Genomic DNA, 144,179 nt, shown 5'->3' with positions numbered 1-144,179 from the left:
GTTATACAAGAAAAATGAGTTCATATTTGAGATTCTGGTACTCATTGCAAACCAAAGACTATATCTGTTCAGAAATAATTTGCAGATAGTTCAACTTTGCTTTCTTCTAGTTGAGTGTAAACAGATATTCTGCTGATTAACTCAACTATATCTTTAGAAAGGAATTTTATGTAAACTACTGTAGTTATTTCATTATTTGTAATATACATTATTATGCATGCTATAATGAATAATAAATAATTAGCACTTTCAATTGCTCGTTGATTTGATGACAGATTGAATAAAAAGCTGTTGTATATTATTAATATATATTTTACAACTATTTAACTTGATGGCTGTATTTGAGTTTGAGGTTTGATTTGCTCTCATCTTTTATCATTTAAATAGGGCACATGAAATATTATTCTTGTTGGGGGAAAGACATGTCCCTTTAAATATTGCCCTGAGTTTTATTTTGTGAACAACATATCTGTTTAGGAAAAAATCCTTATGTAATGTCCAGAAACTTTACACATCCTTTCATCATAGTAAAGAAATTTCCTTGAAAAATGGTTGATTGCATACAATGAAACTGAACAGCTTACTGTTTCACCATTTTTGTTTGTTTAAAATGTGTTCCTTCAGCATCAAGAGCATAGAAAAATATACTGCAAAGGCTTAATTATGTTGCTTCATTCTAAAACCCTGACGCTCACAAACCGCCAAGGCTGAACTAACTCACCCTTTCTCTCTCTTTTTTTCCTTTTGGCAGTAGTTTTAAGTTATGTTCCAATTGCAGATGGATTCTTTACAGCAGACTTCGAGAGCTGTTGGCTGATGATTTGAGTCTTCCAAGATCTCTGAAAATTACCCACAAGTCCATTTGCTAAGACAGAAAACATTTTGAAAGCTGAATCATACCTTTCTTGGCTATAAGAGAAAGGAAAGGGAAAGAAAAAGGCAAAAAAAGGAAGGCCAAGATTGGAAAGAAGAGAGTAGCATGACCTGGCAAATGAGCACTTTTCTAACAAATTAATCTTGAGACTCTTTAATAATGTGAAATTTTGAAATATTGTTCTCTTCCCACAGTTCTCTGTGGGTTTACAAATGGCAATCAACAATGGTCTTTAGAATATTGTTTTTAGCTATATAAATAGATTATTGCAATGTCTTATCACAACATTTTCTTAAATAAATGGTTTGCCTAAGTCAAGGAAGAAAAGACACGCAGTGGATTTCCTGGATATTACAGCCATGAAGTATATTGAGCAAGAAAAGATGTCAAAGGGATTTTCCATGAATAAGAAAGTCCAATCTTTTGAAAACAATGCACATATTTCTAAATGACTTATTGCATCAAATCATCATTTCTTTATATTAGTAGTAAACTAGTGATGCAATTGAATGTGCATGTCCTTTTGGCAAAGAATTTTAAAGGCCAAACCAAAAAAAATATGCTTCAAATCCTAATTTAATCAAAAGCTCACTCACTGACAAGTGTAACAACTGTATTTTAGCTGCTTTGTTTATTGTTAATAAATCACAACAATTTATTCCAAAATAAATTATTCCAAAATCAAAGATGCATGGGGAAATTAAATATGCACTAAACTCAAAAAAGTACCAGTAGAAAAAGAAGACCAAATAGCAAGTTAAATTGAAGCAAGGCAACCAAAAGTGTATATGAAAGTCCAATAAAAAGAAAGCATTAAACATCTGGTGATGGCTACATGTTTTAGGTCAGTGATGGCGAACCTTTTTTTCTTCAGGTGCCGAAAGCACGTGCACACTCGCTATCACACACAAGGGAGTGCCCACAACCATAATTCAATGTGAGAATTATTGGGGAAGATGAAAACAGCTCCGCCCCCCTGAGGCCCCCTGAAGCCGGGAAATGGCCCATTTCCTGTGATCCGGTGGGCCCAGTACGCCTGTTTTTCAGCCTCCCCAGAGGCTTCGCTAGAGCAAAAATGCCCTCCCCTGCCCCCACGGAGGCCAAAACCGCCCAGCCAGAGCCTCCACATGAGCCTATGACCTAGAGCTAAACTAGGGCAATGGCTCATGTGCCAGCAAATATGGCTCCATGCACCACCTGTGGCACGCATGCCATAGGTTCGCCATCACTGTTCTAGGTCCTTCAGAGCAGTTGATGTGAAGACACTTTCCTTCATATAGCTTTCTTTAGTTTCATTTGCAATTGATCTTCAAAATAGAAACAGGAAGATACAAAGTCCTTAGCCTAGCTTTATCTCTTAGTAAAGATCATAAACAATTCAGACCCCTGGCATCAGTGATCCATTCCTTGTAGAAGTATGTGAAAAGGAAGAGAAAGTTATAAAAGAGGAGGAGCCAGAAAGAGGCCTCACCCATTATGTGTGGGTGTGGCTCTGATCCCATATATCACTTTTCTGGACTCAACCCCCATCTGGTCACATCAGTGGCACTCAACAGAAACAGTGTTTATCTTTAGTGTAAAGGGAGGTATTGGTTAAGAAAATTGAGCTGGGGTGGCGCAGCAGGTAGGGTGCTGTACTGCAGGCCACTGAAGCTGGCTTGTAGATCTGAAGGTCAGCGGTTCAAATCTCATCACCGGCTCAAGGTTGACTCAGCCTTCCATCCTTCCGAGGTGGGTAAAATGAGGACCCGGATTGTGGGGGCAATAGCCTAGCTCTGTTAAAAAAGTGCTATTGCTAACATTTATTTATTTATTTATTTATTATTTGGATTTGTACGCCGCCCCTCTCCGAAGACTCGGACATGTTGTAAGCCACCCTGAGTCTAAGGAGAAGGGCGGCATAAAAATCAAACAAACAGACAAACAGACAAACAGACAAACAGACAAACAGACAAACAAATAAATAAATAAATAAATTTGCTGTTTCCAGGGCAATCCCCATAAGCCACATCTAATTACCACATGGGCTGGATCCGGCCCCCGGGCCCTGAGTTTAACACCACTGCTGTAGAAAATAATTGGATGCTTGAAATGCAATTTGCAACAGCAGCCACATTGATATCAAAATAGCTTTTAACAGATTAAAGGCTGTTTGAGAATTCACAAGAGTCAGCTGAAATTGAATTTTGCCCCTTTCAGATTTAATAAAAGAGGCAGGTTTGGCTATTCCCCTAAAATCATTACCAAACATTTGTGCACTGTAATCCAATACAGGAATAGTTTGACTAATTGCTGTTTTTCATGCATTCACAAAATGCTGTAACGTCAAATCACATTTGAAGAGATGAGAAATTTGGCAATTATATAAAAATACATGTACTTAAAGATTATCTGGCCTTTACTGTATCCAAATAACTACTAAGGGGAGGTTAAAAAATACTTACTCTGCAAATTGTATGTATGAACTGAAAATAAAGTTATTGATCATGTGTCATGAAGCATGCAGCTCATCAGTACCTTTTAATGAACTTTTCAGGAAAAAGTTAGCTTCCTCCCCTAATTAACAGCACTGATTCTGATAATTCAGCATCTTCTTTTAAAAAATATTCAGATTTCAAGTGATTACTTGCTATATATATTGCTAATCAACATGATTGCATTTGATAGTTAGAGTCTAGTAGGAAAAACACATGATTAATAATTCAATGGTTACCCATTCATAAATACTGATTTGATTCCTGTCAGCTAATGATTGTGCTTCAAAGAAAGAAAAAATCTGAAATTCACCATACGTTCAAAAGTTATGCTTCAACTTACTGACCTTGGGCCAGTTCCACTCTCTCAGCCCAGCTCTCTTCATAGGGTTGTTGCTATGGGCAAAATAAAGGGGAGGAAGGTGCATTGCATATGTTCACCATGATGAATTATCTGATAAATAGATAGATCAATAGATAGATCAAGAGAGAGAGAGAGAGAGAGAGAGAGAGAGAGAGAGAGAGAGAGAGATTTTATTTATTTTATTTATTTATTTATTTATTTATTTTATTTTATTTATTTATTTTATATATTTTATTTATTTTATTTATTTTATTTATTTTATTTATTTTATTTATTTTATTTATTTTATTTATTTTATTTATTTTATTTATTTTATTTATTTTATTTATTTTATTTATTTTATTTATTTTATTTATTTTATTTATTTTATTTATTTAGTCCAATACACAAGGAGGGTTTTAGTGGGTATATATCTATATACACATAGTAAAATACATGATGAAGGTTATAGAGGATATACTCATAGTAAAATATATCTAAGAAAGAATAGAAGAGAAGATATAGTAATAGAACATATCAATGAAAGAATAGAAGAAGAGATATAGGAATAGAAGAAAGGTATAGGAGATATAGGAGAGCAATAAGACAGGGGACGGAAGGCACTCTAGTGCACTTGTACTCGCCCCTTACTGACCTCTTAGGAATCTGGATAGGTCAACCGTAGATAATCTAAGGGTAAAGTGTTGGGGGTTTGGGGATGACACTATGGAGTCCGGTAATGAGTTCTATGCTTCGACAACTCGGTTACTGAAGTCATATTTTTTACAGTCAAGTTTGGAGCGGTTAATATTAAGTTTAAATCTGTTGTGTGCTCTTGTGTTGTTGTGGTTGAAGCTGAAGTAGTCGCCAACAGGCAGGACGTTGCAGCATATGATCTTGTGGGCAATACTTAGATCTTGTTTAAGGCGTCTTTGTTCTAAGCTTTCTAGGCCCAGGATTGAAAGTCTAGTCTCGTAGGGTATTCTATTTCGAGTGGAGAAGTGAAGGGCTCTTCTGGTGAAGTATCTTTGGACATTAGATAGATGATAGATAGATAGATAGATAGATAGATAGATAGATAGATAGATAGATAGATAGATAGATGATAGATAGATAGATAGATAGATAGATAGATAGATAGATAGATAGAGCAATAGCATTCTACTACTTCATACTACTTTTCAGCACTCTCTAAGTGGTTTACCAACTCAGCATATTCCCCCACCCACCCCAAAAAAATAATCTGAGTGGAAGGATGGAAGGATGAATCAACTTTGAGACACTCAGGGTCAAACTGCTGGCAGCATGCAGAGTTAACCTGCAATACTGCATTCTAACCACTGTGTCACCACAGTTCTTAATACATAAATTGGGAATGGATGGATGGAACGATGGCTCAAATAAATAGTTACAACAACCATTTAATTGTGCCAGTTATAAATTTTCCAAATCTGGTATGTGTATGTGTGAGACTTTAATGTTTTGGCTCTTGAAAGACCATGTCTGTTGCTTCAAGAAAGATATGAGATTCTTATTGTCCATGCCCCTGATATTTTCATCTAGCAGTATGATGAAAGGGACAGTAATCCATTAAATAATTATGAGCAAAACAAACAAGAATATGGCACCAATTGGTTGGCCTTTTGATGCAAACGAGAATAAAAATTCACTCTGATCTAGAATTGATATGTGATATAACTCATGAGAAAGGCATGAAAATTAATTCAAGTTGTCAAGAAAACTTTATTATAGCCATGTAATTTTCAAAGCCAACCACAACAGTCTTGTATTTGTTTTTCTTTTGGGTTTTTAAAGTATACAAGTGTTTTCTTAATATTATACGAAACATATTGAGACTGTAGGAAAATGAAAAAAAGGTAACATGGTTTTGCCAAACAGTTTATTACTGGTACACGATTAAGACTGTAACCCATATAACTTGCTCTCATGTTAATGCTACTTTTTATTAATTGTGGTAAAATGTTCTGATTGAAGGTCCAGAATATACTTTTTTTTCCTGATGCCAAATGTATCATTACTCTAGGATCGAAGTTTGAAAAAGGCCTTTAGTAACCTCATATTTAAACCATTTGGTTTGGAAGAAATTCTACAGCTTAAAGTATATGTTGGAGAGACAGTATTTTAAAAATATACACTTCATGGTTTATGCATAATCACTGAAATCAAAATAGCCCAACATATTTCTTTGGTTCATGGTTCAAAAATAGCAGGACAACATTGCTATTTACTGTGATTTACTGTTGCTTATATAACCTATAGACCAGAGGTCAGAAATTTTCCATTTTTTTCTGAAGAAGAACTATGATTTGTCCAGGACATAGCAATCAGCTCCAATGCAAAGTATAGAGATTGTCTTATAAACTGTACTTCCTTTAATCTATTGTGTTCTAATATATCTGTTCAGGATAACAATATGGTTTTAGAAAAGTCCATTGAGTAGAAGAGTTTTCCCAACTTACTTTGCCAGGATTGGAATTATTTTACCATCTCTGATGCAGTCTGCATTACTCAACCACAGGAAAACTAAAGGAAATATGTCTGCTAGTGCCAAGCCATGGGTTTTTCAAGCGAGAAATCATCCATAGCCTGGAAAAAACGATGCACGTTCCATTAGCTCTGTATCCAAATACTAGGCACAACAGAAAAGCAAGCAGGTAAGAGGGTAAATGTATCACAGTATTTTGTTTTGCTTCTGTAAAAGTGAAATGCCTACCCAGAGCAGGCTATAGTGTTAGAAAGATTGTCTTGCCTTACATATAGGCTCATCGGTTGGGATTCAGTGAAAAAAAACCCATATGGATTATAACACACTTTTCGGATTAGTAATATTCTGGATGGAGGACTTCCTCCTCCCACTCCCCACTCAAATTCTCTGAGAACATAACACAATGTAAATTTCAACTGTTTTCATTACAGAGTTCCCCATAGATCTAACAGTATATTATAACTGAAATTATTAGCCAACTTTATTATATATTCTTTAACCTGTTCTCCCTGTTTTTCCAATTGAATGGAAGTTTGTCAATTTTAGTAATTTCAAGTTCACCAGTACACTGTTGGAAGAAATGTCCATCTGGATTCAGTTCCAAGTGGGAAGAAAGACACTGGAAACATGGAGACTGCTTGGAAAGATGGTTTAATGGTGGTCAGGGCCACACAGGGTTTTTTGGGTCCTGAGCAAAAAAGAGTTCCTGTGTGTGTGTGTGTGTGTGAGAGAGAGAGAGAGAGAGAGAGAGATGTGCTCTGATTGGTTGTCAGGCTGCCATGAGCCTTGCAGGGGTAACTTTGTAGTTTGTCTTTTGAGTCCCAAGCCTGATTGAATCTTCAAACATCAGAACATAAGAACATAAGAAGAGCCATGCTGAATCAGGCCAAAACCAATCGAGTCCATCATTCTGTGTCACACAGTGGCCCACCAATTGTCCATGGCGATCTTGAGCAGAAAGAGAAGGCAAGACCTTCCCTTTCCCCTGACCCCCAACAAATGGTACTCAAGGGAATCCTGCCAGCCTCAACCAACATAGAGGAGGCACATGGACATCCGTTTCAATAACCACCAATACACTTGGCATCCATGAATCTGTCTAATCCTGCCTTGAAGCTATCAGGTTTGACAGCTGTCACAACCTCTTCTGGAAGTGAATTCCATAAACCAATGACCCTCTGGGTGAAGAAATATTTCCCTTGATTTGTCCTCACTTTCTTACCTATGAACTTTAGGAGTGCCCCCTTGTCCTAGTATTGTGTGATAGAGAAAAGAATTTTTCTCTATCCACCTTTTCTATCCCATGCATGATTTTATACACTTCGATCAAGTCACCCTTTAAACGCCATCTTTCAAGGCTGAAGAGACCAAGGCGTTGCAACCTGGTTTCATAAGGGAGATGCTCCATTCCCTTGATCATTCTTGTTGCCCTTTTTTGCAGCTTTTCCAGTTCCATTATATCCTTCTTGAGGTGCGGCGACCAGAACTGTACACAGTACTCCAAGTGTGGTCTCACCATCACTTGCTGGGTGATGATATAATTAAGGGCTTTGGTCAATTCCTATTGTGTCTTAATGGCTTTGTCCTGTTTGGATCTTGAGTGAGGGATAATCCTATCATGTCCTGAGGGTCATATCTTTTGTATTATAGATAAACTGGCCCCGCCTTTTGTTCTGTAGATAGTATGGCCCAGTTTTTCTGGGGCTGTTAACAAAGGTGGGGGCCACTTTCTAAGAGCATGTATCTTCTTTTCTCACCTGAGGAACCAGATTGTTGGAGGCAATATGCTTACTCTCTGTAAACTGCTCAGAGAGGGCTGTAAAGCATTGTGAAGTGGTATATAAGTCTAAATGCTATTGCTATCCAGGGAGGTATAATTTATTTATTTTATTTATTTATTTACTAGATTTGTATGCAGCCCCTCTCCAAGGACTCGGAGCAGCTCACAACAAAAACAATACAAATCCAATACTAAAACGATTTAAAACCCTTAATATAAAAACAATCATACATCTCATACAGACCATACGTAAAGTGGAAGCAGCCCAGGGGAATCAATTTCCCCATGCCTGACGAAAAAGATGAGTTTTGAGGAGTTTGTGAAAGGCAAGGAGGGTGGGGGCAGTCCTAATCTCTGGGGGGAGTTAATTCCAGAGGGTCGGGGCCGCCACAGAGAAGGCTCTTCCTCTTGGTCCCGGCAGACAATATTGTTTCGTCGACGGGACCCGGAGAAGGCCAACTCTGTGGGACCTAACCGGTCGCTGGGATTCTGGGATAATATTCTGCCTTTTTAATATTTCCTAGAATATCTCATTCTTCTAGGAGAGGGGTGGTGCTAACTTCCTACAACACACAATTGTATTTTAAATCCTGACTTACTTTTTCTCAAGTCTTTTATCCAGGGGTGGGTTCGAACTTACCTCACTGCCAGTTCACTCCCTAATGTGCCACGTGGGTACACCATATGGGTGCACTGTGTGGGGGCACAGCATGGGTGCGCATGTGCAGTAACAAAACATCCCCCCAAAATAAAAAACAAAATCAAATCCAGAAGAAAGTTGGCAACCCCATGCACAGTGCTGGAACATGGCTTCTATGCATGGTCAGAAGGGGAGGGGTGTTGAAAATTCAGGGGGGAAATCAAAACAATTCCAAAAAAGATGGGGGCACCCACAGTACAGCACCAATTGATCCGGTACGGTAACGTCATTGGAAGGTCACCAGTGGGTCGCTACTTGTTTGGGTGAACTAGTCCGAACCAGGAGGATTCCACCCCTGTTTTTATCCTTTTTAAATCTTTCAGATAGCTGTGAATGCAAATATCTCTGCATACAAATGCCTCTACTTAAGAACATTTCTAGATAAGAACCGGGTGTTCAAGATTTTTTTGCCTCTTCTCAAGAACCATTTTCCACTTACAAACCTTAGCCTGCGAAACTGTAACTGGAAAAGGAGAGAGAAGCCTCCGTGGGGCCTCTCTAGGAATCTCCTGGGAGGAAACAGGGCTGGAAGAGGCAGGGAGAATCCTCCGTGGGGCCTCTCTAGGAATCTCCTGGAAAGAAACAGGGCCTCCACCCTCCCTGTGGTTTGCCCAATTGCACACATTATTCGCTTTTACATTGATTCCTATGGGAAAAATTGCTTCTTCTTACAAACTTTTCTACTTAAGAACCTGGTCACGGATGAATTAAGTTTGTAAGTAGATGTACCACTGTACTATTGATAAACAAAAAAAGTTATTTAAAAAAGGAAATAAAATCCCAGCTTTAGCCATAAAGAGTACTACCCCGTTTTGCACTGAAAAAAAGAATTTTGCAGATGAATTTTAATTTTCAATGTTCATCTTTTGCAGCATTAGTTACGTAGCTTAAAAAAACATTAATGAAAATGATCTGGCAATTTCTGTTTCATTTTTATATATTTATGTAATATTTAATTGGGAATAACACTCCAGAGTCCTTTGGGATTTGGGTGGGTTCTAAATCTTGTTAAGTAAATAAATCTATACCTTGACTGCAAAAAAAACCCCCACCCAATTTTAACATATTTTATCTTTTGTTCAATTATTAGAATTATTGTTCGTTTTATCAGCAATAACTCTGATACTTCATGCACATGCTGCAATTATTTATAATAAATTTGTTTACTATTTTCTTATGGTAGACTACAACCAGCCTTTCCAACAGCCGCCACCAGAGGGAACCCTGAGACAATCTGTTTATAAAGCTTCATTCCAGGCAAAAAGCAAAGAAAGTGTTAAGACTGCTATGGAAAAGAGAAAATATATGGAGTGTCATATCAGATCTGGAATCTACTAGTTTCTGTACTTGCCAAAAGTCTCCAGGAAAACCATCTTGCGGGTGTGTCTTGTTGGACCACAGCTGTCTATACAGTTGTATTTGCTTTGGTTCTGACAATCAGAAATCTGGTAGCAACTATTGAACCTAACTTAAAATTAATTTGTACTTGTAAAAATGTGTGCTATACATCTTTTCATCAAATGCTGTTTTGATATCTATATCTTGTCTTTCTTCACTGACAAACTATTTACTAAATCTGCAATATTGTTAATCTCATCGTTCACCCATCTCTTCCCACAAATGACTGTATGACTGTAATTTTTTTTTGCTTGTATCCTTACAATTTATATTGACTGGTTCCTATTATGATTGGATTGCTTATTTGTACCTAGAATATCATTAAGTGTTGTACCTTATGATTCTTGAGGAACTTATCTTTTATGTACACTGATCACATGGGAGACAAAGGAAGTGTTACAAAGACACATTGAAAGGCTCCTTCGAGTCCCTCGATATCAACACCACCTCCTGGAAAACCCTGGTGCAAGATCGACCAACATGGTGCATGCTGATCCACCCCAGGCTGCAAGACATCTGAGGACAGAATAACGTTCAGAGCAGAAGAGAAGTTTGCACTCCGCAAAGCCAGGGCTGTAAATGCAATTGCTATGACAGTGGTGCCCACGCATGTCTGTCCAACATGTGGGAGAACATTTCATGCCCATATAGGCCTTACCAGCTACCTGCGAACACATTGAGTACAGCCCACAACCCATTAGATGTCAAGTTCTCCTTGAACATGATGGACGAACGTTATACTGAGACCATATACACCAAGACAAATTATTTGTGTGTCCAATAACACTTGATAAATAACATAAATTCTATTCTATTCTTCTGGAAGCTCAGGGAACATACAGACTTTTCCTTTCATGTCATTTACAAATCATCCTGATTTTCGCTACCTAAGTACAGTGCTACCTCTACCTACAAAGGCCTCTACTTACAAACTTTTCTAGATAAGAACAGGGTGTTCAAGATAGTTTTGCCTCTTCTCAAGAACCATTTTCTACTTACAAACCCAAGCCTCTGAAACTGTAACTGGAAAAGGCAGGGAGAAGCCTCTGTGGGGCCTCTCTAGGAATCTCCGGGGAGGAAACAGGGCTGGAAAAGGCGGGAAGAAGCCTCTGTGGGGCCTCTCTAGGAAACTCCTGGGAGGAAACAGGGCCTCCACCCTCCCTATGGTTTCCCCAATCGCACACATTATTTGCCTTTACATTGATTTCTATGGGGAAAATTGCTTCTTTTCTACTTAAGAGCCTGGTCATGGAATTAATTAAGTAAGTAAGTAGAGGTACCACTATATGATATCCCTAGCAGATAATGAGGGATTGACAACTTGCTGCAGTTTTAACTGAGCAAAGCAAACTTTCATTGTGGAAGAGCAGCCATCCACCTGCTCTGAAGGCCACAATGTTATCTGAGGATATCTGGGTTGCACCTTCCATTTCAGCTGGTCATTATAAGAATTCAAAAGTGATACTGGAATGGTCCTATTTCCCTTTGGCCATGTGTTTCAATGTCCAATGGTAGAGTCATAATCTGCATTTTCCTATACATTCATGTTGGTCGCTCTTATGATTTATTGAAGAGGATTCAAATTCTTAATGTATAGATTTCAGTCGACAGAGCCAATTGGCAGGTGAAAAGAAGAACCATTGATCAAAGGGTTCTCTTCTCCAGAATAAATGTGCAGATCTCTTTGAGCAAATCCATTAACTTTCTCCTTTTTGAAATGCAATAGTTTCCCTTGAAACAGAGTTCCTTTTGAAAGGGACTTCGGTTAAAGTGAAGACATTCTGGGCCACAAAATGAGTTGGCAACAGTTGGAATTTAAAGCGAGTTTGCATATCTAAAATGTAATTTAGTTAAGCTTTTCATCAAAATTTAACAAAGATAGATCTTTGTTCGGGTGTAGTAGAAAGGGAGAAAATGTTAAATGCTGAATTGAAGCATTAATGTATCACAGACGAAAGGCAAGAGTTAAATTAGCTTTCCCTCTCCCTGAGGCACCCACAGAAAACAACAGTCCATTTTCAGAGCTTGGGCCATAAGCCACACAATAAGTTTGGAAACTCCCCAAAAATGAGAGGCTGCCATTGCATGATGCTATTTTTAAAAGACTTGGTCATTTTAATTTTTGACATGACTAAATACCTAGATAGAAGTGAAAAGCAATGTTTCCAAAAACAATCCACATAGGCCTTTGGATTATATCCATTTATTAAGAAAGAGAAAGGAACCTTCTAAACCCACGGCTCTCTGCCAAGATGAGTTAGAGAGAGTTGGCATGGAAAGAAATAATTGTGTGTGTGTGCTTTGTGATTATCCTAGATCCTATTATAATCAGGCTATAAACTATTCTCACCAAAGAAGTGTGGTCTCTCTGCAGTATTTATTAGAGAAAATTATAGGTCCAAAAGTTTGATTTCTTCTGGCTACTAGCAAGAGTAATGAGTTCAGTTGTTTTTCCTGCTGACTCATACAACTGTTAAGAATTAAACAATAAATACAACTCATCAAAATGGATTCGTATTATAAAAGATGATCATAAATGCAAATTAAATTGGCTAATATAAAAGTAAAAAGGCCATGATTCATTTTAAGACTTCCATGGGCCACCTAGTAAGTATATTTTAAAATATATTTTAAGTGTTATATGTTCTGATGTCTTCTGGAGATTTGGTGTCTTGAAAGTGGTATCTTGAATCTCAGTCCTCTTGTATGAGACAATAATAAACATGATGTAAACTGATCTAAAAGTATTGAATAGCAATCATCTTATAAATATATTTTATCACATGTCCTGAATGTTTGATGCCCAGATTTTGGAACAGCTATTCAGGAGCTGACATTTTATTATTATTATTATTATTATTATTATTATTATTATTATTATTATTATTATTATTATTTAGATTTGTATGCCGCCCCTCTCCATAGACTCAGGGTGGCTCACAGCAATAATAAATGAATCCCAGTGACCAGTTCGGTCCCACAGAGTCGGCCTTCTCCAAGTCCCATCAACTAGACAATGTCACTTGGCAGGGCCTAGGAGAAGAGCCTTCTCTGTGGGGTCCCTGCCCTCTGGAATCAATTCCCCCCAGAGATTTGTGTTGCCCCAACCCTTCTCGCCTTCCGAAAGAGTCTAAAGATTCATCTATCCCACCAAGCACGGGGTCATTAGATTCTACCCGCTGGTCAGTGAATGTATAATAGGTTTATTTGAAGGGGTATGTGTGCATGTTAATAGGCTTTTTAGTTTCTTTTTAAATGTAACTCTTAATTTTAACTTAATGATTATATCTTGATGTATACTGCTTTTATATGTTGTAAGCCACTCCGAGTCTTTGGAGAGGGGCTGCATATAAATTTAATTAATAATAATAATAATAATGATAATAATAATAATAATAATAATAATAATAATAATAATAATAATAATAATAATAATAATTTGTAGTGGGTGGGACATTTTATTCTATTTTTTTATTCTATTTTTTATTCTATTTTTAAATTTACCCATTCTAATTTTATGTATGGTGGGACTGGTCTCTGGGTGTCACACGACTTTCGTTGCCAATGACAATTCATTGTTTTGACAATGACAATAAATTTATTATTATACCTTGTATTCTGTTATGTCCAAATACTGTAGATTATTTTAGGTTTTCCATGCTGCTCTTTCCTATTGATTCTGAAACTATTACATACATTTATGGTTCTTGGGACAGACATCCTTCCTTTATTCAAATAACCCACATTTCCTAAAGCATTCCACCTACTATGTCTAGTATACTTCAGAGAAGTATACTAGACATATACTAGTATCCTTTTACAAAGACAGGGATTTGTGATCCACTAAAATGAATAAGAAATCTGAATTAGGAGTGGACTTTTTGTAGAATATTATCTAGGAATGTTCCCTTATGCTCACCTACCATAAGAGAATGGTGATAGCTCTATTCTTTCCTAAAATTACCAAGCAGTATAAGCATCTGGATCACAAACAACTGGTTTAAATAATGGGATGCACTCTTCCTCTGAAATGTAAACCATTCCCTCCTCCTCCTCCTTAAGCAAGATTTCTTTTCTCCATTTAAAGTTCTCTGGCTATGGCACTGATGCAAATAAGTTAATTTCCCTACTAAGACATCCAAAGCTGAAATGAACACTTCATCCAGGAGTCACAATGGCACCAAGTAAATGCAAGTGGGGGGGGGGGGGGGATGAAGACAGCAATGAGACCCAACAGGAAGATTGACCCAAACTGCTTGTAGCCAGCTAGTAACTTATTTATTCATGAAAAAATTTAATAGGGACATCTGCATTAATGAACATTAATGACCTGGATAGGGAGATGCCATTTGATTTGTTTTGCTCTGAGCAATAACTAAAATATGAAATAACTAAACTAATTCATATTCTGAACTGAGAACTTAGTAATATTGCTCATTTTATCATTGTGCTGCAAACTTTAAATTTGCTTTCATGTAATATAACATGTTTAGATGGTGAGGGAAATACTGTATAACCACACTCTTCAGATGCCTGAAAAAACGTCCAATATTGATCAATCATCCATTGATCTAATGTACAAGGCAGAAAATAATAAATTTAAGTTACGGAAAAACAGATTCTGACTGAACGTTAGGGAAAAAATGCCTAACAATAAAAACAACTCAACTGTGGAACCAATTAACTAGAAAGGTAGTAGGATCCCCTTTGCTTTGTTGGAAGCCAGACAGGCATCTGTTATGGATACTTTAATTTGGATTCTTGCACAGACCATGGAGTTGAATTTAATGTTCTCTTCCAAATCTATGATTCCATTACTTTCATGTCAGACAGTGTTAGTTTAACAATTACTTGTGGTATGGATGCCAACTTATTCTACTGTGTTCGTCCTTAACCACAGACCATTCTTTATTCTTTATTTATTTATTTTATTTTATTTTATCTGACTTCTATGCAGCCCAATCCTGAAGGGCTCATGGCAGCTTACAACAATATAAAATTACAAACAATAAAAAGAAGTCAAGGGAAAAAACTAAATTCTAAAACCTGAGTTAAAACTCATAGTAGAACAACTCAACAACACACGTACATACCTGTTCTGCCGGACTCTCTGGTAGGAGCCTCCCAAAAATTCAAAGGTACAAATTTCAGACACACACACGTTTGAAAACTCAAAACAATGTTCTTTATCACAAAATTCAAAATAAGCTAAGCACTCTTTTTGTATTGCAAAGAGCACTCGTCCCAAAACAACCTGGTAGTTTGTACAAGTCCCTTATCAGTTTGTAAGTACTTAGCTTGCAGCTGTGAAGAAAGTCACAGCCCTTCTTCTTCCACGAAGTGGAACACACTTTGCTCTGCTTTATTTATTAATTAGATTTGTATGCCGCCCCTTTCCGTAGACTAGGGGCGGCTCAGGTTTCAAAGTGGTAAAAAGTCAACAAACAAAGGCCGGAGTCAGCAAGACATTCATGAAACACAACGATCAGATAATTCTCCACAACGGCCAAACCCACACGCTACTATTTGTAGCAGCAGCACTAATTACAGCAGCCTCACCCAACCACAGGTGGCCTCATTTACTTTTGTAATAATCCTTTAGTTGTTGCTTCCTATGCATCACTCTACGCATGCGTGGGTGTGTCATTAATTCTTGTTCAGAATCCAGAGATGATACAGGTGATTGATCTCCTCCTGGGCTGTCTGCCAAACTCTCCTCCTCCCTCTCACTCAGGCCTCCTTGGTCAGAGGAGACTTCATCGGCAGATTCCACTGGGAGCAAAACAGGCCTGCAGCATATGGATGTCTCACCTACATCCATCTGCACATTCCTTGGGGCAGGAGCTGGGCCAGAGCTAACCACAACAATACCATTCATACACAATCCTACTGGCATAGCCAGGTCTTCATGGCCTTACGAAAAGCCAGCAGGGTGAGAACAGTACGGACATTGGGAGGGAGTTGATTCCATAGAGCTGGGGTGGCAACAGAGAAGGCTTTCACCCGAGGTCCTGCCAAACTACATTGCTTGGCTGACAGGACCTGGAGGAGGCCAACTCTGTGTGCTCTAATTGGTCTCTGGGAGGCATGTGGCAAGAGATGGTCTCGTAGATAATCTGACCCTCAGCCCCAGTGTTCCCTCTAATTTTTTTCGGGGTGAGCGGAAAAGTATAGTGTGAGCGGCAGTCCCTTTGGCACTGGGCGGCATATAAGTATAAATAAATAAATAAATAAATAAAGTAAGTAAGTAAGTAAGTAAGTAAGTAAGTAAGTAAGTAAGTAAGTGTGGGCGTGCGCTATCACACATGAGCAAGTTCTTGCATCCATAATTCTATCCTTTCTATGTCTTCCTCCATCTTTCCTCCCTCCCACTTTCCTTTCTTTCTATCTCTCCCTCCCTCTTTTCTTTCTATCTCTCCCTCCCTCTTTCCTTTCTATCTCTCCCTCCCTCTTTTCTTTCTATCTTTCTTTCCCCCTGCCTTTCTCCAAGCCCTTCCTTTTCCCTCTCCCTAACTACCCCCTTCTCCCTCCTTTCTATCTCTCCCTCCCCCTTTCTTTCTCTCTCCCTTCCTTCATCTTTCAATCCCTCTCTCTCTCCATCCCTCTTTCTTTCTCTCTTCCTTCCTTCCTCTCTTTTTTGCTCTTTCTCTCTCCCTCCTTCCCCCCTCTCTTTCTCTCTCTCTTGCTTTCTTTCTCGCTTTCTTTCTCATTCTTTCTCCCCTCCTTTCTCTCTCTCTCTCTTTCTCTCTCGTTCACCACGCCGGCAACAGAGAGAAAAAGAGAGAGAGAGAGAGATGGAGAGAGAGTGGAGGGTGCCGTTGTCTTCGCCTCTGCCCGGCGGCTCTGCAGCAAAGAGGAAGCAGCCGCGCACCGCCTCCCGGAAGCCCGGCTGACTTTTGGAGCCGTTTTGTTTTCAGCTGGGCTCCCGGGAGGCGGAGCGTGGCCGGGCACCATGTCTTTGCCTCCGCGTTCCGCCTCCGCCCGGCTGAAAACAAAACGGCTCCAAAAGTTGGCCGGGCTCCTGGGAGGCAGAATGTGGGCGGGCGCCGTGTCTTCGCCTCCATGCGGCTCTGCAGCGAAGAGGAAGTAGCCGCGCACCGCCTTCCGGGAGCCCGGCTGACTTTTGGAGCCGTTTTGTTTTCGGCCGGGAGGCGGCACGCGGAGGCGAAGACATGGCACCCAGCCACGCTCCGCCTCCCGGTATCCCAGCTGACTTTTGTATCCCAGCCGACTTTTGGAGCCCGCTCACCACCTGCCTGCCGTGTGGCCACGGCTGCCTTCTACTGCCCGCGCCTCCCCCCCCGCCCCCCCCATGGGCTGGCAGGAGGATGGGGAGTGCGCGGCCGAGGAAAAGGGTGCGCGGGGGGGTATTTTGGAGCGCACGCGCGCTCACGTGCGCAGCTTACAGGGAATGGTGCTCAGCCCTATAGGGCTTTATAGGTAATAACCAACACCTTGAATTGCTCCCGGAGACTAATAGCAGCCAGTGCAGCTCGCAAACTATAGGTGTTACATGGCTGTACCGAGGTGCACCCATGACAACTCGCGCGGCTGCATTCTGGACAATTTGGAGTCTTCAAGGATAGCCCCATGTAGAGCGCATTGCTTCAACTGGAATTAATTATATTATGTTTAGGGGGAAAGGTGTTATATTGCCTTTGAGAATTGTATTTTCTACAGTATCATGAATGATGGCATGGCTGGTTGATAGTTTAGCCTTCCAGGAAGAGCCCGTTCATTATTTACAAAATACACTTGTATTAGTGTTGTAATTGCTGGCAATATTTTGGGTTAGTAGATGCAGCAAAGGTGGCATAATGAGATACAATGCAGGAGAGCTAGAAGACAAAGAAAGTGGCTGGCACAAAAAAGTGGAATTTGTGGACTGCCTTTGTCCTTAAAAAACAATAAACTAGCACAGTTCATTTTAGGCCAGCACCTATTTAATCACTGTTGACAGACTTAAATTTATCACTGGTCAGGCAGAATTGAAACATAAATTTTGTTCCAAGAGTGTGTTCTGGTTTAATCACTCCTGAGCCCATATCAGGCATGCTGAATTTCCAGTCATGTTGGCAAGAATACCAAAACAATGTCACTATCCTGAAGAATCCCCAATAGGCAGATTTAAAAAATGATAAAATAAAATATATTGGGCAGATAATCATGTTAATGTTAAAAAGCCCACCATGCTAGTCATCACATCCCTCCACCCACACTGCTTCTCATAAATGGAAATGAAGTCGTACTCTTACATGTTGCCTGTAGGAACTTCAGAAATGGCAAAAAAAAAACCACCACTGGGTAAGTTAAGCACTTATTTATTTATTTATTTTTATTATTATTTATCATTAGAGTTGGAAGGGACCTTGCAGGTCATCTAGTCGAAACCCCTGCCCAAGGAAGAAACCCTACACCACTCTAGACAAATGGCACTCCAATCTCCTCTTGAAAATGTCAAGTGTTGGAGCATTTACAACCTCCACTGGCAAACCGTTCCATTGGTTGATTGCTCTTACCGTCAGAAAGTTCCTCCTTATTTCCAGGTTGAATCTCTCTTTGGTCAGCTGGTGCTTTGGAAAACAGCCTGACCCCCCCACTCCTCTCTGCGGCAGCCTCTCAAATACAGCAATACCTTGTCTTACAAACTTAATTGGTTCCAGGATGAGGTTCATAAGGTGAACAGTTTGTAAGACGAAACTATGTTTCCCATAGGAATCAATGGAAAAGTGATTAATGCGTGCAAGCCCAAAATTCACCCCTTGTGCCAGCTGAAGCGCCCGTTTTTGCACTGCTGGGATTCCCCTGAAGCTCCCCTCCATGGGAAACCCCACCTCTGGACTTCCGCATTTTTGTGATGCTCCGGGGGAATGCCAGCAGGGAAATCCCAGCATCGCAAAAATGGGTGCTTCACTGGCAACAGAAGTCCGGAGGTGGGGATTCCCAGTGAGGGAAGCCTCAGCGAAATCGCAGCTTGATGTCATGCAGCAAAGCATTTCGATTAGTTCCCTCTTTATTCCCTCCTCCAGGTCGTTAATGAATATATTGAAGAGTACTGGGCCTAGGACTGAACTTTGTGGTACCCCACTGTTTACTTCTTTCCATGTGGACTTTCACCCACTAAGGACTACTCATTGGGTTCAGTTGGTCAGCCAGTTGTTAATCCATCTGATTTTGTTGTTGTCTATCCCACTTTTTTTAGTTTGCAAAGTAGTAGTCTGTGGTCCACTTTGTCGAATGCTTTACTGAAGTACAGGTATACTAACAAACTATAAAGCTTTTTGAAGCCATTTGATTCAATTCATTGCTTTAAAGCAAGTCCCCCATTTCAATTTACTAAGGGTATTTTGATAAATCAGTTTCAATCAAAGCTTTGTTGAATTAAAATACTTCTTCCACTCTTCCTTTCTTCATCCCAAATACAAATCCCATGAAAAATTTAGATTTGCTGAGGTGTAATCTAAACAATCCCTTAAAATAATCAATTGCATAAGGTATCAGAGTTTTCATGATTTCAGTTTTGTTGATATGTTTAAAATTTTGAAAAGTTTTGCCTATAAACTTTGCATTCTCTTCCAGCTGGTCTGTTTAATCTTCTCCATTTAACTAGCCACAGCTGTTGGCTCAGCAGTTATTGTTTCTGAACTTTGGGGTCCTCTTACAATTAGCTGAGCTATCCTGGAAGATGGTTAGCAATTTATCATTTATCTTTGCTCAATCCAAGAAAGTGTAGCAGTTGATAAGTATCAGAGAAGTTGACTGCTTTTCAAGTAGCACATGACTTTGCTCTGTGCTTTGGCGTTTTTCCATCCATGAAGTAAGGGGGGAGGGGAAACCTATATTGCAGTACAAATATGATTTGATCAACTTGAAATGTGTGGAAATGAACAATAATTACATCTATAATTTGACACTTCAAGCCACGCAAACTGGCTGGCATTGATAAGAACGTATCTTATGAAACCCTCAAAGGAACACAGGTGCTCTTCCTTTAATAATGGGTTTTAAATTCTTTAAGATTCATTTAACAGTTGATTAGGTTTGCTGTTTGATAGTTCCAGCTTTAGAAAAATTATATAATAGGTTTTGGTACTCAAACCAGGATAGAGACTTTGTCTCTAGCAGTAAACCGTGATAGATTTTTAGTAGACCTCCAAATATTGATGCTTGATTTCTATCAGACTGAATTAGTTATTTGATTGGTGCTGATAAACAAATGTTGCTCAGTTATTGGAAATAATTGTTTCCAAGGATTCTCTGGGCATACAGGGATAAAATGTTCCATCTTGGAAAGGTGGACTACTTTTATTACTTCTTTAGTTAGGCTTATTGAAAATGTATTTTAAAACTCTGGGGAGAAAGATCGTCCCAAATAGATATCAGAGAAAATGTGTCCTTAATAACTTTTCAAGGTTTTAAGCACAGAAATATAGGCCACCCAGTACCCTTCTTCCAAAATAAGATCTGAAATTAGATCTGAAATGGGGCAATGAGAAAGGTAGATACTTTTCATTCAAGACTGTAAAATCAATCAGTTAAAATCTGAGATCATAAGACAAGACTCATTATTTAGGTATATTTTTTTAAAACAATGTTTTTTAGATTATGAATTTTAAAATGCATCTACAGAATATATTGAGGAAAAGGAAAAATATTTAATGAAAATCCTGCTCAGGTTTATCATTATTTTGAAAGGGCTTTGATTTTGCTATGTCAGCATCTATTTAAAATTGTTGGATTTTTAAGTCATGAACTGTACATTTCTATGAAAACTTTTTCAGTTTAATGGTGCTTACTCCTAGGTAATGGCTACAGAATGTCAGCTTACTCGATTTAATCATTAGCAATCAATTATGCTTTTCTGTTTTAATTAAAGAAGGATGGGAGTTATTTTGTGGCTTCTGACGTTATGTTCCCTATTGTAGCCAAACAACAGATGAGCTCAGTTTTGGCATCCTGCCAGGCTTATCTGCACATAATGCATATATCATGAACATTTGTTTAACTTTGATTTTTAACCCTTTTGTTAATAGTATTATATTAATTCCACATTTTTCTATTTCAGAACAGTCAGTTTGTGCATGTGGTGTGAGCTTTTCACACAATTGTAATGCCGGCTGATTCAATGGCGGGCCAGCATTTGCGTGGGGGCAATTTCATTAGACTGCGCGAGATCACCCAGTAGCCATTGTGCTTCCAGCGCATGTGCAGTGGAGGTCAGGAGGGCCTGTACAGCTCACCTATATAAAAGGTCCAGCACGCTGGCCACTCGCTCCTTTTTGCTCCGACGGCCTCCGTGGCAAGCATCTGCCTGCCCTCCTTTCAGTATGACTACTGGTCACCTCAGGGGACCAAGTAGGAATTTTTGCGGTCACAACATGATTACTTTGCGGTCGTTTTTTCACCTACTCCACGCTGGAAGGTGGGGACAGGACAGGTTAGGGGGTGTATTGCAATGATTAGCTATGTGTGGAGAAATTAATTGGCTCATATCTCTCTGGTCACTGGGGTGGCAGAAAGGGGCAGAAATGGGTTTCAGCAGCAATTGTGTGTTCTCCTTTAGAACATCTTTTGGAAGATGATGGACTGCCCTTGCCAGAAGATCTTGCTTCACCTGGCCTGAGTGATGTAGAGAGGGTGCCCTAGGGACTCACCTATGCCAGTTCCCAGAGGGGGACCTGGGGGTGAACCACACACACACACACACACACATACACACACCAGGAGACATGGCGGAGAGCAAGACAAGAGTATTGGTATCCTACCCTTGCTCAGCAAGGAGCTATGCCTATAGTTGCCCAGGAAGGTTACTGATAGGAAATTCTGCCTGTTTAATGGCCTCTGCAGGTCCTCAATATTTATTTAAATAAAGTGACCCATAATACCCAGCTCTTGAGTCCGTGTGTTTTTTCCGCTGCAATGTAAATTACTTGAGCTTGCACAAGGTTTAGTTTTTCAGTTAGAATATCCTCAATATCCAATGGGTTTACAGTTTTAGATCAGGATACTTAAAAATGTGTGTATGTTCATATGGAAGCATCCAAAATAAATAATGAGGGACATTACATAAACAGTATCAGATAATCTTTCTTTTTTCATTACTGCTAGTAAAAAATTCATTTGGCAACTTTCTTTGAACCAGATTATGGATTCAAGTTGAATTTCATATGTAAGCATTTTGCTTGAATTGTCGTCTTCCTATAAATCCAGCTCTTAACACTTGCTGTGTCCTTTTCCATAACAATAAACATATCACTTCCAAATCTGGGGCATTAGTCAAAGAAACATAGACAGAGCATTCCCATATGGGAATATGTGTATGAGTCACTTGATTATAAGCTGTATCATGTCAACAATGACTGAAGTTGGAGAGAATTTTCCCATTAACCCAAGAATTTCACCCATCTGGTTAAGTTCTCAGTAGGGTCTCAGAAATGCAATTGTACAAATGCAATTGTACTCAGGATTTCCAAGACCACAAGCTAGTTCAAGTGCCTCTTAAGACCTGACCCAGTATTTTGTATAATTCTTCAAGTGCCTTTTGAAATAAATGGCCAGATCACTCAAAGGTCTAGCATGCCACAACATATGTAAATACTATCTGAACTAGACAAAAGAGTGAATGGCAGTCTTCCTATTTTCTAGGGAATTCTGCTACAGGCAACAAGACAGCCTGGGGTTGGAGGTTACGTTCCAGTGAAGATGATAATGGAAGAACCATAGATGAACTTTTCTTTTTCCTTACATCTAGACTTCAGGTTACAAAGATGGATGGAGATTATCATTGCTAAGTAATGTGATCATCAAATGTAATATCACATGACTGCATCACTTAGTGTTGGTAATCCAGGCAACTTCAATTGCGATCCAAAGTGCAAGTCTTGAGAAGAGGCAGAAATCCCAAGTACAGTAAAGGCATATGGGTATCACAGGAAGATGGGAAGATGCTGCAGGCTGGTGCTAGGGAATGTGAGAAGGTTGATGACAGTCGTGGAAGTATGAGAGCGGACAAATTTATGTATGTATGTATGTATGTATGTATGTATGTATGTATGTATGTATGTATGTATTCATTCATTCATTCATTCATTCATTCATTCATTCATTCATTCATTCATTCATTTACTTGATTTGTATGCCGCCCCTCTCCATAGACTCGGGAGTGAATGACATAGGCAGTGACTTATTGGAGTGATTTGTGACTTTTCCTGCTGGCTTCTTCATTAATTTTTCTTTGGAAAGCTGGCAGAAAGGTTTACAAAGGACAATCATGTGGCATGGCACATTGAAACATTATAATAGAAACATAGAAACATAGAAATATAGAAACTGACGGCAGAAAAAGACCTCATGGTCCATCTAGTCTGCCCTTATACTATTTCCTGTATTTTATCTTACAATTGGTATATGTTTATCCCAGGCATGTTTAAATTCAGTTACTGTGGATTTAGCAACCATGTCTGCTGGACGTTTGTTCCAAGGATCTACTACCGTGTTTCCCCGATAGTAAGACACCCCCGATTGTAAGACGTATCGGGGGTTTCAGGGGGGTCGGCTAATATAAGCCGTACCCCGAAAGTAAGACATATGTCTTACTTTCGGGGAAACACGTGGGTACAGTAGAACCTCGACATACGTCCCCACCGCCGTCCCCCCCCACCGTCGCCTGCAAGCGCTCTGCCAGGCGGCTCTCTCCCTGCTCCGCGCCTCCTTTATCTCTGGGTCTGCGGAGGGAGGGAGGGTTCCGGCCTTCCGAAGCGGCGCTGGGCGAAAGGGGGCGGGCGGGCAGCGGCGGAAGGTGATATGTCTGAGAGCCGGAGAAGGGGGCGTCCGGACCCCCCCCACCCCCAACAGAAGCCAAGGGGGGGTCCTTTCAAGCGGCGCTGGGTGAAAGAGGGCGGGCGGCCAACAGCAGAAGGCGAGAGGTGCCTCCTTCTCCGGCTCTCCGGCAGATCGAGCGCGCGAAGAGGCACCTCTCACCTTCCGCCGCTGCTGGGCGCCTTCTTTCGCCCAGCGTCGCTTCGGAAGCCGCCGAACGCCATCAGGGGGCGCTTGGCGACCGCCTCTCCGCTCGCCAAGTGCCGCGGAGAAGTGCCGCTCGCCAAGCGCCCCCCTGATGGCGTTCGGCGGCTTCTGAAGCGACGCTGGGCGAAAGAGGGCAGCCACTCTTTTGCCCAGCGTCGCTTCGGAAGCCGCCGAACGCCATCAGGGGGCGCTTGGCGACCGCCTCTCCGCTCGCCAAGTGCCGCGGAGAAGTGCCGCTCGCCAAGCGCCCCCCTGATGGCGTTCGGCGGCTTCTGAAGCGACGCTGGGCGAAAGAGGGCGGCCAGCAGAAAAAGGCGAGAGGTGCCTCCTTCTCTGGCTCTCCGGCAGTTCGAGCGCGCGAAGAGGCACCTCTCACCTTCTGCCGCTGCTGGCCACCCTCTTTTGCCCAGCGTCGCTTCGGAAGCCGCCGAACGCCGTCAGGGGGGCGCTTGGCGACCGCCTCTCCGCTCGCCAAGTGCCGCAGAGAAGTGCCGCTCGCCAAGCGCCCCCCTGACGGTGTTCGGCGGCTTCCGAAGTGACGCTGGGCGAAAGAGGGCGGCCAGCAGCAGAAGGCGAGAGGTGCCTCCTTCTCCGGCTCTCCGGCAGATCGAGCACGCAAAGAGGCACCTCTCACTTTCCGCCGCTGCTGGCTGCCCTCTTTTGCCCAGCGTCGCTTCAGAAGCCACCGAACGCCGTCAGGGGGGCGCTTGGCGACCGCCTCTCCGCTCGCCAAATGCCACGGAGAAGTGCCGCTCGCCAAGCGCCCCCTGACGGCGTTCGGCGGCTTCTGAAGCGACGCTGGGCAAAAGAGGGCGGCCAGCAGCAGAAGGCGAGAGGTGCCTCCTTCTCCGGCTCTCCGGCAGATCGAGTGCGCGAAGAGGCACCTCTCACCTTCTGCCGCTGCTGGCCGCCCTCTTTCGCCCAGCGTCGCTTTGGAAGCCGCCGAACGCCGTCAGCGGCACTTCTCCACGGCACTTGGCGAGCGTAGAGGCGGTCGCCAAGCACCCCCCTGACTGCGTTCGGCAGCTTCCGAAGCGCTTCGCCCTTCCCCAAGCCCCGCCTGGCAGTCGGGAAAAGCCTGAACTTGAACCGGCGAGGCCAAAAGACGCCCCACCTTGCAGAAGAGAGGCGGCAGGTCTCTCCGGCGGCGCACTCCCACTCCATGACGGGCGGTCGAGGGGGCTTTAGAGGGCCGCAGCCTGGGAGGAAGCAGCCCCCCGAGCCGCTCTCGCAGATCCAGCCGGCCCTTGTGGGCAGGAAGTGGCTCACGAGCGTTAGTTAAGGCAAAAGTCAGGCCGGGGAAATGAAGCGAGAGAAGCAGGAGCGCACGTGGCCTAGGCCCCCGTGCGCGACCGCCGTTCCTGAGGGGAGGCTCTCGCTGCGATAGGCCCTTTTCTCCGAGGCTGCCAAGAGCGGCGGCCTTTCCAAGCACAGCTCGGGTTTTAAGAGTCGGCGCCGGGCGAGCAGCCAGCTGGCCCGTCTTGACTGGGATTTTTTTTTTGGAGGGGGGGAAGAAGGAGGCACCTCTCGCCTTCTGCTGCTGGCCGCCCTCTTTCGCCCAGCGTCGCTTCGGAAGCAACATTTGGATCAGATGGAGGCGGCGGTGACGTATGGAGGGGGGGGCGGCGGGGAACAAGCAGCGAAGCAGCCCGGCGAAGGCTTCTCCTGCCGAAAGGCCCCAGCCAGAGACCGGTAAGCTTCGGAGATGCCAGGTGGGCGGACACATGTCAAGGCCGACGTGTGCACCGGACGCGGCTGCCACGTCATGGCGGGCAGGCGGGGATGCGGATGTGTCTCCGTGTGTTTGTGTGTGGGGGGGAGGGTGCTTCGGGCTCTTTGTCCCCCCGGTGGGTAAAAATGAAGACCCAGATTTTTCAAGAAGATTTTTTAAAATACTACTTTTTACCGGACACGGGTTCGGGTAGGTGGGTTGGCCGGGTGGGTCTTATTTTTTCCAATATAAGACATACCCCGAAAGTAAGACGTAGTGGGGCTTTTGGGGGTAAAAAGAAAGTAAGACACTGTCTTACTTTGGGGGAAACACGGTCCTCTTTCAGTGAAATAATATTTTCTCACGTTTCTTTTGATCTTTCCCCCAACTAACTTCAGATTGTGTCCCCTTGTTCTTGTGTTCTCTTTCCTATTAAAAACACTTCCCTCCTGAACCTTATTTAACCCTTTAACATATTTAAATGTTTCGATCATGTCCCCCCTTTTCCTTCTGTCCTCCAGACTATACAGATTGAGTTCATTAAGTCTTTCCTGATACGTTTTATGCTTAAGACCTTCCACCATTCTTGTAGCCCGTCTTTGAACCCGTTCAATTTTGTCAATATCTTTTTGTAGGTGAAGTCTCCAGAACTGAACACAGTATTCCAAATGTGGTCTCACCAGCGCTCTATATAAGGGGATCACAATCTCCCTCTTCCTGCTTGTTATACCTCTAGCTATGCAGCCAAGCATCCTACTTGCTTTTCCTACCGTCCGACCACACTGCTCACTCATTTTGAGACTGTCAGAAATCACTATCCCTAAATCCTTCTCTTCTGAAGTTTCACAAGCCAGGGACCTGAGCACGCAGATCAGAATCATGTGACTCTGGTGATGCTGTGACTACCAAACTTCAAGGACTGGTCATAAGTCCATTTCTTTCAGCACCGCCATAATGGTTGCCAAACAAAATAGGCACAGATCAAGGACTACACGTGGATGAATTTTCTCATTCGCAGTCTATTTGACTTCTAAGGAAATATTCACTAGTCACCATTCTCATTCATTCTTAGTTCTCTAGAAGACCCTATCATTGTCTGTATTCTTATTCTCACCCATCTGTTCATTTTATTTTTCTCTAAATTATATTCATTCACAATTTTTCCCAAAGTTCATCTCTGGTTTCTTCCATTATCATCTTCACTGGAACATAACATGCAACTATTGCTAACCTATGGATTCCTGCTTTCACACATGCTCACAATAAATGACATCATATTATGTTTATTGATATACAATGTATCTCTTTCATTCAAAATTAAATAGCAATAGCATTTAGACTTATATACTGCTTCATAGTGCCTTTACAGCCCTTTTTAAGTGGTTTACAGAATCAGCATATTGCCCCAAACAATCTGGGTCTTCATTTTACCCCGTTTGGAAGGATGGAAGGCTGAGTCAGCCTTGAGCCGGTGGTGAGATTTGCTGCTGAACTACAGCTAGCAGTTCGCTGAAGTAGCCTGCAGTCAGTGATGGGCAACCAAAATTTTTGCTACCACACTGTGGGTGTAGCTTATGCATTTTGTTTCAACATCTTTCAGTGCAAATTGGGTGCTCTGGGGTGGAGCTCCAAATTTTGCTGCTGGAACTGCATTCCTGACCGTTCCCGTAGGAGTCCCTCACTGCCTGCAGTGCTGTACTCTAACCACTGTGCCACCCCAGCTACACCTTATATTCCAGTATGTATTGCACAACTCCATAAGATAAGATGACCTTCATTCAGACCCATAGCATCTTTTCCCCTTTGTGATTCACAGACTTGCAATATATTTGTATAGCTGAGAGATTGATTGTCTCCAAAATATTTCTGCCTGGCCAGTAAGTTCTAACAGAATGGATGTTCTCCAAGTATTAAATGTTGCCAACTTGGTGGGACCAAGGAAGCCTGCCTTCTCTATTGTGGCCTCCATCACATGGGAGAGAACTTCCCAGGAACAAGAATGGTTTCACCTAAGGTTCTTGAAAGCTCTGAAAACCTGGTTTTGGTCCAAGACCTGGAGATAATTATTGTTATTTTTTTATAATCTTTTTTGTTTTGTTTTATGGCTTTTATTACTATAGTCTGGATATTTTATTTCTAGCAGTTTTAGTCTATGTGCCACCTAGAATCCTCTGGAAAGAAGGAAAGAAGGGGTGGAGGAATAAGATAGCTTTTTATCCAGTTTATGGATAAGATCCTGGATGTGCAAATAAAAAAGTATTCATGGTTAAATATATGAACTTCAGATGGACAAATTAACACTGTCCTTAATACTGTTTTAAGTGGACACAGTGAAATGTGAAGATGTTGATGCTTGAGAAAAAGGAAGCCCATCAAACATACCAAGAAAAATGATTTATTCATAGTTTCCTATAAATTTGCATGTTATTATAGAACATCTAGATTATACATTGCAACAGCAAATATTACAATGAAAGCAAACAAAACAATAAATACTAGTATTGACCTTTCATGTTTATCTTCTGACAAAGAATAGGATAAAATGTCCATCAAAGAAAGAACTCAACAAGTCATTCTATGTCTCTTGATATAAAGAGAAAAGCATATGTCATTCAGAAAGTCATATTCTTGGCATACTGATCTCAGATTGATCATGACTAGTAAAATAAATGGAATAAACTAATCCTTATTCCATTGGTTTGAATGGAACATGTGAGCGTGACTTAAATAGAAATTTGTCCTTGTCAATCCATAATCCCATTTTATTCATGGCATTAATAGATGCTGGATTATGTCATATTTCATTTGACTTTGTATCTCTGTATACCATAATACTGAACTTTTCCTCAATCTCTGTCATTGTTTTACATAATAAAGCATCTGCAACATATAACAAGTTCTAAAATGCAAACATGGATGAATCACAAAGTATAAGAATCATGCAAACAAGCTAACTTCACTTTTAACATGGGCAGCCTCCTACCCACACCCTCTTATCTTTATTGGTGACTTCAACTTACCTCGTTTTAACTGGAACCTGATTTAAATGCCAGACCCCACTTTAACAACATTGCCAGAAAGGCACTAAGAGTTGTTAACCTAATATTGCATAGGGTCTTCTCTGGCAACATTACACTGCTAACCAGAGCGAACAAACATTCTCCCGATGACTTCCTGAATACAATTTCGGTATGACCTAAGCATAGTTCATAAAATTATCTGCAACAATGTCCTACCTGTCAATGACTACTTCAGCCTCAACCTCAACAATACAAGAGCATACAATAGATATAAGCTTAATATAAACCACTCCAAACATAATTGCAGAAAATACGACTTCAGCAACAGAGTGATCAATGCCTGGAATGTACTACCTGACTCTGTAGTTTCATCCCCAAATCCCAAAACTTTAACCTTAGACTGTCAACTGTCAATCTCTTCCCATTCCTAAGAGATGTGTAAGAGGTGTTCATAAGTGCACCACTGTTCCTACCATTCCTGTCTTACTGCCCTTATTTATCTGTATTTACCTCATATATGTTTGTTTTTATACATATACAGTACCTGCTGTCTGTATATGTTTGTTTTTATACATATACAGTACCTGCTGTCTTCTACATGTTTGACAATCTAAATAAATAAATAAACAATTAATTAGCTGCTCAATGCAATAATCAAAATTAGAGTATGTGTAGCAAATAAAATCCAATGCCATTGATGTTAAACTGGAAGGTTAATTAGAAAACTTACAATTGTTCTTTTATTATTATAGAGCCAAAAACTGGTGGGATAAATCTCAAAGCTTCTCTGATATAAGCAACATTACCATGGTTTTGAATATAAAGCTAAATGCTGAAGTAACATTAAAGTAACTGTCTTGGAATCACATCTCAGTTTTTAAGAATTAATAGCAGTCAGAGTAGAGTCTGTTTAGACAGCTGAAAGTATTGCACATTGAAATTGATGCTATAACCTTATTAGTATTTAATGTTTTTGTGGCAATAATTTCCTGGAGGTTTTCAATGATATGAAGTAACCAGGGCCTTTATTCCAGTACATTACTTGTGCAATAAATTACATTTTCCCTGAGCAGTTGAAATCTCCCATTTCCAGAGATTAGAGATTGAGAAGAAAACTGTTACATTTTATTATTCTTTTGTTGTGCTAACCATACATATGTACTTTTATGATGCTATCCTGGAAACCATCCTAAACATACTCACAAATTGTTTTTAAATGGACCTTTTCCCAAGGAAACAACTTCATGTTCCAAAGTTCAGAACATTAGGCCCATATTTAAAACTTAAACAAGCTAACCCATTGCATTTAAATGGTTACCATGCAATCCCTCTTTTAGAGAGAAATATCGTGAGGCTCTTGATTACTCAGAACCAACTGGGCTGTTTTTACAGGATAATTTTTCATGCAAAGAACAGTGTTTGGTTATTAATGGCCTAAATAATCTTACTGGTCTGTTGTAAGAACATTCACAGTGAATTTGTGAGATGAAAAGAAAAAAAAATAACCACACTCCAAAGCAATTTAAAAATAAATAAATATCCTACCTCTCCTACACTACAAGTTTTGCCCTCTGTGAAATTTGACTTTTCGTGTTATTTTCAGTTTGACAGCTCCCTCAATGCACCATGTACTTAGCTTTTCCCTTGACAAAATAACAATGGGTCTTGTTAATCCATTCTATCAAAGAAGGAGAATAATAGAGAAAAAGAAGGCATGGACATATATTTTCTTCCAAAATTTGATATCATAATAGAAATGAAAACTGACTTCTAGCATACCATTGGCAGACAGAACAGGTTGCCTGTTCCACAGCTTTTACCATTTAAATATTTCAAGAGTTGTAATCAAATTCTGTAAACCAGCAAAAAGTTAGCCATGACTAAGTACATTTAATTAAAAGCAATTTAACTTAAGTTAGGCATGACTAACTTGTTCCACTGAAGAACATCATTGAGACTTGGAAGCAATTCTATACTTCTTATGTACCTTGGGAATCCCTAACAACTGAATAGGCAGAACTAGGTCATGCAAAGGGCTAGCATTAATAAGTTTAGTCTTTTGTTGTTGTTGTTGTTGTTGTTGTTGCTGCTGTGCCTTCAAACCGGTCTTCATTGATTGCAGAGACAATTCCTTCAATTTTCTTAGCAAGACTTCAGAAGTGGATTGCCATTGCCTCCTTCCTAAGGTTGAGATAAACCGACTGGCCCAAGGTCACCGATCCAACTTTGTGTCTAAGGAGACTTAGACTCTAACTTACCATCTCCTTATTTCTAGGCTGATTTCTGAACCGCTATATCAATCTGGTTCTCTTGGTCTTTTCTTAGAAGACTTATTTAGTACTCTCAGGATTTGTTGTACCAGAATTCTTCTCTCTTGCAATATTCTAAGTTTATTAGCAATACTACCAGAAAGCAGGTTGGTAAATATATTTACTATGTCACAGATAAACTGGTCATAATTCACGGAAAATTTGCTTCCTCCCCAAGACAGTCCCCATTGTTAGAGGCAATAAATGTTTGGATCAGGCACTTATCAATGTAAAGTTGAAACGCAGTAACTCATTGTAAAGCAAACATACTTCAACCTACCCCAGCGATGAGAATATGAAAGTAGGATTGACCATTTACAGTAGTTACTTAGTTGCATTTAATAGCACCTAGCTTCCAATAGATTTTAGACAGTGGTGGGTTCCTACTGATTTGGGTCAGTTCTATAGAACCATTAGTAACTTGGCAGGTGGGTCACTGGAACCAGCAGCAATCCAAGCCCGCCATGCCCCCGAGCTGGTTCTCTCAGCAGCGCCATAGGTGGCTCAATCTTCTTCTTTGCTTCTGCACATGTGCAGCCGGTACTTGAGCAAACCGGCAGTGAAAGAATCCAGAACCTACCCCTGATTTTAGACTGCATAATACTGGACTGGCCAGTCTTGTGTCCACATTAAGAATGTTGAAAGCTGAGCAGACTTCAGTTTATTATTTATTTATTTATTTATTTATTTATTGTTGTGGTTGGCTCTGACCCAGCTCCTGCCCCAGGGAATGTGGAGGTGGATGCAGGGGAAACTTCAACATGTCACAGGCCTGTGTTATTGCTGACAGGGTCAGTTCAGAGTTTAGTTTCCTCGAACGAAGAAGAAGGTGGGAGTGACTTGGAAAAAGGGGGGTTGGCACACAGCCCAGGCAGTCAATCTCGATTATCTTCTATTGATTCAGATGAAGATGTCTTGGACCCATGCAAGCGCAGAATTATGCGTAGAAGAGACCAAGTAAGGACATATTACAGGAGATAAGAGAGACCACCTGTGTTTGGGTGGGGCTCCAGTAATTAAGGCTGCTGCTATAAATAGCAGTATGTGGGTTTGGCCATTGTGGAAGAATATCTGATCGGAGTTCATCAGGAATCTTGTGTTGCTGTACTTCGTTGCTTTTTCATGCCTTTGAAACCAAAGCAGAGCAACGTATGTGTCTCACTTCGTTGGAAGAAGAAGGGGTGTGAAGTTTCTTCACAGCTGCTAGCTAAGTACTTAATGACTGCTTAAGGGAAATTGTACAGACTACCCAGTTGTTTTGGGAAGAGTGCTCTTTGCAATACAAAAAGAGTGCTTTGTTTATTTTGAATTTTGTGATAAAGAACATTGTTTTGAATTTTCAAATGTGTGTGTGTCTGAAATTTGTACCCTTGAATTTTCGGGAGGATCCTATCAGAGAGCCCGGCAGAACACATATACATATCTAAAAATCCAATTAATATGCTAAAAAACTTTTTAAAACTCTAATAAGATTTAAAATCATTCATTACTATTCACACAGCAAAACATACTACACTCATTGGCCAGGGAGCTAGAGTTTAATGGCCCCAAGCCTGGCGGCATAAATAAGTCTTTAAGTTTTTACGGAAGGCGAGGAGGGTGGTGGCAATGCGAATCTCCGGGGGAGCTGATTCCAGAGGTCCAGGGCTCCCACAGAGACGGCTCTTCCCTTAGGTCCTGCAAACGACATTGTCAAGTTGACGGAACCTGGAGAAGGCCAACTCTGTGAGACCTAACCGGTCGCTGGGACTCATGCGGCAGAAAGCGGTCCTGGGGGTAATCTGGTCTGATGCCATGTAGGGCTTTATAGGTCATAACCAACACTTTGAATTGCGTCCAGAAACTAATCGGCAGCCAATGCAATCCATGGAGTGCTGGAGAAATATGGGTATGCCTTGGAAGGCCCATAACTGCTCGTTGTGTTGGCAAGAACCAGAATGAAAATATATCACTCAATTAGAACAGAAAAAAAAACATAAAGCCTGTGGCTAGCCACATTTTTTTTAAAAAAAAAGTTCAAACTATTCATAGCAATGTCAGAGAACTAATCACACCACTTAACACCTCCCTTCCTGCAATCTCTATATGAAGAATTTAAGCTGTAATGTTATGAACTGACGGTCTTAGAAGCAACAGAAAAGCCACTGATTCTTTGAAGAACTTCTGAAAGCTCCAAAGCTGTTTTGAAGTTGTCAGGTTCCATTTATTCTTTCAAAGCAAGTCGCCCCTTCAATTTACAAATCTGGTTCACAGGGTAATTCCAGTGGCGCTTTCTCAGACTGTCTAAGCCACCTGAAACTGCACAAGGTTAATGTTTATTCCTTACTGGAATGTATTTTTTGTCTTCTTAGTTCTTTGCTCTTATTTATGTTGCTTGTTTTTTTTAAATAAAAAACACATACACATAACCTCTGATGGATTCTGTAGATGGCCTTCTCTAGGGAGAGGGGCAGAGATGAAAATGTTCAGCACTTGGAAACATTTTGTTAATGTACTTCGTTTGCCCCTTTATAAGGCAGACACCCATACACACAACCCACCATTAGTATATCTCAGTGATGAAATCCATTTTTTTTACTACCGGTTCTGTGGGCATGGATTGGTGGCAGCGGTGGGCTACGAGCCAGAATGCTAAATTGTACTCGCCGCCGCGGTTCATAAGTTCTTGCAGGACCAGCGCGATTTTGCTGCTGCACCTGTGAAGGTAGCAAAATTGCGCAGGGACCCACAGGTAAAACCTCACTGAAACACGGCTGCAATTTTTCTACCTCCACAGGTGCAGCAGTAAAGTCGCACTGGTCCCGCAAGAACTTACGAGCCACGGCGGCAAGCGCAATTTAGCGTTCTGGCTTGTAGCCCATTGCTGATTGGTGGGCATGGTGTAGCTTGATGGAAGTGGCAAGGGAAGAATACTGCAAAATTTATTTATTTATTTTATTTATAATTGGATTTGTATGCTGTCCCTCTCCGAGGACTCCATTCCCTCCCCATTCCAGGGGAAGCAAAATCGCCATTCCCACCTCACTCTGGGGCCAGCCAAAGGTGGTATTTTCAAGTTCACCAAACTGCTCAAAATTTCCACTACTGGTTCTCTGAACTACTCAAAAGTTCCGCTACTGGTTCTCCGGAACCTGTCAGAGCCTGCTTGATTTCCCCCTTGGTATATATACAGAAAATATGGCATTGCTGTTCAAATGAGCCGGGGTGGCGCAGCAGGTAGAGTACTGTACTGCAGGCCACTGAAGCTGGCTTGTAGATCTGAAGGTCAGCGGTTCAAATCTCATCACCGGCTCAAGGTTGACTCAGCCTTCCATCCTTCCGAGGTGGGTAAAATGAGGACCCGGATTGTGGGGGCAATATGCTGGCTCTGTTAAAAAAAGTGCTATTGCTAACATGTTGTAAGTCGCCCTGAATCTAAGGAGAAGGACGGCATAAAAATCAAATCAAGAAAGAAAGAAAGAAAGAAAGAAAGAAAGAAAGAAAGAAAGAAAGAAAGAAATCTGAAGTTACTCAAGACTGCAAAAAAGTGGATGAAGAAGTCCAATGCAGCTTTGATCTGAAATTCACAATACAGTGATCAGTATATAGATTGGCATAATGTTCATGAACTTGCATGATATGAAGAAGAACCACTTTTGACTTCACATGAAATTAACCAATTCCACTTTACACTGCCCCTCTCCCTTCCCCATTCTTTGCAATGCAGAGAATTATAAAAACTACAAGTCAGAAAGAAACAAGTTTGCAAACTTTATTAGTATAGCAAGTATTACAAAAACATTTTGTTGTCATGTCAAGGGTTACTTGTGCAATACAATTGATCCTTTGTCTTTCTGTTTCTATTGGGGATTTTTGCTGAAACTCTGCTAAACTGGTTTAATTGTCCAATGTCAGGGGTGTCAAATTTTATCTGACTTTCAAAGATAAGCTGGTTGAGCCTAGTAAGAACTTGTATGGGGGATTACTTAAAAAAATCAAGAGCTGGAACTTATACCAGAAAGCTAAAAAGTTCCCCTGAGAATGTCTGATCCCTTTCACACAGTTGTCATAGATCAGGAATAACTTTGCCTTATTTATGCATGCATAAAATGCATTTATTTAATGTTCCACTTTTCCCATATGCATTTTCATACTGTAGGTAGAAGATTTAGTAATGGCAATGGGTAATATTTAAAATAAAATTTAAAAAACTGGAAAATTAAAGTTGATGGGGTTATTTTTTTCCTTTAACACATAGCCTTGGGAAAACACTGCCATCTGGTGGACATTTTATGGACAATGTCCTAAATAGTATCCCAAAGAATTACTGCAGTATCCTAGTAAATCAAAAGTCATCATATTGTATGTCCAAATAAATTTTCATTATAGATCATACCATTTAAGAAAGCATGAAGTTTAATCAAGAAAAATGTAGTGCTGTAGAAGGCGGTCCCAGAGATATTCTGGTCCGGTGCCATGAAGGGCTTTATAGGTCATAACTAACACTTTGAATTGTGACCGGAAACTGATCAGCAACCAATGCAGACTGCGGAGTGTTGGTGTAACATGGGCATACCTAGGGAAGCCCATGATTGCTCTCGCAGCTGCATTCTGCACGATCTGAAGTTTCCGAACACTTTTCAAAGATAGCCCCATGTAGAGAGCGTTACAGTAGTCGAACCTCGAGGTGATGAGGACATGAGTGACTGTGAGTAGTGAGTCCTGGTCCAGATAGGGCTGCAACTGGTGCACCAGGCAAACCTGGGCAAACGTCCCCCTCGCCACAGCTGAAAGATGGTTCTCTAATGTGAACTGTGGATCGAAGAGGACGCCCAAGTTGCGGACCCTCTCTGAGTGGGTCAATAATTCTTCCCCCAGGGTTATGGATGGACAGATGGGATTGTCCCTGGGAGGCAGAACCCACAGCCACTCCGTCTTATCCGGGTTGAGTTTGAGTCTAATTTGAGTCTAAGCAAAGTTCTAATTCTACTCTTACCTGGAAGTAACCTTTGTTGAGAACTGGGATTTCTTCCATCTAAATCTGCTTAGTACTGGAGAATAAAGTAAGATGCCAGTACATAATCAGTATTGTTTGGTTAAATTAAAATCTGTGGTAAACAGAGCATGTCCAATTTGTTAGTATTGCCAGAATATCTGGGTCATGAAGTTAAATTATTTTCATCTGTTTTCTACCACCTACTAGACCCAAAAAGCATTTTTTCTAAGTTTTAAAAGTATGTTTCTTATTACAGTTTATGCAGGGAATAAGAGTAATTTTCTATTAAAAAATTAAGAGTATCACACTAATTTGCCATTTTTGCAAGTAAATTATCATGTTGGCTTCAATATATATTTTCCATTGGTAAGAAAATTCATCTCTTGTGAGTGAATGGCCAACTTTCAATAAAAGCTATTACAGAAGTAAGTCTATTTGTTTATTATCAGCTTTCTTCTGTCATAAAACTAAAGGTAACGTATGTTTATATCCAACCCTTGGCCAAATTTTGCCTACTTACTTTCTCCAGAAATGTTAGTTCATTCACTATCAAGCCATAGCTTTTAAAACATTTGAACTCCATGAAAAATGAATAAGGATTTGGAATTTTGCATTTCTAATTTTATATAACAATACCATACAATAGTATATGTTTATTAAGTTTGACTATATTTTTAGATATAATTTTAACTTAGTCCCAGGGGTGGACTACTGGGGAGGAATGCAATGGGGTAGCAAAAATGGAGCTCCATCCCAGAGCACTCAATTTGTACTGAAAGGTGTTGAAAGAAAATTTATAAGCCACACCACAGTGTGGTAGTAAAAAATTTGGTAGCCCTTCACTGCTTAGTCCCATCCGAAGCTCTAGTTCCCAGAAAAAAAACTAACATAATGTATTTTAATTCATTGTCTTTACTATAACTTTATATCATATGTGGTTGACAGCAACATTCTTCTTTGGAGAAAAATAGTCCTGGAAAATATTGTATCTAATTGAAAAATGTGTCACAGTAAACTGTTTGCAATGACTGTATAGATTGGGTCACCAAAGTATTCTTTGGGGACCCAAAGTATCATGATAGTATTATGGTCTGTTTCAGCTGATTTAAATATATTATATTACAATTAGAAGTGCATGCCAGTGTTTTAATCAAATTCATGGTGATTATACTGAGAAACAACATGATATGGTAAATAACAGTGCTTTCCAAATGGTAAGATGGGATTTTTCTTCAGTGTAATGAATAATTTTCAGGGGTGCATAAAGGAGTATTGTTTGCTCATCAATAGCCCAAAACTGATAAACAATTTTAGCTGAATGATTTAGAAAGCAAATACTCAGCCTTTCCAACTGGGTAAAAATGAAGGAGGAAAATATGATGTCCTGCCTATCTCAAATGTTCTACCCCAGACATAAGAACAAGATTTAAAAGGCAGGTAAACAAATAGGCTTTAGTATCTATTCATCCTTTCTGCTGTCATTGTTTCCTACAGTGGAAAGACTCATAACCTTTGCAATAGACTTGTCTAAATAAATAAATAAATAAATAACTAGGACATAATCAGAATGTTTCTCCAAACATGTCTGAATATGTGATGCAATACAAAATAAATAATAACCAGGTCTTAATCGCTTTTCTGATGAGCCTAAAAATAAATAGAAATTTGAAAATCTAGGGATAAGAACTAGTTTATGAAAATTTAATGTTCTCCAGAGATGGTGGGGAATCCCCAAATATAAATGAAACAGAGTTCCGAAAGATTGAGAAATATTCATATTGGAACAAAAGAGCTAACTTAGATAAATACAGTGGTACCTCTACTTAAGAATGCCTCTGTTTACGAACTTTTCTAGATACGAACCGGGTGTTCTAGATTTTTTTGCCTCTTCTCAAGAACCATTTTCCACTTACAAACCCGAGCCTCCGAAACTGAAACCAGAAAAGACAGGGAGAAACCTCCATGGGGCCTCTCTAGGAATTTCCTGGGAGGAAACAGGGCCTCCACCCTCCCTGAGGTTTCCACAATCGCACACTTTATTTAGATGGAAAAATTTCTCCTTCATACAAACTTTTCTACTTAAGAACCTAGTCACAGAACTAATTAAGTTCAAAAGTAGGGGCCCCATGGAGGCTTTTCTCCCGCCTTTTCTGGCCCTGTTTCCTCCCAGGAGATTCCTTACCAGTGCAGCAATCACTTTACCACTGCTGCATTCATTTAACAACTGCCACAAATTAAGGTCATTAAATCTTAGTATTATGATTTAATGTAGTATGTGGGAGGAGTTTGACCTGCTGATGCCCAATGAAGTGGACAAGGCCATGGGAGTTATGAGCTCCGCCACCTGTTTATTGGTTTTGGCCAGCAGGGAGGTGACACAGAGCTGGGTCCAGGAAATTGTCAATGCTTCCTTGCAGCTCCCTGCAAGGAGGGAGTTGTGTGGCACCTCCTCAAAAAACCTTTCCTTGATCCAGCTGTACTAAACAACTATCTTTATAGGAAAGTTGTTTAGAAAGTAGTGTCACTCCAGCTTCAACTGTCCTTGGATGAAGCCGATTATCTGGGCCCTCAACAGTCAGGATTCAGGCCCAGCCAAAGCAGTATGGAAACTGCTTTGGTCACACTGACAGGCGGGCCCTAGAAAGGGGTTTATCCTCTATCCTGGTGCTTCTTGACCTCTCAGCGGCTTTCGATATCATTGACCATGGTATCCTTCTTCACGGGCTAGAGGGGTTAGGAGTGGGGGGCACCATCCTACAGTGGTCCACCTCCTACCTTTCATGTCAGTCACAGTCGGTGTTAGCAGTGGGTCAGAGGTCCACTCCTAGGTCCCTCCCTTTTAGAGTTCATCAGGGGTTCGTCCTCTCCTCCTGCTGTTTAACATCTACATGAAACTGCTGGGTGAGATCTTGAGGGCACAGGGTGAGTTACCATCAGAATGCTGATGATACTCAACTATACATTTCCATCCCATGTCCACTCAGTGAAGCAGGGGAAGTAATATGCTGGTGTCTTGAGGCTGTTAGGGTTTGGATGGGTGCTAACAGGGTCAGACTCAACCCCACAGGAGTGGCTATGGGTTTTTCCTCCCAAGGACAAATCCATCTGTCCATCCATTACTCTAGGTGGGGAATTTTGACCCCCTCAGAGAGGGCCCACAACTTGGGCATCCTCCTTGATCCACAGCTGACCTTAGAACACCATCTTTCAGTTGTGGTGAGAGGGACGTTCCCCCAGATTCACCTGGTACACCAATTGCAGCCCTATCTCGACAGGGAGTCTCTACTCACAGTCACTGATACCATTATCACCTCAAGGTTTGACTACTCCATGTTTTCTACATGGGGCTACCTTTGAAGAATGTTCTTAGACTGTGGATAATATAGTATGTAGCCGCAAGAGTGATCATGGGCCTTCTGAGGTAAGCCCATGTCTCTACAGCACTCCGCAAGCTGCACTGACTACTGATTAATCTCTGAATACAATTCGAAGTGTTGGTTAAAGCCCTACATGGCATGAGACTAGACTTACATTACCATCTTCTGCCTCATAAATCCCTGTGGCCGGTCAGGTCCCACAGAATCAGCCTTTTCCAGGTCCCATCAGCCAGACAATGTCATCTGGCGGGGCCTAGAGGAACAGCTTCTCTGTGGCGACTCTGGCCCTATGGAATGAGCTCCCCTCGGAGATCCGTACTGCCCCCACTCTCTCTGCCTTCCGTAAACATTTGAAGACCCACCTCTGCCGGCAGGCCTGGGACCATTGAAATTTTAACACCTTGCCCCACCCAATGAATGAATGTTGGATGGAATGTGTTGTTAACTTTTAATTATGAGGATTTTAATATGTAATGTTCAATTTCTACATGTTGTGAGCCACCCTGAGTCCCAGGAGAAGGGCGGCATAGAAATCAAATTAATAATATAATATAATAATATAATATAAAATTGGGTCGATCTCATGGTTGCCATGATTTGCAACCATCATGACATACGATAGAAATTCAAAATTGTATCATAGTCGTGTTTAGCAATTAAGCTAATGTTTGATTAACCAATTTTAATTATTTTTTTAAAAAAATCATGAAATAATTAGTCAAAACACTGCGCTCATGTTTGTTCTGAAGAAGCTGTATTTATGAAACAGATATTTTCATAGATGGCATTAATACACTAGCGTGAAAAATGTTTACATTAAGAAAAATCCCCATTTATCGATATATTATCTGCACAAAATCCAGTTTAAAATGCACACTGCTTCTAAATGAATAGATTATAGATCACTAATGTGCATAAATGTTTCCAAATCACACAAACAATCAAGAAAGTCTGATAGGCATAACTTAATTTGTGCCTTGGAAATCTATCTGCTATGTATCAAACATCTATGTAGTCATATCTTTTTAAGGCTGTAATTGAAGCTTGTGCCATTATGTCAGCCAACGTTTAAGAGACTTGCCTTATGAGACAATCACAGTACAGCAATCTATTAAAATAACAGGTATAAACTTCCATTGTTTACAAACTAATTCACTAGTAAGATATGACTTATAATTACAACTTTTATAAATGTCACAACTTTTTGTGGCATTTTAAATGGTAATTGTTTTTGTATTTATCTTTTTTATCATTTGTAAGTCACCTAGAGTTGGCTTCTTGGTAATATAGGCCATAAATAAATAAATAAATGAATGAATGAATGAATGAATGAATGAATGAATGAATGAATGAATGAATAAATAAACAAACAAACAAACAAACAAACAAACAATGAGAAATAATGTTTAGGAAAAATGAAGGACCAGGGACTCACTTTAACATACTGAGATAATATGCAGACTGATGTGATGGGGAGGAATTTAATCAAAATTATATAAAGGGCTCTGGATAGAATTAAATTTAAGAAAACCTCATCTATCCAATTTCATAGAAATCCATCTTTAACCCACAATTTTGCATCCTTCATCCCATCCTGCTCAGAGAACTAGCCCTGCTCTCCAGATAAATTCTTCTGTAGGTAAAGAAAAGCAGCAAAATTTGAGTAAATTTCTTGTGACTTGGAGACACAAAAGGAGCAAAATCAACTTTTGCCTTTGAGATCTGAAGTTTAGACTGGATTTGACTATAGAAATGTTGCATTTTTTTAAATATAGAGATTTGTATTTAATAATAATTAAATAATAATTCACTACTTCTTAAATAAAATTAAGAGAAGAATATTTTATGCATTTTTATTGGGGTTTTAGTATGTTTGTTATTAGTATTTTAAGGTATTTTGTATATTGGTGCTATTTGTTTAAACTAAGAAAGATGGTTGCATTACGGGATTATCGCTGTACCAAAGGAAAGATAAGAGGTCATTTTTGTTACAAATTTGTTGGATATATTTTTGTCACTTTTAATTTTAATTTAATTCCCTTTTCCTTTTTTAGTTAATCTGTATTTTAAAGTTTGATGTTGAAAATCAAAAAAGACATTATAAAAAATAAAAAATAAAGGCAGCATATGCTTCCATAGTTCCACAAACCAGCTACTGGCTGTTTCACATATTGAGTGAATGATACCCATAGGTTACTGAAACATTGCTTACAACAGGGAACCCATGAACAATAGTTTATGATTCATAATGGCTTGATGTATATGTTACAGGAAATCAAAATCATATTGAACATATACTATTGAACATATAATAGCTTAGCAAGATGTTTGAAATTAATCATTGTGTTTTTTTCCCTTAAATTTGCAAGATTCCTTTACATTACTACTGTAATTCTACAGTCATAAAAAGGCCTAATAATAGAAGACAAATATTTTGGACTATTATTCTTCAAGTCAGCCTTTTGGGGAAATAAAGTATCTGATCCCAATCTAGAAAGGAAACATCTACAGATAAGTCTGCCTTCCTCTTATTGATAATAGAAAGTTGGCAAATCTCTTCCGAGCAAACATAAAGGCAAAATATGCTATTCCTGATAAAAAGCCAGCTAGAAGAGTTGTGCCAAAAACTTTGGGTGCCCTCTTCTTCGCTACTCGAAATGCTGTTGGAAGAACGGCTGAGATTAGTATGTTGTTGACATGTCCCAAAACCTTATGAAATGGTTGTCTCTTCAAAACACGCTCGTAATAGGCTTCCAAGTTAGGGCGCTTTCCATTTCCCCAACTTCTCCTTGCTAGTCCAATGAACTTCAGCCGATGAAGTGTTACAGCAAGGGATACATCAGCCAAGCTAAAGAATTCCCCACAGAGCCAAGGCTGATGTCCATTTTCTGTTAGCAAAAATAAAGGCATAAATAATTAGAGATTAATAAAATGCAACATGATCCGAAGATCCCTCTTTTGCATGCAATTCTTATGAAATGTGTTTAACCATGAGTTAATTGATGGCTTGTTGCAATGGTTTGGCAAATAAGAACATGACTTGACTTGAAAGAGCCTAGGGATTATTAAATGGAGGTATTGTTCAACACTGTAGAATCAAATGAAAGTGAAACAGAATTCATTTCAAATAATATTCTACCTGGTGTTTCTTCATTTCTTCTTTGCAACTCAGTTTCAACCTGATCCAAAACTTTTTCCAACTCATCTAGTATTTTATGTAAGTACTTTATGTTATCATGGTCCATCAATTTAGACTACAGGAAATAAATAGGTTATATATTAGCTTGCAAAAATTAAAAGTTCCATATTGTGAATCTCATCAAAGAATTGTAAAACTACTAAATGACACAAAATGATATGTATATAATCCTTTTTAAAATGAAATTATTTCAAGCAGAAAAGCACGCAATAACAATATTTGCTATTTCACATTAATATCATAATCCAAGCAATCCTAGGAAACATTTTAACTAATTATACATATTCTGTTCTTACTTTGAGTCGTTTCTGTTTTGCAATATATGCATCTTGCAGATCTGGGTTTTCTTCAGCCAGTTTCTTTAATTCAGATTCAGTATTACCGATTTGGCCTTGCAAAACAGCAAGAACTCAGTTAAGGATATCAGTCATTAAACTTTCAAGTGAATTAAGTAAACTTTATCATGTTAAAATGTTTTACTTCCTAACCAAATGTACGGATTTACAATATCTTGTGCGAACAGTTCATGAACTCTCCCCTGTAATGCAGAATTAATCCTAAAAGTCAACTAAAATTTATTTGACAATTTTATTTAAAAAAAAACACCCTATGTTGCTCATTTCAGCATGTTGATAAGTTAATTTTTAATAAATGTAAATTTGATAAAAATCATTTAAGTAAGAAAATTAAAATGAATTTGAACACCACAGATAACTAGGGCAGATAAAATTCTTGTACATACTCCGAATTCTGGTCGTGGCATACGCAGGAATCATGGAGTCTACTGCTAATTCAGGATGTAAAATGCAACCATGTGTGTATGCGTCCATAGGCAAGGAATCTAGGAGTTCTCTGTAGTGTTGAACCCTTGGATAATACATACTTCCTTCTTCTGGCATTAATTTTGGAGTCTTTTCTACAGAGAAGAATATCCATAGATGAAATTAATTAAAATTAAAAAACATTGGTTCAGATATTTATAACCTTTTACCCACTTCAGCTCTTGCATCTGAAAATGAAAAATAAAAGAGATTTCAAATATAATCTGATTGTGGATGAAGCAAAATCTTGCAAGTGGACGTGCGAGAAAGAGAGGTTTTGGTGAAAAAAATTGCTGAAATCTCATGTGCATGTCCCCTTGTGAGATTTTGCTTCTTGTGCATGCACAGAAGCAAAAATACACTGCGATGCACATTTATTTATTTGTTTGTTTATTTATTTGTTTGTTTATTTATTTATTTGTATACCGCCCCTCTCCGCAGACTCGGGGCGGCTAACAACAATAGTAAAAGACAATATGTAGCAATCCAATTTAATAAAACAACTAAAATCCCTAATTATTAAAAATACCATGCATAACTTGTAATGGCCTAGGGGAAGGAATATCCTAACTCCCCCATGCCTGGCGACAAAGGTGGGTCTTGAGTAGTTTGCGAAAGACAAGGAGGGTGGGGGCCATTCTAATCTCTGGGGGGAGTTGATTTCAGAGGGCCGGGGCCGCCACAGAGAAGGCTCTTCCCCTGGGCCTCGCCAAACGACATTGTTTGGTCGACGGGACCCAGAGAAGGCCAACTCTGTGGGACCTTATCGGCCGCTGGGATTCGTGCGGTAGAAGGCGGTTCCGGATGTATTCTGGCCCAGTGCCATGTAGGATTTTAAAAGTCATTACCAACACTTTGAATTGTGACCGGAAACTAATCGGCAGCCAGTGTAGGCACGCATGCAGAACAGAAGCTGCACCCGCATCGCACCGGTAGCAGCAGGAGTGGGAATCCACCCCTGACCAAAATCATTATGTCTGGTCCTTCTGGAATCAAATATCCTTGATTAATGCTTAATGATAAAACTTTTCCTTAAATGTTTAACTAAGATTTTTCCCTTTCTCATTCTCCAAAATCATAAATCTTTGTTTTAAATATCTCTGCATCATTTTTTGTTTTAAGAATCTTCATATAAGTTGGAATGCAGCGCCTCTCGAACTTGTCAAGTTATAAGAGATTTGAGATAGGAGCTAATCTTTCTTTTCTTAGTCATAATGAGAATTAGCATCCTTTGTAAGTCAAGGGGAAAAAATTCATTAGTTTAGTACCTTTAATTTCTGACTCAGCAGAAATGAAATAAATTTGTCAGAAGCTTATTAAGTACCATATTTTAAAGACTGCCTATAGAATACTAGGGGAAGCTTCCGTCTTCATTTTTAAAGCTGTAGAATGTGAATAAAAGACTTGTTAAGCAGCTTTTATTTCCTTCATCCTGGCTTTCATGTTCACTGGGTCCAAGAACTTACAAGGTATATTAAGACACTCTTTATTAAAGAAAGCAAATATCAATCCTTACTCCTGAAAAAAATAATAATAATACTGGCTCCACATCTAAGAAATTGTAGAAGATGGTAAGTTCCACCCACTTTTGAATAATTCCCTAAAATAGCCACCTAACATCAAAAACATCATCAAAAAAGCACAACAAAGAATGTTCTGTCTACGCCAACTCAGGAAGCTCAAACTGCCCAAGGAGCTGTTGATACAGTTCTACAGAGGAATCATTGAGTCTGTCATCTGCACCTCTGTAACTGTCTGGTTTGGTTCTGCAACCCAACAATACAGGCACAGACTTCAGAGGATAATCAGAACTGCAGAAAAAACAATTGATGCCAACCTGCCTTCCATTGAGGACCTGTATACTGCACGAGTCAAAAAGAGGGTGGTGAAAATATATACTGACCCCTCACATCCTGGACACAAATTGTTACAACTCCTACCCTCAAAACGTTGCTACAGAGCACTGCACACCAAGACAAGGAGATACAAGAACAGCTTTTTCCCGAATACCATCACTCTACTAAACAAATAATTCCCTCAACACTGTCAACTTTTTACTAAGTCTGCACTTCTATTTCTACTAGTTTTTTCTCATCATTCCTATCATCCTTTTTCTCCCTCTTAGGACTGTATGATTGTAACTTGTTGCTTGTATCCTAAGATTTTTAATTAATATTGATTGTTTCTTCATTGCTTATTTGACCCCTATGACAATCGTTAAATGTTGTACCACATGATTCTTGACAAATTTATCTTTTTCTTTTATGTACATTGAGAGCATATGCACCAAGACAAATTCCTTGTGTGTCCAATCACACTTGGCCAATAAAATTCTATTCTATTCTATTCTAAAATACAGCTAGCAAAGACACTATCACAATTTTCCTTAGGAAACCTGCTAATATGTTTAGTTTGCCTGTTTTCTTTCAGTGGAAACCATTCCAAATTGAAACATACATAAAACCTGCTTCCCAATTTGTGTGCAACTTGGCCAATAAAGAATTCTATATTGAGCCAATCTTTATTAAAGAAATCAAATATCAATCCTTACTCCTGAAAAATAATAATAATACTAGCTCCAGATCTGAGAAAGTGTAGAAGATGATACGTTCTACGCACTTTTGAATGAAACAGATTTTCAAGACCTTCTTTCACCAGGATTTAGTCTTGTTTTGGCAGTGATTTCTGACAGTGAGAGCGGTCAACCAGTGGAATATCTTGCCTTCAGAAATTGTGAGAGATCCAACAACTGAGACTTTCAAGAGGAAATTGGACTGCCATTTGTTGGAAATAGTGTAGGGACTCCTGCTTGAGTGGGAGGTGAGACTAGATGACCTACAAGGTTCCTTCCAACTCTTTTACTCTTATTCTGAATATGTTCTACCAGGTTGCAATATCAAGAGTGACTTCACCAGAAGAGATCTTATTTAATTTCCAAGTTCTGATAAACTTGTAAATTAAACAAGTTCTCTTCTGGTAAGTACTTGGATAGGAGTCTGGGAAATCAAAAGACAGCCTAGAAGAAGACAATGAAAAACTTATTTTGATACTTTTGCCAACTTCATGTCCATACATACTCATCCAGATTTATTTATGATTTGGTAGTCAAGTAGCAAAGATAAGACAGAAGCAAGATAATTGGGACCCTGTTTATCCTCTCAAAACTCTCAGCAGCTTTCAATTACTAATTCAATTCAATGCAGCCCAGATACAGATTAATAGAGTTGGAAGGGACCTCGTAAGTCATGTAGTCCAGCCCCCCTCCCCCATCCAAGCAGACCCTACACCATTTTTGACAGATGGCAGCACAGTGTCTTCTTGAAAGCTACCAGTGATGAAGCTCCCACAATTTCTGAAGGCAAGCTTTCAATTCAATTATTATTATTATTATTATTATTATTATTATTATTATTATTATTATTTATTGGATTTGTATGCCGCCCCTCTCCGCAGACTCGGGGCGGCTAACAACAATGATTAAAAAAACAACATGTAACAATCCAATTTAATAAAACAACTAAAAACCCTTATTATAAAAAACCAAACATACATACAAACATACCATAAATAACTTGTAATGGCCTAGGGGAAGGAATATCCTAACTCCCCCATGCCTGGCGACAAAGGTGGGTCTTGAGTAATTTGCGAAAGACAAGGAAGGTGGGGGCCGTTCTAATCTCTGGGGGGAGTTGATTCCAGAGGGCCGGGGCTGCCACAGAGAAGGCTCTTCCCCTGGGGCCCGCCAAACGACATTGTTTGGTCGATGGGACCCGGAGAAGGTAAACTCTGTGGGACCTTACCAGCCGCTGGGATTCGTGCGGTAGAAGGCGGTTCCGGATGTATTCTGGCCCAATGCCATGTAGGGCTTTAAAGGTCATTACCAACACTTTGAATTGTGACCGGAAACCGATCGGCAGCCAGTGCAAACCGCGGAGTGTTGCAGAAACGTGGGCGAATCTAGGAAGCCCCACGATGGCTCTTGCGGCCGCATTCTACACGATCTGAAGTTTCCAAACACTTTTCAAAGGTAGCCCCATGTAGAGAGTGTTGCAGTAATCGAACCTCGAGGTGATGAGGACATGAGTGACTGTGAGCAATGACTCCCTGTCCAAATAGGGCCGCAATTAATATTTATGTATTTATTTAAATTTGTTGTAGAAACCACTCCACTATACTAATATGGAAAATAAGGATAATTATTGTAACCTTTCAAGAGATTGTCTCAATCAAGTCTGGATAATTTTTTTAAATTTGTAATTAGATGCCTCTCTCCACAAAGTACTACTGGTAGATTTCTGCTCAAGGGCATGAAATATATTTTGTAGGAATCCATACTATTCTATATGCTATCATTTAGCTCCATCCGGTGAAATTCCTGTATTTAGAGTGACATATTCTTGATATGATTTTAGTTAACAGGATCATATAAGAAATAAAGAAATCCTTTAGCTTTCCAGATAGCCATTGCCAATTAAAGTAGATAATACTGGTCAAGGCAGATTCCTGTTATTCTACCAAAGAGTTGAGGATAAAAAGTTTTATATGTGTCAATATCTCACTCCAAAAAAATGTTTTCCTTGCAAGACATAGAAAAGTGTCTTCCAAGAATAAAGCTTCCATTATGTATTCCTCCTGACAACTTTCTCAAACTGCAATTTATTTATCACATTTGGAAACCACCAGGGATGGACTGCGGGAGGATCTCAGGGGTTTGGGAGAACTTCTACCTAAGCTTCTGTGAAGTTCTAAAAACTCCCAAATCTACTCCTGGCTATCCCCGCCCATCCTTCCCCTCCCCCCCCAGGAGTCCCCACGTGGCCCATTTTGGTGGAGGCTCCCGTTCCTGGTCTCCAGAGGGACTTCAGAGTATGGAGAAGATGTTTTTGTCCTGGAAGCTCAAGGAAAGCTTCCTGAGCCTGGGGAGGGCGAAAATGCCACGCCTCCCCGCACACACACAGGAGCATGGCGCAGGACACTGATTAGGCCATGCCCACCCTGGCCACACCCACCCAGCACCCAGGCAGAGAACCCCTTGCTAAAAATTTTGAAGCCTACCCCTTGAAACCACCCATCTCTCTCACAGAACAATTCTTACAAATAACACCCCAAACAATAAAATACTATGAAGAATCATTTAAAATAAATAAATAAATTTCTATGAAATAAGATGTCCCAAAGATGCTTTTTCAAGAGGCAATTGGATTTTTTTTTTCTTTGAAGACATTCTTTCTTTGAAGACTCAAGAAGTTCCTTCAACCTTGATTGGATGGTGGGGAATGGAAAGATTTCTATTCCTTGTAGACAGATGGTCATTTGCATTCTTTTTGAGAGTGTTTGAGGCCACAAGGATTTCTAAAAGAATGCAAATGACCAGCTGTCTGCAAGAAATATAAATCCTTCCATTCCCCATCATCCTGTCACTGAAGAAGCTTCTTGGATGAGAAGCGAAAGAAAAACAAGAAAGTCTCTTGAAAAAAGCACTTTTGGGACAACAATGGCCTGGATGAATGAAAATCTCCATAGACATATGAACACACATTAAGGCTTTTTAAATATATGTATATAAATATATAAATGTCTTATTACCATTCACAAAAGTATCTTCAAGGTAGTCAATAATCTGAGTTGCATCACAAATTATGTTCTCTTTATGAATAAGCACTGGGACTTCTCCTGATGCATTTAAACGCATAAACCAAGGCTCATTATGTTCACTCAATGGAAGGCTTACATCATGCTGTTCACATTTCAGGCCCTTTTCAGCAATCACCAGTCGTACCTAAAAAAAATGGATGAGCTTTCCTGTTAAAGATTATAAATCCCCCATTTTTAAAAAAAAGAGTTTATCACATATTTATTGAAAGCCAAATCAAGTCCTACTGAACTTGGTCCTTGGGTACTTACTTACTTACTTACTTACTCATTGGATTTGTATGCCGCCCGTCTCCGAGCACTCGGGGCGGCTCACAACACATCAAAAAACAATATACAATGAAATATCTGGAATCCAATTAATATAAATAACCTGTTATGGACATTGGGAGATTATGATCATCAGTAGCTAAATAAAACATTCTGCTCTTCCAGAGAAATGATAAGAAACCTGCAGGAACCATTTAAGGTGAATATTAAATGTCAGTTCTTCATAGGACACTTTTTTTTCCTGCAAAATAAATTGATGTCACTTGGTTTTGTTATTGCCTATTGTTCATTCCTTTATCTTGGATTAGTCAAGCTCCAATTCTTAATGCACAAAATTTAACAATAGTGGGAGGTGGTCTGGGCCTCTTTTTGAAGCTTCCTGGCTTGAATGTGCCGTTCTATCATTATTTTTGATTCCTTCTTCCCTTGGGCACCCATTCAGAGCTGCCTATACAGTGCTTTGTCCCCACAGGGCAAATGGGCAGTCTTAAAGGGGAGGGGTGGGCGTGTTGCATGGGTGGAGGGAGCTATCCAGGTTCTGAAATACAACATTCCTTTTAGCAGATGAGAGGCTCACCTTTTGGGAGCTGAAAGACTGTGTCCAGTGATAGAGGATGAGTTTAGCCTCTGACGTGACCTCCACTTCAGCTGGGGGTGTTTTGTCGGCCATCTGGTCTTCTTTTTCTTCTGCCATTTCACGTTTTTTCTTCCTGCTCAATTCACTGCTCCGAGATTCTGCCCATGAGATTTGATTTTTCTCTCTCTCTCTCCCCGTCTCTGTTACTGAGTCTGCTCCATAAACTGAGCATGCTCATTATTAGCAGATGAAGCTGCCTTCCTGATTTTTGCCCTCACTCTCCGATAGGATTTCATAAAATGAAGAAGCTGTTGGAAATCTTGGGTATTCAGGACCAACACAGAGATAACTAAGCTGCCTGCCTAGATTCAAAGAAAAAAATGTTCTTTTTCCTGAATTTATTCTCTAATTTATAATAAATAAATATTCTAGATACATTTAAGTAGTTTAATTAAAATACAAAGCAGCTTCTTTGAACTCAGGAAGGAATCCGAACTTAAATAATGCAGGATAATGGAATCAAACGGATTTACCTTTAACATTTCAATAGTATATTAATTATCTGCCTCAAAATGTGCATGAGATGCATGAATGTTATGTATTTGTATTTATTTGTACTTTATGACAATCATTAAGTGTTGTACCTCATGATTCTTGACAAATGTATCTTTTCTTTTATGTACACTGAAAGCATATTCACCAAAGACAAATTCCTTGTGTATCCAATCACATTTGGCCAATAAAGAATTCTGTTCTGTTCTGTTCTATTCCCAATTTTTTCTTTTAGTTCAACCCACCTTCATATATACTGTAATTTTATTAAGCCATTTCAGTGGCTCATAATTGTGTTCCATTGTAATTAATTTTTTGTTTGTTTCATTGTGGTAGATGTACTTTAAAATGTATATTCTACCTTCTCTTCATCTCAGATTAAAGATGTTTACTGGAGAATCTTATTTCACATTTATTCCCTTATGGTTTATTCCCCTATGGGTAAATGTATTGTTTATTCCCTTAAGACTTGAACATCTTAACCAATTTTAGTGTGAGTAGATATTTAATTGGTAAAAAAAAATACAGACTGCTAATAGTATCATGGAAACGACAAATAGTTTTTGAATTTAGGTTAAGATCTGGACTATATAAACTGCAGTTTCCAAAAAGTAAAAATTAACCATGTAAAGATCCAAATGATGGTTAGATATTTTATACTAGAACTACCAGTCTTCCTTAAGATAATTTATAACAAAGATTGAAAAATATGATTAATGTGGGTAACATTGCTTAGAAAATTGCATTTTTTATAGAGTGATTCGATTACAGAAAATTTCATTAACTAATTAATGAAAGGAGTAACTTAAAAATAAGGGGATTTTGTCAATAAATGAGCCCAGCAAAATAAATGTTTCTGGAAAAGTATCACTAATTTACACCACTAATCACTAATTTACACTTGAAAATTTTTTAACAGTTACTTAACTCTGAATGACCACAAGAGGTCTCCATAGTTCTAGAAATAATGAGGATGTACTTCCTCAAGTAAAAAGTTATATTGAGTTTATATTTTCTTCTTACTGTGGCTGCTTGCGCAGTCAGCTAGATGTTTTGACTGGATTTGGTATTTTTGTCCACCTACTGTGTTCTTCCTAAGGACCTGGGATAAGCAGATGTTTTTGATGGTGTTAAAGCAGGGAGTAAGCTGTTTCAAGTAAAACTGCCTTTTGCAATTGACCAATGGTAACTTTGTCAATATTGAGAGTGTTCAAGTGAACACTATTGATATAATGATGCTCCAATTGCTTTGAGATTACACCAAAGGTACCTATTACAATTGGAATTATCTTTGCTTTCTTTTGCTGCAGACTTTCTATTTCTATTTGAAGGTCTTCATGTTTAATTACCTTTCATTTCTATTCTGCTATCTCGAGGTATTGCTAAACCCACTATCCAAACTTTTTGTCTTTTTTATAGAAATTGTTAAGTGTGGGAATTTATGTAGTGGGTACTTATTATGGTTGGTATCATAGACAGCCAGATATTTAGACTGAATTAAGCATTGTTGTTGTTATTTTAAAAATTGTTGTTTTAAAAATTGTTTCCAGTACAGATATAACTAAGTACTCAGTCAGACATATTTTGTTATATATTCAAAATATTTGTGTGTATATATATATATATATATATATATATTTGTTTTCGTAGATTTTCATGGGTATATGTATGTAGATTATTCTGAGTTGGGGTTTTACCCCGTGTAATATTTTGAGTGTCTATGTGACGTTTCGGTGAAATCACATTCACCATCATCAGGCTGAAGTTGTTAGCTTCATGCTGCTTTGAATATAGTTTAGTATGTATGTATGTATGTATGTATGTATGTATGTATGTATGTATGTAAACTCTTTAGAGCAAGACTGCTGAGGATAAATGAATAAAAGCAAACTGATAAATGAATAAAAGCAAACTGTGCCTCAGACTTAACTATCTTTTCTTCATGTATATGTCAGGAATATCCTAGAGGGAGAAAAAGTTACTACAGTACTTGGGAATAAACGTCTGGTATTTGTGGCTGTTTATTACAGTATAAAGGGAAAAAATGGAAATGAGCAGTCTATATTTATTTTATTTTATTTTTATTTTTTTATTTTATTTATTTATTTTGTCCAATACACAATTGTTCTGTCGGGCTCTCTGGTAGAATCCTCCCAAAAATTCACAGGTACAAATTTCAGACACACACACGTTTGAAAATTCAAAACAATGTTCTTTATAATGAAAATTCACTTAAACCAAGCCCTCTTTTGGTATAGCAAAGAGCACTCGTCTCCAAACAAACTGGTAATTGGTACAAGTCCCTTATCAGTTCTGTGATACTTAGCTTGCAGCTGTGAGGCAATTCACAGTCCTTCTTCTTTCACAAAGTGAAACACACTTTGCTCTGGTTTAGTTTCAAAGCTGGGAAAAAGCAGCACACAAAAAGTCAAAGTCAGTAAAGCAGTCACGAAACACAACGATCAGATAATCCTCCACAATGGCCAAACCCACAGGCTGCTATTTATAGCAGTCTCACTAATTACCACAGCCCCACCCAACCACAGGTGGCCTCATTTTCTTTGATAATAATCTCTCAGTTGTTGTTGCCTATGCATCACTCTCCGCGTGGCTGTATCATTAACTCTTGTTCTGAATCCAAGGAGGAGCTAGATAATTGATCTCCTTCTGAGCTGTCTGCCCCACTCTCCTCCTCCCTGTCACTCATGTCTTCTTGGTCAGGGGAGCCTTCATCATCAGATTCCACCAGGGGCAAAACAGGCCTGCAGCATGTGGATCCCTCCCCCACATCCACAGTCCTTGGGGCAGGAACAGGGTCAGAGCTAACCACAAATCTAAGAAAGAATAGAAAAGAAGATATAGTAATAGAACATATCAATGAAAGAATTGAAGAAGAGATATAGGAATAGAAGAAAGGAATAGGAGATATAGGAGAGCAATAGGACAGGGGACAGAAGGCACTCTAGTGCACTTGTACTCGCCCCTTACTGACCTCTTAGAAATCTGGATAGGTCAACCATAGATAATCTAAGGGTAAATTGTTGGGGGTTTGGGGATGACACTATGGGACTGAACTGAAAACCACCATCAATACCAGTTCTCTGTAAACCAAAGAAAAGGTGATAGTCATACAGGCAAGCCCCAGACATTTTTTCATGGCTTCTAGATAAGGCCATCAAGAAATTTGAGCACTGTAGATTAGACTAAGAAACTGAACTTATACTACTGTATACTGGAGGTACAAATTCAATGGCACTGATTTTTGAGTATGTTGCACTAACTGACCACAAGAGGGCAGTACTTAGTAGTAGTAAATAGTTAAGGGTTAAACTCTGTCTCTTGACTTTCACCCTCCCTGTTGTTTATCTAAGAGACTGCTAATTTGAGGTCAGTGTGACTATATGCTCTAGGTCTTGGACTTTCCTGGTAGCATGTAGCTAGCTAGGTTTTAGGTTTTGCCTATTACTATAATGCAGAGGGTATGTAATTCTTCTAAATCTCTCTTCTGTTATAAAGCATGCTTCACTGCTTCTGGACTAGAAAATTGCACGCCACTTAGAGTCAGTTTTGTCCAGTGGTTAAGGCACCAGACCTGGAAACCAAGAGATTATGAGTTCTAATCCTGCCTTAAACATGCAAGCTAGCTGGATGTCACTGAACTAATCACTCTCTGTCTAACCGAGAGGGGCGGCATAAAAGTCCAATAAGTAAGTAAGTAAGTAAGTAAGTAAGTAAGTAAGTAAGTAAGTAAGTAAGTAAGTAAGTAAGTAAATAAATAAATAAATAAATAAATAAATAAATAACACTTCTCATAGGGATGTTGTAGGGGAAATAACAGTAGTAAGGATCATATTAGACATGTTCATTGCAGAGAGAGAGAGAAAAAAAAGGAGAGAGAAAGAGAAAGAGTGAAAGAGAGAGAAGGAAACTTGGCCATTTTCCTGAAGTCTACCATAGATCAAAGAATTTTTCTTTACTTTAAGAACCTCCCAACTGGCTGCTGAATTCAACCAATAAACGTGAAAAAGGAATATTAGGATTTATCCATTAACTGATTTCTGCCCTTTCTCTCCAACCCATAAAAGTCTGCCTATTACTACTGCAAGTAATCTAAATGAGCATATCCATTGCATTCCATGATAATTAGTCATGGGTTCACAAGCTTTATGACTAGAACTAGGCAATGGTTCAACATTGTTACAAAGCCTTTACTCATTTGCTTTGTAATCTCTACAAGTCACATAAGGTTTTGTTGTGTCGGCAATATGAGAGAGACACGTAAAACTGGAACATCTCAGATTCTGATCTGTTGCCTCTGTGGGTTGAGATTCATATCTGATTACTAGTACAAAATGTGGGTCATTTTTTTAATTAAAAAAGGAGAGAAATAGAAGCAGATTTTTTTTCAAACCTACTGTTGGAATACTTGGAATAAAAGTATTTAAGTATATAATATTGAATACTTTCAGTATATAAAATGCTTTAATTTTGTTTCCATTTGATTTAACCCTAATATTTATTATAAAGCCATGTTTTAGATTCTGGATGAATTTCTTATACTCTGTACTTTTTGGAGTATAAGACTCACCTTCCCCCCCCTCCTCAAAAAAAAAGAGGCTGAAAATTTGGGTGCATCTTATAGTTTGAATGTAACATTTTTGAAGATTTTTTCCCAGCCCTGACCAGATGCTAACGATCTTCCTGGCTTGCAGAATTTTTTCATTGCTATTCTGAAGTTTATTTCCAGCCCTAAGTCTTTGCAGGCTTGTTTTTCATTGCTATTTCCTCCCTAAAAGGTTTTTTTCAGCCCTAATTAGGGGATAAAATGATGTGCTGAAGCTGACCAGACTAAAGACACTATCCAGATGAATATCTGATAGGTAGATTTTTCCCCTATTTTCCTTCCCCAAAAGTAAAGTGCATCTTATACTCTGAAAAATACAGTATATTGTTGGATGAAACAAAATTAAAAATAATATCACGTAAATGTAAGTCCCACCAATGTTAAACTGCCATTTTTGCTTGTACAAATGGTTGTGAACTATGGAAACTGAATAAAATATATAGAGAGAAGTTTACGAAGAACATAGAGGGATTTTTCTGCTACTCCTGATAATAATTTAACAGCAGTAAAAACTTTTACCAACTGTATGATATCCCTTTAGCAGTTAAGAATCCCGTTCCAGCAAAATTATGTATTTTATCTTCCTTTCCTTTCTACATAAATTTCATGCATCAAATATATTGTCCTGGCATATTTCATTTCCAGAATATAATTTTTTAGCCTTTCAAAGATGTGACAACTGCATACTGGCTCTCCTAATTTCCTATGATATGCGTGTGTCTCTGCTCCCCTTCAGCTATTGATTTTCTTCATGTTCTTTCAAATGTTCAGCTGTGATTGTATTTGCTAGCAGAGATAAAACAGCTGGGGAACAAAAAAGAATTATCAGCAGGGGTAGGAAAAAAATGAGATTTGAAGTAGTAGAAAAATGGGCATTGCAGTCACAGGTTCTGATTGCATTACTACAGATTCCCTGCCTCCCTGGGTTCCTTTCATAATGTTGCTGGTTATTTTGTTTGCTTCCTTGTCATGCATGGGTGATACTGGTTTGGCTGCAAAATCAGTAGCAGTCAACCATGAACACGGCAACTAGAGGGAACTGGAGGACAAGCAATCCAGCCAAAGCTAATTTTCAATAAACTGCATCGATTTTTCTGGAAAGAGAATTAAGCCAACAGAAGTACTTAGCATGTTTCCAAAAACGAGGCCAAATTTTAGTTACTTTCTTGGTGTAACCTTGCCCTATCTTTACAGAACACAAAATCTGATTTATATGATAATGGAAACTTTATGTACTCCAGCTATGGCTGCAAACTCTGCCAGTCTACTTGGCAATCTATCTACCAAGTTTACTTCTCACTGTTTTTGTCTCTCTTGTTCTCTTTAATAATATTGCATGATGAAAAATGATGGACACTTATAATCTTCCCATTAAAAACCCTTTATAAAGGCATTGCCTCAGTACGAATTCTGTGGTGGGATAAAGTAACCCTCCTTTACATATTAACAGCTTGTATTTTGTCTCATAAATCTATCTATCGTGTTTTAGCTGCTTTAGGGATATTTGTGGTCATGGATGATTTTTAATTATGTATCCGAATTATAAACCAAGATTCTCCCCAAATTAGACATAATAATGCATAAAATAAAAATGTTCCCTTTCTCTTTAAGATCAAGTTTTATACTCCTCTCCCAGAACCTGTTTATCATTATATAACACAGGGAGAAACAAACTTTCACCACAAAGCAATAGTTTTTCCACATATATACTAAAGCTTTAAAATATTTGAAAGCAAAATTGCTGAATATGTGTATCAATATACACATGGTAGCCATGATTATGTAAGTTACTTTAAATTTAAACAAAAATTATGTGGTGGGACATCAAAGAATTCACAATGCTTTTTTTAAAAGCCCCCTTCTACCCAGGAATGAATTGGGAGAAATATTTTTCACATACCATGCTTCAACCCACCGATGACTAATGCAGATTATCATTTTACCAAGTGTTCTTAGGTAACTCAAACTTGGTTTTAAGTTGCAGACAAATTTAAAAACTGTTTCTTTAGACCTAAGATTGTTGAAAGCTATTAAAAGAGGCTCAATTTACCACCATTGTCCTGCAAAAGAACTGAATGGATTTTTAAACAGAGACCATTCCACAATGTGATCGTAATAAGTTTTAAGAAAGGTGAAACAACATCTCTGATCCTTGTGTTCTCATTTTTCAGTTGGGAAAAAATAAAAGTTTGCCCAGTGGATAAGTATCCTGTCCAAAAATAGCACCTCTTAAATGAAAAGTCAGAACATGGGAGGAAAGGGCCCTGCTCGCAGAATGCTCTGAAGTCACTCTTCACTAGCTAACCCAAATATCTCCCCTGGCAGCAACTACACCGGAGTATTTGGAATGCCTTCCAAAATGTTTGGACTTGAACAATGCCATCCCTAAACAGGGCTGGAGCAGGGCTAAAGTAGATGGAGTCAGAACTTAAGAATGCCTCTTTGTACTGGCTCACAGTCTCCCTGGAAATCCTGCAGGGAAAAAAAATCATTTCTCTGGCTAAAAAGACAATTCCTACTTCTTGTTAGGACAAAAGGGCCCTTTTAATTGAAAATTCAAAAATTCAGTGTAATTATTTTAATTTGATTGACTAATTATGTATAGTATAGATTCAATTTTATCTAAGTAAAAAATAGCTTAGTTCTAGGCAGAAAGTTCAGATAATGTACTTTATTTTAGGAAAAATAAAATCAAGGACGAGTTAATATTTTTAATGATGATTGTTAAAAAAGGAACATTATTTTGTTCTTACAAATACAAACACACACTGTCAGGTGCATGCGTATATGTGTGTGTTTCTTCTTAGGATTTGTGAATGAGCATTTGTGAGCAATTTGAAACCAGGCCAAAATATGGACACTTGTTATTAATTTCTTTTTTAAAGAAAAAGTTTAAATTAATCAGAAAGACAATTGCAATGCCTACAATAAAATTTTAACTGATCCATTACGTATTTGCAGGTCATTATTATCAATAGATCTGCTGCCTATTAGCTGGGGGGGGGAAATCCAGACAATTTCTAAATAACAGCAAGACAATTAACTAATGTTCGCCCGGATTTTTGTGGCACAGTATGGTAGAATTCCCCTTCTCCGAAGTCTGTTTTATATAATCTTGAAAGGAATTCTAACTTAGAAATACCATAGTCTTGCTCTTCCATTTTGCATTATGCAAGGAGAGACACATTGCTGTCAAGAACACAAATAACAGCCAACTCTCATATCAAAGATACTCTGTTCCCGAAACCCTGAGTCAGCTGCTCCCATAATATCTAGCACCAAGCAGCCCACGGCATTTTGTGCTCCAGAGGCATCAACCTCCTGTTCTGCTTGATGTCAACTTGGCTGGGAGGGCAGTTAAGCTTCTCTTAACCACAGCTCCATTTGCAACTGTTTTATCAAAGCCTTTGCATGCCTGGCAGCCAATGGCCCCACTGGGTACTGAGAATGTGATCTGGATCTCCAAGTGGAGGAGTAGCATGACCATATTTATGGCTGTTGCTATTCTGGGGCAGCAGGTTGCTTGCCTCTGCTCTCTTGGCAGCAGAAGCAAATTGCCTTCCCCTTCGTCTTTCAACACTCACAGCCCACAGGAGAGAATGAAATAAAATGTACAGTTTACTCAAAGAAATACGGCTTGCATGCATCGGGCTTTTTTTTTTTAAGTATCCTGATTACAATGAAGTTCAACCTGATGTGGCAATAACTGTATACAGTAATGCCACTCTTATATTTAGGCATGTCATACCTATAGGTATTCCTCTGCCAGCCTGTTCCTATAAAACACAGTTAATCTCATGTATTGGTTCATACAAGTTCAAAGCTGGGTTGGCTTATCATCACCTACCACATCTTGGCTGGCTAGCAAATGTAGCAGACTGTATAAAGCAAGCATCAGCATGCTAGTTTCACAGAATGCAAGTTCACAAGATGCTCCAAATATGGCAAAATCTCTGCAGCCCTGTATTGCTATCAGAATTTGGATGGATGGATATGTGGATGGATGGATAGACAGACAGACATAAGATAGATAGATAGATAGATAGATAGATAGATAGATAGATAGATAGATAGACAGACAGACAGACAGACAGACAGACAGACAGACAGACAGACAGACAGACAGACAGACAGACAGACAGATAGATAGGAGAGAGAGAGGCAGGCAGGCACAGACAGACAGACAGGTATTCATTTTATACAAGAAAGCTACAGTTCATAGTAGATTGTTGGAATATGTGGGATTGTCATATTTGGTTACAAGCAGCATAATAATTTCTAAGTTTCAGGGCTTTCCATGTTCAAGCCTTATGATGTTGAAAACAATAGTTCCCACCTGGTTTTGTTTTAAGACAAAACATATAAAGCAATTTACATTAACAGAAGCGTGTTATTTAGATTATGGCAGATAATAATTTCCCAGTACTCAGCAGAAATTACACCATACTTGGAATACTACGTCCACTTCTGAACAAGGCTCTGCAAGAAACAATTAAGAAGTTTGGCATGTTTAAATGTCTATGTAGATTCTCAGTCAACCAGGTCATGGTTGTCCCAAAGGTACATGTTTCAAGAGGCAACTAGACTTTATGATTTTCCTTTGAAGTTTTGCTTCTTGGATGAGAAGCGAAACGTCTTCAAAGAAAAAAACCAGAAAGTCCACTTGCTTCTGGAAAAAGCACCTTTGCACATGTTTAGCTTTCAGGACAAGACTGAAGGGAGACATAATACTGTGAAAAGAGAAGGTGGGGAGTTTTTACACTTTAACTGGAGAAACATATGGTGCCAAGAAAGAACCACCATGAAGCCATGTTGCTAGTTATAACAGGAATAGAAAACTGATGATACACAGATGTTGCTAAATTATACTCCCAGCGTTCCTTAAAAAATTGTGGCTAATGGCAAGAATGCTGGGAGCTATCTTTCAGCAATAGCTGGAGAGACTGGAATTGTCAATCATATTCCTATACCAATTAAATTGTAATATTTGCTGAGTAATTTTGAATTAGTTCCTATCGCTTATTCGCACTCACCTCACAGGATTCTTGTGAGAATAAATAAATAAATAAAGTCATTGCTTGAACTGCATAAAAATAAACTGGGCATTCATATAATACACCCACTGGAACACAGAAGTGATAAGAACCGCTGAAAAACAAGCATAGGCAATTTAATGTAAATAAGGACTGGATAAAATTAAACATCAGCACTGTGGAAATAGTTGCATTAGACTTAATATATATTCTTATGCATCTGAAAAATGTGATAATTTTTCCTACCAATCAATTCCTTCTTTTTAAAGTTTTTATAAAAAGAATTACCATTAGCGCATTACCATAACTTCTGAATCCAAATAATGAGTTTGAAGTCTTCTATTTTAGGCATCTCATTTCAGCCTCCTCTAGTAAGTTATTCATCCTATTTATTGTCAGCTGTGGAAAACTATGACATACATAAAATAACCAATAAATACATATATCAGCATTGGCTCAAAATGCACCTTCAAGAAAACCAAGGATTGCACTACTGTTTGGATATATCATCCCAGTTTAATTCCTGTGATATTATTTATTCAGAAAATTCCAGTGAATATTATGCCTATTAGAAATACATGTAGTCCTCGACTTACAACAGTTCATTTAATGCGGTAGTTCTCAACCTTTCTAATGCCGCAGCTCCTTAATACAGTTCCTCATGTTGTGGTGACCTCCAACCATAAGTCTAGGGCCAATTCTCCCAACAGAGTTTTAAGCTGATTGGCTTGAAGGTCAGAGGGACATCCCCACTGTTGACACCTGATTGGTCAGATTGTAAAGGTGCCAGAATGGAAGCTTTAGTTCCTAACACCATGGGAAATTTATCTTTTTCCATATCTTAAGCAACCCCTGTGAAACTGTCATTTGACCTCCAAAGAGGTCCCTACCCCCAGGTCGAGAACCAATGACTCTTCAAAGTTATAATGTCATTAAGAAAGGTGACTTATCACCATTTTGCAAACTTATGGCCATTGCAGCATCCCAATGGTCACATGAGTAAAATTTAGAGACTTGGCAACTGACTCATGTTTATGATAGTTATAGTACCCTGGGGTCATGTCATCCCCTTTTGAGAACTGACTTTGAGAAGCAAAGTCAATGAAGAAGACAAATTCATTTCACAACCTTGCTATTAACTTAACAACTGTAGTGATTCACTTGACAGGGGTAAGAAAGATAAAACGGGACAAATTCACTTAACAAATGTTTTGCTTCGCAATAGAAATTTGGGCTTTGGTTGTGGTCATAAGTGGAGGACTACCTGTAGATGCTTATAGAGGATATTTCCAGAGTTCAAACTTGCATATGTGTGGGTGAGTGATTGTGTCATATATGTCATTTAAAAAGTAGAGTACCTCCAAGATAAAGCAAATTATGTGCCCACTGAAAATATACCATTTTTATTCCTCTGTAAAAGTAGTCAGAACAAATGTAACTAAATACTGTATTCTCGGGATTATCTTTAACTTCACAAACGAGCTAAGATTGGAACGGAGGATTTTCTGACAACTCACTCTGCTGGCAAGGCAAGCATCAGCTCTCATTGTTATTCTCCAGTATCTGCCTCAACAGATACAGCTGTTATTCCATTCTACGTGCTGTAGTTCCACCCTGGACCCCATGATTCCTCCTTGGGGATGGCAGATGGACATTCCATCTGATTGTCACTCCACTTATGGATCTGTCATGTATTTGCCATCCCGCTCCAAACGCTCAGTCCTGCTGGTTCCTATGACAACGTACATGTCTTTCTATTGTTTCTCCAAGGCCCCCTTCCTGTAGTATTTATTTCTATTTTTCTCCTTGCCTGTCAAACTTGCTTCCTAGTTTTCTTTTCCTAGTGTCATTGGCTCTATCACATTCTTCTGTTGTTTTATATACCGTAACTAAATGCTCTAACTAGACAACCCTTCTCATCTGCAGAAATTCCACTTCAAAGCTGTGTTTTCTCTGACTTCTGCAGAAAACTTTACATTCCAGGAAGGAAGTACCCCTGGGAAAGACAAGTTGTTTATTTTTTGTTGGCCAAAAGCCATATACCCATTGGAGTAAAGGCCTTGTACATATAGAATTCTGTCGTCCCTCTTTATTTCTATTGTCTTTTAGATTTGATGGAAGCCACCCTGTTGCTATTTATCACACCCTTTTTTCTGCTAAAAGTATAATTTGGACTGAGACAATGCTCACAGCTTTATTTCTTACAGCTACATATGTTGTGGCAGCATAGGAGTTCTTCATATTTTATCCTCAGTAAAATATTATAAAGGTAGGTAAGCAATTCAGTCTTATAAACCGTAATTTTGGAAATAACTAAAGAACGCACGCACACACACATAAAGGAAGACTTGTTCAAAGAAGGGAATGAGCTCTGCTCGTGATCAGAGAAAGAAACCTAAGAGGTTCTCCAAACATTTCCTAACTCAGGGCACTCATAAAATCATCTGCTACAATATTCTTCCTGTCAATGATTACTTACAGCTTGAACCACAACAACACATGAGCACACAACAGATACACACTTAAAGTAAACCGCTCCAAACTCGACTGCAGGAAATACAACTTTAGTAACCGAGTAGTTGATGCACGGAACTCACTACCAGACTCTGCGGTATCATCACCTAACCCCCCCCCCAAAAAACTTTACCCTTAGATTATCCAATGTGACTTCCTAAAAAGTCAATAAGGGGCATGCATAAGTACATCAGAGTGCCTTCCGTCCCCTGTCCTAATGTTTATCTTTTACTAGTATCATGTATACAGTATATTTGTATTGCCCAGGTCTGCCTGGTGGACCAGTTGCGGCCCTATTTGGACAGGGAGCTCACGGTCACTCATGCCCTTATCACCTCAAGGTTCGACTACTGCAATGCTCTCTACATGGGGCTACCTTTGAAGAGTGTTCGGAAATTTCAAATTGTACAAAATGCAGCTGCGCGAGCAGTTATAGGCCTTCTAAGGCATGCCCAATATCTCACCATCACTACATGGACTGCATTGGCTGCCGATTGGTTTCACAACGACAATGTTGGTTGTGACCTATAAAGTCCTACATGGCATAGGATCAGATTACCTCCGAGACCGCCTTCTGCTGCACGAATATCAATGTCCGGTCAGGTCCCAAAGAATTGGTCTCCTCAGGGTCCCATCAGCCAGACCATGTCGGTTGGTGGGACTTAGGGAAGAGCCTTCTTTGTGGGGGCCCGGCCCTTTGGAATCAGCTCCCCCCAGAGATTTGCACTGCCCCCACCCTCCTTGCCTTCCGAAAAAGTTTAAAGACTCATCTTTGTGTCGCCAGGCCTGGGGTCATTAGATCTTCCCTCTGACCAAAGAGTGTTTTTTAGTGTACTTAATCGAGTGAATGATAATGAATGTCTTAAATTATTTTAGGATTTTTAAGTTTTTTTAATTATATTAATTGGATTAGATGTTTTAATATATGTTGTGAGCCATCCCGAGTCCTCGGAGAGGGGCAGCATACAAATCCAATTAATAAAATAAAAATAAAATATATATCTTTGTATACTACCAATATGTACATGACTAAATAGGTAGGTAGGTAGGTAGATAGATAGATAGATAGATAGATAGATAGATAGATAGATAGATAGATAGATAGATAGATAGATAGATAGATAGATAGACTGATTGATTGGTTGGTTGGTTTTGTCCAATACACAACAATACACAATGAAGGTTATAGAAGTTATACTCGAGTAAAATATATTAGAGAAAGAATAGAAGTGAAAATTTAGGAATAGAATACAGTGGTACCTCAAGATACGAACCCCTCGTCTTACGAACAACTCGTGATACGAACCCGGAGTTCAGAAAAATTTTGCCTCTTCTTACGAACTTTTTTCGAGTTACGAACCAGCGTTCGGAGACTGCTGGGAAGCCGCGTGGCTGTTTTAAAAGGTGACAGCCGGGCGGCGGGGCTTCCCAGAAGCCTCCCGAACACCGGTTCGTAACTCGAACAAAGTTCGTAAGAAGAGGCGGGAGGTTGCTGGGAAGCCCCCCAGGCCGGCTGCGACCTTTTAAAACACCCGCGCCGCTTCCCAGCTGTCTCCCGAAGCCGAACGCGGAAGTTCGGCTTTAGCGTTCGGCTTCAGGAGACAGCTGCGAAGCGGCGCGGGTGTTTTAAAAGGTCGCAGCTGGCCTGGGGGGCTTGCCAGCACCCCCCCGAACCCCGAACCTTTTAAAACAGCCGTGCGGGCCGAAAGCCGTTTTTTTGCGGGGGGTTTTTTGGTTGCACGGATTAATTGACTTTACATTGTTTCCTATAGGAAACAATGTTTCGTCTTACGAACCTTTCGTCTTACGAACCTCCTCCTTGCACCAATTAAGTTTGTATCATGAGGTATTACTGTATATCAAATAGAGAATAGAAGGATAATATAGAGTAGTATAAGAAGATTAGAATAGAAGAATAGTAGATATGATATATGAGATATAGGAAAGACAATAGGACAGGGGACGGGAGGCACACTAGTGCACTTATGCACGCCCTTACTGACCTCTTAGGAATCTGGAGAGGTCAACTGTGGATAGTCTGAGGGTAAAATGTTGTGGGTTAGGGGAAGATACTAGAGTCTGGTAATGAGTTCCATGCTTCGACAACTGGATTACTAAAATCGTATTTTTTACAGTCCAATTTGGAGCTGTTAATATTAAGCTTGTATCTGCTGTGTGCTCTTGTGTTGTTGTGGTTGAAGCCGCCCCGAGTCTGCGGAGAGGGGCGGCATACAAATCCAATAAATAATAATAATAATAATAATAATAATAATAATAATAATAATAATAATAATAATAATCTAGTCGTTGACAGGCAGGACATTGCAGCATATGATCTTGTGGGCAATACTTAGGTCACCCTTGATACCCACGAGGGGGCCGGTCCACGGGGGGGGGAGCTTCAACCACAACACACGAGCACACAACAGATACAAACTTAAAGTAAACTGCTGTAAACTCGACTGCCGGAAATACGACTTCGCCCCCTTCTGTTTCACACACACACACACCAACACACATATATACACACACACCAAAACACACACAGCCACAGGCCAGATGGCAACTCCCGGCGACCGGGGCTGGCGAGCTTTTGCTTTCCCGGAACCAGCCTTTCCTCCTCACACGCCTCCTGAGGCACCTGCCCCTGCGGGCTCCGCCTCGTTCGCCGCCACCTCCCGCCCGTTTCCTTCGCCCGGGGTAGAGCCGGACGGCGAGGGCTGAGGACGGAAGGGAGGGGACGGGCAAGGAGGGGAGGAGCAGAGCCGAGGGCGGGAGTCAGCGGCGAGAACGAAGACCGCGGAGCCGGGACGGAGCCGCGGCATTCGTCGCGGGCACCTCGGCAAGGGAGCGCAGCGCGCGGTGGCGGCGGCGGCGAAGGCGCGAGGTGGCGAAAGGAGTAAATCTCGGCCCGGGCGCGGCCCCGCTCCTCCTCCCCTGCCCACTGAATGACGGGCGGCAGGTTCGACTTCGACGATGGCGGCACCTATTGCGGCGGCTGGGAGGACGGCAAAGCCCACGGGCACGGCATTTGCACCGGGCCCAAAGGGCAGGGCGAGTACGCGGGCTCGTGGGCGCACGGCTTCGAGGTGGTGGGCACTTACACCTGGCCCAGCGGCAACACCTACCACGGCTATTGGGCGCAGGGCAAACGCCACGGGCTGGGCGTGGAGACGAAGGGCAAGTGGATGTACCGGGGCGAGTGGTCGCACGGCTTCAAGGGCCGCTACGGCGTGCGCCAGAGCCTCACCAGCCCTGCCCGCTACGAGGGCACCTGGAGCAACGGGCTGCAGGACGGCTACGGCGTCGAGACCTACGGGGACGGAGGTGAGTGGGTGAGCTGAGGAGCGACCGGTAGGGGGCGCCCCGGGGCCGGCGGCACATTGGGGGCCGTGCAAAGCGCTGCTCTTCCCACACGGGCGTGTGCAACCGCGGGGTTCCAGAGCGGGAAGGTGCGCTCAGCAGGTAATGCGTTTGGTTTCTTTTGCTTTCAGTTTTATTTCATTTTATTTATGGGGGGGAGAAAGCATCGCCTACTGTGAATAAACGCATTCCAATGAGTTCTCAGAGACCTGTAGTTCGCAAAGAAATACTGTACACACTCACTCCCTTGTCAAATCTATAAGGCAGTTGCGAAGAAAATACACAAATGGGCACCAATGGTAGCAAAGCCGAGTCTTCGGAGAGGGGCGGCATACAAATCTAATAAATAATAATAAATAAAATAATAATAATAATTTTAATAACAGTTCTGAGCATCGTTCACACAGATCTTTTGCCCTTTGGTAGAGGTACTTTGGCACCGTTTGACTTAGAAACCTAGAAACACAGAAGATTGACGGCAGAAAAAGGCCTCATGGTCCGTCTAGTCTGCCCTTATACTATTTTTATTTTATTTTTTATTAGCGATATCCTATTGGCATAACGTAAGAACATAAGAAGAGCCATGCTGAATTGGGCCAAAGCCCATGGAGGCCAGCATTCTGTGTCACACAGTGGCCCACCAATTGTACATAGGGATTATTATTATTATTATTATTATTATTATTATTATTATTATTATTATTATTATTATAGTACAACACAGCAAACGAGATCACTATGCTGGATTTCGTATTTCATCACCAGTCGGGCACTTCCCAAGTACCTAGGACTGCGTGATGTAGCGGCGAATTATGTTTGCCAATCCCAGTAAAGCGGCCTTTTGCAATTGACAAATGGAGATTATTATTATTATTATTATTATTATTATTATTATTATTATTATTATTATGCCAATAGGACATCTCTAATAAAAAAATAAAATAAAAATAGTATAAGGGCAGACTAGATGGACCGTGAGGTCTTTTTCTGCCCTTAATCTTCTATGTTTCTAGGTTTCTAAGTCAAACGATGCCAAAATACCTCTACCAAAGGGTAAAAGATCTCTGTGAACGATTATTATTATTATTATTATTATTATTATTATTATTATCATTATTAATATTACTTGGACTTGTATGCCGTCCCTCTCCACAGACAACATATGCCAAAAACATAACAATACAGTTTATCCAATTAATATACTTAAAAGATTCTTTTAAATTCTAACTTTAAAACATTTATTTGCATTCATTCAATAATCACACTAACAATATTGGTTGGTCAGGGATCTTATTTATTTGTTTGTTTGTTTGTGTATTTATTTATTTTGTCAATAATATTAAAACACAAGGTACAAGCAAATGTCTAAATATTCAAATACATGCAACAAGTAAAAATAAAGAAACAGTAAGGACAGGGGACAGAAGTCAAGCTGGTGCACTTATGCACACCGCTTACTGACTTCCTAGGAATTGGGAGAGATTTTGGGAGAAATATTTCCTGTATTTTATCTTAGGATGGATATATGTTTATCCCAGGCATGTTTAAATTCAGTTAGTGTGGATTTACCAACCACGTCTGCTGGAAGTTTGTTCCAAGCATCTACTACTATTTCAGTAAAATACTTTTTGCCATTGAGAGTCAAAAATATTCGCTTGACATCAAACTAGAAATTCACCAGGAATTTCCAAGGTACTTTATCCCACTTTCTCCTCTCGGCAGTATTTCCATTAGTAGAACTAAATGTGGCTACTCTGATTTCAGTTTGGAATTTCATTTAAGTCATCCTCGAACACCTGCCAAAGAATTTCCAAGTTTATTAAGCTGCACTGTAAGTTCAAAGTTTTCTCACTGTTAATTACAAAAGTTGGTAACTTTGTTCTTAATTTTCCTTAGAAATATGCCAATTTAAAATGAAATGCCATTAATAGGGAATGTCAGGAATTTTTTTTTTTTGCTTGCTTTTTGTGAGAAACGTGCTGCTCTGGCTATTATTGATAGAAAATTAGTAACGCAAACCATACTTTGACAGTCATATTGATTTCAATAAAAATAGCTTTGATGTAGAGTCCACACAACCAGCCAACTTTTTTAGGATGAGATAACACAGAGCAGACCTGTCAACTATGAGTTTACCTTTAGTTTAAGTACTGAAAAAATTGTAGCGAGCAAACCATCAACAATACAATTTCAATAAAAATATAAAAGTAAGGGTAAGAGAAATGGAAGCCATTAAGCCAACCAGAGTTAAAATTAATTATAAAAAGGAATGTAACGTTTGATATTTCTAGCCAATCAACTCAACAGTTGGAGTGAAGCTTCAGCAGGCTTGCCTTAATATGGTATAATTACAATACTGTACTCTTAATTGTATTGATTCACTCTTTCTGCCATGCTGAAAGAAGTAATATGGGTTTTATAAGCATGTTGATGGCATCTGACTGTAAAACTTAAGCTGATCCTACTGAATGGTTCCATGTAGATACTGAGATCCAGAAATATGAATTAGGTTACAGTCTTTTCTCACTATACCTCAGGCTGTGCTAGGCCCTGTGCAAGGTCTGAAATAAAATAGGTTCAGATTTTTTTTCCCCATACACATGTGAAATTTTGAATACATGACATTCTTCCAGGTATCTAGCTGTAGTGGGAATAATTGAAATCAGTCAGTATTGTTAACATTATCTGGAATTGGAATCAAGGAGGATTTAATTAGGAATCTTTAGGACTATTTCTTATTTTTTTCTCCTTTTTCTATTAAATGACATTTAACAGGGAGAATATAAATATATCTGCATTATTCTACGTTATTTATCAGTATTTTAATATTAGTTTCTTTAAATGAACAGGACATCATTTTATATGGAATTAATTATGGTAATTAGTAATATTAATAAAAATGTTAGAGTGCAATTCTCTGGTTATTTGCTTCCCCATCCCAGAACAGCACTGGATTGTGAATTTCAACCTCATCACCAGGGTCAGAGATAAGGATTATCTAGGCAGAAAAGTAAAAATTTCACCTTCACACCTGCCTCTTTATGGTTTAAGAGGAGCAGTCAGGACCATTAAGCAGTGGATAGGATGAAGAAGCTAGCAACACACAGTTGTAAATACTTGCCCCAAACTTGCTGAAAATTTGAAATGGTAGGAAGACCGTGGGAGCACAGAACATAATCAAAACACACAATGTACAGTATCAATCCTTTTCCCATAATAGTTCTCATCCAGCAGGACATAGACCCGTGAGGGCACCCATGCCAGGGGTGGCACACAGAGCTCCTTCTGTTGGCACATGAACCATTTGCCAAGGTCAGATCTCTCTGGCATTTCTTTCGTGGGCTTCCGTTTCCCTGCAAACAAAATAGAAGCTTACCCCCAAAAAATCTTACTTCTTGCTATGTTGCTAGTGTTGGGATGCCCTGCCTCCCTCCGGTCAGCTGGTCTTCGGGTCTTGGCTATGCATGTGCGTATCCCGCATGTGTGCACACCTTTCAGTTTGGACATGCATATACGCAGTTTGAGCACTCAGTGTCTAAAAGGTTCGCCATCACTGACATAGACAATATTAGTGAAAAGGATTACAATTCTCATCTTCATTTACATATACAGAATTTAAACATCATGTGCTTTAATGTTCTCTTAGATATTATGAATTAATTCATATTTGAGCATGATGATATCCAGTCCTAATCCTGTGACTTTATTCTAGAAGAAGAATTGTTTGCAATTAATATTTCAGCTGCTTCTGACTTCAAAGTGAACATTTGTAAGGATATCAAACAAGCATCTTCAGGCGAGAGTACATCTTGTTCAGATAATTCTTTCAACGGCACCCTCTATTTGTGTCGTTTGAACACTAGTCATTGTTTGGCTGGTTTCCAGTGACAACATGTATGGAAGGCTATAGAACCATTCTTGACATATTCTAACCTAAAGATATTTTATTAATGTTGTGTATTACAAATATTAATCTCACACCTAAGGAAAGACAAAATAAAAATATGTATCTAAATAAAACATAGGAATATTTATTTTGTGTGGGCAATTAATATTGCATAAATAATGTACAATAAATGTACTTTGCAGATTATTTCACAATACTTTATATCCAAATCTAGTTAGAGGGAAAAAAAACCCATATTTTTAAATCTTATTCTGTCTTGGCACTCTCTTTACAGAACTGTGTGATGATCAAATGCTGTACAACTTCTTACTCAGATGAAAGACCCATTTATAGCTTAACAGCTCAGTTCTCTGAGTGTTTGCTGGTACATAACTGTCCAGATGGTACTTTTTGTGAGTGTGTACATATGTAGCGAACTACTTACCACATTTACTTAAGAGCCATTGCAGCCCATTTTATTATTTCATTCATATCCAAAGAGATGAATGTTTCTGAATTGGAAGACCAAGAAAATATAGATATACTGTATACATATTTTTCAGCCAGGATCCCAGTGATTATAGCTATGTACCTTGTGGTAAACATGATTTCAAATTAAATCATATTCAATATATCCTGTAATTCATAAACTTTCCTTTAAAATGTTTAAGATCTTTTAAAAAATGTGTTGAATCTTCATATATCGAGCTCTACTCTAGGTTTTTTAAAGACATTCTTAATATATTTAATGAGGCTTATTTCAAGTAAATAATAGAGAATTATAGTTTCTCAGTTTTTTTCAAAAACTAAGTAAACATTTATTTGTTTACTTACTTATTTAATTCCATCAAGTTGTTTTTAACTTTTAATGGCCACATATATTTTGTTCGTGACATCTGTTCCCAACTTGGTTGTTCAGGTCTTTCAATAGTGCATCCATTATACCTGTAGCTGTGTCCATCTCCTTTGCTGCTGGTACTTGCTTTTTCCTTCTAACTTTCCCAGCATTGTAGACTTTTTCAGAGGACTAAGTCTTTGCAATCTTATATATTATTTTGTACAAAATCTTACAAAGCAATATAATTTAAAGTATTGAATTCCCGAGGTTGTTTTATATAGCAATAACACTTAGACTTATATACTGCTTTACAGTGCTTTATAGCCGTTTCTAAACGGTTTACAAAGTCAGCATATTGTTTCCAACAATCTGGGTCCTCGTTTTATTTCTCTCGGAAGAATGAGAGGCTGAGCCAAATGTGAGCCAGTGTCATTCAAACTGCCCAAATTCTGGGCAGTCTGCAATCAGCAAAGGTAGCCTGCAGTACTGTATTTTAACCATTATGTCACCACAGCTCTCATATAGAAGGGTATCGTTGTGTGCTATTCAATATGAGGTTCATCTATGGGAAATGTTTAGTAGAAAATATAATTTTTTATTTTCAGTGCTGCCTACGGATAATAACTTTATCTAAGTACAATGAACAACATTTCAACAATGTCAATATTAACAGTAAAATCTACCAAAAAATCCATTATATGGAATGAAAGTTCAAATCTTTTTCTAGTTTGCAACTATTGAAGAAAATCTTGCTATCATATTCACTGTGTTTTGTAAAGTTTATACAGATGGCAAAATGTAGGCTTGAATTCCTTAAAATTATTTCTATAAGTTCATGCTTGTGATTATCTACATGTTCTGACGTAAAATACTTGTGTTGAGATAGACAAAAGTTTGTGGACTGCTGATGAATACATTTGAATAAAAGTTTCAATATTTATTCATTTCATTCTTTTTTTTTACAAGGTACATACCAGGGACAATGGACCGGCGGGATGAGACATGGCTATGGTATGCGGCAAAGTGTTCCTTATGGCATGGCGACTGTGATCCGTTCACCCCTCCGGACATCTCTAGCTTCACTCCGTAGCGAGCAGAGCAACGGCACTGTTCTACATGATATCACTGCAGACAGTCCTGCTGGAACTAGAGGAGGGTTTGTTTTGAATTTTCACAGTGAAGTCGATAGTGTTGGTAGTAAGAAAAAAGGAGGCCTGTTCAGAAGAGGGTCTCTTCTTGGTAGTATGAAACTTAGAAAATCTGAATCAAAATCATCAATATCTAGCAAACGTAGCTCTGTCAGGAGCGATGCTGCCATGAGCAGGATTAGTTCTAGTGATGCCAATTCTACCATTAGTTTTGGAGATATGGACTGTGATTATTCTCCAGTAGAAGACCATGTTGATGCTACCACCACAGAAACCTATATGGGTGAATGGAAGAATGACAAGCGGAATGGCTTTGGTATTAGTGAGCGTTCAAACGGTATGAAATACGAAGGCGAGTGGCTAAACAACAAGAGACATGGGTATGGATGTACTATGCTTCCAGATGGCACCAAGGAAGAGGGAAAGTATAAAAACAATGTTTTGGTCCGTGGAATAAGGAAGCAGCTTATACCAATAAGGAACACAAAAACTAAAGAAAAGGTGGAGAGAGCACTTGAAGGTGCCCAGCGTGCAGCTGCCATGGCTAGAACTAAAGTGGAAATTGCAACCTCCAGGTAGGTTCATTCTTGGCTTTGATGACACAGGCTAGAAAGATCTTGATAGCTAGGAATTTACAGCTTAAGCTTTTTTGCGTGGAATTTATTTAGTCCAATCAAATTGGATATCAAAGTAAGAAGGAAAGGGGGTCAAAATGTTTAAGCTGTACAATCATGCTGAAATGAGGTTGCACAATATTGACAGCATTGATTGTTGACACTCTAGAATGTAGACATCTATTTAGGAACTAAGTCATGTTCATTTTTACCCCTGCACTGGTTCTTAGCATGATTTCTTTTTCTGACTGAATCTGCTATTGACACTGAAGAAAAAGGGTGTATCTGATAACTTGATTACACTTTTTCCCTTGAGCATTCTCTTAAGCTTCCCTAACCTTTGAAGGATTCTGAAGATTGATGTTGAATTAGACTGATTTTAGGAATTATGTGGGATGTAGAGGTTATGCTGAAATCAAATAATACTTTTTTTTTGACAACTATGTAATTTGTCATGTGAGCATTTTGGATACTTAAGTAAAGCATGAGATTTTTAATCTTATACTTTTGTTAGCAGCTTTGGCAATTCTGCCCCAAGTCTTCGGAGAGGGGCGGCATACAAATCTAATTTTATTATTATTATTATTATTATTATTATTATTATTAATAATAATAATAATAATTGTGTTGAAAATAGGATAGAAAAGCCAATGTAAAGATTTAAATTCAGATTTAATCACACTTGGGCCCCTCAAAATCAGTGGAATGGCCAAAGCTTCTTGAGTATTTTCTGCTAGCTCATATTGGTCAATTCACTGTTTTTGAATACAGTGTTCCCTCGCTTTTCGCGGGGGATGCGTTCCGAGACCACCTGCGAAAGTCGAATTTCCGTGAAGTAGAGATGCGGAAGTAAATACACTATTTTTGGCTATGAACAGTATCACAAACCTTCCCTTAACACTTTAAACCCCTAAATTGCAATTTTCCATTCCCTTAGCAACCATTCAGATTAATACTCACCATGTTTATTTATTAAAGTTTATTTAAAAAAATATTTATTAAAGGCAGACGAAAGTTTGGCAATGACATATGACGTCATCGGGTGGGAAAAACCGTGGTATAGGGGGAAAACCCACAAAGTATTTTTTAATTAATATTTTTGAAAAACCATGGTACAGTATAGACTTTTCGCGAAGTTTGAACCCGCAAAAATCGAGGGAACACTGTAGTTGCTACTTTGATGTGGTAAATGTGTTTTTTTCTCGATATCTTCTCTTGCAGGATAACTTTTGTATTATGCTAACATGAATGTAAAACCTATTAATGGGAAGATAAACCTTTTGAACAGGTTTAGGAAACTGACTTGTTCAGATGTAAAATAATTATTTGCGCAGTTATGCAGAAAATTCAGGAAAATTAGCATTGGCACTTGTAATCTTGACAAAAACCATTCTGCAGTATAAATTGTAAGGTTTATGATACCCATGTAATATGATTTTTTGCAACTTACCCCTGACATTTAGATTAAATAAACCCCATTGTCTATACATTTTAAGTGTGACCACTATATATGTACCAGCTTTGAATCAGGAAGATTCCTATTTAAACGACAGGATTTAGCACAGGTATAAGTAAATTTATCTTGTAAAAATCAGCTTTAAATTTGCATCTAAAAATTGAATGTACATGGTTATATAAATATTGTTGCACAACAGCTTGATTTTATAAAGAAGAGCTTGGTAACATTACTGGCTCGCGCAGTATTGCATAGATAAAGGAACCTTCACACAGTTTCATGTTGTGTATCTTTACCAGATTAGAAGGTTCTTCACTCAGTCACTCATTCTTTGGTCATCTCCTGAGCAGATTACTGTAATGCATTCTACATGGAGCTGTCCTTGAAGAACATCAAGAAGCTTTAGTTGGTCCAGAATGTACAGCATTGGCATTTTTGATGTGTTTCGCTTTGATCATGTTACACCTTCTGTTGCATAAGTTCCACTGACTTCATGTTTTTTCCAGATGCAATTCAAGGTGCTAGTTATTACCTGCATGGTGTGGAATCAAGGTGTTTGAGGGATTACCTTAATGCAGTTTTTTCTACCTGTGCCATTACATTGGGTCAGGATCAAGCTGATGCTAGGATGTGATGTGTTGTATTATTCAGCTATGAATGGTATTTCCTGATTTTGTTAATGTAGCCAATTATTTATATTGTATTTTAATTCTTGTTAGCCAACAGGAATTCCATTGGTGCTCACATAAGCAAATATATAAAATAAAATAAATTTTAATTTTAAAATTAAAATTAATTAATTAAAAATAAAAAACTCATGTGTTCAAGAATCATGTTATCTTTATCAGTTGACAGATGAATCCCTTTTTTCCTGACTAAGTGTAGTGTGGTATTACAGTATATTTAGAAATTTGTATTTTAAAAATACACTTATTTTGTTATTTTTTAAATATTCTTAATTATCACTTGTATATGAAAGTCAGTTTCATATGCAATTTACTGGATCATTTCTTTTATTAGTATTATTATTATACAATTTTAAAAACAACAATAAAACAACACACACAGAAAACCCCCGTAACCTAACATAACACCATATACCATATAGAATTCATGCTGGATCACTTCTAACATAGAACTATGTTTAAAGCGTAACCTTTTTCAATCATACTTCCTGGCATCTTTAAAAAAAAAAAAGATGTCAAAGTGAAACCAGTAGCTTTCCTCCAAAAGCATGTTTTCATCATCTGTATGATAGTTTGTACTCAGAGAGGCAGGTTTACTTCCTGTAATACCTGTTCAAAGTATTACAGATGATCTTCAGTCACCAAAAATGTGGTCCTAGGGACACTGCTCTTTTCTCTTTGTTGGCCAGCTGAACAGTGTGAGCAAATAGTCTTCGGGAATTTGGTTGCTGGATGAGGGGGAGGCAATTTGCTGCCATTCATAGCATGAAATCAAGCACTATATGATCATTTGCCTGGTGGGGATCATATTACTGGTTTCCTGCCATGAATGGCATCAGGCTATCAGCACTCTGCAGTAGACATTGGGAAGAAAGGAATTGAATTAGATATCTGTGAAGGTTATGTCTGAGATGGGATGTATTTGAACATTTACAACTCCTGATAATCAACCTGGTATCTGCTTGGCTCTCAGAGTTGAAAATGCACCTCCTCAAGTTCCAAATTGAAAGGATTATAAAAAGTTCCATTTTAAGAAACAGATACGAGTAATCCTCAAGTTGCAACAGTTTACTTAGTGACCGTTCAAAATTACAACAGCTCTGAAAAAAGTGACTTACGACCATTTTTTCATACTTACGACTGTTGCAGCATCCGTATGGTTACATGTTCAACATTCAGCTTGGCAACAGGTTCATATTTATGACGGTTGCCATGTTCTGGAGTTATGTGATCACCTTTTGCAATCTTCTGACAAGCAGAGTCAATGAGGAATCCAGATTGACTTAACCACCATGTTACTAACGTATTAACTTATGTAACGATTAACTTAATTGTGGCAAGAAAAGTCGTAAAACTGGGTGAACTCATTTAGCAACATAAATTTTGGGCTCAATTGTAGTCATTACTCAAGGACTATCTGTATTGAGAAACACCATAAAAGCAATAAGTATTAACAAGCTTTATACTACTACTGTATATGCAAACCAACAAACACTTAGTAAAGTATGGGAACATTTTGGTTAATCTGGGAAAATATGCAGGATTGACCTGATTTGAATGTGGATGTTAGAGTTTGTCAGAAAACCAGTTTGGTTAGCTAAGAAGTCAATACATTCTGGAAGAAGATTGCAACATTCTATTTCCATATCATTCTTAAAAGTTGTTGTAGTGATCACGCTCAACATTTAGGCGAATGTAATAGGTTAAACAGAAATAGAATGAATAGAAATGACTGAACTCAGTGCAGATTAAACTTTGTGTCTTCCCATTGTGAATCTCAGTTTTACATTGCGTGTGTGTGTGTGTGTATGTGTAAGAAATAAAGAAGAGATGAAATAGAAATCATTTCCCCCCACATATATATGAATAAGCTCTCCTTTTTCTGACTCCCATATCAATTTGAATTATTCTTAATATGGAATATAAAGACAAAAAAGTGTAAATCAAAAAGCCAATTTAAAAAGCAGAAACCAAAAGAGTAGATATAAAATTAATTAGGAGACCATATGAAATTAATTTGAAGGCCACAGTGCAGCAATAAAAAAAAGATTAAAACGACATAAGAATTGCAGAGCCCTTTGTCTGGTATCAAAGGAACAAAAGAAGAAACACAAGATGAAAATTGCTTGGGAGCAGATTCTAAAACAGGAATCTAAAACATCTTTTAAGGTTTTGACTTTCATTCTAAAATGAATCAAGAAAAGACAGTGACTTTTAAATGTAGCAGATCTGTGCCATACTTTGGAATTCCCTTTTTAAAGAAGCAAAGTCTGTCCTATTTTTATAGAAGTTTTTTTTTAAATCAGTTGTCTTCTAACACAGTAGTTTGTATTGTATATGGAAGAAGCATTTTTCTTTGGTGTCCTAATCACAGTGAATTAGTAACTAAGCAATGTGTCATCCCAGCGTAACCAGCGCTCAGGCTGCCAATCAAAGAGAGTGGAGATAAACCCCTCTAAGATGAAGATGGTAATAGATTGGCAGGCCCGCAAAACTAGAAAACATTTACAGAGCTTTCTGGGTTTCTCTAACTTTTATTGTCAATTTATTCCGTCCTTTGTACAGGTGGCCCTGCCACTCACTGATTTGCTAAAGACAAAACATCTAAATGGAAAACCCTGTCCAAATCATCCAATGCAATGGACTCTCCCAATGCCAGCAAGTGTTCAAACACTTAAAGGTTCTGTTTGTCAAAGAACCAGTCCTCAAGCACCAGGACCTGACTCAATGATTCGTAATGCAGTGGCTGCTGTCTTCCTACAAAAGAACAAGGAAGGATTACTGCAACCATGTGCCTACACATCATGTAACTGGCCAATTTAGGAGAAGGTGGCTTTTGCAGTCCGATGGGCATTAATTATGTGGCAACATTTACCAGAAGGGGAGAGATGTCCTTCAAGGTGTGGATGGGTCCACAAGGTTGTCACCGGAACAGGTATGATGGGCCATGTATTTCTGGCAGTTTAATTTTACCCTGAAATACACATCAGTGAGTAGGAACTTCCTTGCACGTATCCTTTCTAGGAACAGCAATTTGACAGTGTTAGAGACAAGGTAGTACAGGCCATTGTCCTGACAGACAAAACCCAGGCCCTAGTTGTGAAAGCTCTTCCGTTGGGAGGCATCAACCTCAGTCCTCAGGCCATTCAGTCAGCTCTTCCAGTAGATTCCTGGTACAAGGAGAAACGTGCTGTACAGTACTCACTCCAAGAGATAGTTACAATTGGAAAGGGACCAAGCTGTTTACCCTGGCTTTTAGATTGGATATACTACGACAGTTTCACAGTGTTCACCCAGACGGCCATTTTGGGTTTTTAAAAACCCTGCATATTACCAACTGATAGTTCTGGTGACCAGATTAAATGGGATATAGAGGATTATGTCTGCAGTTGTGTGGTATTTGTGATTATGAAATACCGATCTGGGAAACCACCAGGACTGTTGGAAAAAGTGGCAACTCTATCATGTCTATGGGAACAGTTAGTGATAGACTTTATAGTCGATCTACCAAAGAGGCAGAGCAATACTGTCATATGGACAGTAATAGATTTGTTTTCAAAGCTGGCCCATTTTATAGCCTGCTCAGGACTCCTCTCAGCTAGGAAATTGGCTAAGTTGTTTCTTATCCATATACTGTATATCGCCTTCATGGAATTCCACAAAGAGTGATAACAGATAGAGGGATGCAATTTACAGGAAAATTTTGGAGGAACTTCTTGATTAGAGTTAGATCATCACAAGGCTCAGCATATCACCCCGTCACCAATGGAGCAGTTGAAAGAGCTAACGCCATGGTGGAGAAGTACTTAAGATGCTATGGACAACATCAGCAAACGGACTGGGCTGACCTATTAATGTTCACAGAAGTCGCGAACAATAACACAGTACATAGTAGTATGGCGTTCCCCACTTCCAAGTAGCCACAGGTAGAGAATTCGTACTGATACCAGAATGTCCCAGTGTACCTCCAACAGACATGAGGGTACAGGCATGAATGGAGCAAAAAAATGGGAGTGTGGACAGAAGTTAAAAGAGGCTTTACAGCAAGCAGCCGCAGAATGCAAAACACAGTCAAATAAACACCTGGAGGAGCAGCAATTATTCCATATGGGCCAGGTGGTATATTTGTCAACAAAGCACCTGAAATTGAACCTCCTAGTAGAAAACTGGGCCCTAAATACAAAGGGCCCTTCCTTATTGTACAGAGTATCAACCCTGTAACTGTACTACTCAAACTTCCATTTCTGCTGGGAAAGACCCATCTGGTGTTTCATTTTAGCCTACTCCGACTGACCCACACAGACCAAATCAGGGGACCTGACACTACCCCACCACCACCCTTATGGTGGCCAGTGAAATGCACTATGAAATAAAAGATATACTGGATGCCTAGTGGCACAAGGGTCGGCTGCAATATTTACTTCTATGGAAATGATACACCCTGTCTAAGGCACCCTGGGTATCCAATAAAGACGTCAGAGTCTCTCGACTGATTGCTAAATTTCACTGGAAGTATCTGGGAAAGCCAGTGGGGAAGGTTGGGTGGAGCACCTCTCAATGTAAACCTTTGTGTTCCAGCTCCTCTCCCTGTGGTAGGGGGAGCTGCATGTCAGCCTAGCGTGTCCAGTGCTCGGGCTGCCACATCGAAGAGAGAACAGAGGGGGTGACAGAAGGCAGCTTGTCTGGGGGCTCTGGATGCTTCTGAATGATGAGGGCTGCATGCCGGGATTTCCTTCAAAGCAGCTGTGAGACGATAGGACTCCTGGTTGATGTGGGTGGTTCCAGAATGCTGGGTGCAGCATGCTGGCCTCCCCCCCCCCCCGCTCAGCTGTAAGCTCTTAGAGACTTCCTTAAATAGAAACATAGAAGACTGACGGCAGAAAAAGACCTCATGATCCATCTAGTCTGCCCTTATACTATTTTCTGTATTTTATTTTAGGATGGATATATGTTTATCCCAGGCATGTTTAAATTCAGTTACTGTGGATTTACCAACCACGTCTGCTGGAAGTTTGTTCCAAGGATCTACTACTCTTTCAGTAAAATAATATTTTCTCACGTTGCTTTTGATCTTTCCCCCAACTAACTTCAGATTGTGTCCCCTTGTTCTTGTGTTCATTTTCCTATTAAAAACACTTCCCTCCTGGACCTTATTTAACCTTTTAATATATTTAAATGTTTCGATCATGTCCCCACTTTTCCTTCTGTCCTCCAGACTATACAGATTGAGTTCATTAAGTCTTTCCTGATAGACTGCAGAACTCATGTCCTATGAGTTCAGGTGTCATGCCTGGGAAGTGAAAGGCTCCTTAGTCAGGTGTATGAGGGCTTGTGGAATTAGCTAGAAACAGGGTGTGGCTGCAATAGGGATAGGATTGAGGGCTTATCAGGTGGTGGGGAGCAAGGAGCAATAGCTCCAACAATTTATTCTCTTTACAATACATTCGTATGTCAGTTTGTGCCGGTATGAAATAAACAAGGTTCAAGCCGTCCTCTGTGTCTGCATCCTTCATTGCATCGGAACCTGACACAGTGCAGAAGCTGCTAGTTATAGAGACCATTTGCTAAGACATTTGTCGGTCTCAACACTTCACGCCAAGACCTTTTCTCAAGGCATTTTGGGTGGTCAGCTCTTCATGTACATCTGCTTGCCACACAGATCAGCCTCCACATGCCTGGCTTTAAAGTGGATGCTGCAAGTGCTTACTTATATTACTGGCGTTGTATTAATAGAGCCTAACTCACACTGAGAACTATTGCACATAGATGGCAAACACAGATTTTCTTTAAATAAAAGCTTATCTGAAAAATAGCATACGAAGCAGGAAAGCAAAGGTGTGGAAAGGGTTTCTTCATTTTTGTCTGCCAGTTCGGTCCCCTCTAGCTTCCTCATACATTGTATACTTGCTGCATAATTACACAGGCACATTTGCCTGGTGGGAACAACTCACTAATTCACTGCTAATCTGGCAGCACTAGATAAAGACACACCAGACTAATATTTATGGTGTGACTAGATATCAATGTTTGGATGTAGGTTAAAATAGGACTAATGTTTATAATAGCTAGTGAAAGAAGACTGAGAAAACCCACTCATGATCATGAATTCAGTGGTAATTAGAGATTTGAAGAAACTAGCTTTGTAAGAAGAGAAAGAGCAGCCTTATATCATGTGTCCTTCAAGTCTGGTTTATGTGGATTGTACAGTTTCAGTGGAATTAGAGGAAGATATGAGTCTTAAAGCAGCTTGAGAGACAATGTTTTCATATGCTTCCTATAAAAGTCAGTTGGTACAAGGTTAGGATATTTTATTATTGGCATGTTATATCAGCAATACTTAGAATACATTTAATTTATGAGGGACCATATAACTGGTTTAAATGAAGGTACCCATGCTTTTAAGGAAGCATTCACAAAAATAAAATAAGTCACAGCCATTTCTGTCCTTGTTCGTGGAAACTACCCTGTTTCTCCGAAAATAAGACGTACCCCGAAAGTAAAGCATGTCAGAGGTTTTGCAGAATTTGCTAATATAAGGTATGGTGGAAAAACATATGGTACCATTCAAAGCTGTTCATAGCGGTACCGTAATAATGTGGCGTCCCCTGCTGGCCCCTTCCATCGCTTTGTACTGTCCAGTATAGCAGACACAGTCTGCTGCTGTCTCACCGCCATTACAGTCTCCACTACAGTGCATAGACTGTAGTTCCTCTGGTGCCGGAAGCTGCAATAGCAGGAGTATACTGTTGTACCATATAAGTGCCGTCGTTTGTGTGTGTGGGTGCCATACTGACAGGCATAGTTCCCTCTAAGCTGAGCAGTGAGCAATCGCTCACTTAAAAATCATCATCAACTCAGAGTTTTCCAAACCTGCCCAGAAGCTGAGAGGGAAAGAGTGAGAGGGAAGGAGAGAAAGAGGAAGAGAGAGAAACAGATAGAAAAAAGAGAGGAAGGAAAAGAGAAAGAAAAAAATGGGAGTAAGGAAGAGAGAAAGAAAATCAAAATCTAGTTTGCAACTAGCTCAACTATTTAAGTGGCATTTTGATATTGATAGAGTTGCCCTATTATGAGCTCACTGTTATAGACACATAGTACAGTATTTTATTTTGAAATTCTCTGAGGCAAAATAGGGTGGGTTTGTTTGTTTATTTATTTATTATTTTTGTGCCGCCCAGTCCCGAAGGGACTGCCGCTCAGACACTATACTTTTCCCCCCACCCCCCCAAAAAATTAGAGGGAACACTGCTGACAGGTACTGTACCGTAATCAGTGTACCATACAGTACACTTTCTTTGGGGGTGTCAGCTTTTCTGCTTGTGAATTTGTCTTATTTGAGAAATATAAGGCACCCCCCGAAAATAAGACGTAGCACAACTTTTGGAGCAAAAATTAATATAAGACAGTGTCTTATTTTCAGGGAAACACAGTATACATTTCTTAATTAGCCTTTTTAGCATGTCTCCACAAAGTGACATTCTCCTCCAACAACTATAACACTGAATAGGTAGTAGTTAACAGTATCAAATATTTTTTATTAGAGTATTCAGATTAAAACTCATAAGGGCTGCATGACAATTGCTATCTTTTGGCTGCAATATATGCACTAATGCATTAATAAGTGTCCCTAATCTCTTATCAGAAAAAAATACCACTTAGAATTATAGAGTTACACTTCTGATAGTTTTTCCTGTGTTACAGTTGATTAATACAGGTAGTCCTCGATTTACAACAATGCATTTAGTCACCGTTCAGAGTTATAGTGGCACTGAAAAAAGTTACTAACCGTCTTGCACAGTTGCAACTTTTCAGCATCCTCATAATCGTGTGATCAAAATCCAGATCCTTGGCAATTGGTTCATATTTATGATTTTTGTTGTGTCCCAAGGTCATGTGACAAGAAAAGTCAGTAGAAAGACAGATTTAATTAACAATTAGGTTACTTACATCAATTGCAGTAAATCATTTAACAACAGAAGCAAAAGTTATAAAATGGGGCAAAATTCATTTAACAAATGTCTCACTTAACAACAAAAATTGTGGGCTCAATTGTGATCATAGGTTCAAGACTGCCTGTAGTTTGTTGTACATCAAAGTGGTGTCTTATATTTTTCTGAAATTGATCTTATGTCAACTGAGGAAATGAGGTTACAATGCTAGTAGATCTTGCTTGCTCCCCTACATTCAACAAATGCAATAAATACTATAATATTCATAAACATACTTAATATAAGCAGCCATTGTTAGGATAGGCAAGTTCTAGTAACACTGGAGTTGGGTGTGTAGAAGACCAAGGATGTCAAACTCGCGTTGTCACAGCATTACCACATGATGTATTGTGACTCTTTTCCCTTTGTTAAATTGGGTGTGGAGTGTGGCCAGTGCATGATGTCATCGTAGAAGAATGGAAGAGGATTCCAGTGGCAACCTGTGAAGCTCTGGTGAACATTATGCCCAAGGGTGGGCTACTGCCCGGATGGGGGGAAACGCAGTGGGGTAGCAAAAATGGAGCTCCACCCCAGAGTACCCAATTTGCACTGAAAGATGTTGAAAGAAAATGCAGGGCGTCCTGCATAAGCTACGCCCACAGCGTGGTAGTAAAAGTTTTGGTAGCCCTTCACTGATTATGCCCAGGAGGGTTAAGGCAGTGCTGGAAAATAATGGTGGCCACACAAAATATTGATGCTTTGGGCCCCATTTGGACATTATCACATAGGGGTTTTTGTTGCTAGCAGTTTAGACACTAATGGTTGTATGTTGCATTATTTTGAAGGGACTTCCCCACGTTCTCCAAGCCCCCTGAGCATGCATGCGTGCACAATTCCCCTTTGCTCCTCCTGTACATGTGCGCATTCTCCCCACCCCATTTTGGGCTTAGCAGACCTCCCTGCAGCCTCCTGGAACCAAACATGGACTGGGGGAGGCACTGTACACCCCTGCCCCATTTTGGGTCTAGTGGGCCCCACTACAGCCTCCTGGGACAAAATATGGGCCACAGAGGGGACGCTACACCCCCTGTCCCTGCACACGTACACGTGACCCCTCGATTCCCCCATGCATGCATGCACATCTCTCACATGCACTGTACGCAGGCATGGCAGAAATTGAAAATCAGCTGGCTGGCAGGAGGCACATGCACATGTTCAGTGGAGCTGAGCTGGGCGATGGCTCATGTGCCCATGGAGAGGTCTCTGCGTGCCACCTGTGGCTTGTGTACCATAGATTCACCATCATGGTCCTAGGCTATAAAAATATTCCCAAGACCCTGAAACTGAGCTGCAGTACGATGGCCAAGACCTGATTGATTGATTGATTGATTGATTGATTGATTGATTGATTGGATTTGTATGCCACCTCTCTCCGTGGACTTGGAGTTTAACAGGACAGGTTTCACTCAGAACAGGCCTTAACAGACATGGTTAACGAAATAAGTTGAGTGCCCATGCTCAGCATCATATCCAGAGGTTGACTTTGGGAAATAAACATATGAATGCTGCCAGCATTGCTGCAATGTTGAAGGGGTTTGGGGTCAGCCTGTCAATACTCAGACCATATATCACAAACTGCATCAAATCAGTCTGCAGGCTTGTTGTTCCAGAAGGAAGCCTCTTATAACGTTGATGCATGAGAAAGCCCACAAACAGTTTGTTGCAGACAAGCAGACTAAGGACATGGATTTCTGGAACCATGTCCTGTGGTCCAATAAGACCATGATAAACTTATTTAGTAAGGATAGATTGTCTCAGGGAACACCTTCTGCTGCACGAATCCCAGCGACCAGTTAGGTCCCACAGAGTGGGCCTTCTCTGGGTCCCATCAACTAAACAATGTCATTTGGCGGGACCCAGGGGAAGAGCCTTCTCTGTGGCGGCCCTGGCCCTCTGGAACCAACTCCCCCCAGAGATTAGAATTGCCCCCAAGCTCCTCGCCTTTCGTAAGCTTCTTAAAACCCACCTCTGCCGTCAGGCATGGGGGAATTGAGATTCTTTCCCCCTTAGGCCTTTACAATTTATGCATCGTATGTTTTGTATGTATGTTTGGTTTTATAATAAGGGTTTTTAATTGTTTTACTATTGGATTGTCACATGTTGTTTTATCACTGTTGTTAGCCGCCCCGAGTCCACGGAAAGGGGCGGCATACAAATCCAATCAATCAATCAATAAATAAATAAATAAATAAAAAATAAATTAATAAATAATAAATAAATAAATAAATAAATTTAAAAAAATAGTATCTAGCGTGTGTGGCAGCAACCAGGTGAAGAGTACAGAGAGAAGTGTGTCTTGCCTATGGTCAAACATGCAGGTGGGAATGACATGGTCTGGGGCTGCATGAATGTTGCTGGCACTGGGGAGCTATAGTTCATTCAAGGAACCATGAATGCCAACATGTACTGTAACATACTGAAGCAGAGCATGATCTCCTCCCATCAGAGACTGGCAATATTCCAACACGATAACTACCTCAAACACACCTCCAAAATGATCACTGTCTTGCTAAAGAAGCTGAGGGTAAGTGTGATGGCCTGCCAAACATGTCTCCAGTCCTAAACTCTGTTGAGCATCTGTGGGGCATCCTGAAATGGAAGGTGGAGATGCACAACATCTAACATCCACCAGCTCCGTGAAGTTTTCATGGAGGAGTGGAAGAGGACTCCAGTGGCAACCTGTGAAGTTCTGGTGAACTCTAGGCCCAAGAGGGTAAGGCAGTGCTGGAAAATAATGGTGGCCACACAAAATATTGATACTTCGGGCTCCATTTGGACATTATCACTTAGGGGTGTAATCACTTTTGTTGCCTGCAGTTTAGGTATTAATGGTTGGTTGTGTGTTACATTTTTTTGAGGGGACAACGTATTTACACTGTTATACAAACTGTATACTCACTACTTTACATTGCAGCCAAGTGTCATTTCTTCAGTGTTGTCACATGAAAATATATACTTAAATATTTACAAAATGTGAGCTGGTATACTTCTGTGATATACTGTATTTTAGTGATTTCTGCAGAGGAAAATATCACTTGCTGTCTTTTCAGGGATTTAAAAAGTTTTTGATTACTTACAGGAGTTTGTTGTGGACAAATTTCAGTATCGTCCACCATTTTGTTTTTCGTACTCTTCCTTCAATGACTGTTAGTAGTTCACTCTGCCGAATGATGTAAATTTATGTGCAGAGCAGAGCAAACAACTTTCCATTATGGATTAAGCTGGCAAGATAATTTTATTTGACGCAAGAAACTTTTTCAAGAGGAGTGCCAAACAAATTATTAAAATGCTTTACTTATTATAGTTGCAGTATGAACATTATGCAGAGGAGTAGCATTCAACTAGTGCTGATGTTATTAATACAGCTTTGCCTGATTTTATAAACCATGCTAGCATATTTAACACAGTGCATCTAGGACATTGCAATGTCAAGAACAAGCAAAACATTCAGTTCTAGAATTATCTATAAACAGAGTCCTGAAAGATTTGTCAGTTTTTAGCCATGGATTTGTAGAATTAAATAGTTAAAATAGTAGAATTCTATTTAAATCCTAGCATTGTTACAGTACAACTAGTTGATTTTTTAAAATGTGACTAGTAGTCATACCTCAGAAATGTGACTGTACTGTATTGTATTTAGTATATTCACATTTAGCAATAGGACAGACTGAATTTGAATAATATTTAATTAATTAATTAATTAGATTTGTAGGCTGTATTTATAGGCCGCCCTTCTCCTCGCAGACTCAGTATTATTCAAGAACTGTCAGCTCTGCTTTCAATTCTATCTTTGTGCAAAATAACTTCATCAAACCATTATCATTAGTGGCCTAAGGATTTTTAATGCTTTTTCCATTAATGTCTTTAGATAAACAGAATTCATTATTTATTATTTGCTTTCTTTTTTCTGTTTGCTTTCCAATTACATACATTTCAGAGATATAATAGGATTATTATACTTACATCAGTGGTGGGTTTCACTTACCTTTGGTACTGGTTTTGGAATGGAACTGCACATGCGCCATTTCTGTGCAGGCACATAACTTTCTGCGCATGTACAGAATGTCCATGATGTTGTCTGCCTAGGTGGGCAGAACCATCCGCCACTCCTGCTACCAGTTTGCCCATAGGAAACCACCACTGACTTACATGTGGTAAAACAGTTATTAATCTCCACTCTGAAAGTCAGTTTAAAAAATTTGAAATTTCAAGATTACCGTATGTTAAGGAATAAGCCATATGTATATTGGTGATTTAACACTTTTGGTAGTATAAGGGTTTGTTTTCTTTCTGATATTTCTTCATCCAAAGCTACAATATTGTATGTCATATATATTTCAAAGGTTTGTGGCAGCTGAAATTCAGTTCCCAAAAAGTGCTGGGGCACAAATTAATACCTGTCTGTATGTCTTTAATAGTGGTGGGTCTTTTCGTAAGATCCACAATCACAAAATGGTTGGAATTACACAGTAAATAGCTATTTGAAGAAGGAACAAAGATTGGAGAAAGTTAGTTAGTTAGTTAGTTAGTTAGTTAGTTAGTTAGTTAGTTAGTTAGTTAGTTAGTTAGTTATTGGATTTGTATGTCGCCCCTCTCCATGAATTCAGGGCAGCTCACAACAAATATAGAATATATAATAAAACAATTTGATCCAATTAATAAGTTAAAAAACTTTAAAACATCCTAAAAACTTAAAAACATTCAATTATCATTCACTCAATCAATGGATCATTCTAAACATTGAATGGATTGTCTTAAGAAAAATATATAATTGCATAGAACCAGAAATAGGAACATTCTACTGTATATTGTAGCATTTGATGGCAAGTCCCTGCTGCTTTGAGTCACTCAAATTACTTTTATGCAGGTATGATCAAATTTAAATAATCAAAATGAAAGACAGCTTTTGACTCATAAACAGGGAGTTAATTAGCATATTACTCTAAACTACTCAACCTTCTGGGGGTTTAATATTACATTATTATACCAAAGTTTTCCATGTGATGAGTTTGTGGTGACTCACTTATAAATGAAATTCAGCACTGCAGTAAAACGAGTAAAATATGCATGGATTTGATGGGGAAATGATGAAAACAGTTGTTCAAAATAGCAATATTTTGGCTGTCCAAGATTTATTTAGATTCCAGTCACAAGCCTTCTGGATTTTTGTGAAGCATTAAGATGCAGAATCTGTGAATGCCATAATCAGGTTATTGGAAGATATTGGATGTCATAGTCCCTATTTAATGCTAAGAGGTGCATTAATTGTTATAAAATAAGTTTAAAATAAATTATAAACAACATTCCTTGACACTGTGGATTTAGCTATATTCTGCCAGTGCTTGTCTTCATGGGACTAAATATATTGACAACCTGTTTCTCTCCCATTTTCCTAGATTGGCATTCTAAGCTCTTGTCTGATGGAAAGTAGGTGCCCTGCTTGCAATGGTTTGATTGGCAGTCCCCACACCCAATTGGCATAGGAACCAGTCTGAACTATGTCCAGATTTACTGATTTTGATCATTTCCATCCTAAACACTCATGATAGCTAATAAAAATTAAAACATCAAATAAAAAATTAAAGCACAGGTTAAAACTAATTCAAAAAATAAACCTTAAATTTTTTAAGGCCAGACCAAAAAGGATGCAACCATAAATATTTTCTAAACTTTTAGGGCAAATGCCGTTCCTGTGGAATTGCCTCTATATAAATTTACCATGCAGAACTTTCACCTTGATTTCATAAACTCTTCCTGTTGATTCAGGGATTGGAGCAATATGAAACAGTAAAGTCCCAATAAGAGAGAGAATACATGTAGCTCAGAGTTGAACACTAGAGTTCTTATGTTCTCTGAACTTGGTTCTTTGCAGACATTTCATTACCCAAACAGGTGGTAACTTCAGTGGTAGAAGGGAATCAAAAGAGTTAACAAAAAAAGTTTGAAAGGAAACAGAAAGGCCAAATTACTTCCTTACAGTAATCAATACCCAGATAAGTAAGGATTAATAACTGGATTAAAACCAGAAAAACTGTTAAGCAGTAAACAGTAGCCTAATCAGGAGAAAAATATATGAAAAGTATGCAAACAAATAGACAAACTCAGAGAGCACCAGTGATTCTACGGAAACTAGATAGATAGATAGATTAGATAGATAGATAGATAGATAGATAGATAGATAGATAGATAGATAGATAGATAGATAGATAGATAGATAGAAGCCCAGCGACCAGTTAGGTCCCACAGAGTGGGCCTTCTCCGGGTCCCGTCAACAAAACAATGTCGCCTGGTGGGGCCCAGGGGAAAAGCCTTCTCTGTGGCGGCCCCGGCCCTCTGGAATCAACTCCCCCCCCCCAGAGATTAAAATTTCCCCCACCCTCCTTGCCTTTTGTAAGCTCCTTAAAACCCACCTCTGCCGTCAGGCATGGGGGAATTGAGATATTCTTTCCCCCTAGGCCTTTACAATTTATGCATGGTATGTTAGTTTGTATGGATGTTTAGTTTTATAATAAGGGTTTTTTAGTTGTTTTTAGTATTGGATTTACATGATGTTTTTTATTGCTGTTGTTAGCCGCCCCGAGTCTACGGAAAGGGGCGGCATACAAATCCAATAAATAAATAAATAAAATAAAGACAGAGAGAGAGAGAGATGTACAACATTTTCTCTAAATACATTTCTACCATTTTCCAGGTCTACTTTGATTTCATTCCTTAGGAGGTCTCTTTCTCAGAAAAAGAATGAAATGAGTTTTTCATTTAGCAGTTATATTGATTTTGATGTAATTATGCAACATAGGACTATACTGTGGATCAAACAGAATTAGCAATGGGAACTTCTCATTTGACATATACTTAACATCCTGGTGTATTACAAGATAAATTGTGCTGTATTAGAAAAAATTAATTGTACATAAATGTGTAGTGTTTAGTCATTACTGTACTTTGTTTTCTTATTGTTTTGATTAATGATTTGTTTGCATTTTATTGTATTGCTAAAATTTATAAGCTTCTATTGCTTTGGTGAAATAATTTTAAAAACTAAGGCAAAATATAAATAATTACAAAACTATATTCAAAACCTGTTATTAGGCCTACTTATAAGTAAAATTAGATAAAAATAGAAACAGTGCCTCACTGTTTTACTGTGGGTTTTCTCTTTTTCTCTCTTATAGTAGTTTTTTTTTCTTTTTATGGGAGTTGGCAAATTCCCTGGGGATAAAAGAAGGAAATGAGTGTCAAATAAAGTTCTGATGTGTGTGAAAAATAAATACATTTCACATGCATTTGTTTACACTTGTTCCATGCAGAATTTAGAAATCCCATTGATAAACAGCTGGGCCATTTTTATTGTAAGATTAATTTTCCTCAGGGTTTTTTTCTTCATTTTTTTTCAAAGTAAGATTATTTGCTAGATTTATTATAATTCCAAATTTAGGAAGAGAAAGTAAATAATGTTCCAACTGTTAACTAAATTCAAAATATGAAAGTGAGGCAATTAAAGGGGTTTTTTTTTAAAAAAAGAAAAGCTAGGATTAGGTGTTTGAGAGACCTTAAATTTGTGGTGAAAAGACATAATTTGACCTTTTTTAATGAACAAATCAAGCAATTTTCAGTCTTTGTCCTACCACTTAAAGAGTTTTTGATTTTCCTGTGCTTAATGTGTTTATCTATAAACTGAAAATTAAACAGAACCTATGGTTTGTTTGTTTCCCCAGCATTGAAACAGTTTACTGGCTGTGGGTCATAGAGAAGTCTTATTAAACAACCGATTTCATTCACTTCCCTATCAGCCTGTGACAGGAATATAAGGTATTAGTTGATAACAATAACCCATCACTTTTGCTGGCTAGGCATTTATCAGTATACCATATTAAGAATATTGCTTGCTACACCTAAAACTTTGCATTTTTAAAATAAGCAAAAAAAATGCTGCCTTTTAAAAATATAATAACCATAAAAGATTTCTTGCAATTAAAATGGTTTCATTTTATTTTTATTCAATTGTAAATTCAATTTTAAAAGGTTTTTTTTCAACAAATACATCTTGTTGCTAGACCAGACTGAAACCCTATAGGAATCTCTTGTATATGTTTATCCTGCAGATGCCATGAAATAACTAGACCACATATTCTAACAGTAAAATTCTCAGTAACGATAAAATCAGAATACACAGAGTTCTCTTATTCATTGTACCCACCATTGTAATACAAAGCAAATCTCACATGGGGCCATCTGATGCCGTTACTTCATTCCTGGAAATCTAAGGCTGTAGTCAGCGGCTTGTACTGAAAACACTAGCAGTCTTTGTAAGAATGACTTTGTTCAGTAGTCAAGAACGTTTTTGTTGTAGCTGGTTGTATACTATCACAGTTTTATTGTATGGTTTCAACTGACAAGGTAAATGTGCTTTTTATGATGACTAAACAGCCAGTGAAGCAGATCAATCAGTATTGAAATTATAATATTCTTGATAATAGATTACCTTGGTCTATTATTTTTTGTAGTATAAGACGTACCGGAATATAAGACGTACCTTAGTTTTTGGGGAGGAAAATAGGGAAAAGAATCTGCTTACTTGTTTATCTGGCTAGCATCCTTAGTCTGGTCAGCTTCAGCACATTACTTTATCCCCTAGTTAAGACCCTAAAAATTATTCTGAGAGAATAAGAATGAAACAGCTTACAAGCCAGTAAAAGCTGGGAACATCATTAGCACCTGGAAAGAAACAGTCTGAGCAATAGAGCAATGGAAAAGACTTAGGGCTTGGAAAACATTCTTTGCAGAGAGTAACAATGAAAGAACTTGCAATCGGGTAAGAGCTGGGAACATCATTAGCACCTGGTTAGGGCTGGAAAGAAACATTTGGAGCAAGTTAGACCAATGGGGGGGGGGAACCTCAAAGACTTAAGGCTTAGAAAACATTCTTTGCAGAAAGTAACAATGAAAGAGCCTGCAAGGTAAGAGATGGGAAGATCGTTAGCAGGTAGTTAGGGATTTAAAAAAGGTACATTCGGAGTATAAGACGCACCCAAATTATCAGCCTCTTTTAGGGAGGAAAAAGGTGTGTCTTATACAACGAAAAATATGGTATATAGCCCAGGGTACAGACCAGGAGACTGGGAGTTCTAGACCATGAAAGCTGGAATGTGACTTTGGACCAGTCATTCTCTCTTAACTCAACACACCCCACAGAGGAGGAGTTGTGGGGAAAATAGGAGACAGGAGAACTAGGTTTGTTGAGTGCCTTGAATTATTTATTTATTATTTATATTTATTATTATTTATATTTGTATGCCATTCACTCCAATAGGACTCAGGGCGGCTAATTGTGTATAAAAACAAAGGCAAGTCAAATAATAAATAAAAAATGGTATTTCAGAAATTTCAGATTTTGAGTCAATGCAGTTGTTCAGATGAATCATATATTTATTCACTGGACAGGAGGGAGAAATCTTTTTCCAAAAGTCAGTGCATGATGTCAGTAAATGAAGCTTCTTCCCACTCACGGTAATTCTCAAACAGATGTTTTCTCTGCTTGGAGACCTAATCAGCAGATTGAATGGAGAGACCCCATGGGCCAGAAGGGTAAAAATAGTCCACCTTAGATATAGTGCTTTTATGTTCTACTATTCTGGAAGGACATACAGTACTAGTTTTATTTAACAGATAAAAAAGAAATGATAGAAAAAGCTATGACTAAATTTGTTAGACAAGATCAATATTAAGAGGCTTTCAGATATGCTTTATGATTATGCACACAGCTTGTGTTCTGACTCCATTTTAGAAACCAATAATTTAATAATATTAAATTATTAATAAGGATCCTTTTTGAAATATTATTTGGGGGCATGCCTTTCGTATTTATTTACATCTCTTCTTGAAATGAACGTGGAATCATATGCTGCAAAGTTCTACCTGTCAATGACTACTTCAGCTTCAATCGCAACAACACAAGAGCACGCAACAGATTCAAACTTAATATTAACCGCTCCAAACTTGACTGTAAAAAATATGACTTCAGCAACCGAGTTGTCGAAGCGTAAAACTCATTACCTGACTCAGTAGTGTCAACCCCTAACATTTCTCCGTACTGAGGGAGCGGGTCCAGCAGTCACATGGGTTGCTCATGTCCAATCCGGTGGAACTGAGCCTAGTGTTAAAAAAGCTTGCTGGATCCGCCCCTTCCCCAGAATTCGCTCAGTTCTCGCATCCTGCGGTTGTATTGTGATAGCTCGTTTCAACATTCTAACACCTTCCCTTCGATCTTTCCTTCAAAAGTAGTAAGATTTGATTATACTTATTTGCTTACTTGCCTTAATAGCGCCAGCCGTTTGCGGCTCGGCTTTTTTCCTTTGGGAGAAGTTGCGGTTTCGTTTTCCCACGGCTTTTCTTGCCGTTTACGATCCCCGCTGCCGCTTGTGGATTCTTTTAATCCTTTGGCCTGGAGGTCCTTGTGCAAGTATTGCTTCATTGATTTATTTATAGTGCTATTGTTAAAGGGCTTAAGAGATACCTCCTGCGGTGCGAGACGCTTGTTTCTAGTCTCCTGGACTTAGTCGATCGCTTCCCCTTTAAGATTTCTATTACGGAGCGATTTTTTCGGCGCGAAGGCCTTCGCGCCCTTTTTTAACTTAGGCCTCTCGTGTTGGCCTTCTGCCAGCCGCGTAGGCCTTAGTCCACCGCTCGGATCCCGGAGTGGGCTTTGGGACGCTCAGGCTTAATTCTCCACCGGCTAAGCCTCCAACCAGAGTGCCTTGGTTACTTTAGTTAAAGTTTAGGGAGGCTGGCCACGCTGTATTTGGGGACACGAACTCTGGGTTTGCCAAGATTGCCCTCAAGTCTCAGCAGCTCCGAGGCCTAGGAGCAGGATCCATTCCTCTTGGGAAGTCCTTGAAATTCTTCTCCCTAATCATCCAGTTTATTTGGCTCAGCCTTGTCTTCTGTTAATTGTCAGACTATGGCTACTTTTCCCAAGAGAGGCACCACTCAAGGTCCCAGAGAGGCCAGGCCTACAGGCGATGAGATTACCAGTATCCCCCAGGCCTCGACCTCCTCTTCTTCAGGGGCCCGCCCCTTGACTAAAGTCACCAGGGCTGAGAAGAGAAGGGACCAAGCCCTACAAAAAATCCATGACAAATCAGCAAAGCGTTTGAAAGTACAGGCCCAAGTAATCAGTAGTCATGACCCCCCAGAGGCTCCTAATCTGCCTTCTTCTGGGGTCACTGTGTTATCTCTGGATGAGCCGAACCTAGACAGACCCCAACCTAACCTATGGGGATTAGGTCCAGAGGAACCAGATATTATTGAAGATTCCCCCCAGCCAGGATCCTCCCAGGCTTTCAGGGATTCTTCTGCCATTCCTGCTGATATTTCTAGTTTACCTCCTGAATTCCAATCTATTTTTTCTGTGTTATCCAAGGCCATTGATGCTAAGCTCTCTACCATCAATGCGCCCTCCTTACCTCCTCCACCTCCTCGTCCCTCCCGCCCCTTGGGTTCCTCCCCTTCAGTTAGAGCTCCTATTCAGGATGAATCAGATTCCTCTCAGGACGAATATGAGGATATGGAAGAGGATGAGGATCCCTTTCAAGGTCTCTCAGATGATGAGGAATCCCAAATAAAGGTTCCTTCTCCAATTACTATTTTTCCCTCTCAATTGTTCAAATCTCTCCTCCTCAAAGCTAGAATTTCTACAGGATTGGCGGCCCAGGAGAAACAGGCCTCCACATCCACTGAACCCCCGGAGGAGAATTTACTTTACTTCACAGAGGAACAGGAGGATAACGAGGTAATTCCTATGCCTAAATTGTTTAAAGATGCCTTACTTAAGCAGTGGGATTTCCCAGCCTCTGGGCTTAATCCCACTACCAAGGATAAAAAGTTGTACAAACTCTCCTCTTCCTATGAGGAGCTCCTATCTTTTCCCAAACCGGATGAACCTGTCAAGATCCTTCACTCGGCGGCTGCTGTGCCAGGCGAAGCAGAGGAGGTCCTCCGCCCAGAGGACAAGCGGATTGAACAGATGCTCAAAAGAGGATTCACCGCAGATTCCTGGGCCATTAAAAGTTCCGCAGCGGCTTCCTTTTTCTCCAGAGCCATGCTTCTGTGGCTTCGCCAACTTCAACAGCATATTCCTCCCGATGACTTGAGAGGTCAACAGGACTTCAACAAGGTATTTGCAGCTGCTCAGTACGTGGCTGATGCCACTTTACAATCTACTAGATTTGCAGCCAAGTCTATTGCAGCTTCTACAACGGCAAGAAGACTCCTATGGCTCCGCCCTTGGCAAGCAGGAGTACGTCAGAAGTGGCAGTTATCTCTGGGACCTTTGAAGCGCGACCTTCTTTTCGGGGATCTTCTGGATCCACTCCTCACGGAAACCACGGACAAGAAGAAAGTATTGGGTCCAACCACCAAAAAGGCCACCAAAACGCAGTCCTTTCGTCGCCCAGGGCGTCAACAAGATCAAGCGGCTTCCTATCAGAGAACCCCAGGTCAGTATTCCCCCCGCTTTCGTTCCCAAGGTAGGAACTCCAGGGGCAGAGGTTTTCGCTTCCAAAGGGGAGCGTCCTCTAACAGGGCTTCGAAAAAACCTAGATGGTAGTTCTTCCTCGATTCCCATAGGTGGCCGCCTAGCCTATTTCGCCTCTAATTGGCGTCTCACCTCCAAGGACCCCTGGGTCATTGACACTGTTCAAAACGGTCTTCTTTTAGAATTTACTTTCCCCCCCCTAAGCGTTTTATTTCCTGCCCTTCTCCCAGGTCATCCTCAGATTGTAACCGTATGGAGGAGGCCATTTCCCACTTATGGTCCATCAGAGCCATTCAACCGGTTCCCCCCGGTCAGAAGGGCCGAGGTTTTTATTCCATCCTATTTATGGTTCCAAAATCCTCCGGAGGTTGGAGAGCTATTTTGGATTTAAAGAAGTTGAACCTATTCATCAAATATAGGAAGTTTAAGATGCATTCCTTATCATCCATTTTGGCCGCCATCCACCCGGGAGATTACATGGTTTCTTTAGACCTCACTGAGGCCTACCTCCATATTCCTATAGCCAAATGCCACAGAAAATTTTTACGTTTCTCTTTCCAGGGCAGGCATTTCCAGTATAGGGCAATGCCATTTGGCCTTTCCTCGGCCCCTAGGGTCTTTACAAAACTCTTGGGGTCTCTGGCGGCCTATATCCGGGCGTCACCCATCCACATTTTATGTTACCTTGATGATATTTTAGTTCATGTGAATTCCCTAGAGAAAGTGAAAGTAGACCTTTCTGTCACCATGGCGGTTCTACAGGATCATGGGTTTTCCATCAACTTTGACAAAAGTCACCTCCAACCTTCCACATCCATTTTACACCTGGGATCCATTATAAATTCAGAATCTTCCCAGGTCTTTCTCTCTCCTGAGAGAAAAATCAGTATAGGGGAGTTAATTTCACGCATTTTATCTCAACCTTCAGTTTCCATAGTAACCCTGTCTTCCCTTTTGGGGAAGATGGTGTCATGCATAGGCATCATTCCTTGGGCTCGCCTTCATGCTAGGGAACTACAGTGGCTCCTATTACCCTTTCAGAGATCGGGGCACAGCAACTCAAGTCGTCGTATTGCCATCCCACCAATTGTTCGCAGATCCTTCAAGTGGTGGAAGTCTCCGGCCATGGACAAAGGATCCCCTTTCAGGTGCCCGGATCAATTTGTCATCACCACAGACGCCAGTCTATCGGGATGGGGCGCCCACGCCCAGGGGATGATAGCCCAGGGCACGTGGTCCCCGGAGGAAGCTTCCAAGCCAATCAATTGGCTAGAGTTAAGAGCCGTATCCCTGGCTCTGAAGCAATTCTCTCCTCGCATCCCCAACCGGCACGTTCTCATTCTCACCGACAACATTGCCACAAAAAGCCATATCTGCAGACAGGGGGGCACGAGATCCAAGGCCCTCATGAGGGAGGCCCTCAAGTTAGGCCTTTGGGCGGAAAAACACCTTCGGTCGCTCCTAGCCGACCACATCTCGGGGAGCCTCAACGTCCAGGCGGATTGGCTATCTCGAGCAACGATAGACCCAGGGGAGTGGAATCTCCATCAAGACCTGTTCCATCAAATCAGCCTCAGATTCGGCCTACCAATCCTGGATCTCTTCGCGACCAATGCGAACGCCCAACTCCCTCGCTTTTTTTCCAGATTTCCATCCCCGGGAGCAGAAGCAATCAATGCCCTCCGGAGCCCATGGCCTCCAGGACTACTATACGCATTCCCTCCAATTCCAATTCTCCCGGACGTGATTCACAAGGTCCTCACCGAGAGGGCCCGAGTAATCATAATCGCCCCTCATTGGCCCCGCCGACCCTGGTTCGCCGATCTCCAACAGTTGTCCGTCCAGGACCCTTGGCGACTCCCCGTTTCGGGGGATATGCTACGGCAGGGGGCCTCATTCCATCCAGACCCGGAGTGGTTCCACCTCACCGCCTGGCTGTTATCAGGAGAGACTTAGAACTACGTGGCCACGACCCCGACACAGTGGAGGTCATTTTAAAGGTCAGAAGGGGTTCGACCAATCGAATCTACGACCATACTTGGTCCAAGTTTCACCAGTGGTGTCTACAGGAGGGCCTCTCTCCCCTGTGCATCCCCATACACAGGATCATTTCCTTCCTTATGCAAGGCTTCCATCAAGGCCTCTCCACCAGCACCCTCCGGCGTCATCTGGCGGCCATTTCCTCTGTCCTAGCGGGGCCCCGCAGACAGCCTCTCCGTTCCTTTCCAGAGGTTCAGGAATTCCTCAAGGGTATAGCCAACCTCAGACCTTCCAAGGTCCACAGGTATCCATCCTGGGATTTGCCACGGGTTCTCCATTCCCTCACGCAGGCACCCTACGAACCCCTAAAATCGGCGTCCCTCAGGTACCTATCCTTTAAAGTAGCATTCCTGGTGGCAATTACCTCTGCCCGACGCATTTCGGAGCTGGCTGCCCTCTCAATCAGGCAGGACCTCTGCCAATTTCATCAAGACAAGGTAGTCTTACGACTGGACCCCACCTTCTTACCCAAGGTCAGTTCCATGGTCCACAGAACCCAGGATATTGTCTTACCTTCCTTCTGTCTCCAACGAGACCATCCCTTGGCAATTAGATGGCACACCCTGGATCTCATTAGAGCGCTGAGGATCTATATCCAACGCACAGGACCCTTTCGGAGGTCAGAAGCACTTTTTATAGCCTATCACCCCAGAGTCATGGGTGCCAAAGTGTCTTCAACAGTGATAGGCCGTTGGATCAGAGGGACTATATCTAAGGCCTACGAGTCGGCCTCCCTTTCAGTTCCAAGGAACATCACAGCGCATTCCACCAGGAGCGCAGCCACCTCGGCCGCTTGGGCGACTCAAGCCCCGTTGGAGGAGGTCTGCAAAGCAGCCACTTGGGCCTCGCCAAATTCCTTCATCAGGCACTACAAAATTGACTCTTACGCCTCAGCGGACGCTGCCTTCGGCAGAAGGGTACTCCAATCCGTTATCTCTCACGATAGCAATCTAATCCCACCCTAGGGACCATCTATTGGGTATGTCCCATGTGACTGCTGGACCCGCTCCTTCAGTACGGAGAATAGGCGTTGATTGCTTACCTGAACGCCTCTTCTCGTACGGTGAGCGGGTACAGCAGTCACTTCCCGCCCTTGTATGTGTCTTCTTTACCTTCCTATAACCTTTCTTCCTCTAACAATGAGAGTTGAACACTAAAGAGCTTCACATCTGAGCCTAGTCTACGGATTCGCGAATTCTGGGGAAGGGGCGGATCCAGCAAGCTTTTTTAACACTAGGCTCAGTTCCACCGGATTGGACATGAGCAACCCATGTGACTGCTGTACCCGCTCACCGTACGAGAAGAGGCGTTCAGGTAAGCAATCAACGCCTATTTTCCCTTAGACTATCCACAATTGACCTCTCCAGGTTCCTTAGAGGTCAGTAAGGGGCATACATAAGTGCACTAGTGTGCCTTCCGTCCCCTGTCCAATTGTCTCTCCTTATCTCATTTATCTTTTCCTTCTTTCAAATATGTTCACCTATACTTTTATATCTTTTCTTCTATTCTTTTCTTTACTTATATTATTACATATCTTTCTCTTCAATGTGTATTATGTATTGGACAAAATTAATTAATTAATTAATTAATTAATTAATTAATTAATTAATTAATTACAGTTCAGAATAGCGAACAAGTAAAGGTCCAGAGAAAAAGAAGCATTGTCCAATTCGTTTAAAAGATACACATTGTAGTCAAATCTACTTAGCTATGGGAATGCATTCCATATTCCTGTTTATTCCCACAAATATGTGTTCACTTGTTCGCTGAGCAGAAGAGATCAGTTGGAAAGATACCTATGGGAAATACATTCAAAACTTGCATCTTGATAGTGACCTTATTTTAAAAAGTACAGTACCTGGGAAGGCGATGATAAATTTTTGAATGGGAAAAGATTTTCTGATATAGCTTCTCTCTCTGAATTTTGAAGTTTCAAAACAATATTCCATGATTTCACTTCTAATCTTTTAATGTTGTCATTATTCACAAACTAATGTCAAATTCCACTGGTTTCTGCCAGGTTTGGACTTTTGTTTCACCAATGTAGTGTCTTTACATGGGTTTTTAGATTTACATCTCTTTGGTTTCATTAGCTGCCTTAATGATCTTTCCAAAACTTACAAGAATAATATTTTGCAATCTTATATTCTGATAACTTTACTGTATTATTTTATTATCACACCAATAAACATTCTAGCACTTATTGTATTTAAGTAAAATTGGCCAAATTAGGAGTACTAAGTGAAAATATTATATACCTTTGTATAACTTTAATTGTGAACAATATTAGATAGAGAAATGTTAAATAATGCCTTTGAATTTCTCAGATGTGAAAACTTTAGAATACAAATAATTGAGACAAGCATAAGCATTACTTTTTTAAAAAACCCTGACCTTAAAATACCAGTACTACAAACTGGTTTTCTATTCTCTAGTAGCAGAATGTTGTAAACATTGCCATTCTGCTAAAGGCAGCACAAAAAGAATGAAAGCTTATGAAAGGTTTCTTTATTCAAAATGTGCACAATTACAATGAGAGTATTGATTCTGTGGGTATTACTTAACATCTTTTTCTGAATATATATGATCAGTTTCCAACATAGCACTGAAATGCTTACTTGGAGTTGTTCTAATATGACAAATGATCTATGAATATTTGTAAAGGGAGCTTATTAATATTCTCCGTACTGAAGGAGTGGGTCCAGCAGTCACATGGGTTGCTCCTGTCCAATCCGGTGGAACTGAGCCTAGTATTAAAAAAGACTGCTGGATCCGCCCCTTCCCCAGAATTCGCTCAGTTCGCATCCTCGGATGTTGTGTGAATGCTCGTTCCTCTCTATAAAACACCTTCCCTTCGATCTCTCTTCAATAGCAAGTAAGATTTTTCCATTACTTAGCTTGCCGGCAGTTTCTTTCTCAGCCCTACAGGGCTTTGAGTTGGGGGAGAAGTTAGCGGCTCAGCCATTCGCGGTTTTTCCCTCCGTGCTGCAGCCGCGGCCGTTTTGTTAATTCCGGCCTTGGAGGTCCTGCCGAGAGCAAGCTTTATTCTTTCGACTAAAAAAATTAAGGGCTATTTACCTCCCGCGGTGTGGGACTTGATTTGTCTCCCGGGCTTAGTCGCTCCTATTTCAAATAACGGAGCAGTTATTTTGGCGCCAAGGCTCTGACGCCCAGTAAGTTGCACTTTCGGTTCTGCCCTAAGGGGTCGGCCATTAGTGCCTACAGCCCGCCGCCTGACCCTGGAGTCGTCGCTGTGAGTTCCCTCGGGCCTATTCTCCACGGAAGTGGCCTCCAACCAGTGTGCCTTGGTTTTTCTTAAAGTTAAGTTAGCGAGGCCTGCCACGCTGCACTTAAGGACATGAACTCTTGGTACCGTCCAGGATTGCCTCTTAAGGCGCAGCAGCTCCTGAGCCTAGGAGCAGGGTCACCTATCCTCTTGGGAATTCCACAAAATAATTCTTCTCCCCCCTATTTTTATTGGCTCAAGCCTTGTCTTCTGTAATTGCTCAGACTATGGCTTCCCTTCCCAAGAGAGGCACTACCAAAGGTTCCTAAGAGGTGAGGCCTACTGGTAATCCTTCTGAGCTTCCCCAGGCCTCTTCCTCCTCTTTCTCAGGCTCTCAACCTTTAGCCAAGCCCACTAGGGCTGAGAAGAGAAGGGACCTAGCCCTACAAAAAATAATGATAAATCAGCCTAACGTTTTAAGGTGCAGGCCCAAATGCATATCAACCCTACCTCCCGGAGGCCTCTAACCTGCCTCCCTCCTGGGTACCTGGGCTATCCCTGGATGAGCCAAACCTAAATCCACCCCTATCTAACCTATGGGGTTTTAGGTCCAGAGGAGCCAGTTATTACCGAGGATTTCCCCCAGCAGAACCTGTTCAGGGCCTCAGGGATCCTCAGGCTTTTCCGGCTGATATTTCTTCCTTGCCTCCGGAGTTTCAGTCTATCTTGACTATTCTGACTAACACTATTGATGCTAGACTCTCATCTTTAAATGTACCTCCCTCTGTCTCATCCTTCCTCTCGCTCCTCCCGTCCCGTGAGTTTTTCTCCTTCCTACAGAGCCCCAGTCATGGAGGCCTCTGACTCCTCTCAGGAAGAGGATGAGGACGTGGATGCAGAAGAGGATGATGACCCTTTCAACGTCTGTCGGAGGATGAGGAATCTCAGATTAAGATTCCAGCCCCAGCTGCTATTTTCCCTTCGCAGCTTTCAAATCCCTCCTGCTAAAAGCTAGAGTATCTACGGGGCTAGCCGGGCAAGAGAAGCAAGCTACTCCTTCCACAGACCCTCCAGAGGATAATCCTCCTTACTTCATGGAGGAACAGGAAGACAATGAGGTAATTCCTAGGCCCAGGTTGTTTAAGGATGCCTTGCTTCATCAGTGGGACCCCCCAACCATAGGCTTCACTCCCACTTCCAAGGACAAGAAGCTCCACAAGCTCTCTCCCTCCTATGAGGAACTCCTAACTTGTCCCAGGCAAGATGAATCAGTGAAGACGCTCCACTCAACTGCTGCCATGCCTGGCGAGGCAGAGGAGGTCCTCCGGCCAGAGGACAAACGACTTGATCAAATGCTCAAAAGAAGTCTTCTTGCAGACTCATGGGCCATTAAGAGTGCTGCTGCGGCATCCTCCTTTTCCAGAGCTATGCTCTTAGGGCTTCGTCAGCCCCAACTTCACCTGCCCCCAGATGACTTACGGGGCCAACAGGATTTCAACAAAATCTTCGCAGCTACCCAATATATAGCAGAGGCTACTCTCCAATCTTCCAGATTTGCAGCCAGGTCAGTAGCAGCCTCCACAACGGCCAGAAGGCTTCTATGGCTCCGCCCTTGGCAGGCGGGGGCAAGACAGAAATGGCAGTTAGCTATGAGTCCACTGAAACGTATCCTCCTCTTCGGAGATCTTCTGGAACCTCTCCTTACGGAAAACGCAGACAAGAAATAGGTCTTGGGACCTACCACCAAGAAGGCCCGAAACCGCAGTCTTTTCGGCGCACCGGGCGTCAGCAGGCTCAAGGCTTCGCTTTTCGCAAGAGCCCAGGTCAGTATTCCCCTCGCTTTCGATCCCAAACTAGAATCTCCAGGGGTAGAGGGTCCCGCTATCACAGAGGATCCTCTTCTACCAGAAATTCCAAAAGAACCAGATGGTAAGTTTCTCACCCGCCTTCGGGCGGTTGCCTAGCCTGGTTCTCTTCCGCCTGGCACCGCTCTTGTAAGGACCCCTGGGTCATTGACTCAGTGGAAAGGGGCCTAAGGTTAGAGTTTATTTCTTCTCCTCCTAACCGTTTTATTTCTTGTTCCCCTCCCAGTTCCTCTCCATCTCGTATCCGAATGGAGGAGGCTATTTCTCATTGTTGACATTAGAGCTATTCAATCGGTCCCCTCTCTCCAGAGAGGTTTGGGCTTCTATTCCACCCTCCTTATGGTCCCCAAGACTTCTGGAGGCTGGAGAGCCATCTTGGACCTAAAGAAATTAAACCGCTCCATTAAATTTAGTAAAGTCAAAATACATTGCCAAGGTCCATAGGAGATTTAGGCGCTTAGCCTTCAAAGCAGGCATTTTCAGTATAGGGCTATGCCTTTTGGGCTCTCCTCAGCTCCCAGAGTTTTCACTAAACCTTTGGGATCCTTGGCGGCTCATATCCGAGCCTTTCCCTTTCATTTTTTATGTTATTTAAATGACATTTTTAATTCATAGTAATTCCAGAGCTGGTGTAGCTGCAGACCTCTCCTCTACCATGTAGGTTCTACAGAACCATGGTTTTTTTCCATAAACCTTAACAAGAGTCATCTTGATCCATCCTCTTCCATCCTGCATCTGGGGCCTATCATTAATTCTGAGATATCCCAGGTTTTCTTCTCCTCTGAGAGAAAATGCAGCCTTTGGATCTCATTGCTCGCATCCTGCCCCAGCAATCTACCTTCATTGCCACCCTATCTTCCCTTTTGGGTTAATGGTGTCATGTCTTGGTATTGTCCCCTGGTCCTGTCTTCTCGCCAGGGTCCTTCAGGGGCTTCTATTACCATTCCAGAGTTCGGGCCACAGTATCTCGAATCGTCGCCTCACCATTCCACCGACGGTTCGCAGATCCCTCAAGTGGTGGACTTATCCAGCCCTAGACAAGGGATTTTCCTTCCGGTGCCCCGACCAGTTTGTAGTCACCACAGATGCCAGCCTCTCGGGCTGGGGAGCCCACGCCCAGGGTCTTTTAGCTCAGGGCACTTGGTCACCGGAGGAGGCTTCCAGGCCCTCCAATTGGCTAGAATTAAGAGCCGTGTCTCTAGCTCCAAAACAATCCCAGTCTCACACTCCAACCAGCAGGTGCTGATTTTCACCGACAATCTAGTCACCAAAAGCTATATTGGCAGACACGGAGACTCTAGATCCAAGGCCCTCATGAGGGAGGCCCTGAAGTTAGGCCTTTGGGCAGAGAAGAATCTCCAGTCGCTTCTAGTCGACCTCATCTCGGGGAGCCTCAACGTACAAGCGGACTGGCTCTCGCGAGCGACCTTAGATCCAGGCGAGTGGAATCTCCATCAGTCACTATTCCACCAAATCTGCCTCAGGTTCGGCCATCCAGGGTTGGATCTATAGGCGGCCAAAGCCAATGCCCAGATCCCTCGCTTCATCCCCAGGTTCCCGTCTCCGGGAGCAGAGGCAATCAATGCTCTCAGGAGCCCTTGGCCTCCAGATCTATTGTATGCCTTCCCTCCAATTCCAATTCTGCCAGACGTGATCAACAAAATCCTCCTGGAGACGGCCCGAGTAATTCTGATTGCCCCTCACGGGTCTCGCAGACCATGATTCGCGGACCTCCAACAACGGTCCGTCCAGGACCCCTGGCGACTCCCAGTTCGGAGGATAGGTGGGGACAGGGGGCCTCCTTCCATCCGGACCTGAGTGGTCCCAACTCATCGCCTGGCTATTATCCGGAGGGACTTAGACCTGCGAGGGTTTGACCCGGACTCAGTGGAAATCATCCTGAAGTCTAGAAGAGGGTCTACCAAGGATCTACGACCATTCTTGGTCCAAATTCCATCAGGGTGTTCGCAGGAGGGTCTTTCTCCCCTGTGTCTTCCCATCCACAGGATAATCACCTTCCTCGGGAAAGGTTTTCCACCAGGGCCTCTCTACCAGCTCCATCCGCCGACTCCTGGCTGTCTTTTCTTCCGTCTTGGCGGGGCCTCGCAGGCAGCCCCTCTGCTCCCTCCCAGAAATCCAAGAATTTCTAAGGGGAGTGGCCACCTCAGGCCTTCTAAAATCCACAGATATCCTACCTGGGTCTTGCCACGGGTTCTCTACTCCCTTTCTCAGACACCTTACGAACCCCTGAACTCTGCGTCCCTCAGGTACCTATCCTTTAAGATAGCATTCCTGGTGGCGATTACATCCGCCCGACGCATATCTGAGTTGGCAGCCCTTCTCTCAGACAGGATCTTTGCCAGTTTCACCTGGACAAGGTGGTTCTGTGTCTGGACCCCACCTTTCTACCAAAGGTTAGTTCCAGGTCTCACAGATCTCAGGATATCATATTACCTTCCTTCTGTCTCCAACGAGAGCATCTCCTGGCTACTAGATGGCACACTCTGAACCTCCCTAGAGCGCCAAAGGTTTATATCCAACGCACAAGACCCATCCGGAGGTCTGAAGCACTCTTCATGGTCGACCATTCCAGATCCTTGGGATCCAGAGTGTCTTCTACAGTAATAGGTCGTTGGATCAGAGGGACCATCTCTAAGGCCTACGAGACAGCTTCCCTCTCTATTCCAAGGAATATTACAGCGCATTCCACCAGAAGCGCTGCCACATTTGCCGCCTGGGCGACTCAGGCTCCGTTGGAAGAAGTCTGCAAAGCAGCCACTTAGGCCTCATCAAATTCCTTCATGCAGCACTACAAAATCGATTCGTACGCTTCAGCGGACGCTGCCTTCGGCAGTAGAGTACTCCAATCCGTTATCTTTCACGATAGCAATGTACTCCCACCCTAGGGACCTATCTCTTGGGTATGTCCCATGTGACTGCTGGACCCACTCCTTCAGTACGGAGAATAGGCGTTGATTGCTTACCTGAACGCCTCTTCTCGTACGGTGAGTGGGTACAGCAGTCACTTCCCTCCCTATGTGTGGTCTTCTGTACCTTCTATTCTATTTTCTTATAACACATGAGAGTTGAACATTAAAGAGCTTCACTACTGAGCCTAGTCTACGGATTCGCGAATTCTGGGGAAGGGGCGGATCCAGCAGTCTTTTTTAATACTAGGCTCAGTTCCACCGGATTGGACAGGAGCAACCCATGTGACTGCTGTACCCACTCACCGTACGAGAAGAGGCGTTCAGGTAAGCAATCAACGCCTATTTTATGAATACCATATTTTTCCCTAAAAGAGGCTGAAAATTTGGGTGCGCCGAACGTAGCTTTTTCAACCTTTTTTTCCCCAGCCCTAACTAGGTGCTAATGCTTCCTGGCTTACTACTCCCTCCGAAGTAGTTTTTCCTACCCTAAGTCTTTGCAGGCTTGCTTTCATTCCTACTCCCTCTGAAAAAGACCTTTTCAGCCCTAACACGGTGCTAACGATCTTCCTGGCTTGCAGCATTTGTTTTTATTCCTACTCCCTCCAAAGTAGTTTTTCCTGCCCTAAGTCTTTGTAGGCATGTTTTCATCCCTACTCTCTGAAAAAAGCTTTTTCAGTCCTAACCAGGGGATAAAATAATGTGCTGAAGCTGAACAGAATAAGGATACTAGCCAGATGAATACTCGATGGGTAGATTTCCCCCCCTATTTTGCTCCCCCAAAAGTAAGATGTTTCTTATACTCCTGAGCATCTTATACTTCGAAAAATACGTTAGTCATCAGAAAAATGAAATATTCTAGGAAATATTAAAAAGGCAGAATATTATATAGAATATTCCTGGAGAAACATGCTTTTAGGCAGAAAAAAGACTCACTCTTAGTAGCCTCCACCTTTGTCAATGTGCCATCAAGGAATGGCCCAGCTCACTCATTTCAGACACACACACACACAAACACCTCTGTTAATAGCCTGGACCTGTCTATTCTACATAATGAAGGTCTATTCCATTCAGGCAGACCCATCTAGCAAACAGAAACTCATTACATGGCACTTGGGACGATTGCATCAGCCAGCAAGGCTGAAACAAACTTGGACTCAGGATAGCCTACAGAGTTGCTCCTGCATGGCCTCATGGGAGTCTGACAGCCAATGAGAGTGCATTTTTTGCACAGCAGCATGAGGTCCCGGGGCGGGGGCCAACTGAGGGCACTCTCGGCGTTTCACCCCTTCAGTCCTTCTTTAGCATTCTCAAAGCATGTGATTTCCCCATTTCCTAGGACTGTGATGGCAGACCCATGGCACATGTGCCAAGGTGGCACGCAGAACCATATGGGAGGGTATGCGAGACTTTTCCATCTTTCAGCTTCAGCATGCATGTGTGCGCTGGCCAGCTGATTTTCGGCCTTTCTGGAAAGGCAGTTTCTTCCTCCGGATGCTTTAGGGAAGTTCACTAAACCTCCGGAGGCAAAAAAAAATCCCCCAATGGACAAACTGGAAGTTCGGAAAAGCGCACTTCCGGTTTGCCGGTTTAGGCATTTTTTTCAGTGGTTTAGGCATTTTTTCCAGAGAGCCGCACCGGTATGAACCCACTGATTTTTGGCAAAAAAATTTCCGGCATCTCCATGTGGAAGAAGCCCTCAGCTGTGTTTCGGATGAAGAGTAAAGGTCAGCATTAAGATGAGGCAGGGCGGGAGAGCTTCTTCTGCATGGAAATGCCAGAAAAAAAATCAGTGGCTTCACACTGGTGCGGCTCCCTGGACCTCACCGGTATGAACCTACCACTGCCTACCACCAGGCTTCAGAGAGGCCTGTGCGCATACGTGGGGGGCAGCGTGGGTGGTACGCATGTGTGGGGGAAGAGGAAAGGGGTGTGGGCATGTGCACGCATGCTAGCACACCCATCCCTTTTGGCACATAAACCAAAAAAGATTTGCCACCACTGTCCTAGGACCTCAGACCTCCTACTGTCTTCCATTAAACCATCTTCCCAATCAGTCCCGTGCTTCCAGTGTCTTTTACCCCACTTGGAAACGAACCCAGAAGGATATTCCTTATAACAATTAGATGTGTACATAATCATAAAACATATCTAGAAGCATCTTAATATTGATAGTGCCTAACAAATTTAACCATAGCTTTTTTTACTTTAAAAAAAAATAAGTTACATAAAGCAACAGTCCACAATCTATCAAGTTCAGCGGACCAGCAGGGGGAGATGGCCACTTATGTGGAGGCCTCTGAAATTTAAAAAGTAAAGAATGTTAAATCTTGGAAGTTAATTAAAAGTACTTTCATATGTTTGTCACGTTATACTTGCTTCATAATAATGTTTAAAAGTTGTTTATTTACTATTTTCAGTCTATTAGTGAGCCATAGAACAACATGCTTGAAAAGCCAGGTGTTAAGTTTACCATTCTTTCTAAACAAAATTAATAATAACCATAAATTTAAGAATTTAACAAAAAATAAATGGCAAAAATCTAGTTAAAATTTTAACCTAAGAAAGTTATAACTGGATTAAGGGTCAAGCTAAAATTGGAATACTTTACTACAATAATTTGTAAATAATTAAATAAAATACAGAAATTTTATAATTATAATTTGGAGACTAAAATGGACTAAACATTGCAGGTGGAAAAAGAGAGGAAAATGATACCAGTCACTATATCATTAGAAATATTACGAGAATTTTGAAGAACGGAGTCAGATATTAATAGCTACAATATAAGAAATGTCAGTACTAATGTTCGGTTCTGCAGATAGACTGTGCCTATAATGTATTAAATCTGATTCATAAATATAAAAAACTGGATAATAAAATCTGGATTACAAAACTGGCTTTTTTGTTTTATGTTTTTTCTTTTTTCTTTTTTGCCATTTTTATTCATTCTATTTTCCAAGTTTTATTTATGTTCGCTTTTACCGCTGTAATTAATTTTTTTAATAAAAGTTATGCTAAAACAGTGTGTATTGATTAAGAACAGCAGACTTGTTTTAAAGATGAATGTGAAGGATATTAAGTCTTGGCAGTTAGTTTTTCATAGTTTTTACTATGAAGCTTTTTTCTCTCTTCTTTAAAATAAATAAATCCAAATGAAGCTTTGGAGGGTATAATACAGTTATATTAAAATTTTCAAGCTGTTGAGTAATTAAAACAATTTGAAATATACTTTGCTAGGTAGTGTCTTATATAATTAAGTGGCCCATCATATTAGAATACAGTACATGCTTATACCATGTTAATACACATTAAAAGAATTTTCTTTACTTTTTTTTCTATAGCTCTACATATATACTAACTTTCCATATACATACTGAAATGCAATTGCCTCATTTAATCAGTGTAGCATATGAAGAATATTTATTTTTATAAATTTACAAATACAGTACACTTTATATTTGTATATGTATGAGCAATGCTTATTTTGTTTAGCAAAACAGCTTAAAATGTAGATAATATTTTAATAGCATGATAATAGAGGATTTTGTCATCTACCTATGTATAGGAGCAGAAAAACAAGAGGCACAATGATAATATATCTTCTTATCTTATATATAAGTAAGAATAAGATAAGTAAGGAGCAGAAAAACAAGAGGCACAATGATAATATATCTTAATAAGCTGGTCTACAAATAGACCTTTTGTCTGTGAATTTTCCCTTTGTTCTTCCTTTTGACACAAAATCAAATCTGGAAATGTTCAATTAATTATAGCTTCTGCATTTCATCTAAGTGGTAAAACTATGATTGCTAGGCTAGGGACTTGCCAGGATATTTTTTCATGTGCAATTTAAGATCTAAACCTGGAAATTGTAGGTTCACGATTTGGATAAAATGGGAACATAATTAATTAGAAGGCTCCTTGTTAGTTTCTTAATATATGCCACATGTGTTGACAAAGGTATAATTTAAATTTTGTTTTCATTACATCAAGCTTTGATTATCAAAACATGGCCAAAGAAAACTCGATTTCTTGCTGTTTGCTGGCCACCATCCACTAATAAAATCCCTGCATGAGTCTGTAGCTGAAAAAAATTGCAGAATAAAAAAATTTCCACACTTAATACTCTATTGTGTTCTTTTCATTTAGATCTGTGTTTCTCAAACTTGGCGGTGGTTCAAATATGTGGACCAACCCCATGCTGGTTTGGGAATTTAAGATGCTGAAGTCCATACATCTTAAAGTTATCAAGATTAAGAAATATTGCTTTAATAATTATTTCTAGCTATTTCAAAGGTTGCCTAGATATCTATCAGACTCAGCACCATGGAAATTTCTTTAGCGATTAAAAAGGATATGATAATAGTAATTTCCAGGTTCCTGAATTAATTCCATAAGTATATTTCACGTAGATCTAGATAAGAATCAGGAAAGGATTTCCCCTCCTATGTTCAATTTCATGCCTTCCATTTGTTGCAAGTTATTGAGGAAAAGTTTTGAGGAATTTTTCTTTGGAAACAGTGACTATTCATTTTCATCCATCTCTCTAAAGCCTTTGAGTTCCATTCAATTGTTACTCAGTGGGTGATTTGGATTCAATTATTAATACAAATTATCTGCCTGACTATTATTTGGGAATAAAACATGGTGAATTAAATGAAATATATTTGAGTTCAAAATGTGATCAGTTCCAAGGCCACATTGTCTTGAGACTTCAGAAGCAAAACAATGTGCAAATGTGATATAATTAATAGCAATATTTTTGCATCTTCACAGATAGTCATTGTGTGTACTTGTCTATTGTAATACTTATTCATCAATTCAAATTCAGGTCGTCCTCACTGAAAAATGAGACTTAAGACTGTTTTTCACAGTTACGATTTTTGCAGCATCCCCACGATCCTGTGATCAAAATTAAGAGGCTTGGCAACTGGTTCATATTTATGACCATTGCCGTCTCCCAGGTTATATTGTCACTTTTTGTTACCTTCTGACAGGCAAAGTTAGTGAGGAAGCCAGATTCAGTTAACAACTTTGTTAACAACTTATCAACTGCTGTGATTCACTTAACAACTCTGGCAAGAAAGATGGTAAAATAGGGCAAAACTAAATTAACAAGTGTCATTTAACTACTACATAAATATTGGGCTAAATTGTGGTTGTCGATGACTACCCATATAATGATGTAATTAATGCTCTGCAATAAATGCAAATTATGTGATTCAGGTAGGGCCTGCTTACCTCAAGATCATAATTATCACTAGATACTACCATAAAATCTAACAAATTTCATCTATTATCTTTTAGGTTGATTGCTGGCTAATATTCTTATCCTCTTGCCCAGTTTGCTACTCTTAAGGGTTTAAAAATCCATTGGTAAAATCATATAAATCAGAATTTCTTCATTAAATTGTGCAATTTTAATTATTTATAGTAAGTCTCCAACAGATATATCAATACTCTGCCTACAAAATCAGATGATAGACTGCAAAAGAAAAGTAGCTCTCTTCTTGAATTTTTCAACTAATTCTGATTGAATAAATGTAAATGATCTTTTTTTTAATATCATGCTCAGGTTATATAATTATTAGAATGAAACTGTTAAATGGGTAAGGAGAAATGACTATAATGCTCTTCTTTCCACTTCACTTAAAAGATAGAAAGTTGCTATGGTAATTGTGGTTTCCATCTCATTAGATCTAATCTGGCTTTCCACATCATCTAAATTGCTGAGCATGGTCTTCAAAGGGAAAACAGCCTACTATGCAGACTGCAGGCTGATTGGCTTCTGTCTTTATATGTCATGTGACCTAACTTTTAATTGCCTTTAGTTGAGCTCATTTTTGATTGATGAAGGTTGTTGAGAGCTGATCCTAATTGGTCGTTTTTGTGACATTTGTTCTTAATTAGTCCTCCATTTGTGCCAGCTGCTGGTTGGTTATTTTTGGACTGCTGATTCTTGATTGGTTCTTTGTTTGTCTACAATTACTAATCAACCACAACCCAATCTAGTATGAACATTTTTTTTATTGACTGGAGTATTTGCCTAATTTTTCCATTATATTTTAGTCTATTGTGCAATTTTTTAAAGAAATAAATAATTATAAATAACTACAAGCCATACTGCTTTGTGTGATATAAACAGAAGATACTGAAAACTAACTAGGAGAAAGAATTGGGATAAGAACTTAATTTAAATTAAATTTTATTATAATTGCATTACATGAATACACATATTTTGCACTCTTTTAATGGCAACATTAGTGATGATCTAACAGCCACTTGGGAATGGGGTATGTCATATATAGCCTATTCTAAACAGTTTATTCTCTCCTTGACCTAGGTATCTTCAAGAGGTTAAGTTCAGACCCAATTGTATGGTACTCTGTTTTTCAATCCTAACTGTTAAAAAATAGGATACTACAATGTGGCAATTGTTACCTTCCAATTTTTCCTCTGTTAATGACATGTACCAACTAATTCAACATATTGAAAAGAATTTCAGTAGCTTTGAATGCCAGTTCTATTTTAAAAAGTGAACACTGGAGAGGTTCTTTTTATAAAAAAGTATAGTTAGATTCATAACTGTGATGACAGAAACAGCACATTCTTATTCCATCTGTTAGTCACTTTCTCTACAAAGATGTGACACATGAAGATCTGAAAAATGTCCCCATGTGTAGGAGTTTACCATTAGCAGAAGGATAAACCATGCATGGGAACACAATGCTGGCAATTTCCTTCTTGGTACTGCTAGGGTTAGCAAGCAAGACCAAGCATTCTATCTTGCACCATGATGTTATATTGCTTACCCTCTCGCCCATTTCTGAAATGCTTCCTTGGCCCAAGAAGAGACAATTGCGCCCTGTTAGCAATATTCTACATGGAAAGCCAGGATCAAATCATACCAAACATTTTGGTATGGAGTCTACCTTTTTCATACAGTTAGTCTTTAACATACTGCTATAATGATTTAGCAACCATTCAAAGTCACATGGGATTTACAAACCCGTGCACCCCTGCAGTCACATGATCAAATTTTGATTGTTTGGCACCCACCCACACTTATAACCGTAGCTGCATTTCAACTCCACATACTTACCTATCTCCCCTAGTTCTGCCCTTTACATTTCTTATCACACTGTGCTCCACCACCCCAACTTATCATCTTTACCCTTTTCTTTGTTCCGGTGCTGATGAGGCATACCCAGACTAGTTGCCGGGACACACTTGGAGGTGGGTTTCCTGCTGCGAAATAATAAAAATAAAAATATTTCAGTGCTGTTGCATGCCACACAAAAAAAAGGCCCTTTGCAAAGAGCTCGTAGGTAAGGCTGGATTTTGCACTCCACAAAAGAGGAGAAAGAAAAGAATTTGACATTTTTTTGTCACAGAGCAAAACCCAGCATGACCAAGGATGTTTCGTAAATGTTAACATACCATGGGTCTGGGGCTCCTTTTTATTTTATTTTTTCACAGTCAAAGCCCAGCCCAGTTTGGTTCAGCAGCCAGGCCAAACTTGGTACACCTCATCAACAGCAGGAGCAAGAAGACGAAGAATGGCCAGTGTTGTGCCTATCCACAAGAAGGGCAGTAAAGAAGAAGCTGGTAACTACAGGCCAGTTAGCTTGACATCAGTTATAGTTAAAATGATGGAGACTCTACTCAAAAAGAGGATAAATCAGCACCTAAAAAACAATAACTTATTGGACCCAAATCAGCATGGCTTTACTGAAGGCAAATCATGTCAGACTAATCTCATTGATTTCTTTGACTATGTCACAAAGGTGTTGGATCAAGGTGGTGCCATGGATATTGCTATCTGGACTTCAGCAAAGCCTTTGATACGGTTCCACATAAAGAGCTGATAGATAAATTAGTGAAGATTGGTCTTAATCCCTGGATAGTTCAATGGATTTGCAGCTGGCTGAAGCGTAGACATGTTCTGGGAATATGTTTGTGAGTGACATAGGGGAAGGTTTGGTAGGGAAGGTTTGCCTATTTGCCGATGACTCTAAGGGGTAGACTAGATCAGTGTTTCCCAACCTTTTTTGAGCCGCGGCACATTATTCATATTTTCAAAATCCTGGGGAACATTGAGCCGGGGGGGGGGGGCTAAAAAAAATTGGACAAAAAAAAATCTCACTCTTCCTCCCTTTCGCTCTATTTCTCCCTCTCTTTCTCTCTCTTCCTTCCCTTCTTTTTCTCTCTCCATCCCTCTTTCTTTCTTTCTTCCTCTCTTTTTTGCTCTTTCTCTCTCCCTCCTTCCCTCCCTCTATGTCTTTCTCTCCCTCCTTCCCCCTCTCTTGCTCCCTCTCTTGCTTTTTTCTCTCTTGCTCTCTCTCTCTGTCTCTTGCTATCTCTCTTTCTTTCTCTCTCTCTTTCTCTGTCTCTCTTGCTATCTCTCTCTTTCTATCTGTCTCTCTGTCTCTCTTGCTATCTCTCTTTCTTTCTCTCTCTCTCTCTTTCTCTCTCTCTCTCTTTCTCTCTCTCTTTCTCTCTCTCTCTTGCTATCTCTCTCTTTCTATCTGTCTCTCTGTCTCTCTTGCTATCTCTCTTTCTTTCTCTCTCTCTCTCTCTGTCTCTCTTTCTCTCTCTCTCTCTTTCTCTCTCTCTCTCTTGCTATCTCTCTTTCTTTCTCTCTCTCTTTCCTTTTTCCCGCCTTCCTTCTTTGGGGCCCAGCAGGAGAGCGCCGGCAAAAGCAGCATCGGACAGTAGCCGGGGGTAGCTGCGAGTGGGAGCTCCAGGTCGGAGGTACCGGCACCAGCAGCACCCCGCCCAGCTGGAGCTTCCCTAGGAGCTTCGCGGCACACCTGACCATGTCTCGCGGCACACTAGTGTGCCGCGGCACACTGGTTGGGAAACGCTGGACTAGATGGATCATGAGGTCTTTTTCTGCCGTCAGTCTTCTATGTTTCTAAGGTCAACCAGGGCAACAAAATGGTAGGAGTCTCGGGGTGCAGGATGGCAAGGGTGACTGCAGTTTCTCAGGTCATTTCAAGCAGCCCCATGATTCAGAGTGGCCAAGGGCAGAGGTGGAGAAGGCATACATGTTTATTGATCCAAAATATGCAAAGCAACTGGAATCTTTTGGGAGGCACAGATGTGCGTATGCACAGATCAAGATTAAAATGGAAGGATATGTAGTATATTATGTAAAACGTTAAACAGAAATTGCTTGTGAAAATTTTTACATCAGCAGCTTTATTTCAGTTTAAATTCATATAATGGGGATTGTATAGGGAAAATATATAAATTAACTAGCATTTATGATAATTAAGTATGATGAACATTCTTCAAGATTAACTTTCACCTGAATTTATCAAAGAAGAAAAAGAAATGTCTAGATGGAAGTTAAAGGTGTCAGCATGAAAAAGTAAAGGCATTCTGTTTTGCTGAATGCAGACTTTGGAATTTTCTGGTTAAAAAGATTGTTTGCCTCTGAATGCTAACTTGCAAATGCAGCATTAAAACAAAGTCTCCTTTAAGTCAGACTCACCCTGGGGATCATCTTGATAGCAATACGGGAGTGGAAGAATAATTCCTCATCTTCCTCTTGCTGCTCATCTTTCTCATCATCATCATTATTTATTTGCCAATCTGTTTCCTGGAGGTTTTTCATCTAATTCCTAACCAGGCTTAACACAAGTTGCTTTAAATCAGAAAATTTAGGCAGTATTATGATTTTCTATTTATTAATGTCTTACTAAAGGCTGAGGTTTCTTTCTTAATCTATTCATAATCTGATTTAATCTGATTTCTTAATTTCTTACTCTTAACAGAATAAGAATAGCATAAAATAAATTTCCAGATGAAGTAATTGGAGAAATTGTGGCATACAGTAATTCCTAGAAACTAGAGCTGTATATTAAAAAAGAACTGGAATAAGACCTGTGTTACCATGCATGAATGGAAGTAGATTAATGTGTAGGTGTTTTTCTAATAACACTGGGTAACCCTGGTGAAGGCTAATTATTTTTACACATCCACATGCATGGATGTACTCTTTGGTAAATTGCGCTGTGAAACATACACACTTGGTCTGTTATTTTCCTCTGATATCATCTGCCCCTATCTTCACATTTTCTTTCTGACAGTTATTGCTCCCACATTAGTATACTTCTTGTCTTAATTGCTCATGTTTAAAGCAATGGATAAAGAATATCAGAATGACTGAGATAACAGTAATTGCTACAAGGTTGAATAGGTTTCTGAAATTCATTCATCTTTTTGGTGTGCTAGTTGTTCTGCTTCATTTCTTTTATAAACAGACAAGTATTAATAGTAAATATTAATTTATTCCTTGCTCTTTTAACATTATATGTACAATATTTTGATTAAAAGATTGTATCATCTCAATAGATTTTATACTGCCCTTGTTTTTTCTAAAACAGCAATAAACCTTACTTAATTTACAGTTTTCCTTTAGAAATCAATCCTGCTGCTAATGGTATTCATATTAATTAGATAAATCAGTAAATTGTGTGGTTCTTTTGTTCTCTGGAAGAAGAGATTCCTGTGTGATGCTGAAAGATCCTCAACATTTGGCTCCCCCCCCCCATAGGGCTGTACCACCATGACAATAAGTTTGTGAATGAATAAATCCTTTGATCCATTAGGTCCATAATATGCTGTCAGAGTAGTTGAAAATGTTGGCAATCTACCAGAAATCTGTTGCTTTATTCTTTTATTTAAATAGATCCTAGTAAAAATGTTAATTGTATTCATCTTCAGCACTATTACTAGATATAACTTCTAGATATAACTATATTATGAGTAATTATCACATGAACCAAGCTGAGTTTCTTTTTAGTACATACAGTAAGTGTTATGCAAAATGTATTAATTGGGTTGTTTGTGATAATGTGCTGGGAAAGGGACAGAAATAGTTTAGTCTGTTGCTCCTGTTTGATATCACAGCAACATTTAATATCATCATTGTTAGTCCTTTGAGATAGGCCATAGTAGGGAATCAATTCCACAAGCTTGACTGGAACTACTGTATATTTATTGATATAGGCAATTATAACTGCTCTCTCTGCATAATGTCTTTAAGGTCATCTGTAAAACTTTCATCACAGTATTCGCCTGGTTTGGCTCCAGAGATTTTAAATATTTGTAGCACTTTTATGCAGTGGTTCCACTCTTAACTGCAGGTACAGCTATTTCCAAAGAACAGAATTGAAAGATTATAGGTCAGTCCCTAACAATTGTAATATGAGACAGACCAAGAAAATATATTGTCTCCATTTGAATTTCATATCTATAAAAACTAGTGAGGATACTTAGAGAATTCTGAAATATTTATCATACAAATATATTTTTGTCTAATATAAGAATTCTAGAATTCTGTGCATGATTTTGAGTGGTGTAGTGGACGGGATAAGGACTACTAATCTAAAATGAATTTGATAAGGCAGAAAAGCTGATATCCAGATATATCGAGACTTACTTGGATGAGATTGCATTGCTCTAGACATTAACTGTCAATTGAGCCCAGGTGACACCTGTGATTGAGCATCTGCTGTCTACTTCTGTTGGCATTAGTACCAATTCTGAATAGGATGCTAGATCATGATGATTCATCCATGCATTGGGAACTTCCAAGATTTGATTACTATAATTATTATTGAGGTAACGCTTCGTTGAGACACATCATGGTCTCAGTTGGTACCACAACTTGGTATACAGTAAAGTGACTGAGACACTAAGAAATATACCATAGTTTATTCATCTAAAAGATATGTCTAGCTGACAGTCTCTTACCAAACCCAATTTGATATATATAGGAATTAATTAGTATTAATTAAAGAAGCCCTGAACATCTTAAGACAAGTTACCAGATGTCTCCAGTTACATCAACTTAAAGGCAGTGATCTACAGTCTTCAGAAGAACAGCCACTCTTATACATAGTTCCCTCTAAGCTGAGCAGTGAGCAATCGCTCACTTGAAAATCATCATCAACTCAGAGTTTTTCAAACCTGCCCAGAAGCCGAGAGGGAAAGAGTGAGAGGGAAGGAGAGAGAGAGGAAGAGAGGAAGAGAGAGAAACAGATAGAAAAAAGAGAGGAAGGAAAAGAGAAAGAAAAAGAATGGGAGTAAGGAAGAGAGAAAGAAAATCAAAATCTAGTTTGAAACTAGCTCAACTATTTAAGTGGCATTTTGATATTGATAGAGTTGCCCTATTATGAGCTCACTGTTATAGACACGCAGTACAGTATTTCATTTTGAAATTCTCTGAGGCAAAACAGGGTGGGGTTTTTTGTTTGTTTGTTTATTTATTTATTATTTCTGTGCCGCCCAGTCCCGAAGGGACTGCCGCTCAGACACTATACTTTTCCGCCCACCCCCCAAAAAAACTAGAGGGAACACTGCTCTTATATTGTCGCCTATGAATTGCTGCTTGACATCAATGCAGACATGATTACTTTAAAAGGTTTTCCCCTCTGCAGGAAAGCAATCCTCAATGAAAGCTTAACATTTATTTATTTATTCCATTTTCATGCCGCCCTTCTCCTTAGACTCAGGGCGGCTTACAACATGTTAGCAATAGCACTTTTTAACAGAGCCAGCATATTGCCCCCACAATCTGGGTCCTCATTTTACCCACCTCAGAAGAATGGAAGGCTGAGTCAACCTTTAGCCGGTGATGAGATTTGAACCGCTGACCTACAGATCTACAGTCAGCTTCAGAGGCCTGCAATACAGCACTCTACCTGCTGCGCCACCCCGGCCCCTAATGTTGTAAGAACAATATTGCTGTAAACTTTTAATCTGCCAAATGCTACTTTTTAATTTTCTGGTTTTGATATTTAATATACTCTAAATATTTTTCCTGAAAAAAGATGTACAATAGGATGTGAGCATCATTCCTTTTTAATTTTATTTTAACTGCTATATAGAAATGAACCAGAAGTCATTTGTTGGGCCATGTGAAGAATTTGCAGGACATCTAGGATCAGCATTGGACATCAGTTGGAGCAGGACTAGCAAGATGATGGGGGCTGCCTCTTGCATTTTCAAGGATGAATTTGAATCTGTCAATTCTGAAGAAGTGGGCAAAATTCTCGGCTAATTTCAGTCTTAGATCTCTTAGATTCATGATTGTTGAAAAGCTTTAGGAACATGATAGAAGGATGAGTTTTGGTGGTACATAAAAGGTTCTCTGAAGATGTAATTTTGCCTGTCTGATTGTATCAGAGGAAAAGAAATGCTTACTAACTACATACCAGGACAAATTTCTAAATTTCTATCATTTTCCCCTAACCTTTTTTTTTCAGAATTAAAAATTCCAAATGTCCGGAGCCCGTCTTCTTCCAAATATTGCTAAAGTAGATTTCCCAGAACTCTCCTCATTATTGATTATTTGAGTCAGAAAGGTCAAACTCATGATATATTGTCATCACAAGATGTATTGCAACTTTTTTTCCCTTACTAAACTGGGGTGTGGCCAACGCATGACACATCTGGTCCGCAGGCCATAAGTTTGACACCACTGGTCTAGAGGGTCATAGATACCCTATCTTTACAATATTCTGTTTACCTATATCAAAATTCTTCAAACATCATATTGTTCTAGTACAGGAGTGTCAAACTCAAGGCCCAGGGACAGAATCCGCCCCACGGGGTGCTTAGATTTGGCCATAGGGCCACCCTGGAAACAGCAAAGAACAGGCCTGTGGTGCCTCTGCCGGAAAAAATGGAATTCTGGGGCAGTATCCACAGGCAAAACCCCTATATTTTCGCTGGCAGAGGGTTGCAGGTGACCGTTGCACCCAAAAATGGAACTTGGTAGCCCGTTTTTGCTGGCGGAGTGCTTGGGCCACCACAGGCGCGGCCCCGACATTAGTGATGAGCTGGCCATGCCCACTTGGCCCCCGAAGGTCAAATAGAACCCTGGTGGGGTGGCGCAGCAGGTACAGTGCTGTACTGCAGGCCACTGAAGCTGACTGTAGATCTGAAGGTCAGCGGTTCAAATCTCATCACCGGCTAAAGGTTGACTCAGCCTTCCATCCTTCCCAGGTGGGTAAAATGAAGACCCAGATTGTGGGAGCAATAGCCTAGCTCTGTTAAAAAGTGCTGTTGCTAACATGTTGTAAGCCTCCCTGAGTCTAAGGAGAAGGACGGCATAAAAATCGAATAAATAAAATAAATAAATAAATAAACCCTGACGTGGTGCTCGATGAAATAGAGTTTGACACCCTGTTCTAGTATAACCATATATTCTGTTACAGAAAACAGTTAAAAAATGTGTTGATGTGTGTTGTGCAAGAGTTTAAAAATTATTTAACTAGAGGTGGGATTCACATTATTTACCTACCAGTTCACCTAGCATGGAAAATGTGAGCACGTGCACATGTCCCTTCCACACATGTGCTTTGCTTGCACACATGCACACGGCTTGAAAATGTGACTAAATAGGATGGCATAGCACGGGGGCCACCCAAACCAGTCCTAACTGGCTGAATACCACCTATGTATTTAACACCAGCAGGCTTTATAGGATGCTTAAATACTCATGTGTATAATCTCTTTTCCAAAAGTAGGGATGTTCCTGTACCATAACACTTATGCTCAAGAACATTTCTGTGTTCCCTACAGAACTGCACACGCAAGAGCTAAGGCAGATGCTGCAGAACAAGCCTCCCAGTCTTCTCGTCAGGAATGTGATGTTGCTAGAGCAGTTGCCAGAGAACTATCTCCGGGTTTCTATCAACCAGGTGACAGAAGGAATCTTTGCTTTATTTACATAATACAATGCATAAAAATTAATGCGTGAATAGCTTTGAGACAGTGTGTGCAGTATGTCTTGTAAGAATGCATGTCCTGGGAAACGTCATATTTTTATTACAGAAAGTTATGATAACTTTTATATCTTTTGTGCATTTACAAATTATTTGTGAGAGAAAATACTTCACATTTTAGTATATTGTTAATGCACTAGACCTCCCTGTGTAAATACACTGATCAAAAAAATAAAGGGAACACTTAAACAACACAATATAACTCCAAGTAAATCAAACTTCTGTGAAATTAAACTGTCCACTTAGGAAGCAACAAAATTTCACATACTGTTGTGCACATTCAACTTTGTACAGAACAAAGTATTCAATGAGAATATTTCATTCATTCAGATCTAAGATGTGTTATTTGAGTTTTCCCTTAATTTTTTTTCAGCAGTATATAATCCTGGCCAACAATCAATGAGCTTAGAGAAAGGGATTTTCGGAGACATTTCAGTTCTTTGCAACAGCTCACCCCTACAACCAGCAGCTTTGGGAGCACATCATATGTTAGTAAGATCTGGTAGTTCCTTTTCTGAATCCTGGCAGTTCCTTACATTTCCTAACTGTAGCTAAGCAACATCCTCTTCTTGGGCTAAAATGTCCTGAAAGTCAATATTGTAGGAAAATATAATTTTACACTTATCTAGTGGAAAAGAACCTAATGTGTAAAGCAAGATTTCTGACATTTAATGGCCAATCACAGGATAAATCTACATAACTAAAAATAAAAAAGGAACCTATAAAGCCTAGATCTGTCTGTAGAAAAAAAAATCCAATAGGAGAAGACATAGTTGTCCTCAATTCTGTATTCTATGAGTTATTCTTCCCCTCTTTAATGCAGGACTGGTCTACCTTTGGACCGGAGTCTGGGCATCAGTTTTCTCCAATCTGACGCCCTTCTGAGCTGTCCAGCTAAATTCCCATCCATCCAGCATGAGTAGGGAACATCAGGTTAGGAACAACTGTTGTATGCACTGCAAGACTGATTTGTTTACTTTTAATTTAAGTGCAGGATTCAGTTACATTTTGAGTCAAATATACCAGATCCTACTGCAACAGCATTGCTAAGAAAGCATTAAGATTGGTTAACCTACTCTTATGTAGCTTCTTCTCTGGTAATATTGTACTTTTAACCAGAGCATACAAAACATTTGTTAACCAAGCCTCAAATACAGCTCGTCTGAAACCCACACTACATATCAGACAATTGAGAATGTCCAGAGATACTTCATGAGAAAAATACTACATTCCTCGTGTTCTCAACAGAATACCCTAATAATTGAAATTTTGGGGCTACATAATTTAGAACTACACCACCTTCGATCTGACCTAAGTGTAGCACACAAAATTATCTGCTATCATGTCCTACCTGTCAATGACTACTTCAGCTTCAACCGCAACAATACACAAGATCACAATACATACAAACTTAATATAAACCGTTCCAAACTTGATTGCAAAAAATTCAACTTCAGCAACAGAGTGGTCAATGCCTGGAATACATTACCTGACTATAGTTTCTTCCCCAAACCCTCAAAACTTTAACCTAAGACTGTCCTGCCATCAACCTCACCCCATTCCTAAGAGGTCTGTAAGGGGCTTGCATAAGCGCACTATTGTGCCTACAGTCCCTGTCCTAATGTACCCACATATTCGTAAAATATTTTGTATTCACAACCATGCTTGTACTTCTTATATTATATTCACAATCATGTTTATACTTCGCTTATAATCATCTACACCCTTGACAGAACAAACAAACAAACAAATAAATAAATAAAATACTATATTCTTTGTTAAGGCTTTCTCTCACATTAGTTATTTTGAAGAAACCCTTTACAGATAAAACCATATTTACTTTTTGCCATTTTTGGAATGTTTTAGCATCTTATACTGTTTGTTTTGTGAGATATATTTTTGCAAACTATCCTGAGAATTTCAGCTGAATGTGCTATAACAGAAAAAAATGTGTAACAGAAACGAGCAAACATAACATATTTTTGAGTGTAGTTATGTTCATGTCTATAAATGTAAAACATTCCAATTTAAGAGAATATGTATAGCCAGAATCACCTAATAACTGCATGATTCACTTAACAACTGTACTCCATTAACAGCAATAGCAATAGCACTTATACTTATATACCGCTTCATAGTGCTTTACAGCCCTCTCTAAGCAATTTACAGAATCAGCATATTGTCCCCAACAATCTGGGTCCTCATTTTATCCACCTCGGAAGGATGGAAGGCTGAGTCAACCTTGAGCCGGTGGTGAGATTTGAACTGCCGAACTACAGCCAGTAGTTAACCGAATAGCCTGCAGTGCTGCACTCTAATCACTGTGCCACCCCGGCTCTAGTTTAATGACAAAAAAGATCGTTAAACTAGGCACAAATCACTTTAGAACTACCCTATTTAGCAACAGAAATTCTGGTCCTAATAGTGGTTATAAGTTGAGGAGTACATACAATAAAATGTCTGCAAGCTAATAACCAAACTCAAATCATCAATCAATCAATCAGAATAGAGCTGGAAAGGACCTTGGAGGTTTTCTAGTCCAACCGATTGCTCAAACAGAAGACTCAGTACCATTTCAGACAGGTGGCTATCCAATCTTTTCTTTAAAAACCTCCAGTGATGAAGCACCTACAACTTCTGAAGGCAAAAGCTTTCATTGGTTAATTGTCCTCACTGCTAGGAAGTTTCTCCTTAATTCCTGGTTTCTTCTCTCCTTGAAGACTTTCCATCTATTGGTGTTTGTCTTGCCATCTGGTGCTTTTCAATAAGTTGACCCCCTCTTTGTCGGAGTCCCTCAAACACTGAAATACTGTTCCCCCTAAGGTGCATGCACGCACACGCAAACACCAAAACCCAACCTTGGCGCAGTGTTTTCAAACACCGCACAGCGATCCCAGCCTGAGAGCTGATCTGCCCCTCCCAAGCTGAGAAACCCCCGTGGGCTCTGAGCCCCGCCCAGCTTCTCTGGCTCTGTCTGGGGACCACACCCCACCCACCCCTGTCAATTTTTTTCCGAGCCAGCCACCCAACAACACGGTGAGGGGGGGTTGATGGAGCTGAGCCTCCTCACACCGGATGATCCAGGCCTTGAGAAGTGGGCCTGCTTCTCTGCAGTTGCCGTCCACCTCACCTGCAATCTCCCAAAGGCTCCCCCAAAGGCAGAAGATTGGGGTGGGGACTGATGGAGTCGAGCCCCCTCACGCCGATCAAGGCCATCCTGCGGGCTTTCTCCAGTGTCTGGATACACAAAGCGCCGAGGGACACCCTTCTGCTTTTCCTCACCTGCCCCCGCGCACCCCGTATCATTTGCCCAGCGGCAGGCGTTTCTCGCGGGGTCCCTGCCGGCACCACCCCCATTTCAGATGCCCATGGCGACTAGCCACCCCCATTCTTTTACTAAGAATTTATAAAACGTACAAATACTTCAAATGATTTTGATTCTATTCATCTTTTTATACAACCAAGGATTGTATTAGCTTTTTTGGTTGTTGCAGCACATTGATAGTTCATGTCTAAGTAATTGTCCACTAGGACTTCCAAGGTCCCTCTCATTGTAACTCTGAGACAGTTATTGTGAAACAAGGTCACAATTATTACACTGTTATTATAGTTAATAACTTATTATTTATAAATTACAATTATGTTATTACTACAAATTATATTATAATTATTATAAATTATTATCTATCTTGTGTTTTAAAAAGTAGCAAGAGCATTAGTTATGACCTATAAAGCCCTTTATGGCACCGGACCAGATTATCTCTGGGACCGCCTTCTGCTGCACGAATCCCAGTGACCAGTTAGGTCCCACAGAGTGGGCCTTTTCCGGGTCCCGTCAACTAAACAATGTCGTTTGGCGGGGCCCAGGGGAAGAGCCTTCTCTGTGGCGGCCCCGGCCCTCTGGAACCAACTCCCCCTGGAGATTAGAATTGCTCCCACCCTCCTCGCCTTTCGTAAGCTCCTTAAAACCCACCTTTGCCATCAGGCATGGGGGAACTGAGATACTCTTTCCCCCTAGGCCTTTACAATTTATGCATGGTATGTTTGTTTGTTTGTATGTATGATTAGTTTTACAATAAGGGTTTTTTAGTTGTTCTAGTATTGGATTTACATGCTGTTTTTTATTATTGTTGTTAGCCGCCCCGAGTCTGCGGAGAGGGGCGGCATACAAATCCAATAAATAAATAAATAAATAAATAAATAAATAAATTTTCAGCCAACGAAACTCTCCAGATCTTCTGTACTTCAACAGGACCAACAAAAGTGGGCAACATTCTTTAAAGCCCATTTGATTTAAGTTTCAAATAAATTTAGTCTCAAAATGTTCATAATCCTATTTTTTTTTTAAAAAAAAAACATGCTAGGTCAAATACTCATATAGCCATGTTAATGTGTGCTTTTCCAGCCTGAGTCAACTGAAAATATATCATTGTATGAGTCATACGGCCCAACGGTCAGGCTCTAATCTGGTACAGTACAGTAAAGATATTTGCAAGCGGTTATCTCCTTACAGCTGCATTGCAGAACAATTTAAGATCAGGTGGATTTCCCCGAGTACTAATTTTTTCTCTCAGTCAGCATCACCACCCAGTGGGAAAAATCATCACTAATCGCTTTCCTTAATAGGTGGTGGGACAGGTCTGGGCAAGCACAGGTGACTGCTAGGAAATGAGGTTTAGCCGCCTGCCAAGTTCTCCAATAGACAAAGGTGTTGTATGATTTGCAAGGTGAATCCATGTCCAAATGTAGCCAGCTGATGCAGAAGTGAAGATGATCTGTCAGCCATAATTTTATTGAAGATTGCCTATCTTAAAAGTACATTTTAGACTGTATAATTAGGAAACAATCCCATAATGCACCTCATCTGTTGTTTCTTTAGAACAGACTTTAAAATGTAGAAGGGGCAATTCATTCAACAGAATGGCTTAGTTGGATTCAATCCAATAATTTCCAACAATTAACTAAGAGCTAACCTTTTATGCTACATTTTAATGGATTTGTATCGTTTTTTAAATAAAACTTTATTTCTGAAAATTGCAAAAATAAACAGAATATAAAATAATGCCCAAATTAAAACCAAACCGGAAAAGAAAGTACAGTCCCTTAAAATCCATTTAAACGGAATTTGACAGATTGCAATAGTAAAAATCTGACTTATATTAAAATTTCTCTCCCAGTCAGCATCACCACTCAAGTGATATAAACATCCCGTAGATATTTAGATAAAGACAGTAGGAACTATAATAATTCCTTTTCAGATCACAATACTCAGTTAAAACAGAGATAAAAACAAAACCACCCTTCCCAATCTGGCACCAGATCTAACAACCACTCAGCTAAACCCACATCTTAGTCTGATGACTGGGAGAAGTCCTAGATCTTTTCAGCATTCTTTCCATCTTCTGCGACATATCGTGTGCATTTTTTTCCTACTTAGGGTCTTTCAGGACATGTTAGATTTTTTTTTTAGGCTATACTGATGGTTTTTGGCAGAATATAATAATATTGCCCTTTTTAAAACCTGCTGTTGAATTGATACTAATAGATTTAGAAACAGGGAGAATTTGCTCTGAAAATATGCACTTTAGTTTGATGTATAAATTGCTGGACATTTTTTGCCACCTATATTTATGTATCATAGTTAGTGCTATATATTATCAATATGCTATTTTTAGAACAAATTTTAAATTAGCCATTTGTAGGACAAAATTAGTATATAGTTGGGGTGTGTTTTTTGCAGTGTTTAGTGGGTTTGCAGATCATGACATATAAACTGAATAAATAATACAACACTAATTATCCAATAAAGGCACAAACTCTATAAATTAAAGGAATGCTGCTTAGCTAATCTAGGTGTGTATGAGTGTGCACACACAAACACACACCATTTCAGCAGTGCATAGCATAGGATTTAATTAGAAGTGAATTTTGATTAAATGCCAGTGAAATTCACAAAACATCTAAAAACTACAGAGACAGATTGTGAGTAGTACCAAAATAATACCTACATTGCTTTTATTATACAAAGATAGGAGAGACTGGGAAATTTAATGCTTTTAATAAACAAAAATAGAAGTAGAAATAAATAGCAATTGGGTAAAAGCAAGAAGCTTAAATTAATCAAAATTAATGCTGTGAAACTACTTTAGAGGTGATAGGAGTCAGCACATTAGATAAGAAACCTGATCCTGCACCCATCAAAGTTAACTGCCAAACTGCAGGTTCAGCCCATGTAATTGAAATGCGATACAAGTGCAAAAGTGCTAATGCTATTTTAGGCTGTGTATGGAAAAGCAGAACGTCATGGAGAAGCAAAGTGATAGTCCCTTCTTTGCATATGTGTGCATTGGATATTGGCAATTGCAGTACTGAAAAGATGGTGAAAGGAATTAAAAGAAATAGTAATGGTATAAGTGAGATTTCATTGTGGAAGCTGCTTTGGAAAAATGATCTTGCAGCCTGCATTGCCTTACAGAAGTTACATGTTTCAAATAGTGGAAAACTTAAATTTCCACTGATAATGTTACAACAATTCTGATTGTTCCCAGTTAACTATTTTTAAAGTTAACTTTTATTTCTGATATATTACAGTAGTCCCTCGCTATACCGCGCTTCACCTACTGCGGCTTCACTTCATTGCGGGTTTCTGAGGAAGTCGATCGGCAGGTTTTTCAAAAAAAAATAAAATATCTAAAATTGTAAATACTGTACTGTATTTAAATACTGTATCTAAAATAAATACTGTGTGGGAAGGGTTTATAAACACTTAAAACAATGAAAACTTACCAAACAATTACAATATAAATACTTAAATAAGTACTATCAGTCGATAAATTCCCCATCGCGGATTTCACCTATCGCGGCCAGGTCTGGAACGTAACACCAGCGATAGGTGAGGGACTACTGTATATGTCAAATGTGCTGCAGCTGCCAAAAAAAGCCAACACAATTCTGGGATGCATAAACAGAGGGATAGAATCAAGACCACGTGAAGTGTTAATACCACTTTTATAATGCCTTGGTAAGGCCACATTTGGAATACTGCATCCAATTTGGTTCGCCACAATATAAAAAAGATATTGAGACTCTTTCTAGAGTTCAGAGAAGAACAACAAAGATGATTAAGGAACTCAGGGATAAAACATATAAAGAATGGTTACTGGATCTGGATATGACTAGTCTTATGAAAAGAAAGACAAGGATTGACATGTTAGCAGTGTTCCGATATCTCAGAGGTTGCCAGAAAGAAGAGGGAGTCAAACTATTGTCCAAAGCAATTAAGGATAAACCAGAAGCAATGGGTGGAAACTATTCAAGGAGAGAAGCAACTTAGAACTAAGGAGAAATTTCCCGACAGTTAGAATAATTAATCAGTTGAACAACTTGCATCCAGAAGTTGTAAATGCTCCAACACTGGAAGTTTTTATGAAGGGATTAGCTAACCATTTGTCTGAAGTGGTGTAGAGTTTCTGGAATAAGCAAGGGGTTGGACTAGAAGATCTCCAGGGTCCCTTCCAGTAATTATATTCTAATTGTTCACAGTTAACTATTTTTACAGTTAACTTTTATTTCTGATATAATAATTGACATATATGGACTTACTTGTTAAATAGCATCAGTGTGAATTAATTATTTTTTATCCTGTGTAGAAAGCATCCATCTCGTCACAGAGTGAATGTAATTTACTTACATAGATATATAATGGCAGTTATTTGAGTTCAGAAATACAAGTTGGAACATAACATTCCAAATACTATACACTGTACTGACACAGGTCAGGAAACCAGTAATTTTGGAAGTGTATTTCATTATCAGTAGCAGCCTTTATTGAAAGAAAAGCACAAATATAAATATAAATATATTTCTTTTTTTTTACAATATGAAAATCTTTCATTCTGAAGAAAAATAATTTGCAATTGCAAAACAGAAACTAAAAATAACAATTTCAATTTATTACTAGGATATTATTCCTATTATGGATTTTTTGCATTTATTTATTCATTCATTCATTCATTCATTTATTTATTTATTTATTCAATTTTTATGCCGCTCTTCTCCTCAGACTCAAGGCGGCTTACAACATGTTAGCAATAACACTTTTTAACAGAGCCAGTGTATTGCCCCCACAGTCCAGTTCCTCATTTTACCCACCTCGGAAGGATGGAAGGCTGAGTCAACCTTGAGCCGGTGATGAGATTTGAACCGCTGACCTTCAGATCTACAGTCAGCTTCAGTGGCCTGCAGTACAGCACTTTACCTGCTGCGCCACCCCGGCGTGGGCATTATGAGTATCTTTTGTGACATGGCCAAAAAGAGGATTTCCAGGAAGAAATCCAATCAGTTTTCTTTTTGTTGCTTCAATAATTTAATACTTCTCAAATTATTGTTGGATTGTTTTTAATTTCAGGTCCTGATTATATTAAGCAGCGATTTCAGGAAGGAGAAATTAAGGAAAAATCAGAAGAAAAAGCTCAGGAAAATCCTCCTACACCAAAAGAATCTCCTCATTTCTATCGAAAGGGCACTACACCTCCTGGGAGTCCAGAAGAAAGCCATAAGCATAGCTCAGCCTCCTCTGCCAAGCCTTCTCCTGCAGAACAAGGAAGGAAACAGAATCCCCCCCCAGAAGACAGACTCATTCAAGAAAAAAAGAATGTAATAAGTGAAAACATTGTACAAGTAGTCCACAAACCAGTTTTTTCTAAAGCACCTGCTGTGAAAGAGGAAATTATGGCTAAACACCACCAAAAGTTGTCACCTCGCAACAATCCCAAAAGCAAAGAGAATGGAGAATTGCACGATCATTACCATGGGTATTATGTGAAAACTAATCCAACAGTGTATCCTTATGAGCTTGGGGAAGACGAGGACCATAGCAACCCATCGTCTTCACCAGTTAAACCAACAGCATCAGCTCAAAAGCCAAGCCCCACCCGAGCTGGGAATCAATTAGATGCCAAAGAATCATTAAAGAAATCGGAATCCTCTGCACCAAAGAATCCAACAAATTATGACTTCTCTTCAATGGAAAATGAAATCAGTTTGGTACGTATGATAGATTGAAAGCACTACAAGGAAGCATTAAAGAGTGTAAGCAAAAATTGCCTCGGCCAACTCACCACAGTGCTGTATTAATTGATTATTAATTAAGTTACTTTTATTATTGGTAACCAAATTTTCATCTAAATTATTGTAACTCTGTGCCTTTTTTGATTCATTTATTTTTATTATTATTATTGGCTATGGTTCTGTCGAAATTAATTTAACTTTTGTATTTGATGAGTTGTCATGCAGTGAGTTGGCTGCCGTGAGTTGGCCATGGTAGGAGATGATTGTAGCCTTCAAATATTTGTAGGGGGCTTGTTCTTTGTTTCCCGAAGACCAGAGCTAGTGAGTTAAAAGTTCATGTTAAAAGTTCAGGCTGCGTATCAGGAAATTCCTGAGTATATGAAATACCAACAGTGGAAAAAGTTGTTAAATGCGCTAAGAATTAAAGTGACACCTCCTTACCTGAAGGTTTTCAAACAGGCTGGATCAGGGGTGTTAAACTTCTGTACGCCTTGAGTTTAACACCCCTGCTCTACATTCCTACAATTTCTTTATTTTTATTTATTTGTTTGTTTGTTTTGTCACGTACATATTGGTGGTATACAAAGAGATAATATTTATATACATGATAGTAGTAAAAGATAAACATTAGGACAGGGGGCGGAAGGCATTCTGGTGCACTTATGCACGCCCCTTACAGACCTCTTAGGAATCGGGAGAGGTCAATTGTGGATAATCTAAGGGTAAAGTTTTGGGGGTTAGGTGATTATACTACAGAGTCTGGTAGGAATCGGGGAGAGGTCAATTGTGGATAATGTAACGGTAAAGTTTTGGGGGTTATGTGATGATACTACAGAGTCTGGATGAGCTATTGCTGTTTACAAAGATTGGGCCAAAGAATGTGTTGAAGAGGTTAGCTTTGGTTGATTGTTGTTGAGTCCTTTTAGTGGTAGGATGGGTCTTGAGTCCTTGAGTTTGTTATTTACAAAGTTGTAGAAGGCACAGTTGGATTTGGTGTGCATTCCTGCTGGTTGGATTTAGTACATTCCTGCTCTATATTCTGCCCTAGCCGAATTTCCCCCTGTCCTTATACCAAAGAGCATCAGTGCAGTCTTGAGCTTCTTTCTTCTACCATCTTACCTTCTTGGACTAAATTAATCTTCATTTAACCACTATTACATTCCTTCTTCAAGGGTAGCTGCTTACCAGTGTCACTACCAGGGCTGATGTGCACACAAATCCGGGTGACTGGCATGTGTGTCCAATGTGCATGCGCGCACATCAAAGCCATATTTGGGGTTTGCGCATGTACAGGAAGCAATTCTTGCAAGAGGAAATCGCCAAAATCTCACACGCGTGTGCGTCCTCTCACAAGATTTTGCTTCCTGCGCATGCACAGAAGCCAAATATCACTCCGATGCTCACGCCCACCCAGACACCCCGCTACCAGTGTGGTTCCCCCCCCCCCCCGTTTCCAGTAGGAACCCGATACTGCTCCTTACTCATCTAAACTGCCAGGTTGTAAAAACAAAATCCTACCAGAAACATAATTACAAAGTTCACTATCTAAAATAAGGGAAATAAAGCCACCATAAATGTGAAATGTTTGGGAATAAAGTATTTTAAATGATTTTAAAAAATGAACTGTTTGGGCTCAGTCACACAAAATATATTTGGAGAAAAATCAATGAAGGATTTGAAGAAAGAACCCCTTGCCAGCCATTAAACTTGAAGATAGCTTTATTATTCTTTTGTGGTTTGTGACAGTGACCGGCAGAGGAACTATTGTGTAGATAGAAAATGGATTCAATTAACTATCAAAGTATTCTAAGAGGAGGAAATTGAAAGTGAAAAAGTTTAGATATTTCAATAATAATAACCATAAAGAACTACCAGGGTGGGAGGAGGAAGGCTTTGTGTTTCACAGTTCTCAGATTTGAATATTATTTTTAAAAATCTGTTGGCAGATTTCAGATATAACGGTGCATGAAAGGAAACCTATTTAGGGCTAGAAATGTTTTTCTTTCCTATTCCCCCTTGCAGAAAAGAGAAAAGGGGATTACAAGATAATAAGCAGGTGTACAATGGGGAACATAATGAAGTGCTTCAGGGTTTTGAATTTTTAAGACAAACCTTTATAGAGATGGTCTTCAATGTACAACTATTCAACTCACAATTATTTAAAGTTAAAACAATGCTGGAAAAAGTTACGGCTGATGCTTGTATTTACAACTGTTGCAATGTTTCCATGGCCATGTATCTTGGTGGTAGCATTCCAGGATCACATGATCACTATTCATCAGCTACTTCAATGTGAAAATCGGTAGGAAAGGTCACAAATAACAATTATGGGTTGTAAAGTCAAGTGGGTCAATGACGCCTCGTTTAACAACTGCACCACTTAATGATAAATTTTCTGGCGCCAGACATGATCATAAGTGAAGAATTGCTTTTAATAGTTAAAAAACACATGTAGTTTAATGAACTGGAGGGTTATTATCCATGCTAATATATATCATAAATACAATTTTTACAATTCTTGCAAAAATTTACAAAGGTTATTCTCAGAACGTCTTCATATTTAAACAGAATTGTGAAAATCCTATACATATTTCACAAATACGTTTTTCTAAATATTTAGTAGAATAATTTAATTACGGTATGTACATTTGTGTTGGCAACCTGAATGTAATGATTTTACTACAAAGAGTGAAAAAAACCCTCAAGGGTTTGAACTAGCTGTTAGAAGAGACTTATGTGATTTGCTATATGGGTCATTCTTTGTCAAGTGGACCAAGTGAAATTGAAGCCTTATTTGAAAAGAAACCATCAAAAAAACAATGTATATCATAGAAAAAAACATGCTCTTTCTAATGAAATAAAAATGAAGATGATTGAGGATGAGAAAACAGAGAGCAATAGAAAAAAACTTGCTCTTTCTAATGAAGATGATTGAGGGTGATGAAACAGAGCTCTCTGTTTTCTCACCTTACATTATTTTCTTTCTTTTTTTCATTAGAAAGAGCACGTTTTTTCCTATCATAAATGTTGTTTTTGTGATGGTTTCTTTTCAAATAAGGCTGAAAAAATCAGTCAAGTGGACATCTGGTCCACTTGACAAAGAATGGCCCATATAGGTAATCTAGAGGGAGCTGTATATTTTTGTTTGCCTGCTTGCCTCCTTTTTAAAAATTAAAATATCATAAGTGTTATAGCATAAGCAAAAGTTAATTTCAGTCTTTAGCGCATAATGGACATACTGTATCTGTCATACAAACACCAATTACATTATTTTCAATAATTCATAACCATTCAGTATCTCATTTATGCAGGGGGGTTTTACAATGCTGTTAGAATTTTTTTTTGAAGAATATTTCAGCTGTAGGAAGAAAGCAATTATCTTCGTCCTACTTCTTCATAGACCATTTCAGTAAAAAAAAGTCTGTCCCATGTGCCATCTCTCAGCCGAAAGAATGGCAAAAAAAAACCCCTATTGGAGATAAAATCCAATCAGCTGTGACATTTATAAAATATGAACAATATATTTCTCTCTCCCTCCATCCCTCTCTCACCCCCCGCCTTCCTCCTTTTTTCCTTCTCTCTGTTTCTAAAGAAAATTAACTCATTGCTCATTGTAGCTGGTAAGCCCTCTTAGTTGTCTGAAATATTTACTTCTGATCATGTTAGGGAATATGAATAGATCTGTCTTTTACTGTATATGCAGTTGACTCTAGCTTGTGGACTGAGAATCAGAATGATTTTCAGCAAATATTAGACAATATGATGGAACAGGAGTATGGCTCTGAAATCATATATCCAAAACCAGGATAATTATGTTTGACAGAGGGAAATGATGTGAATAATTCCAAGTTATATATACATGGTAAAAAATGACAGCAGACAGATGGGAAACATATAAATTTAATAAATAAATAAATAGTTTACATTTGTAAAAATGCTTAATAAAGATGGGAAAATGAGAAAATAGTGTACCCTAAGGAAATTAAAATGGCTATGTAAAAGAATAAAATATTTTCTGTTTAGAAGTGAAGGATGCGTATATAAAACTTAAAAGTTGAATACTAGGAATCTGGTAGTTGAAGTTGCGGTAACAGAAAAGATAGGATCAAGAATGAATGGGTCCTGAATTAATGTAGTGTGAATAAATGGGCAGTATAAAACAGCATGCTGAGATGATTTCATCATATTGAGAGAATTGATAAGGACCCAATTGTAAAACAAATGCATGACGGAAGAGGAACAGGAAGATAATAGAAATCATAGGTACAGTTAATATCAGACAGAAGTCAGAAGTGGATTACAAATATCATGGAAGTTATAGTTAGACAAATAGAATGAATTATGTTAGTATAAACTAATTTACCTATTTTTCCCCTTGTCTCATGCCTTTAATTTCTTTGTCTTAACTAGTCCTTTTTTGCATTCTTCAACATGTTACTCTTCTTGACAAAGGAATGATGTACATATTTCAGATCCCATATATACAATGATAAAAAAGAGATGAGATGAGCATAGCCCTTCAAAGCCTTTCTCTTAGTTGTAGTTCATAAATAGTGAGATTCTGTTCATGAAATACACCTGAAACTAAAATAAGCAAGAAAACTGTTCTTTCTTAACTGAACCACTTTTCATGTGTGCAGTAGTTCCTACCAGCCAACATATCGTAATACAGTGTTCCCTCGCTTTTCGCGGGGGATGCGTTCCGAGACCGCCCGCGAAAGTCGAATTTCCGCGAAGTAGGGATGCGGAAGTAAATACACTATTTTGGGCTATGAACAGTATCACAAGCCTTCCCTTAACACTTTAAACCCCTAAATTGCAATTTTCCATTCCCTTAGCAACCATTCAGATTATTACTCACCAGGTTTATTTATTAAAGTTTATTAAAAAAATATTTATTAAAGGCAGACGAAAGTTTGGCGATGACATATGACGTCACCGGGTGGGAAAAACCGTGGTATAGGGGAAAAACCCGCAAAGTATTTTTTAATTAATATTTTTGAAAATCCGTGCTATAGACTTTCCGCGAAGTTCGAACCTGCGAAAATCGAGGGAACACTGTACCTGTCTGGGGGCGGGGGGGGGGAGAGTTAAATGTTGTATGTTTTTCTTTTGTCCACCTTAAGCTTACTGTTATACAAGGACAATTCTCCAGACATGAATAAAGCTTTTCTATTATAGTTTCCTTATAAACACCTGCTGCAATCAGTCACTGAAAGCAGAGACTAATTTTGTCTTTTTCTATTTTAAGCCATGGCTGATCACTAAGCCTTTATTTATGGTGCTTCACCCTAAACCATTCTGGAGTCACACTGTTAATGTTTTAAAAGTCGCAGGTTGAGCTGCACTTCAGATTTTATTATAGAGCACTTTGTTTGCAGGGGTTTTTTATTATCTAAAGTATCTCCAATTATATGAGTGTTTTTTCCCGTTCTTTCTGATATGTGAATTATTCCTTTAATTTTCTTCTTCATTTAGGTGGTTATATTTCTATTTTGTCTGAATCGAAGGGCTCTCAAACTTTTTTGAAGCAAGTGTCACACTTGAGCAATTCACCACAGGCCACATATATAGGAAGAGTAAAACAAAGAAGGAAACAATGAGGAAATTACTAAATTTGAAGTTGCTCTAGCAAGGCAAGAGCATAATTAAATATAATTAAATTATAATTAAATTCATTAAAGCACGGATGGTATCGCTTCCCATGTTTTAAATTTTCTTTTAATAATGTAATTCGGGAGTTTTAGACAAGCCTCACCCAAGACTTTCAGGAGCCTGATATCAATCCTTTACTATCATCAGCAGTACTGACATTATGTACTAGGCATCTGACAAAAATTACCATTAAACGAGATTGTCTGCGGCTCAGAGTTGAATTGTGGAATCCCTGGGGCTCTCTGAGCTGGCTTGTTTGCTTGTTGACATTTCATTACCGAACTGGGTAACATCAACAAACGGCAAACTCTCAACACTGACGTTACCTAGTTGAATAATAAAATGTCCATAAGCAAATAGCAAAATTCAAAGAGCATCAAAAATAACTTTACAAGTTATTGTAAAGCTTTACAAAATGTCTATCTATTTTGTATACCGTCACGGAGGGGTCATGGTTAATGCTAATTTGAGGGTGAAACATGTATTACGGATATCATTGAATGCTATAGAGACTGATTTATATTTTGCCAAGACCAGTTAGGCCTATGGCAGCTTATAAAACACACTTAGAATACACTACTCAAAAAAAATAAAGGGAGCACTCAAGTAACACATCCTAGATCTGAATGAATGAAATATTCTCATTGAATACTTTGTTCTGTACAAAGTTGAAAGGGCTGACAACAAAATGAAATTGATTGTCAATCAGTGTTGCTTCCTAAACTGACAGTTTGATTTCACAGAAGTTTTATTTACTTGGAGTTATATTCTATTGTTTGAGTGTCCCCTTTATTTTTTTGAGCAGTATATATTATACCAATAAAATATCTACGGTATAACATCAGGTAAGTCCTCAATGTACAACTACCAATTAACCTGTTGTATATTGCTAAATGTGATAGTTATCTGTCTCATTTTACCTTATCTGTTGCTAAATGACACAGTTGTTAAGTAAGGTTTGCCTCATTTTATGACCTTTCTAGTTACAGTTGTTAAGTGAATTGTTGCAGTTATTAAGTTAGTCAACATTTGTAAAGTTAGATGTTGAGTAAATGTGGCTTTCCCATTGACTTTTGGCTGCACAATACCAGGATACTGCCATATGTAAATATGAGCCAGTTGTCAAAAATCTGAATTTTGATTACCTTACCATGGAGATGCTACAACGGTATATAAATGTGAAAAACTGTTAAAAATCATTTCTTTCAGTGCCTTTGTTACTTTGAATGGCCACTAAGTGAGCTGCTGTAAGTTGAGGACTATCTGTAATACTAAAATCTGCATAACAGAAACTGGATATATATAGTTTAATGAAAATAAGGTTTACGGTAGACATGAGAGCAATGTTCCGATATTTCAGGTGTTGCCACAAAGAAGAGGGAGTCAAACTATTCTCCAAAGCACCTGAGACTAGAAAAAAAACAATGGGTGGAAACTAAACAAGGAGAGAAGCAACTTAGAATTAAGGAGAAATTTCCTGACAGTTAGAACAATTAATCAGTGGAACAGCTTGCCTCCAGAGGTTGTGAATACTCCAACATTGGAAATTTTTAAGAGGTTGGATAACCTGTTGGTTATGACCTATAAAGCCCTACATGGCATCAGACCAGAATATCTCCGGGACCGCCTTCTGCCACACGAATCCCAGCGGCCGGTTAGGTCCCACAGAGTGGGCCTTTTCCGGGTCCTGTCGACTAAACAATGTCGTCTGGTGGGACCCAGGGGAAGAGCCTTCTCTGTGGTGGCTCCGACCCTCTGGAACCAGCTCCCCCCAGAGATTAGGATTGTCCCCACCCTCCTTGCCTTTCGGAAACTCCTTAAAACCCACCTCTGCCATCAGGCATGGGGGAATTGAAACATCTCCCCCTTGCCCATGTAGTTTCTGTGTATGATTCCTCTGTGTGCTTGTTTTTGGGGTTTCTTTTGGATTTTTTAACCTAAAACTGTAATTTAGATTGCTAAATATTAGATTTGTTACTATGTATTGTTTTTTACCATTGTTGTGAGCCGCCCCGAGTCTACGGAGAGGGGCGGCATATAAATCCAATAAATCTAATGTAATCTAACCATCTGTCTGAAGTAGTGTAGGGTTTCCTGCCTAAGCAGGGGGTTGGACTAGAAGACCTCCAAGGTCCCTTCTAACTTTGTTGTTACCAAATAACAGTAATTAATAACAAATACTGTCCTAAATGAACGAATAGATTTCATCATTTTATGAGAACCAAAATATGAAACACCATTCTTCAAAAGAGTTTGTTTTGTGCTATGAATAGCATAGAAGGTTGTTTGCTTCTTTGTTTCTTTGGTTTTTTTAGTGTATGTCACTTGTTAACCTGAGATCACTGAGGTTATGAAAGGAATTTTTTAGGGTGGTGTTGTCTTTACTCGCGGGATGCCTGAAAGCTGATAGGCAATTGGGGAGGCTCCATTTTTGTCACTACGTAGTTTATTCACTCATGGGAATCAAGCCGCCAACCTCAGCAGTCATATCTTGCCACCGTTGCCCCCAAGCATGAGAGTATTTCATAACAATGAAATGGTTAAAATGAATAAAATCTGGAAAAGCAGAGATTTTCCAGATTTTATTCATTTTAACAATTTCATTTCATTGTTATGAAATAGTCTCATGTTTGGGGGCCGCGATGACTCACAGGGCAGGCTAGTTAGAGCTACAGTCTTTCTTATAATGTATTTATGGATATGAGAGATGGACATTAAGAACGGCTGATCGGAAAAGAATTGATGCTCTTAAACTGTGGTGCTGGCATAAATTATTGCATATACTGTACCACAGAGAGCCAAAGTAACTGACAGAGAGGTGTTAAATCATATAAAACTGGACACATTGCTAGACGCTAAAATCATAAAATGACTTTTGATTTACTTTGGCCATGTCATATGTGCAAATTTGTTGGAGAAGGCAATGATGCTAGAAATAATTAATGAAACAAGCAAAGAACACGCCAGCTTGGTAATATCAAATCTTATACAAAGCTGAACATCAACAATTGAGAGGCAATGCTTGACAATATAGCATGCAGCATTTGCCTATAATAATGATGGCGAACCATGTTTTCCTTGGGTGACGAAAGTGCATGTATGCGTGCTTGCACCCATGTGCGTGCCCACACCCCTATTTAATGCCTCCCTTATGCCCCTGCTCCCCCATTTCCTGAGTTCTGGTGGACCCAGTGGGCCCATTTTTCACCCTCCAAAGGCTTTCCTGAGCTTGGGGAGGACAAAAACGCCCTCTCCTGCCCCCCTGGGAGCCTTTCAGAGGCTGAAAACACCCTCTCAGAGCTTCCATGCAAGCCAAACAATCAGCTGGTGGGCACCCACAATGTGAGCTGGAGCTGAGCTAGGGCAGCAGCTCACATGGCTCAAATCTATGGCACCCACGCATGCCATAAGTTTACCATCACAGCCCATAAAGTTGCCAAGAGTCAGATACAACTAAAGGGTTAAAACAACAACAATAATTGCATAACAAATAACAGAAATGAAAGTTAGATAATATTTAGTTGTTTTATAGCTGTTTCTGTTCAATGTAATGAAACTACATTGTATTTGTAGCAACTCTTCGGAATACAAATCTATGTTAAAATGAATGTCAGTATTGTGAAGGAAATCAGGTCCTTCACCTGAAATAAGAATTTTCTTTCCCCTCAGAAAGAAATTTAGGTCTAGAATTGCAGTCTGTCCACTTGCAGAATTACAGGATGTAAAATGTGATGTGTCTATATGTACTGTAAGCTTTCCTTCCTGCGGTATCTTTTTCTAAGCTCTCATTAATATCAGTTTGTGGGATACAGGTGCCTTCCCTATTTGATGCCATCTGAATGGGATGCTGAGTAAGGATTATGGAGCTAAAATTCAACAGGTGTTGTAGAGAACAGATTGGGGAAATTTGGACTGCTTTATTAAGAGCTGCCAGTTGAGAAAGCCAGCATTCAGTTATGATACACGCCTTCTCCAAAATCTTTTGTTTTAACATTTGTAGATATTTGTAGAGTTTGATGTTGATAAACATAAAAGCATCTGGAAACCATACCTTTATTTACATCTACAATTTAAACTGGTTGAAGTTATAGAGCAGTGATGGCGAACTTTTCTTGGCTCGGATGCCAAAAGGGTATGTGTGTGCACGATAGTGTATGTGCGAATGCCCACACCCATAGTGCAATATCCTCTCCCCTGCACATGCGGACAGCCCCCACAAGTTCATTTCTGACTTACGGTGGTCTATTGAGCCGTTTTTCACCATCCCCAAGTTTCAGGAGGCTTTCCTGAATCCTGGGGCGAGAGAAAATGAATGAAAAGGTCTAAAATCAGCTGGCCCAGCACGTGCATTTTCATTGGAACTGGTAAAGGGCAACGCCTCGCGTGCCGTCAGACATGGCTCCGCGTGGCCCCTGTGGCACTCGCGCTACAGGTTCGTCATCACTGTTATAGAACTTAATAATTCAGAAGACAGTATCATGGCGATCTGTTTGTTTGTTTGTTTGTTTGTTTGTTTATTCAATTTTTATTCCGCCCTTCTCCTTAGACTCAGGGCGGCTTACAACATGTTAGCAATAGCACTTTTTAACAGAGCCAGCATATTGCCCCCACAATCCGGGTCCTCATTTTACCCACCTCGGAAGGATGGAAGGCTGAGTCAATCTTGAGCCGGTGAGTCAATCTTGAGCTTCAGTGGCCTGCAGTACAGCATTCTACCTGCTGCACCCCCCCCCCCGGCTTTTTACTTTACTTTATACATATATATATATATATATACATGTAACAAAGACATTATAGCATTTTGGACATCTCAGAAAATAAATGTAATGTCAATTTTTAAACAGGAGCAAGGTATTTCATTTTTCAAAGGTCTTGTAAGGTCCACAAGTGTTTTAATTCTGTCATTATGTTATAATTTGATGCATTTTATTTACTTTGCAAGTGTAATCACATCTATTTTTTCCCCATTTTTAGGGTCCTAATTCAGTCATGATTGTCATGGTAATGCTCTTGAATATTGGCTTAGCCATTCTTTTTGTCCATTTCCTAACTTGATTGGAATTAAGAAAGGTAAGAATGCTCTTGTACTCCCCTTACAGAAATTCTACCCTTCCCCAACATTTTTTCCATTTAAAAATGATTTTTAAACTTTCATCTCTCCCCAATTTAATTTTGGCTATGCCTGAATGTGATTCAACATAGTTACTTAATGATATAACTGTTTTGATCCTTCAGTGAAGTCATGACAACTAGTGGCGTAAGCCCACAGTTCTCAGCAGTTGTGTCATCAGCCTTTTTAATGGCACGAGTCATGTTCAGACACAGGGAAGGAGGCATGGAATTAGGATGGGACACAAGAAATGTGGAAACTTGGAAAATTCAGCCCAAGGGCTTTTGAGGTCCTCTGAAAGCTGAAGCAAGCAGCCACCGTTGGGGGAAAAGTCATCATCAGTCACACCAGCTTTCTGAAGCACTCCAACAAATAAAGTGTGTTGGTTACTCCATCTGTTTGAACAGAGTGTGTAACTAAACTGGAAATGTACGGAGCTGCACTTTTGTTGATGGAACCGAACAGCTGCCTTACTATTTTGCTGTCTGATGTTTTTGGTGGGGGAGATGGGAAAGTGACTGCCAGAGGAATGTGTTCAGAGGATTTTGTTGCTGTGGAAGAGATTCCAATATTCACTCCTATCTCATTAGAAGAAATAGTTAGCAGCATCACTCACCAGTCTTATTCCATTACCTGCTGCTTTTAAAATATCTGCCATTTTCTGGGAGATTGCATTTCCTTTGCTTATGCATGATTTCTGCTCACTTGCTATTTATTTAAAGCCTTTGTACAGCAGTAATATAATAATGTTGACCAGCCTGCAAAACTTGACTGGTTTTTAACCTACATTGGAGAAAACAAATAAGGCCTGTGCTATAAGCACGGTGATAATATTTCCTGGCAAGATCTATTTCTACATAATATTTATTTTTAAATGTAAGATAGAAAAGTCATTTTTCAGGATTAGCAGGCAATAGATGAACTTCAAGCCATAGTTTATATCTTCCTGGTGATACCAGCAAGTCAAATTATTTAAAATGCTGTAGGGTTTATCAAGCTATAGCAGCATGCTGAATTAGCAAAGCGGAAGACTTTGAGAAGCGTTTTGCCAATTAGTTAGCAATGTGAGATTTTGCCCAGTTGCGTTCAAATTCTGCTAGAATTAAAGCCTTTCCTGATTATACAATGAAACCTGTTAATTCAGCTTATCATACATAACCATTTTTAAAGATTACACTTTATGTTGAAAACATTCAGGTAGAGCATTTAAATCTTTAACAATGACTATCAGCTCGAAGCCTTTAATGTTGCTAAACGAAGTCTGTCATCTTACCTCAGCCACTCAAAACTTAAGCCTCAAATTTTTAATTTGATTCTTTGCGTCAGTTAGATGTACAGTCCTTTGTTTTGATGATGTGATCCTTGTTTTATGCTCCCCACTGAAATAAATGTAGTAAAGGAGCATGCTTATTTATTTATCAGGAAACTGTACATGGTGTGACCATTTGGAAAGTCAGCATTTTAATTTGAAATAAAAGATATAGGACTTTGGTTTACTTTTATTTTTGGCTCTTAGAAATTATGCTTTTTAATAGATATTTAATCCTATTGTATATTGTTATTAATGATTATTCTTAATACTATTATTTGCATGGTTTAGTGGAAAGGTTTCTCATAACTACAATAGTTATCACAAAAAGGCAGCCCATTCTAACTGAAATGATTTGGAATAATTTTCAGAAATTGGAGCTGCTTAGTGCAGGAAAATAATATATAATGGCATTTTTTGCAGAAATGAGTGGACAGTCCTGTATTTTGACCAGTATGAAATTGAGAAGAATACAAAAAGGCAGCAAATGAAATGTAACACATACGCACACGCACGCACACACACACACACACACATATATATCACATGTTTTTCCTGAATTTTTAAAATTAAGGGAGACTAGGATAGCGCTATTTCGGCCTTGTTCTGGCCTCATCAGCTAGCCATACCCTTACTGGGAATTGATCCTGGGGCTTCTGCCTTGCAAGGCAGAGAATTAACCTCTAGGCACCAGATCTGATCCCTTCAGCTTTGTACCAGGAAGGGGCTCCTTAAGAATCAGAACATTGAATTTTAACAAGCCTTATGTAAACTTACTTATCTACAACAGGCCCCAATTAAGTTGTTGATGATACTAATTTTATAACACAATATTACATGTGTATTTAAAAATCCAAAAAGTATGGCTTTGGAAAATTTATAAATTAAACACGTTTTTTCTGTTTATAAATATGATTTATAAGCTTTTTTAAGAGTAAAGCTCCAATAAAAATTGTTAGTATTTTTCTAAAATGTGCATTGCTGTATTTTACATAAAAGTTTATTTATAGTTGGTTGTAATATTGTACACTACATTTTGGACAGCTTATAATCCTGCCAATGTATTTAAATATGTCACTTTTGTCTATTTAAAATTTCTTGCTGTGAATGAACTCTTTTATCTAATGAGCTGCTTTATTTATAATTTCTGAAAAACAAAATGGATAATGTACAGTTTTCATAACTGTATTTGCTCTAATTAAAAATAGTATTGGTTACAAATGTTTACCTGTCCTTTATTCATTCATTCATAGTCTCTCTTTCTCTTTCTCTCTCTCCCCTCCCCACACTCCCTCACCCACCTCTCTTTTTTCTAATCTTTCCTGCATTTTCCTTGCTTTTTTTAAAGGAAAAACCATAAATAGTTTACAAATAAAACACATCTATGTTACAGGTTCAGCTTTATTTTGGTTATATAGACCAGTGTTTCCCAACCTTGGCAACTTGAAGATATTTGGACTTCAACTCTCAGAATTCCACAGCCAGCAAATGCTGGCTGGGGAATTCTGGGAGTTGAAGTCCAGATATCTTCAAGTTGCCAAGGTTGGGAAACACTGATATAGACAATTTGCCATATTAGGTTCCCTTAGAAATCAATATATAAATAGACTTTTACAGGCTTTTGAAATGCTATTTTACAAAATATAATATTATCTTTTTTCATCACGTTCAATGAAGCAAAGAATTGATTCTTTGAGTGAATATTATACTTGCTCTATATATCTTCATTCTTTCTTCTTCTGTTATGGGACAAAACAGAATCTATGTGTAGCCTTTTAAATTCTGCCTACAAATGATGCTTTGAGTGTACAAGAATATAAAGATTTATAACACTTGCAGGCAGCCACATTTTTTCTTGGGAGTTATTGATTGAATTGCTGTTTCCTACAAATAGACATCTTGGTTGATTATAGACTGCATTACACATTCATTTTATAAAGCCCTATCCTATTGTTTTATAATAGGATAGGACCTTATAAAATATCTTCCTCCTTTTCAAAATGGGACACAGTAACAGTCAGCACTTGAGAAATGAGAAGAGAAAAATGAATTGTTATCCTAAGACAAATGAAATGTGCTAAAGGCCAATAGAACTTCATTCTGGGTTGGAGATAAACCAGAATTAATGGGTGTATTAATCAAGGAGATTCTTGGGTAGATAAATTGATTACGTTCTCATGGAAGTCAAGCAGATGAGGAAGATTCTGTTTAGGAAAGAGTTTTATTGCTCTTCTTAATCAAAGCACAACACTGAGATCTGCTGATGTGACTACATCTAAAAGAATTAGGCTGAATAATTTCCTTAATGGGTTTTATTATTTAAAAAGGCCAAAGAACAAGGTTCAACCTTTCCCTTCAGCAGTCCTGATTTATATCAGCCCTTTCTCTTCTAATGCTAGAATAAAATTGCATTCTTATATGGGATGTATTTTAGAGTACCTCTTTTTTCCCTTAAAAAATAGGTGAAAGGCCATCTAGCCTGTGAAGGTGATGTTTGCCATTCTTCTTTTTATTGTTTAAAAGGACAAGGATCCTGATTATTGATGGTCCACAAAGCGCTTTATTTTAAACAAGGTCATGAAGTGAGACTTAGAAAAAAGATTAGATTAAATGGTGCACATTGCTGAGCTTGTTCGTATTGATTGATTACATAAAACATTGGAGAGAAGTACTTTCAACTGCTGTTTTGAAATTATAATATTTTAAAAGAGGCAAGTTTTAAGATAGATACAGGACATGCTCCACAGAAGCTCATACTTGTTCATAGTTACAATGGCCAGACAAAACGATTTTTACATGGATCATTTCAGAAAGCTCAAAGACAATTGAATTGCATAGCTCTACTACTACAAATTCATATTGTGTCAAATTATAATTAGGCATGTGTAGAATAATGCAAACTATAGGAGGGCCCTGAACAGCTGCTTAT

The 144,179-nt window shown here is 39.5% G+C and overlaps 2 protein-coding genes across 4 annotated transcripts; one reads left to right on the top strand and one right to left on the bottom strand.

Annotated features, from left to right (window-relative positions):
- Nucleotides 1-40,229: 40,229 nt before the first annotated feature.
- GDAP1 (ganglioside induced differentiation associated protein 1) lies at nucleotides 40,230-50,171 on the bottom strand. The gene is made up of 6 exons (XM_070747943.1): nucleotides 50,012-50,171; nucleotides 49,099-49,291; nucleotides 43,434-43,607; nucleotides 42,988-43,082; nucleotides 42,632-42,746; nucleotides 40,230-42,380 (listed from the first exon to the last, which is right to left on the bottom strand). Exons 1-6 carry the CDS (start codon nucleotides 50,126-50,128, stop codon nucleotides 41,998-42,000), a joined length of 1,077 nt encoding a protein of 358 aa, XP_070604044.1. The 5' UTR covers nucleotides 50,129-50,171; the 3' UTR covers nucleotides 40,230-41,997.
- A 15,137-nt stretch (nucleotides 50,172-65,308) lies between these two features.
- Nucleotides 65,309-142,471, top strand: JPH1 (junctophilin 1). 3 transcript variants are annotated; one of them, XM_070749194.1, is made up of 6 exons: nucleotides 65,309-66,061; nucleotides 71,788-72,544; nucleotides 119,905-120,023; nucleotides 128,515-129,152; nucleotides 139,806-139,901; nucleotides 140,067-142,471. In XM_070749194.1, exons 1-5 carry the CDS (start codon nucleotides 65,683-65,685, stop codon nucleotides 139,884-139,886), a joined length of 1,974 nt encoding a protein of 657 aa, XP_070605295.1. In that variant the 5' UTR covers nucleotides 65,309-65,682; the 3' UTR covers nucleotides 139,887-139,901; nucleotides 140,067-142,471. The 3 variants fall into 3 exon arrangements, with proteins under 3 accessions (XP_070605295.1, XP_070605296.1, XP_070605297.1); XM_070749195.1 differs by having other exon boundaries at nucleotides 141,674-142,259; XM_070749196.1 differs by lacking the exons at nucleotides 128,515-129,152; nucleotides 139,806-139,901; nucleotides 140,067-142,471 and adding an exon at nucleotides 128,170-128,215 and having other exon boundaries at nucleotides 65,497-66,061.
- The last annotated feature ends 1,708 nt before the right edge of the window (nucleotides 142,472-144,179 follow it).

The sequence above is a fragment of the Erythrolamprus reginae genome, chromosome 3, assembly GCF_031021105.1.
Source record: "Erythrolamprus reginae isolate rEryReg1 chromosome 3, rEryReg1.hap1, whole genome shotgun sequence".
Taxonomy (NCBI): domain Eukaryota; kingdom Metazoa; phylum Chordata; class Lepidosauria; order Squamata; family Dipsadidae; genus Erythrolamprus; species Erythrolamprus reginae.
Note: the sequence above shows the minus strand (reverse complement) of the source record. Positions and strands in the feature narration are given on the sequence as shown.

Bases quoted from the DNA above. Each gene is read 5' to 3' on its own strand.
- JPH1 (XM_070749194.1), top strand. From the start codon at position 65,683: ATGACGGGCGGCAGGTTCGACTTCGACGATGGCGGCACCTATTGCGGC. The intron at 120,024-128,514 runs GTGACAGAAGGA...TTTTAATTTCAG, and splicing joins TCCGGGTTTCTATCAACCAG to GTCCTGATTATATTAAGCAG. The intron at 129,153-139,805 runs GTACGTATGATA...CCCCATTTTTAG, and splicing joins TGGAAAATGAAATCAGTTTG to GGTCCTAATTCAGTCATGAT.
- GDAP1 (XM_070747943.1), bottom strand. From the start codon at position 50,128: ATGGCAGAAGAAAAAGAAGACCAGATGGCCGACAAAACACCCCCAGCT. The intron at 49,292-50,011 runs GTGAGCCTCTCA...CATTTTTTTTAG, and splicing joins AGTCTTTCAGCTCCCAAAAG to GTACGACTGGTGATTGCTGA. The intron at 42,381-42,631 runs GTAGAATATTAT...TTTTGCTAACAG, and splicing joins AAGAAATGAAGAAACACCAG to AAAATGGACATCAGCCTTGG.